The sequence below is a fragment of the Dermacentor silvarum genome, chromosome 3 (assembly GCF_013339745.2).
Source record: "Dermacentor silvarum isolate Dsil-2018 chromosome 3, BIME_Dsil_1.4, whole genome shotgun sequence".
In the NCBI taxonomy this organism is placed as follows: Eukaryota; Metazoa; Arthropoda; class Arachnida; order Ixodida; family Ixodidae; genus Dermacentor; species Dermacentor silvarum.
The window spans coordinates 223,827,563-223,971,741 of NC_051156.1; the positions used below are offsets into that span (position 1 = coordinate 223,827,563).

The 144,179-nt window shown below is 45.6% G+C and overlaps 2 protein-coding genes and 1 non-coding gene across 3 annotated transcripts in view; 1 reads left to right on the forward strand and 2 right to left on the reverse strand.

Annotated features, from left to right (window-relative positions):
• Window positions 1-7,245: 7,245 nt before the first annotated feature.
• LOC119446770 (sodium-dependent dopamine transporter) lies at window positions 7,246-82,285 on the reverse strand. The gene is made up of 13 exons (XM_037711311.2): window positions 81,611-82,285; window positions 56,047-56,181; window positions 53,571-53,889; window positions 40,264-40,402; window positions 34,040-34,174; window positions 32,365-32,468; window positions 30,648-30,772; window positions 26,861-26,973; window positions 25,711-25,839; window positions 25,324-25,423; window positions 17,633-17,733; window positions 12,983-13,150; window positions 7,246-7,801 (listed from the first exon to the last, which is right to left on the reverse strand). Exons 1-13 carry the CDS (start codon window positions 81,930-81,932, stop codon window positions 7,703-7,705), a joined length of 1,989 nt encoding a protein of 662 aa, XP_037567239.1. The 5' UTR covers window positions 81,933-82,285; the 3' UTR covers window positions 7,246-7,702.
• On the forward strand, window positions 61,628-61,699 carry Trnat-cgu (transfer RNA threonine (anticodon CGU)). The gene has a single exon. It is a non-coding gene; the product is annotated as a tRNA-Thr (tRNA).
• A 14,629-nt stretch (window positions 82,286-96,914) lies between the features above and the next one.
• Window positions 96,915-144,179, reverse strand: part of LOC119446771 (cytospin-A-like) — an 81,026-nt gene continuing 33,761 nt past the window's right edge. The window contains 17 exon segments of the mRNA XM_049664373.1: window positions 96,915-103,750; window positions 107,602-107,661; window positions 108,356-108,472; window positions 109,001-109,109; window positions 115,211-115,395; window positions 120,949-121,067; window positions 123,248-123,329; window positions 123,331-123,486; window positions 124,983-125,144; window positions 125,795-126,007; window positions 127,916-128,126; window positions 130,392-130,606; window positions 132,930-133,218; window positions 134,211-134,359; window positions 136,216-136,383; window positions 138,936-139,120; window positions 140,619-140,761. Coding sequence (XP_049520330.1) covers window positions 103,661-103,750; window positions 107,602-107,661; window positions 108,356-108,472; window positions 109,001-109,109; window positions 115,211-115,395; window positions 120,949-121,067; window positions 123,248-123,329; window positions 123,331-123,486; window positions 124,983-125,144; window positions 125,795-126,007; window positions 127,916-128,126; window positions 130,392-130,606; window positions 132,930-133,218; window positions 134,211-134,359; window positions 136,216-136,383; window positions 138,936-139,120; window positions 140,619-140,761 — 2,653 coding nt within the window. The 3' untranslated portion in view covers window positions 96,915-103,660.

Sequence of the window (144,179 nt, forward strand, 5' to 3'; positions counted from 1 at the left end):
CAAAGCTAAGACAGCTGCTGATAAGTGACCCTGCCGGGGAATAAAACTTGGCAGATGTGTGCCAATCTGAGCAACTGATGCATCTCAAGACAGCGAAGATGTGCAAGCGAGTTCTCAGCGAGTTGTGTTGTTTCGGTTTGCTAAAGAGTTCCTGACGCCAGCTGTTCGTGCTTTTGACAGAAATTAAGCAATAGCAGCGGTGCGTTTCAGCCACTGTATCAGTTGCGACTAGAGTTAATACGTATATGTATATACTCTAATGACGATATAACTCTAATGATGATAGCCTTGCATGGTGCGCCGAGCGTTGCGCAAACCACGGCAGCGATCGAATGTGAGAGCGCACTGCACGCGTCCTCGCGCTCAAAGTTATTCACCCCAACCAAAAATGCAAACTGATGGCCTAGCAGGGCCGTGGTGCTTAAATGAGACAGCAAACTCCCCGAATACTTGACAAATTCTTGATGCGCAACGAAGACACGGCACAACAGGAAGGTCAAACACAGGACAGGCGCTACTTTCAACTGTTTATTCCACAACGGCGTCGCATAAGGAAGGCACATGCGCAGAAGTGTTTATGAAACAAAAGGAAAAGATAAGAATATATGTATAAGAAATGCCTGACTAATTGATACGCGCGTCGAGGAATCCAAGCTCTTCTGTGTACAGACTTAAATAAAGGTTCACTAACGCAACCTAACCCCCTCTTTTTTATGCGACATGCCTCCAGTATCAAGCGGGCCTGTTCATTGCGTATTTTACCAAGAATCCTCGCGTCACGAAATGATGTCTCATATCCGCAACAGTTCACGTGATCCGCAAAATGCGTTCGTTCCTTCTTTTTAATATTCAAGACGTGCTCTCTAAATCGGTCACTCGCACATCTTCCTGTTTGACCGATATAGCTTTTGCCACAGGTCAAAGGAATGACATAGACAACTCCGCAAGTGCACTTGAGATAGGGCAATTTTTTTTTTTCCAGAGGGAGGGCATTAGCATTGGCTCCTGTGTAGCGCCAATTTTATGCAATATATTTTTTTGTCTCAGTTGGACCGCACACTGGACCATGCTTTTAAAGAAGGCAGGAAGGTTTTACGTGTGTTTAGATTTGTAGATGACTTTTTTATTATTGCTAATGCCACAAGCGGGGAAGGGCGGGGAAGGGAGGGGGGGGGGGGGGGGGGGGGCTTCACGGGCACCAAGTAGAAGTGTTTTTAGACCTTTGCAACCGGCATGGGAAGGGATTGACCTTAGCACATGAGCTTTCCATGTTCATGTGTTCTCACTCCAATTTTTACTGCAATTTTTAGATATTAATTTTAGTTTTTCTAGGGAACATGTGTGCTGGTCTTATAGACCTCGGGCTAGGAAGGGGATCCTACCTTTAGACTCTTCTCATTCTAAGATGATGAAAAGAGCCATAGCGTTTCTTTGCCCCGAATCGTGCCACCACACGACGCAAGAGAGCTTTGAAGCGCAATTGCCAAAACTGCTGGTGGCAGATTTCCCTCCAACAGTCATCTCTACAGTTGCTGAGGATCTGTTGCAGAAGTTTAAGCAAGGAAAAACGAAGCACACTAACGATTTTAAAGGGGGAAAAAAAAACCTGCGCCTGAGATAGTTTCGTACATTCACAAAGTTCCGCATAACCTCGTGAAGGTCGCGAATACGCACGACGTTGGAGTGGTTTTTTTCTGCCCCCAACAAGCTCGACCGTCGTCGCCCTCGCATAGCCACAGCAGGCAAAACAGGGCGAGGTTGCAGAAAGAAGCACCTTTCGCCCTATCTCAAGTGCACCCGAGGAGTTGTGTGTGACATTCCTTTGACCTGTGGCAAAAGCTATATCGGTCAAGCAGGAAGATGTGCGAGTGACGATTTAGAGAGCACGTCTTGAATATTAAAAAGAAGGAACGAACGCATTTGGCGGATCACGTGAACTGTTGCGGATGTGAGGCATCATTTCGTGACGCGAAGATTCTTGGTGAAATCTGCAATGAACAGGCCCGCTTGATACTGGAGGCATGTCACATAAAAAAGAGGGGTTAGGTTGCGTTAGTGAACCTTCTTTAAGTCTGTACACAAAAGAGCTTGGATTCCTCGACGCGCATATCAATTAGTCAGGCATTTCTTATACATAAATTCTTATCTCTTTTTTCTTTCGCAAACGCTTCTGCGTATGTGCCTTTCTCATATATATTTCATGACGACGTTGTGGAATAAACAGTTGAAAGTAGCGCCTGTCCTCCATTTGACCTTCCTGTTGTGCCGTGTCTTTGTTGCGCTTCTAAAATTTGTCAAGTATGCAACAACTAGGCCTACTGAAAGTTCTAATCCCCGAATACAGCGTGGGCATCGGGCACCCTGAACTAAAACCGCCAACTCCGCGCTGAACGCACTTTCAAAATACAGTGTGGGCATCGTTGGTTTATTAAGGGTGGGTAATTATTATACAGTCAAACCCGGATACATCGAACCCACGTATAACGAATTATTGTGCATTTCGAACAGCTGTAAAATCGCCTTGAAAATTTTTCCATAAAGTTTTTTTTTTTTATATACCAAATTACTTATATGTCAAACTTTTTTGTCATCCCCTTCAGATTCGATATATCCGGATTCGACTGTACTCCGTTTCAGACATCAGGTGCAACGCTATGAAAGCCATGCAAGATGTTCAGTCACAAACATTTATCCCATGCTTCGCTGCAGAACAACGGCGACTGCTCGCGCGAGCATGCACACGAAGCTGCTGCGACGGGCTGCCAAAAAAAAAAGAAAAAAAAAAGAAAAAAAAACATCTGAACAGAAATACAACGAAAAACTGATTGATCTAAAACAAAGTATTAGCAGCCGTTACTACAGTTTGTTAATACGTACGCATTCTTTGGCGAGTACCCTAGCCCGGTCACGCGAAAAGTGTATTGCCATCGGCATAAAAATGCGGAAGTTCCAAAGTTAAGAGATTTAATCGTTATAATAGTGTAAGTGTAGATGATTGGTAGATTTATAAGCGATAAGGAGCAATTTAAACAAACAAAAAATAAATAAGAGAATGCCCATAGGGGTACATAGGGCTGCATAGAAAATGCATGGGGAAACTGAAACTTGGGGGTGGGTCAACTTGAAATTTGCGGTTGTGTCAATTTGAAATTTTGAGGTAGGCCAACTGAAATTTGGGGGTGGGCCAACTTGAAAATTGGGGGTGTGCCAATTTGAACTTTGGACATGGGCCAACTGGAAATTTGAATGTGGCCCGGGCCGACTTAAACTTGGGGTGGGGCAATTGGAAATTTGAGTATGGGCCAACTTAAATTTGGGGGTGGGCCAAATTAAAGTCTGGTGGTGGGCCAACTTAAATTTGGGGGTGGGCCAAGTTGAAATTTGGACATGGGCCAATTTAAACTTTTGACATCGGTCAACTTGAAATGTGGATGTGGTAAAATTTAAATTTGGGCGTGGGCCAGCTTGAAATTTGGGGTGGCCAACTGAATTTTGTGGGCAGACCAACTGATATTTGGGGTGAGCCAACTGAAATTTGGGGGTATGCTTAAGTATACTTAGCCAACTTTGCATTTTTCTTGTTTGTAAGCATTTTAACTTTTTCATACAATACTGCGCCTATATAAAGAAATGTTTCGCAGAATTGCGGTCAAAACACATCGGCGTATTTCTAAGTGCGAATGCAGCCACTACAAAAAGTATCTCTAGCCTCCCCAACGTTGTACCTGATGTCTGAAACGGAGTATAGACGTACAGGACGATAACACAAGACCATAGGAGAGCAGAAACGCACGACCACGTATGTGCCTGTCTCAAATAAATCATTGCTTGTTTTTTAGACCCTTGGGGGTGTCATACATACTAAATTTCACATTTATTCCATGTGCGCATGATGTTTCATCGACACGCATGCGTCTTACATGCTCTGCTGTAATTTTCTGTGGTGTATAACGCAAAGAGTTCTTGAACGGTGGTAATTACAAATGTACGTACTAGCGCTGTGTGTGTCTGCTCTCCTGCATTTCGTGTCCGACTCCCTACGCCCTACGTTTAATTATGCGTCACCAATAAGTCCAACTTTCCACTCTACAGGTATGGTTACCGCGTAACAGAACACATGATAATCGCGGCATGCATGCTCCTAGTGGAGCTTTATTCTCTTTTTTTTTTTATCCCTTTCGTTTCCTATGTTGATATAAACAACCAAGTAAGTCCCTCACCGAGAAACGCCAAGGCATACGTTTACCCCACCGCAATAATATCGTTGCAACTCATACACAGGTTTCGATGGCCCCGAAGTTTGTAGCAAGCAACAATATTCAACTACGTGCTGTATGTGAAACAAAACGTTGGCTGTTGGTAAGCAACAATTCTAGTCCGTGTTTGGTTTACTAAACTACATCGCAAACATTAAGTATTTTGAATGCTACACATTAGAAAACGAAACCGATATTCATTCACGCATGCAGGCAGTTTCCAGTTTACATTCAAGTTTCATACATACGAAAAGGAAAATGGATGACACCGACACATGACGCCCGTATAATTGACATGTGACATAGTTCTCAAAACATGGGTAAATGACATCGTACTTCAGTTGCATGCCAAGTAATTTGACACACTGACTAGAAAGGAGTAAAAAATAATGTTCAAATACTTATGACGTTCGTTCTCAAGAAGCATGGCACTTTATACGAAAATACAGCTTCACGCATACGTATACTACAAGAAATATCCGCCTACATCTATTGACATACTCTCGCTGCCACATAATATGAACAAACACGCATCTGGTGGCCTTGTCCGACAGATAAAATCAGAAAAAAGAACAATGCCTTGGGTTTTTTGATAACAAGATAGGCCTAGTCTGCCCATGCTTGCCACTGTCACGAGAAAATTCGGGCTCCTTCTGCGACAGAAAAGGAAGAGCAGGTTAAAAAACACCGTGACGGATGCTGTCCACCTTTTCGTAGCGGAACGGCATCGATACAGATTCGATAATTTTATGCTGAAACGCATGCTAGCAGTTACACCAGCTCTTTATTAGTTTTCTCGTTAATTAAAAAGAACGAATAGGATAAAAGAGCCTGATCGAGATTTAGCAACACTGTGTTGGATGCGTAATATGTCATCGGTGGCGCGTGTCGTAGTAGCGAATTGTAGTAACCTATTCATCAGTCGTCGCTCTAAGAAACTTGAATCGAGGTTATGCGTTAAGAGTGCAACTAGCAGCGCGCTATCGCACTGTCGTAGGCTAAGAAAACAAAGCCAAATGTTGTAGACCTCTCACGTTGAAAGACAAATATTACGTCATGCTAGACTGTTGAATTGTTTATCTGAAACTGGTGGTTCCTTCTGTGCATAGATACCTTAATTGCGGAGAAAGTCGCAAAATGAAGGCTCAAATGTACAAACGTAACCGAAGGGCTGCGAGAGACTCTCGAATAGATTTGACTACAAAGCTCGGTACACGAGCATTTTTGTCAAACATAGGAACACATCCGAGATCGAGCCCGTTACTTCCCGGTCAGAAGCAAAACACCATAGCCAATGATTCACCATGGCGGTTCCGCCATAACGTCTTCATCATCGTTATTAAATATGTAAGTGCGTGCCACTGTACAGTACTGCAGTACGTGCACAGTTTACCCGTGACAAAGGATATTTGTACTCAACATATTGCACTTATAAAGCGCGGTTTTTCATACTTGCGTCCGCTCTGTCGCCAAGGGAACCGAGTGCTTCTAACACGATGTCTGAAGACACCACCTTCCGTGTACAAATCAACTGCGATTCCAAGTGTTAACGAGCACAATAGTTCACATTCATTCAGTTACACTTATCGACGTCAAAACAAGGTGCGTCGCCGACGCTCCAGGTATAGCAGGTATGCATTCGAGTTTGCACGCGGTTTATGGTGGTACCCGTAAACGCACAATCAAGACAGCATTCATTATACATACATATCAGGGGTTATACCTTGCGCGACGAGATTATGCTGCGCCATACACTGCCCTACCACCACCACTATACTCGCGCAGATGGTCGGAAATTAGAAACGCTGCCCGACGCTGATGTAGCCAAGCGCGGGGCAAAAACAAAAGCGCGTCTGTTTTCACGTTCAGTGTGCATGCTTGCTTGTTGGCTGCTCACCGTTACTGGGGCAACGAGGGCATCGTGAAACCGAAGGACGCAAAAAAAAAAAAAAAAAGAAAGAAAACGCTGCACTTGCGCACCCGTATACTCAGACTACTGTATAAGAGTGAAATCTGGTGCTACAATCGTTATGCCACCGAGAGAAATCATTACTAGTACCTCGATATTATTTTTTCTTCGCGGTTTAGCACGGCTGTCTTCATAGAGCACACTGCGGCTTCATTAATTTCTTGTGCGTCAATAAACGAGTCTCAATAATCTTAAATATGCGCGTCACTAGATATGGATTACATTTGGCCAGTAACACTGACAATGGTGATTATTTTCGATATGTTAAACCGCTATTTCTATCTCTGATGTTATAAAAGAAGCAGGATGGTAGAAATTAGAGCCGAATTAGGCAGGCCATAAGAATTTACGATCTCTCTCTATCTCTATTTCCTTCACTCCCCCCTCCCCCTTCCCACGCGTAGGATAGCAAACTGGAAAAAGTCTAGTTAGCCTCCCCAATTTTCCTACCTCCCTTCTCTCTCACTACGATTGCAGATAAGGCTAACATAGGAGGCCAGGCGGTTGTTCGAAGTCAAAGTGGGAAGCTTAGAATAATCTGTGTACTGCTCGTCATTTCCATACTAACTGAACGGATGCATTGCCGAAACACGCAGATTAGCAACATATTTCTCTTTATTAACTTTGAGTACTAAACTGTATTACTTACAGCTGCACACCAACATGACATTGTTTCATGGTAGTCCTGTGCAGCACTGTCCAGTCTATATATATATATATATCGCTGGAGGAGGCCAGAGTAGGTTCCCTCGGGAGTGCAGCATACGATGGTAAGACGGATGGTAACTGTAACGCGCACGTTTTGACTACAGCCGGCCCCGACCTGTGGTCCACGAAATGGTCGTGCTTTTCTTTGTCTTTTTCGTTTTGTGTAACGCCTGTCGTGAAACACCGCGAGATGAGTAAAACATAATAACTGACAATACGCAGCTATAGCACTCCATGCAATCAGTCGTAGCGCTATTCTCCCTTTTTTTTTTTTTTTTTTTTTTTTGGGGGGGGGGGGGGGGGGCACTGTTTCACATAGCGAAACACTATAATTCGATCGCGCATATATAGAGAAAGCGGCTTCAAGGAAGTTGACCCAATATTTCTTAGTCAAGTGCTGCCCGCCAACCCGTAGTAAGCAAACGTGGCTGAACATTAACAACAGCCTTGTCCATTATCTCCCAGCTTTGTCCTGCTGTGATAGAACAGTGACACACACGCAATGTTTTTTTTTTTTCCTCGAGTTAAGTGGCAAGTGGTATAATGCAGGCACATAGATAATGCTGTATACCGCATCCGAACCGCAGCGACGTCACCGGAACTTGCTGGACGTTGAGTATACGCCGAGTATGTATGCATAAATACAAGCGCACGGGGCCAAAGGGACATCCGCACTCGGCTTGTCACGTTTCCCCGGAGAGGGAGCAGCGTTGACAAGAAGCCCGAGTCTCCATTTTGCTGCATTCAATCCAGCCGTGGCGCGCGCGCCCTAGACGCTGACCGGAGGTGGACTGGGCGCCAAGGCACTGGCGTCCTTCTTGAAGTTGCATTCCTGGTCACGCCAGGGCGTCGTTAACCGCCGAAGCCGCTGCGATACGAGGAGGAGAAATAAGCGAAAGAGAGAGAGAGAGAGAGAGAGAGTGAACTAGAAAGTGATGCAAATATGCTCTATCTACACAACAGTGCAACTGTGCGTGCAAAAGCAGGACACTTGCTATGGATAATCTTCCGCGTGCGTATACAAACCTTTTATCATTTATCCATAGCTGAAAATTCATAGAACATGCCTCGGGAACTGTTACAGATAACGTATGCTTTAAGGAGCTATTTGGCGGCTGCAGGCATTTCGAAGCAGGTCGAAAACATGCACCTCAGTAAGTAGTGGCTCCATCCTCGCCATTTTAACACACGCCATAACAATACAAGTTTTAACCATACCTTTAGTTAACCACGCTGTGAGCTCGTTCTCACAAGCATTTCTTTTTCCATCGCAAGAACGACCCTCGTCATCCCTAATGCACTGCTAGTAAGCTTAGAGGCTTTGGTGAAACAGGCGACGTAAGGTCATCTACCCAATTCTGTATTTTCTTTTCATTCCCTTCTATACTGCACTCCGTCCGTCGGAGGTCCATATAGAGGCCCCAATGTCGTCATTCCCGAACTTGAAAGACGACAAGCTAGCGATAGAGGCTTGTTGGTGATTCATGAGGAACACTTTTGATGCAGCGCGAAACGTAACATGGACACAAGAAGGCACAAGTGAAAAGACAACACACAGCGCTACTAGCAACGACAATGTTTATTCTCAAAGACGCCATCCCCACATTGTTAGAGAGAGAAAGCAAGAAGAAAGGCAGGAAGGTCAACCAGACGAAGGTCCGGTTTGCTACCCTATGCTGGGGGAAGGGAAAGGAGGAATAGAAAGAGGAAAGCGGGAGAGAGTGAAAACCATGTGTGCACGTATCAAAGCGCCTTGAAATCAGTCAAGTCCAAGCAAGCTACCCGCCGATACATTGGGCTGCCGTCATGCTGCTGTCTGAAGCTAACCTTGGCTCTTCCCCATAGCTGGTGATACGCGTTGAGTCACCTGGGATGACCAAGAGGCCGGTGGTCATTAGCAGTATGTTGCAGTGCGTGTCAGTATATAGTTAAAGTAAACCACGGCATTTTTGACTTCAGTGCGAATAGAATGCTGCGGGCGAGTCATGGTGCTTACTCAAGACTTGCAAGCACTGAACTGAGAGCATCCAGTACATTGTTAGGATACTGCTGTATACATATATAAGGAACCGAGGGACCGCCCCGACCAAGAGGACAAGCTCAGCAGGCTTTCAGAAAGGACTAGCGCGTGCCGTGCTTGCGCCGTTAGCACGCGCCGCCCAACTTTATTCTCGTCGTTCACAGCCGGCACCAAGGCGCTAGAGTTACTGTATATGCTATATACAGTAACTCTACAAGGCGCCGGCTTAGAGCGCCGACCTTAGCGTCCCTGCGTTGCGGCGTCTGTTGGCGCTACAGGGCCCCAGACGGAACGGCGAAATGTACGCGATTCACTGCGGCGGTTTGACTTGGGAGTGCAGCAGTGGACGAAGGTTTTGGTGGCGGTAGCTTCAGGAACGTGACCCCGATGATCGCTGCATCGCGGAGGGCGCAGGGGTAATGTCATTCGTGCTCTAAGCTGCAGATGCTGCATGGTCGGTGTGCATGGTCGCTCGACTTCAGAGTGATGCGGGGAACGCGGCAGCCACGACGACATAGTCCTAATTTTGGCTGGCCAAGCGATTAAGTTGGTGCTAGGGTGCTTCGGCGCTGTCAACAATATCAAATGTGGCACCTGCTGATGTTGTGCCCGTGGTGACAAGCTCGCGACGACGGGACCCGGCCTGCTCGATCGAGGTTAGCGTGTTGCCAACGTCTGAATGTTAGTTGGACTTGTGAACATAGGTTCGGTGTTGGTGGCGGGCGCTTTCGAAGTGCGCGACAGCAGCGTCTGGCCTGACACATGTGGGAAATTGGGTGGATGTAGCGATGACATGTAGGGAAGCAGCTGGTCTGTTTGTTGCACTGGGCACGAATTTTCCGACGCCGAGTACCGGAAGTCGAGGAGGCATCGATCGTTGTGGCCAAACGTCAAGGCAGTGTCGTTGGGGCGTGCAAGCCGAGACATTGAACGTGCACTGTGTGGGGCATGCGACAAGGGTTCAACGGGAAGGTCATCGGCGTAGTTAGGAAGTGCAGTGCACGGGATAGCTGGCGGACCAGTCATACCGCAGCGTTGCCGCAGGATCTCGCTCGGAACAGGCGCATTGATATGCGTCTCGCCAGCCGTCAAGGCACGGCCCGCCGCCGTATCATATCCGCGGCTGGGACTGGGGACGCCATGTAACTCGGGTGGAGTGCATGCCGACTATTTGGTATTCTCTGGCGTGAATTCAAGGTGGTCGTTGCTGAGGAGTAGCTGGCTCACCCAGTAGCGCACCCAGGATATCTGCCGGGGGGGGGGAGCAAGCACTCTGCATAATATGCAATTTCCTTGCTTTAGACAGAGGAATCGAACACCAAATAAAAAGCCTAATAATTATAATAATATAATGACACCAAGGATGATGACGATGTTTTTTTCTTCAGCGTTTTACTCAAACTAATTTAAGAGTGAATGGATAACTACAAGCCAGTGATAGAGTGTTTTTATTAATGAGGAAAATTCGGCCTCAAGCCACCTCCTGAACTGTAATGGCAACGTGAACAGAGCACTGAAGCCTCAAGGGGGGAGGGGGGGGTAACGCTCACGGCGGCCGCATTTCGATGTGGGCAAAATGCGAAAACACCCGTGTACTTAGATTTAGGTGCACGTTAAAGAACCCCAGGTGGTCAAAATTTCCGGAGTCCCCCCTTGCCTCATAATCAGGTTGGGTGCACCACTGGGTTTACCGGTTGCGTAGTTGATGGTGCGGTCAGTGCGGCGCGAGATTGTTCGTCGTCGGGGAATGTACGAGACTCGGGAGGCGCAGTTGTCGTATTTCTCGCCATAGTGGCTCCTGTGGTGTAGGTGCAGCGGAAGATTTGCGAGCAGTGGCGCAGCTCTCACCAGGCGCCGATGGCGAAGAGGACGACGTAGGTTGAGTCTCTCTTGGCCAATCCCCCGCAGTGGGTATGCGCCATCAGATAAGGCATACCATACCATACCACTCCTTCAGAAGCGTCAGCCGTTGAAGGCAGCTGTGGCGTGCTGCGTAGTTAATGGGGAAATGGTACGCCAAAGTGTTGATTTGAGGCCCTCGTACATGTTCTGGTCTGGTGGCGGAAGGTCAAGACGGCAGAAGACGTCGGTGGGAATTTTCTCGCTTGACGAGCAGGTACCTCCAGAGCTGTGAATCTACCTGCGCGAACCACACGATAGAGCTGTGCGGACGGTAGGGGCACGATTGGGAACGCCAATGGTCGTCGAGCTTCGGTGGGCGCCACTGCTCTTTTAGCTGGTCCATGGCCGCAGGCGGTGCTTGATAGCTGGCGATTCTGAATCGGTCCTTGTTAGTGCTCTGATGATGAGTTCCTAAGTCACCACTGTAAGGAACCGAGGGGTCGCCGCGGAGCGCACGACCAAGAGGACCAGCTCAGCAGGCTTTCAGAACGGACTAGCACGTGCCGCGCTTGCGCCGATAGCACGCGCCGCCCAATTTTACTCTCGTCGTTCATAACCGACACTACCAAGGCGCCGGCTTAGAGCGCCGACCTTAGCGTCCCTGCGTTGCGGCGTCGGTTGGCGCTACACTGCCATGACACATCGTTCTCAAAAAGAGTTGAATATTGGGCTAGTTGGTATTTTGACATGAGAACCATCTTGAAATAGCGAGGATGGGACGGCACAACAGAAAGGAAGATGAACACAGGCGCAACTCAATTGTTCTCAATGGGTCTAGCCGTCTTCTGATACTGCTCACCCCTCACACAGGTAAAATGTGAATGAAATGAAATCTGCAGGACGTTAAAACACTAACCACTCTGACAACTGAAACTCGAACACACAACTAGGGCAATACATGAACTACAACTCTAGAACACGGTATACAAATGGTGTTTCGTATCAGGCGTAGACTTTTGCCAAAAAGTGCACTCTATTCTCAGTTTATCTGGTGCTGAAAAAAAAAAACTTACAAGCCATATCAACTATAGCCACTTTCTTTAAACTATGCGATAGCACATGAGCGCATTGTATATCATCCCGCTTTTTTGATGAGCGTCAAATGGCCCATTGAGCGAAAAAGCGTCGCGTCTGTCGTCGGTAGCAGTGAAAAGCCACCTAAGCTCCCATTGTCATTGGCTGTAACGCCACGTCACAAGCGCGCCTCGACGGAGCAGAGTATAGGGAGCCTACATGCAAGCGCTTGCATGTAGGCTCTTTAGAGCAGAGTGGGCGAAAGGGACACCTGCTGCCGAAATAGCGCGCCAGGTGTTGCGTGAGGAAGAGGGCATCACCGCGACGCCACGTCACCCTCGCTCTCGCTCTCGGAAGCCTGTGTTATCCGCGCATCCTTTGTCCGCGCAGGCTTTCGCCTGCGTTTCAACTGCGCCTCGGTGTGGTCAAATCAATACGCGCCAAGCCCCTCAACGCGCAAGCTTGCGCGCAAGAAGTTCATAACACGGAAGGACCGCTCAGAGGCGTTCAATTGCACATTAATGCTTTCGCATTTACAACTCATAAGAAGTGCTTAGGTGTTATCAAGATTTTTTTCTATCTCTCTCTCTTCTTTGCCTGTTCGTGTAATACGTCGCGTTTTCACCCACTTAATTTGTGCTGCACACATCTGCACACCTATAACGCCCTACATGATCGCAAAACTTGTCGCTGCAATCTACGCTAATTTTTAACGCACGATTTAACCAAGGTTTCCCACAAAGAGTAATCAAAAGAACCGATTGTAGCCTTTAAGGCTACAACTGTCATTTGCAAGTGACGCGATGTGCCTCCCTTTTTTCTGTCCCTTGTCTTCTCTGCGCTGCTCAAGCCAATGACGACGAAGCGAAATAGCCCGCACGGTCGAGGCTGAGCACACAAGAGCAAAAATACCTGAACAAGCGCTCACAGCGTTAGGACAATCGTAAAGACGACTAAGAGGCTGCAAAAGCAGCTCCACGACAACGCAACGCAGCAGCCGTCGTTAATTTTAACTACCCTCGTCGACTTTTCTTTTGTTCGGGACGTTCTGCGGAATACACCGATACGATTTTCCGAGCATTCTGCCACGCGGCTACACGGAGGGCGACGCACCTGTGCCAGCGTTCCAGGCGTCCGGATGAGGTTCCACAGGGCGAACGCGGGTATGCAGAGCACCGACGAGGCTGCCACGCAGATTCCCACAGCGTCGGCGCTCCACGGGTACTTGTACTCATTGTACGTCAGCCGCTCGTAGTTCACCAGGCCGCTGGCGATGATCACCTGCGCGTCGAAGACACACCTTCGCCTTGACTCGTATAAAGCGTGAAAAAAAGTGCGCGAACACTACCGCCGGGCAAAGGCGGTTACAACTGTAGTATGTCGGTCTCATATACTGTTTCCTCGAGACCTGACTGCGCTACAGGAAGTCACGGAGAGGTCCAGTAGCGCACCGTCGAGTAGTCCGCATCATAGATCGTGCGGACTGCGTAAACGCCGTAGTAGCACTGAGCAACTACGAATCAGATTTATTACGACTCTGTTAATACGCGGTGGAAGACGACAAAGGATAACGCGTTTAAGCACGCCGCGCCCATTCAGTAAGAAAACGGCACGAGTTTCGTTCCTGTGTTGAACTGTTATGCAGACATCTGTCGACACACCGTCCAATCAGGTGCTCCATTCTGAGCATCAGGATACAAGAGCGATAGTGAGACAATGCTTACTTACCCGGAAAGATGACAAAGAAAAAGCACAAGACCGTGCACTTTTGTCTGCAATACGAAAAGAGAGCTCATATTTTTTTGTAGGATCCAACATCATAGATAACGAGGATAAGGTAGCTAGCTCTTATCAAAGATCACGGGTGAGCAAGATGTCGCGCCGGCCTGCAGGACCACGCTGACGCCCCGGAAGCGTATTATCAGGATAACCTACCATTCGACCTCTATCCCGAGGAGACCTGTCCGCACGTTGCGTACATTCCTTTTACGAAAAGCTTGCCCTCTGGCATATATATTTGTTTAAATAAAAGCGCGGAGGCCTTCCCCTTATAAAAAGGTGCAGTAGTGATTTATCGAAGTTGTCGTCGATAAGCCAACACCTGTCTGATCCGTTCGTAGCTTGCCAACTCAATATCCTTTCTCGAGTAGCCCTCGTCCCTGGGCAGAGCCACAACAGGCGGTGTGAATGTCCGCTGTAGAAGCTGGTGCAGAACACTTTTGAGCGGTTCACTCTTCAGGTGTTGGACCCTAGGCCCAGGTGACGGAATGGTAAGGCCGTCCCAGTCCGTATTCTCAGGATAAACTTCCTCCGCCTGAGAAAGATTACGGGACAGGAAGCAGACACACGGAGGCATGAAGGCGCGTGTGTCCCGACGGAGAATTGATTTTTGGGCGAAAGAGATACAGCGGGAGACTGAGGGCAGCATATATCAAGTGGAATGTCTGGTGCAGAATTACAGCGCGCATTTCTGTCCACTATATCGTTGCACTGGTTATGTCTATGCGCCTGCGCCCACTTACATAGACGATGAATGGGTATAACCAGCTAAGAGTCTGCCTGTCTTCGCAAATTCGCGGCGTCCTCCAAACAGGGAACCTGTTTTACACGCACTGTAAAACAGGGCGTATATGCGTGCGTACGAATTACAGGGCGCTGCACAGCGCTGAGGTAGTCAGTGTATATGTCCACCACGCTAATGATCTTCAGTGTATACTGGCGGTTTCAACTGCGTCATGCACGGTCGGCAGCTCAAGTAGCAAGGCATTTGGAGTTTATGTTGCGTATATATATGGACCAGACGCCATACTGACAATTTTTTTCGTTCGTAAGTGCTGTCTGCTATACTGACGGGAATTAAGTATTCGCTAATGATATGTCCAACCCCACAATTTGCTGGCATTTGTTACCAAACCGTTCTAGTTTGAGAACTTTTTCGTGAATACATGCTAAGATAGCCCATATCTAGATTATTCAAGAACACGAATCAAACAGCAACTAGGCAAATGCAAATGAACCATTAAATATTTGTGCAGAGTATCAATTGCACAACTCTGCACGGATTTACAAGATGGGACGACGACTTAATCTGTCGCCGACCCTCGCTTGGTCGTCTCTTTGCAACGAACAAGGTGCGCAGGAGATCCAGCTCGTGCAGATGAGCAAGCACTGGGGCAAGTGTTATCAAATGGAAAACAGGAATTCATTAAGGAAGGTGGACTCGGCGTCAGCTGAATAGGTTCGATTGTGACCCTCTGTTGACGAGTGAATGGTCGTAACTTGTAAAGTCAGAAGAAGGCGCTGTTTGTTGTATACCGCGCGTTCATGAAGAAAATTGATGGGCGGCTAAGGTGTGAAAGTACTTGTGTAGGAAATACGTTGTTTCAGAGTGGAGAAATAGATCCAAAAACCTAGCCACTAGCTAAAGGCGTCGATAGCGGCAGAGAAAAGGACATTAAAACGTCAAGTCAGAGACGCTTAAACAGCATAGTGTACACACGTGTAGAAATATACTGCAGGAATTACTATTGATTGAGTACACTTTCTTGGCATACACAAAGAATGAAACGAGAGTTTCATTCTTTGTGGCGAAATAAGACACTTTCAGGTTTTAATATTAGTTAGCACGAAAGACGTATCTTGGCGGCCTGATAATAAACGCAGCAGAAATGTAATTTTATTTTTGTTAATGAACAGTTCCTTCGACTTGGCAAAAGGCTGACACAATTTATGACGCCACTAGGTAATAAAAAAGTGGCACAAGAGAAAAAAAGATAGCCACAGCTTCTTCAACTTGCAAATCAAGTACAAAATGTACTGTCGTTCTCAGCGTACAAAAACATTCCATTCACTGCTTAGCAGAGTATTCGCCGACACTACGACTGGCCTCTAAAAGCGCCTTTACAGAAACAAGTACATGCTTTTAAAGTTGAGTAGCTGCTGGCCGCCGGTTCAGCTACTTTCTTGTGCGCTCCAGCCTCTGATTATCTTACACGTTTTTCTTTTACATCGCTTTCTAGCATATAAAGTGCTGCAAATTTCAAAGTTCAGCCTACAGCAACCTAGCTACGTAACTTTTTATTCGCCTAGTTGTTTGATACTTGGTGATGCCATTGTAGCGCAAACAAAGCGGAAGACCATGGTGGCCGGTCTTGTGTTCTCTGTGTTAGCGTTATTTGCGCTACAATGGCTTCACTTAGCTATAGGTTAGTCTAACGAATTAAGCGCCGCGATGGCTGAGTGACCGTGACGTTGTGCTGCTGAGCCGAGGGTTCGATTCCCGGCAGCCACATTCCGATGGGGACGAAATGCAAAAGCATTCGCGTGCCGCGATTTCGGTGCATAATGAGAAACCTCGCGTACTTAAAATCAATGCGCAGTCCTTTCACAGCGGAATTTCCCATAGCCCGCGCGTTGCTTTAAAACGTTAAGCCCAATTCAATCAGTTTAAATAATCATTCTTCTTTGTTGTCTTGCAAAGCACACTTGACGAATGGGCATAGCGATTGGATGCCGTCAGCTTCGATCACCTTAATGTTTCGTTATTGGCAAGACTAAGGGCTCATTCCCACCGGAAACTGACAGAGGTCACGCGATCCAGTTGGTCGCAAAGCGACCGGTCGCAAGTGGTCGCCAATGGTCGCTTTTGTCGAAAAGTGACTGTTCTGGGTCAGTCGCTCGCTCCTCGATTTTTCGGTCACGCGACTGCAGTCGCAAACCTACTGAACCGATCAGAGGCGCAGGATCAGGACGTCTGTATACGCTAACGCTTATTTTACGCGGCGATGACGGTGCAAGCAGTCGTGAAAGACTTGAACAGCAATCCAAGAAAAGCACCAATCGCGAGACATTTCGGTGTGGGGACGGCCAGGACGCGCTTGTCGATGTCAACATTGGTCGCTGTGAGTTCCTCCTTCGGCCAGTCGCGGTCGGTCGCGCGACCTCTGTCAATCGCCGGTATGAATGAGCTCTAATTTTGAGGTCTGTCTCGCACACGTTCTGTCCCATGGTACACATGCGTGGCCAGCCTGCGGCCATCGCGCTTCATGAGTCCAGAACGACTGCACAACAGCCGTGCGCGGCATGAAACGCTGGCATAAACTGTGTAGGGCAGAACAGAAAGAGTACACAACTTTCCTGGCTGTGCCATTGCAAGTTGTTGGCAGAAGAGGACCGCCGCTGTCGGTCGGCCAGCAGCAGCTCGTCTACACAGGCTGTCGCAGGGCTATCCCACTAGCCCTCCTCCACACCCATGTGCATAACCCGAAGCATAGAGTTGTGAAAGAACAGGAAGGTGATTCGTACTGACCTGATTTTATCCGCAGGGGCGCGGTAGCCTTTCCTTGTCACAAACTGCCCGCCTTAATACCGTTAAGCATAAGACGATTTCAAACAACATCGCCGCTGCGTAATGTACTTGTTTTGTCACAATCCCCGACGCTGTGCTTTCGTCTGGTTTACAGTGCAAACAGGGCAAGTTGATATACAACGCTAGACGTAATGTGCAGCAGCGCAATAGGACGACACGTCCATGCCCCACCTTATCCTTGTGCGTCTGGTCACAATGGAGCACAATACACGCGTCGATACACACGTTAATGTACTCGTGAACCAGAGCAGTAAGAGACTGTGAATGATGGATGGGAAGCCGTCAGTACGTTGATCATCACCTAATAATGTGTCATACGGGAACGCGTAGAATGGCGAGATGAAAATTTGGGGCACAGCATAAACAGACATCGGGCGCCTTTCTTCTCGACTCACCAATATGAAGAAAGGTGCCACAAAGGCCCAGCAGAACTTCCACCACAAGCCGACGGGGAAGCCCAGCATCTCCTGAATGTCCTCCGAGAACCTTCGGATCCCTGCGAGCAAGGGTTGCGTCTGAGCGCGAGCCAAATACCCGCGACACGTACGTCTGCGGCCATCTGCGCAGATTATTTCTTCGTACTATACTCCATCCTGAGACAGTGTCAAACCCGGTCCAACCCAATGCCCAAGTCGCCACACTGGCTCAGTCGTTATGCGTGCACGCGGCGCTGCATCAGCACGATTTCCGGCTTCGATAACCACATTCTGTTTGTGTGTCGTGTTAAACTAATCCATATCCAACAACTATGGCGTACTTCTATAGAGGCAATGCGGCGCAAAAACTCATAATTAAATTTCTCGAAGGTCATATTACTCACTGACGAAATTTTTTGTGAAATCATATTAAGAATTCGTTTGAGCAATGTTTCCAGCACATGCCGCCTTGCGGAGAATTTGTGTGTTTTACCATATGAGCGCAATAAATGTAACGGCAACGCTGTTAAGAGTGAAATTCTACTGACACAGCAACTACCTTAGGTCACTGCGAAGGAGGTGAAGTTTACGTAGAGCGCTCGTAGCGAATGGAGTAGTGAAAAAGATGCCGTCTAACACTGCTGGGCACCCCTGAAAAATACCTCGCGCACATGGAAATAAATGTTAAGCACGTACAGTGTGCGTCGCGGTTTCTCGCACAATTCCACATCGGCAAGCGATGCGCAATGTCGGGCAGCAGCGGTCCGCGGTGTCCAACTGACACAGTAATTACGCTAGCCTCATTCCAAGCATAGGAGTTGCTGCCGGACCGTTCAAGCACACTTTCTTTGCATCGCAAGTCACTATGAAAACCTTCGATTTTCAAAGCGCATATTATCAGCTATGGGCACCCGTTCCTGTCCGTTTCTCCGCCATTCTATAATGGAGTCGTTTATATTCGTTATCTGTGCGAACAAGGTGCGTACTCAAGGGCGTAACCTCAGATAAGAGCGGCAAAAATGATACATGACCAGAGAAAAGGATAAACGAGCATTGTGCGATATACTAGGTGAAAGAAAAAGCTTAACTGGGCACTTTGGAGATACCGTGGATCTGAGGCAGTGTCAATGAGCGGCTGTGGCGTTCGGATGCTGAGCACGACGTCGCAGATTGCCGGCCGCGGCGGTCACATTTCGACGGAGGCAAAATGCAAGAACGCTCGTGCACTTACATTTAGGTGCCCGTTAAAGAACCACAGGTGGTTAAGATTATTCAGAAGCCCTCCACTACAGCGTCTCTAATAGACTCATTGTTCATGCTTTGGGACGTCAAACTTCATCAATCAATCAAGCTATAACTATTTATTGAATGGCGGATGTGTCTCAAGAATGGCACGGAGTGCGAACCATGCCTCACCCGTATAGAGTGCCGATCGTATAGACGCCCGCGCACTCTAAAGTGTTTGAATATCACCACAAGAAATCAAATAGTGCGATAACATGTGTTTTCTGGCGTGCGCCGAAGTATCAGTACTTTATCGCTTTAATTACATACGGTTGCGATGCGGCCACTTAGGCCTACAATCAAACCCGCAACCTCGTGATCAGCAACAGAGTGCCATAAGCTACTGAGTTACCGCGCCTGGCGGAAAGAAAAAGCCACGAGGAGATCTGTACCAAAACATTCCACACCAACCCGAGTTCCTTCGAGCACAGCCACTTGCTCTGTTTCGTCACTGTCTACGCGCTTATACTGATGTGTTCGACTTTCAACCAGTACGGCAAGCACGTTTACGCGTCTTGTTTAAAGCATCACAAAAGCTCATTAATATCAAAGGGCAACAACTCTTTCTAAATAATTCTAAAGAGCCACAACATGGGAAACGCATGCAAACAGACGAGGGAGCTATAGAAGCAGGATATGTGGAAGTGCAACAAGTTTAGACTAAACGGATGACAGTAAAACGCCGAGATTCGAACGTTTCCGGCAGGTTTTCACCTATACTAACGCCACCATTTTCCATTAGTGACCATTAGTGACCATTGTGCCTATCGCCAATGGAAATTCTTATCATCTGAGATCAGGGGATATCGTAGCACATTGAAGATCCTTGATTCAATCTGTTCGACACCAGTATGAACTTAGAAAATCATTCGTCGTGTTGCTTAAGCTCGATTTACAAGCCTGGGTGCCGCGGCTGCCGGCCGATTATAAACAACTTGGAGAATACGAGGGGGTTTGCAATGCGAGCGCGTGTCAAAGCGATTTACAAATTTGAAAGAGAGATAATTTATTTGAAAGAAGGCAGAGAGGCCGGCCTGAGCTAGCGCACCTAGACTGCTATTCTGCACAGGAGGAGGGGGAACGGGGACATAAAGGTGTGATGAGGGATGACATAGAAAGAGGGATGCACAACGGTGAAAGCAAGTTCTGTTGATAAACATTCAGACATGTCATTCATGAAACTACCACAGGGTTCCAGACCTTGTCTGTGGTCACTAGTTCAAATGAACCTTCAGATAAAGGCGCTGAGACGAAGCTGGTGTGTTGGGTTCTCCTATACCAAGCAAAAGCCAGGTGCCGAGCAAAAGCTTTACAAAACGTAAGCGTGAGGCTCCAATACGGCGAGCACCTGCGTGGCACTTTTAGCAGCCGGAAAGTATCGGTGTTATGGCTAGCGGAGAAGAGAGTTCGAACCTGCTAGGACAGGTCGACGCAAATGTTCATGTGTAATGATCTCGTGGTTGGCGAGTGCTTCGCGGCACAAGCTGTTATACAGCTAAGTTTTTCGGCGCCTTTGATCTTGCGGCCAGCTGGGCCGTTTATAATGCTTTCTTTTCAGCAAACTTTTTCGGATGCGTGACAGCGCTTGCCTCTTTTTATCTTTTCGTATTCTTGTTCTAAAGACGAATTGCTTTTTATTAACGATCAATCAACACTAATTACCCCATCCGACTGTGTTGTCGAAGTTTATAATGCTACTGAAGGTATCCCAATACATTCGTTGCAATAGGCTCCGTACAGTGAAGTTTGCTGCGATTGCTGCGCCATCTGTCGCAGCGCCGCCAACAATAATGAGACGGCCAAAGCGCGCGGGGGTATTCGTAGGCGCGGCGTCGCTGGTGCTGTTCGGTCATTTCTGGCGTTGAGACAATGTCATCCTTCAGCTCGACTAATTGTGATCCATCGAATGAAAGCGTACGGAAAAGGAAGAGGAACAAGTGCCGGTACTGCTGCGTAAAAAACTGCCACAGCCACGAAGGCCAGCCTGTAGTGAAATTGTACCGATTTCCTGGCCGCCCGTGGGAGCAAGAACGCCGAAAATGATGGATTGTTGCTGTTCCAAGAGTTAAGTAATTGCGAAAACAGCGTTTTCCTAGTGTCAATGTAAATATATGCTTTAAGGTCTAGCCAGGTCTAGCTGCTTGAGGTTCTGCAACTGTATTTGTGTGCTTAGCGCGGTTGGAAGTGTATGGAGCACGTTTTGCTCAGCAAGCCTGCGTAGCGCGAGATTTTACGCGCGAATTTGTGCCTCAAATGCTCTTGTAGGCTGCATGCGAACCTTTGTTGATTTGCTTGCATGCGTGTAGTCCGGTAATTAGTTGTTAAATTGCGTTTTTCTGTGATACTTTCAGCGAATGTAAGTAAACTCGGTTTGCCTTGATTTTGGGGGTAGTGGTGGTGCGTGTAACATCTAAACTTCAAATGCCTTCACCAAGTGGAGCCCGCCGCCAGACTGCTCGCTCTCGTCAGCGCTTTGTGGCGTGTTTGCCTCGTTTACCGTCTCGTGAAGAAGTCATTCGGTTACTGCATGTGCGCTCTTGCTTGCGGCCTCATGCATAGGGCACTGTGTCGTCAGTATGACCTGCCTAATATTCGCAACCATACTCCTCTTGTTTTATTCAGCGAGAACGACGGCTCGCCTTGGATGCCGACGCAGACGAGCAGAATCTGCTCCAAACACTTCGTGAACGGCGGAGTACGCAATAAAGGAAAAATCAACACCTAGAAACGCTTCATTTATAGATTTGCAAAAATGCGTTTCTGCGTACGTCGGCCACGAAATGAACGAAATACTGCAAATAGCAGAGTTGCAGGTTGGATATTTCTGTGACCACGCACCGGAATACCTGGCAACGTAGCAAAAACGACGTGTAATCACCGAATGTCGATTTGGGACTATTCTCATTCAAAAAACGTCGCGGTAGCATAATCTTGATTTGAGCTATAGTTGCAATGCACCGCAAGCTCCCGTCCTGTTTGTGTGTTCTTCGTCTTCGTTTAACTTGCACCGCAGATTTTCCTCCAATAAGTCGTGGTAGCCTGTGCGCTTCCGCTTATGCGTCAAAACCACTCGCTGATATAAAAATGCATGCATGTTGTCCGTACCTGCAAGGAAACATCGTACACTTGTTTCCCTTGCTGAGAGTGACCGACGGCGCCCTCAAGTCGGCGCCGTCGGTCTCCTTCACGTCGTAAACGTGGCCCGCCACATACAGCTTGTCTCCTTTGTCGAGTATAGGCGCACGAAAGTAATGTTCAATACAGCTTATCGGCTTAAAGCCGCAAAACAACACACGCGATATTTTGAACGTCACGCGCGCGTTTAAACACGTTCAGTCGCTGCCGCGGGGCTCGGAGCAGCCGTCTCAGTGTTTCACATTCCTACCACCATTGGCGCTGCACGGCGTTTTGTGGTAGCGCCCTCTGTTCACTGTACGGAGCCTATTGTCGTGGTTTCTGGACGCAGTCTGGAGCGCAGCTGGATAAGGCAGACGGAAGCGAGTAATGTGTCCCTGAGGAACAAAACAACAATTGACTTTATTTTCGGCACCGTTCAACCTCGGCAGCTCGGTTTCGCATCCTCGCACTATCCTCCTTTCCCCGCACGTAACGCGATAACATTCGAGCATTGGTGAATGATGGAAGAGGGTGTCTCGGCTGCTTCGGTGCGGCCATGAGGACGCCACAATAGCCATGAACTGCAGCGCCTTCATCGATCAGGCACATCGTAGTACGCATTATGAGGTAGTTTATGTTTAAATTATTGATCAGTTACTATAGCTGAAACAGGGATAACTCATCGAGAGATGGAAGGCCTGCTTGATTTCCTCCAGTAACTTCTTCTTCGTCTTCTTTCTGGGGTTTTACGTGCCAAAACCAGTTCTGATTATGAGGCACGTCATAGTGGAGGGCTACGGATTAATTTTGACCACCTGGGGTTCTTTAACGTGCACTACAACGCAAGCACACGGGCGTTTTTGCATTTCGCCTCCATCGAAATGCGGCCACCGCGGCCGGGATTCGATCCCGCTCCCTCGTGCTCAGCAGCGCAACGCCTTAGCTGACTGAGCCACCCCGGCGGGTCGATTTCCTCCAGTAACAAAAAAAAAAAAAAAAAAAAAAAAGCCGGCAGATCCCACGCCCTTTGGGATCGATGTTATGCGAAACAGTGTTGGGGAGTCTACAAAGTTAATGAAACGACCATAAGAGCACCAAGACATAGGCGGCTGTTTCATGACCTACATGACATGCATGTCATGACATTATGTCATGAGTCCCCAGGGGTCCCTTTAGCTACGCCTAAAGGACCTTAAGGCGAAAGCCTTAGTCATGCTCATGACTATGACTTCGACCATTAACCTTTAGCCTTTCCATTCACTTACTCCACATCCGAACCCATTCCATTGGTTTTTGAGTGCTAATCTTTTTTTCGCTGAGTTATTGTCAGTTTTGATGGGTCATGCTCATGACTATGACTTCTGCCACCACACCCTTTAGTGTTTTCTTCACTTAGTATCCACATCCGAACCCATTCCATTGGTTTTTCAGTGTTAATCTTTTTTTCTGCTGAGTCATTGTCATTTTTGCTGAGTCATGCTCATGACTATGCCTTTTACCATCGTCCTTTAGTGTCTCCTTCACTTAGTACCCACGTCCGAACCCATTTGAGTGGTTTTTGAGTGTTAATGGTTTTTCGCTGGGTCATTGTGATTTTAGGCGGCTGTTTCATGACCTACGTGACACGCATGTCATGACCTATCATTTGTGTTCGTCATACACTGTTGTCATAGTATGCCAATTTCGATACCTACCAAGTTAACGAAACGACCATGAGAGCATCAGGACGTAGGGAGCTGTTTCATCACCTACATTACACACATGTCATGATATTCATGTCATGACCGATTATTTATGTTCGTCATACACTCTTATCAAAGTATGCCAATTTTGGTAAATACCAAGTTACCATGAGAGCATCAGGACGTAGGGAACTGTTTCATCACCTACATTACACACATGTCATGATATTCATGTTATGACCGATTATTTATGTTCGTCATACACTCTTATCAAAGTATACCAAGTTAACGTACGACCATGAGAGCACCAAGACGTAGGCGGCTAGATAGATAGATAGATAGATAGATAGATAGATAGATAGATAGATAGATAGATAGATAATAGATAGATAGATAGATAGATAGATAGATAGATAGATAGATAGATAGATAGATTAGATAGATAGATAGATAGATAGATAGATAGATAGATACTGTCAAAGTGGCAAATATTCGCCAAGAAATGCTTCGCATTTAGGTCACAGTCCTGCGCGGCGCACGCAGCACAGTCACAGCATAAGCTGGTGGAGCGGCTCAAGAGCAGCTCCAATTTCGGCACCACGCACAACAGAGTCTTCACGGCAGTCTCTTCACCTCGTTTTAACGAGAACGATCTGAACTGTCCGCTCGGCGTCGACGGCGAGTTGTGGCTTCTAATGCTCTCTGCACAGCAGACTGCTGAGCCCGATCAAGCCTGGTTGTAGCCGCGCACGTAGCTCTACGACTCGCTTGTTCAGCAGCGATTCATACCTTGCGAGGAGATGCCATAACGTGTACCGAGGAGGTATCCAGAATACGTGGCGCACATCTCACATCCCTTGATCCGTGGCACCATACGTTGTTGTTGTTCATGATGATGATGATCATGATTGTTTATTGGAATCTTCAGAACGGGCTGGTGACAAATAGTCACCTAGCTTGCTTGAGTGAACCAGGTCCAGTTGCATGCAGCATGCAATCGCTATATGCAACTTACATGTCGGGCACGCTGCATTTGCAGGCACCTTAACTAGATGGCGCCACCATACTGGCGGAGGCTCGGTCTGCTCGGTATCGCGTTGATTGCGCGCCTCGTCTGAATCGCATCTCGTCGCCTGCACCTCCTTAGGGTGCGCTTATAGGGCATTTTTTCGCAGCCGCATAGTAAGCGCTTGCGTGGCTCAGTGGTAAAGTATCCGACACCCGCGCAGCGGGCCTGCATGGGTTCAATCGCGGCGGAGACCGGATACTTTTTTTCGCATTTCCGGCGATAGCGGTTATCCGAAATCGCCGGTTTACCTTAGCTATAGAACACATTGGGTCCACTCGCTACAAAGCGAAATATACTGCTTCATCGCGGAGGCAATTCAATAAAACTTCGGTTGGGGCTAGTTGGTACGTAGTATTTTAACCCTTTGATGCCCAAAACTTTATTTTACAACAGCGTTCGCAGCGTGCGCGGATGCCCGGTTTCCTTGTGGCGCGGAGCATCAAGCTTACGCAACGAGGCTTGAAAACGAGTTACTTAGCTGCGTGTTGTCATCTCTAGAACGACGTACGACATCTCACCATAGATCCAAGAGACAGCCACGGCCTCGAAGAATACGGCGATCAGGATGGAGTAGCTCGCGGCGTAGCGGTCCAGCATGTTCACCACGTACACGCCGCCCTGACCGTGGGAAAAAAATCAATCGATCGATCAATCAATCAATCAAGTGACGCTTTTTCGTATTGAGGCAACTACTGCACCAGCGACTCAGTCATCTCAGAGTATTCTCAACAGAGCAAGACTTATTCTCTTGACTAGGCGTCTGAACGAACAACGGATTGGGTGCTGCTGACGCTTTCATATTATCCATCGGCTGTCGCGTACTCCTCTTTCCGCTATTTCGTGCATATCGCGCACGGCTGTTAGGAACGACGCTTCTCGCGTAACTTCGAGCGCCTGTGTCGTACCTGCGTGCAGCTGGCGAGTCCGATGATGTAGTAGAGCGTGAACAGGCCGGCCACGAAGAGCTCCCTGTGCCTCTTCACGAAGGGATACTCGTCGCTGAAGCCCGTGATGATCGCCTCTGAGCCTCCAAACTGCACAAAGTGAGACGATGTAGTGGGTTGACAGTCACTCCGAAGAGGTTTATTTATTTATTTATTTATTTATTTATTTATTTATTTATTTATTTATTTATTTATTTATTTATTTATTTATTTATTTATTTATTTATTTATTTATTTATTTATTTATTTATTTATTTATTTATTTATTTATTTATTTATTTATTGAGAGGGGGGGGGGGGCGTTGACGATGGCTTGCTGTGTAAACACGGCATCCGATTTGAATGCGCACTTAGGGTTTGTCGATTTCTCAAACTACAGAAATCAACAGACCGAATTTGGATATTTACGTTACTGTCTTGAGCACTCTCGCACCTCCGGGTTTCGATTTCCACAGAGAGCAACGTGGTTTCCGTTTCGTTCAAATTAGCATCAAATTTCCTCGTGCACCAAAGTCGTGTTTGCACCGTTTACTGTGTGTTTTACGGGAAAACCGACGTGTAAAGTGACCGCTTGCGCCGGGCCACCGACGGCTGGCAGCTGATGTTGAGAGACACGACCACACTATGCACGAGGCTCGACATTGATACTCCTGGAGCCTGTTGTTCCCTCTGTGCTCCTGCAGTGCAGGCCGGAGACCGTCATAAGGTCCCACGTCTGCTCCACAGTGGCTGTCGCACTTTCGATTAATAGAAACCGTCGCACTAAGTTGGCCCTTGACATATTTGTTAGTTTAATGTGAGGCCTGCAAGGTGGGAACAACTTTTCTTTCGAATGTTATTATTCCGGGAAAACAAACCGATACCTTTAATTCGCATGTAAAGTGATGAAAATTTTACACTTTCAGAGAGCGGGGGTGCCCGTACGAGTGACGCTTCGATATTGCCGTTAAGTTACGAGGTGCATTGCGCATTTATCGCCGGATATAACGGCAATATACCGTTGCTACAGCTTTGTCTATTCATTCATTTATTTTCTGTTAGCGCGGACACGACACGGACGAAACGCATTGCATTACACTTCGCCCCTATTGGGCCACACGTTTTTGCTCACCGAGCTGTCGAGCCCAAGCGTAAGCAGCATGAGGAAAAAGATGATTGCCCAGAAGGTGGAGCCAGGCATGGCGGCGATTGCCTCAGGATACACGATGAACACCAGGCCGGGGCCTGCGTTTCCGGTGACAAACGAAGGTGGCGTCAAATGTAGTTTTGAAGCGAGAGCTACATTGGCCGTATTCTCGCCGTTTCGCTGTGGCCGGTGGCCGGACCGCGAGCTGAGCCGTTGCCTAGCAACCGCCGCAGCTGGCACCGCCGCTCACCGCGCCATCTGGCATGATGTCAGAGGAGGAGCCGGTGAAACCGCGTTGCAACAACAAAACGGCTGTGGCCGGTGGCCGCACCGCGAGCTGAGCCGTTGCCTAGCAACCGCCGCAGCTGGCAGCACCGCTCGCCACGTCATCTATCATGACGTCAGAGGAGGAGCCAGTGAAACCGCGCTGCATCAACAGAGGAGGAGCCGGCGTTGCATCGTATATATTGACCCTTTTCGCGGCGATCCCGTGGGCGCTGCCATGTTTGATCACGTGGTGACGCGTCCATTGTTTGCCTCAACTGCCGCCGTTGCCTCCTTGTCTGCAATGGAAGTGTATGACGCCGGCGCGGCTTAGAAAACCTCTGTTTTGGGAGATATCGTAAACGGTGACTGGGTGAACGACACGAAGCTTTGATCACAGCTTCAGAGACATGCAAAAGCGCTTTCGGAGCTGATTAACCTATGTTCAAACGGCGCAAGCAGCGTATATTGTGCTTGTTCTAAAAGCGAGGCTAAGTATGCATATCAAGCTATCCAAACATTCCGCTCATGAATTGAATCAGGATTAGTGTGTTTTGCTCTTTGTACTTTATTTGGCAAATATTTTGAAACAGCGCGCGGCTTGTCAGTTTCTGACACAGTGAAGTTCCTCGGTGCGGCCATTATCTGATTATTTTCTGCCTATATAATCACTCGCGGGTGTGCTCAGTTCCGATAGATTTGTTCTTGCTGCGCACAAGGCTTGAAACGTAGCTGTTCTGCACATTACAATACCTCGTAGCAAATGCGTATTATCGCGAGTAACTCGCTTACTCTTGTGGACCTTAACGAAACATTCAGCTTCGACCATTCGTGCGCTATTGATGTAGTATCGTCAGTTATTGTGCATATATAGTGCGCATATATTATTGCGATAGCAATTATATGGACACTTCAACCGGATTTCTGCCGTCGGCGTCGCCGTCGTCGTCGCCGTCGTCGTCGCCGTCGTCGTCGCCGTCGCCGTGAGGTTCCGTATGGATAAAATCTTCGCCGCGCGCCGTATGCCCCAGCGGAAGCGTGCGGGGACGCGCGCTATCACGGAGAGCGAACACACTCAATCTCCCACACGCAAGCAAGGAAGCGGAAAGCCAGCGCCGGAGGGAGCAGGGGGGGGGGGGGGGGGGGGGGGCACTTCTCTGCCAACAACCGCGCTCGTCGCTCGTCCGCGCACAGTCTCTTATCTCTCCCACGCGCAAGCAAGGAAGCGGTAAGCCAGCGCCGGAGGGAGCGGGGGGGGGGGGGGGGGGGCGCACTTCTACGCTGCCAACAACCGCGCTCGTCGCTCGCTCGCACCGTCTCTTATCTCCACACGGCTCTGACCTTTATGCGCCGTGCATTCGCCGCTCAGTTTCCGTTGAAGCGATAGACCGCACGTACCTTCGCCGCTGCGGCGTATCCGCTTGCTGCCAGAGTTTTGACGGTCGTTGTCTGCAGTCATTCAGTGTAATCTATTCATGTTTGTTTGTGCGCGCTCACACCACGCTTGTTCATTCAGTTAGTAATAGTCGGGCCACATTTTCCAACGCACGCTACGCATGCAATGCTGCCCGGATTGGCAGTGCAGCGCTACAGATGTGTCCCTTCGCACGCACTGCCCACGGGAAGCGCTTCTCATCAACACCACCGTTTCACACGCGCCTTCTCGTGGTCATCGAGTCTCTCGTCATGTCGGTCTACTTACGCCGCAGCACACCTCCTTACTTAATCAGCTCATGTTTACTACAATTCATATTGTTACCAAAGCCGCTCACCTTACTTCGTATGACATTGCTGTGTTGCTATCGCATTCATTGATTCGCCCTTAGGGCGAAACTGTGACATTTTTTCAAGTGTGCGCCCATTCACTTATTCTTGACACGTTGGCGAAAGAATGGATGTAAGTTTCCGTGCTGGTTCAGGTAGATGTGCGTAAATACTGTGCGCGAAACCTACTATGACAGGAGGCGGCGCTACTCCCGTTATCACTGTTTAAAGAGCAGTACTCACTCTTCCCGACGTACCGGGGCTGAAGCCCTTTCTTTGAAGGTTAGCAATACAACGCAGGCGGATGAGCAAATTTCTGTATCCTCGATGAGAGCCGTACATCTCGAAGTGCCAGAAACACGTACGGACAATTGCAGCAGCGGTCCGCGAACTTGGCCCCACATATTCATTACATTCCTTAATATGCCAGTCACTATTTTTGCAGCCAACTACTGCATACGTCTTCAACCCACATGATTCAAACCAGAGTGAATAGAGCCCAGTGCATTAGCGAAAACTCAGTAGCATTTCCGAGAGCTGATCGCACAGAAGCAAGGTAGAAGCGGTAATGGTTTCGTATTCGTGCGCGGTCGCTGAGGAGAGGTATGGCGCGCCGCCGTGAGCGCCATCTCGTTTCTCTAAAACAAACTGCTCCGCGAAAAGGGTCAATAGAAGGGGTGGCTCAGTGAGATTCGTCGGAAGATATGGAAAGTGAGTCTGAGAGACTGAAAGAAGCCAGGCTTCGTCGTCGGAACGAAACCAAGAGGAGGCAGCGAACCGAGGAGACAAAGGAAGAACGAGCCGCACGCCTCGAGAAGCGTCGTAAGTACGAAGCGGCCAGGCGAGTGGATTCAGATGAGGATAGCACCAGAAACGTGTTCAAGTCACTGGACGACAACCCCTTACCCTCCCACCTCACCGACCATCGGCCCGGCCGTCTTTGTGGCAATTGAGAAACAACAAGATGAAGACTTTCAAAATAAATGCCGTACACTTTAAAAATGTCTAGTCTTTAATGTAACCATAACTTAACGAGAGGTAACAACCAAACCTAAACACTCAGACGTACGAAGCTAAACGATAAGGATGTAACCGTAGAGAAAACCAAGCTAAACAATAAGATTAACCGTGCCTCTCGCTACGCACGCCCAGGCATAACTGAGTTAAGCCACAACCAATTTTTACTATCTCAGTCCTGATTTATTCGCCTGGTGCGTAATTTTATGAAGCGCTACCAGCATTTCAACAAGTTTAACAATTTGCTTGAAATATTGTTTATAATCAGAATATATCATCAACGTCTTTGCGATGTCGTGGATCTTCCTGCGGTGAAGCACGCACAATGCGGTCGCGCTAGCGTGTCGTCAACATTTGCGACATGAGAAAACAGAGGCGGTATTCTCCGAGGTCGATCACTGTCAGGAAAATACATGTTCGCGTGATTTCACTTGGCTAACACCAGAGGCGTCGGCGTCAATATAAGCGACAGCGTTCCCTGCACTGTGCCAGGAACGCTATCGCCCATAGCGTCCGCTGCTGCAGTGACCCGAAATCTCGCAAAAGTGATTGTATTCCCGACAGTGATCGACTGAGAACGCCACCCTAGCACGTGGTTCGCCTCGTGGTTATAAGTGTATTCACACGTGTTCACGTCTTCATACGACATCTCTGTGGTTGCTGACTTGATCCCCTTATGAAGGCGACGGTGTATACCAGTACAGTTCGGCGAAACAAGAATGCTTGCCTTCGGTGGCCACTTTCTCAATGGGGATGTCCGCGCGTTGAGCCATGTAGCCCAGCACGCTGAAGATGACGAAGCCCGCCAGGAAGCTGGTGGCACTGTTCACCGCACTCGTCAGCAACGCGTCTCTGCATGGGTTGAACAGCGCCACATGAGGCGGGTGGGGCAAGGTGAATGAGTGCTTGCTCGAGCCTGTGCTATAGTGCGTACGTGAGTAACTGAATCAGCGATAATGACAGTACACGAGCCGGTAAGCGAGAGCACTGTGCTCAGTCTGTATCACACGACAAAAGCATAACGAAGCCTAATTGTAAATTGTCTGGATCAACATGTAAGAAGTGTGATGAAAAAAAATGTTGAGTAAAACGCATTGTTATCAGAGGAGTATGTAGCAGGTAGAACGTTTGTGCAACAGCGAATATAAAGGACGACACTAATGTGAAATGCCCGCCGTGGTAGCTCAGTGGCCATGGCGCAAGTGCTGCTGAGCTCGAGGACGCGGGTTCGATCCCGGCCGCGGCGGCCACTATTCGATGGAGGCGAAATGCAAAATCGCTCGTGTACATATAGGTTTAGAGAGAGAAACGAAGAGGTAAAGATAGGGAGGTTAATCGAGGACGTGCCCGGTTGGCTACCCTACACTTGGGGAGGGGGAAAGGGGAAGAATAGATAAGGAGAGAAAAGAAAAATAATAGAGTCAGTCATTCGCAGAGACAGTCAGAAGAATATTCGCTGTCACAAGCGTTCGTACAATCCAGCATTCTTCACGAACTGCAGAAGGGCTTTTGTGGCCTTTTGCATGCAAGAATGCATAGGCCATAGCCCAAGGATCTTTTCTTCCGAGAACGTTCTGTTATCTGACAGGTTTAGGTGCGCGTTAAAGAACCCCAGAAGACGTCAGCCTTTCATATTTTTTCTTCAGTTTTGAAATAAATCACTGTCTCATTTGAGAAAACCAGGTTCTCTAAGGGCTTTCTTAGTTATTATCACCATCAGCTTATTTTATGGCCGCTGTAAAAAAAGAGAGCTGTCCCTGCGATCTTTAATTAACCATGTCTTGGGACAGTCGACTCCATTCTAAGCCTGGAAGTATTCTTATCGCGTTCCACCGCTTAATTCTCAGCTGTACAAGAATGTGTTTCTGTTCCTTTGGCATCGATTCCGTCACAATGATTGACCGCCGATAATCTCCGGTACTCATTATATCACCTGCTCAATTCCGCTTGTTTCTCTTAACCTTAACTACATTAACAGCTAGACCCGCTTTCGTTCTGCGTTATGCTGCAGTCTTCCTGTCAGCGTTTCGCCTATACACTTCTTTTACCATCCCACGTTGCAGGATTCTTAGCTTCTTCTTAAGGTTCTTTGTTATGCCCCAAGTTTCATGCTTATTGTTTAATTCTAGTATAATGCACCGTTCCCCACACTGAGTGGCATGTAAGCGGCTACACATACGCCTGCAGAATTATCTGTCTTTCATTAGAGTGCTTTCTCTCTCTCTCCTTTCAAGGACATATCGGTAAGCTGGCTTGGGAGTGCCAGTCATGCTCATCAGTTTATTTTTATTCGTCCGAAAATCTCCTCCGTTGTTAGTACGGGTGTTCGATACCAGTGCACTGACGCAAGGTGTCGTAATGATTCCCAAAAACTGCTCGCATTCTTGCGCGAATGCCTTGCACTGCATAGCATGTACACTCCGGCCATCACGTGCATCACCGACCTGTAGACGTTGTTGTGGAACTCGTTATAGCTGGAGAATGCCAGCAGGACGCCAAAGCCGGGACCCAGGGAGAAGAACACCTGAGTGGCCGCATCCACCCAAACCTGAAAAGTAAATGATCAAGGGCAGCCAAATGATGTCACGTTGATTAATGGCTGCAATGAAAACTGTTAGCGAATAATCTCGTGGTCCCAATCTTGGACGACCAAAATATCACTCATTTTTTATGTCAAAACAAGGTGCAGGGTCCGTCACGCAATATACGAAAAGGAAGTTCAACTGTGCCTGGTGTTTGGAAAGGGGGAAAATGTATCAGTACGGAAAGGCACTCCGACAGCACATCATTATCGGCGGCAATGCGCATAATTTGAATCAGCCCACTGACTTCTAGAAATTCAGAAATGGTCTTTTTAATTAGAATAATTAGGGTGGTGCATAATAAAAATGGGCAAGTAAACAGCGTAGCTTATCCTCTAGGCGACTTCATATACATCTTAGAACTAGCGCCAGTTTGGAGAGTTCCGTACGTCGTGAAAGTGTGGCACAAAGTATGTTGGCGCTGCATGCAGCATTGTGCCCAAGTGTGACGTAACTTTCGAGCGTCATATAGCACGCGCAACAACAGCGTATGTGGCAGCGCATTTCGACAGCAGATACTTTGTCATAATAATTGCAAGAATACAAACCAACTTTACAAAAAAATTCGGCGGAGACACTTAAGACTGCTTGCTTACGCGTGGAAATGCGAAAGCATTATAGTAGTCCATTTGGTGGAACCTTTAGTCAGCCAGATGGTTGAGACGTGACTTGTGCAATCACGCACGCACTAGGCACACCTTTAGTCAGCCAGAGCCGTGGAGCCGCCTTGGCGTCGGGGAAGAGTGCTCGCCTCGCACCCAGGAGGTCCGGGCTCGATCCCCACCCATACCGATATGTACCAAATTTTCTTTTCAAAGTCATTCATTTACTTTGTTAACAGGAACTTCTCTGAAAAATTTGACGTCAATCCGAACGTTTCTGACGTGTTTCACTCTTTGAGCCGTCAGCCATTTTTGGTACCATCGCTCGGCCATGCCGCCGCCGATGACGCCGGATTTTCGCGTAATGGGGCATATAATGCTGTCGCATTAAAACAATCGTTCTACTACCGCGGTACAACATTATGCCTCCTCCCAATCGTAAGGGAGTCATGTTTGGTTTTGGTTCGCGGTGAACTGGTGCGCAACGAATGTTTCCGAGCGTTCGTCCTACACCGGTTGATAATGAGTCATTAAATCAACACATGAAATGAAACTTCTAGCACCCTGCAGTTAGTTATAAGCGTCAATAATGTTTACTGGATGGCTAGTTGATTATGCGCGCGTCCTTTCTGGCACTGTTACAGCACATACAGAAGCCGAAAAGACAACGACTGCCCTCAATAAAAAGTGTTAGTTGAAGGGCAGCACTCTGTCCTGTCCTAGTAACATTGCTAGGAAGGGTGGTTATAAGTGCATACTTGTCTCAACTTTTCGAGATCCGAAGCATAGCAAGTTCATCCGCACGAGAGGGGCGTATCACTCGGCCTGCATAGAGCTCCGGTGATAGGAGCGTGTGCACCGTGCTCATCGATTTCTATAGCAAGCAGCCGCGAGTGTGCCCGCATGCCAAATACTGACTGCGCAGTGTCGCTCACCCTCGGGTTGGAGAGCACGCTGAAGTCCGGCGTGAGGTAGTAGGCGATGCCCTGGGCCGCACCGGGCAACGTGGTGCCGCGGATAAGCAGGATGAAGAGCACGCAGTACGGGAACAGCGCCGTGAACCACACCACCTGCGCGGCACAGTGAGGGCTCAGTCTCCCGGGGTTGCTCCTATCCGGTCACCCTGTGCGGCTGATGCACGACAGGCGGATACAGTGGGCGTTGCAACACAACAACCATTGCTTTTGTTCAAGGCACAACCGAGCCTGCAGCATAATTAAAGAATTACTGAATTAATTACCGATACGAACAATTAACTAACTACCGGCGAGAAATTTCTGCAAAGTGCGGGGCTATCTATATTAAGTGCCAAAGAAACGGGCATTCAGTGAACGGAGATGGCGTGAAGGGCCAGCAATTTTATATTTTCGCTCATATTTGTCAGGAAAGCAGGAACAATATCTTAACAAAAAAAGCTGGCAGGCTCCAATGACCCTTCCATTTTCTCAACTAAAAAACTGCGAACCGCATTTACGAGACATTATCTCGCGGCTCTTTTTCTTCCACGGTTCATTTCTTTTCGAGTTGCAACACGATATTTTGTCTTTTGTTTTCTAAGAACGCGCATCTCTCCCGGGCTGCCTTTCCTATTGGGCCTCCGTCTTCACTCAAGTCGACGCGAAGGCCTCGGTATGTGGATTTCCACGCCCCGGTCTGATTGCGAGTTCCTTCGTGTTCAGTGGCGACAAACTGCACTGACAGCGAGAGCCGAAGCGAAACTTTGTCCATACTCACATCCACTGTGTCGAAGCTCTTTCCTCCCTACTGCGCATCGTAATGCGCAGTCCGAAGAATCTGCTCGGCCAGTAACCGACACGTTTAGTCCATTCCCTAACTCATGACAGCTGTTCGCAATAAAAGTGGCACTAGCCATGCCCCTGCGACAAACTCTACGTTCCATTTATTCTGTCTCCAGCAAGCACTACATTTTCTCTCAGATACCCTTTCAGCCAAAGGAGTAAGCCAACGCGCTACGGCGCCGATTCTTGCAATTTCGTTTATAGGTAATCATCCATGCAATGCAGGCTAGGCATCGAACGACTGAAAGATGAGCAAGTCAGTAGGTATTCATCGTAAGGAAAAGCAGGCATGCAAAAGCAGTCAAGAGCAGAACGAAGATGAGAATATACGGCCGAAGCACTAATATACCTGATAAAGACCGCAGCGCTAACTTCAAAGCTCATTCAAGCCAAACAAGACAACCTCAGGTCAAAAAGACCTTGAAAAGCCAGATTGATTCACGAACATTTAGTTGTCGAGAATGAATCGTTACCTATTTCTAATAGGCGGAATTGAGAAGCTTATTCAGATGCTTTATTTATTTAAATAATAACGTCGTGATATAATGCACATCTTTGCCAAAGTGGTAAGTGGGCCATATTGCCGCTTAAGCAGTAAGAAATTATCCTCCACAAAGTGGCCATTTCCAGCCCCGTAACGTGGACCACGTTCTTTGAAAACGAAAAGAAACGTAGCAAACCGCTAACGTTGCTGTCGATTTTTACCCGCAAATATAAGAGAGAGAGAGAGAGAGAGAGAAAACTAAACTCAAACAAGAAAATTGCCTTTGCCGCGAAGCACTGTTGCACTGCGGCTAAGCAACAGGTTTCCGGAGCAGGAAGGCCACTCGAGTCATCCAGGCGAAGCAGCGGATAATGTAACTAGGCTACAGTGGAAAGAAGAGGTTGCCAGTAAGTGGCGCCAAAGCGAAGACGCGAAACGCTTCAGGACAAGTACGTGTGCCTAACGGAAAAGAAAAGGGACAGATGTGTTCTGCAGGTTTTGTCGAACACAAAGGCCCCGCCCTTTCGGTCGCTTCAATGCCGCGAAAGGGATCGCTGTGGCCGTAAAGGCTCGCCAAGCGTATCGCCGCCCCTTTCCGTGGAGAGGCCAGAGAACGTTGACGCTAAGCGGCGGCGTAGAGGTAATGGTCATCCCCGTTTTCATATTTTCATCTGCCCTTCACTTCAGCCTCTCCTACTTTATTTCCTTTCCTCTATGCGTTGGTCAGTGACTTCCTACGCGATGGCCCTTCCCTCGCCGATCTGTCTGCTATGCGTGCCTCTTTTTTTTTTTTTCTACAGATGACTTATTTTGCGCTTTTTATGTGCATCTGTTTCTGGCCCGCTGCAAGGTGGCCCCGGCGACACGAAAAGCCACTCGGCTGCAGCGGCCATATTGGATTTGGCCCCCTGACTCTTTCGCTGCCGCGCCGTCAGCCGACTCTCCGGGCCGCACTTCCGGCGGCTGCAACCAATTAGCTTTTAACCGGAAGTGCACTGCCACCTGCACCGGCACACCCCGGCAGCCAGACCGACGTATCGACCACGCCAGAGGTCGCCACCCTTGCCATAGTGGCGCCCGACACTGTGCTCGACTGAGCTCTCTGTCTGACTTTTCCTCCAAATTTTGATTTTGAATACTCTAAAACGTAAAAAAAAGAGAGAGGGAAAAAGACGGCCTATTTTTGATTTATTCGTTCACTGCGACTTCATCTATAGTGGTGTGGATTTAATTCTACACACTTGCTTGAAAGTGTTCCCTTCCACCCATGCTTTCTTTATCTTTTTACGTATAGGCCAAAATAGGGTTACAAAACGGTAAGCTAATGTAACGCGTCGAAAGTTACGCTCATAGAACAAATGCATATGCACAGTATTTGCGATTATGGCCCCTAATCAGCCGACACAAACCCTTGCTTCTACAACGACGCAGCATTCTTCGCGAGACAGAGTGCAGGTCCAGATAACTGGCAAGAGAACACCTCAGTGATAACGAGGCAGGAGAAGGACAGCACACACACAGAGCTCGTCTGCGCCTGCTGTACTTCTCTTCGTCGTCCTAGAGCTATCGACGAAATGCAGCCAACGATCCACTTACCCGTTTCACGCTTAACCACGGGCAGGAAGATTTTAAGTTCAATGCAAAGACGCCACGATGTACAAAGCGCTTAACTCAATAGCGCTCACCACACATCTTTTATTCGTTTGGTTTAGTTCTTACAAATCTAGCACAGCGATCTGTGCGAAGCATCTCCCAAGGAGCGCACCCCTGTGAAGACGGACAAGACAGACGCCTGCGATGCGAACCACGCACCTCCTCCAGCTGAGTCGGGCGCCCAACTCATCATGTGCCACATGGCTGCCTAGATGCTCCCCGTTCGCGGCACAGTGACTGACCTGGCATTAAAATAGACATCGGCGAAATTTATTTCTACAACAGGAGATAAACATCTTCCAGTGATCTCTAACTGCCATTTCCTGATTTAACCAAGACTATCACATGCCTGCAAGTTCATCACACATCCATCTTGTCACCCGCCGCAATCGACTGTTTCCCTTCCACTGGCGCCGGTTCTGTCATGGAACACACCAAGCTTTACATAACCTGTCGAAATTCATTTATTTCTGTTAAATTTACCTACAATAATCTACCCGCGCTTGATTCGCAATCCACACTGCCGTATTTTTATGTCTTACGACTAGACTTACCATTTCTAATTACATCGCTGGAAACGGGTGTCCTTATATGGCCTGATTTCCTTGTCCGCCGAGTTTCAGCTTGACAGAAACATGAACAAAGTAGTCCATGCTTGCGGAAGAAGTCATGTTCGCATACATCGTAATACCTTCTGACGCACTGTAAACGATAGTAGGAGTGTGTCCTCCTTTATGCACTTCGACCTATATGACTTCACGTGACGGGTAAGAGTCGCTTCGAAATCATGACTCATATTACAGGAGTAGTTGGAAGGGCAGGAGGAAAGAGAAAAGCAGAAGGCAGGGAGGTTAACCAGAATAACGTCCGGTTGGCTACCCTACAGCGGGGGAATGGGATAGGGGAACACTAAGATTACAGGGAGAGAGAGGAGGAAAGGAAAGAAGGAAACTAGCGGTGAGTTCGCCGACACGTGTGCTATTGCACTATTAGTCAAATACGTTCACGCAAGCCCGTCGTCCTCAAGAAGCACCAAAGTGCCTTCACCACTTTGTGGTCCGACGAGCGATGGGGGCGGTGTTCCAGCAGCACTTGCACGAAAAGCCTCCGATTGTCCATTTTTTTTTTTTTTTTTTTTTTGGCGCGTTAGCAAGTTCTTGTCTTTCTGGGGCATATCGTGGACAGTGGCACAGCAGGTGGTCGATAGTTTCTTCGGTGCCGCAGACCTCGCATGCTGTACTGTCGGTCACTCCAAATAATGTAGAGTATGCCTTTGTGAAGGCAACTCCTAACCAAAGGCGAGAGAGAAACGTAGCTTCACGTCGAGGAAGTCCGAATGGAGGTCGGAGTAGCAGTGAGGGGTTTAATCGATGCAGTCGTGTATGTCTTAAGTTTGGCGAGTTCCACTCGGTCAGAGAGAGACTGCGAGCCAGGTGTCGTAAGCTGCCTTGCGGCGTCTGTCCTCGAAAGCGGAATTGGAACGCTGTGCTCTTCTTGATGTGATGTGCGAGCAGCGTTATCTGCGGAATCATTGCCACTGATTCCACAATGACCCGGTACCCATTGAAAGACAACTTCGTGGTCTTTATGTTGGACGTGATGGTGAAGTTTCACGATTTCGTATGTCAGCTGTTCATTACATGAATGATATCCACCTGCTCTTCTGAAGCCGCAGAAAGTGCTTGTCCATCGGTTCTAGTTGAGATGCGGGACGACGCTCAGCGAGGAAGTCGAAAAAACAGTGATGCAATCTGAAGAAACCACATGCGTTCGAAGTGGACTACGGAAATATATATATATATATATATATATATATATATATATATATATATATATATATATATATCGTGCATATCGTGTATATATATATATCGTGACTTCGTGCAAAATTTTTTTATCGCCGTGCAAATTTTTGCCATTTGGAAATATACTCTCTCGACCAATAAAAACATATCCCGACGATTACGATACTCCCTAATGCGAAATTTGAGCGCAGCTCTATACGTGTTTTCATTTCGCGATATATTGGCTGGCGCGGACAATCCGTCTCGTGCGGCACGTTGCAAACGGAGCAAAGTGCGGCGCGACTGCCTCGCTAATCGACACACGCTACTCCGCAGACCTCCGCTCATGCAGCGCTTTGTTTTTCATATATGGTATCGGTAGACGCGCTCGCCGCATGCCTTATCGATAGAGTCATCGGTGAACAGACGACACGCGCGCTTTTATGACGTCTTGCGCGGCACTACGCTTTTCTTCTCACGCTTTCGCCGTACCCTCTTCCTCTGCTTTCCTCCTCGCGTTCTCTTCGCTATGGCCGTCTTTCATCCCCTGCTGCGCTCCACGTTCGCTCTTTATTCCTTCGCTGTGCTCGTTCGCTCGGTTACATCGAGGGACACCGACGCACGATGCAGGAACGGGCGCCTAAGAGCTGCGCTCTAATATGAAAGGGAACAATAAAATTATCTTCATGATGCTGTAGTGGCTAGGAACAGACGCCTCGCATAAATGCATTCAATGAGCCTAAATGGACGGCGCCAAAGCTACTTGTTAAGCATTCACATGTCATATACAAATCCATGCACCGTGATTCACCTGCACTTGTAGCAGCGGCCTAATTCCAACTCCAGAACATACGCCTGGGATCACTTCATGCTTAGAAACCGGCTACAGAGCACTTACACGTCGCACTTTCATGTAGTTACGCGCTTCAATTTCTGCTGGTGGTACATCTCTGTGGGCATCACATGCACTTGAAAAAGGGGAGAAGTATAAACCTTACAGTTGTAAAGGAATTAAAGATCACGCAGGTGTTTCATTCATCGCGAGGTGGTGCCACCGAACTGAAGCGACTTGTGACAGACACCAACAAAACGTGAAGAAAAACACTAAAACCTGCGCAAGCTTTCTTGAAGTTCGTTCCCTGAGCACTGCTGAAGTCACGTCCAGGCGTAACGTGGGTAGGCTCGATAATTGGAAGCAGCAGGCCGACGTGAGCGCCCTCAAAACCTTCTCTTTTCTGTCTCCGGAATCGCGATTGGTTGATGTGGTTCGATATCATGGTTACATAGGTCAGTATACCTACTCAGTACAGCAGACAAAAATAGGGGAAAAGGGATAGACTTAGATTTTATGCAGTCAACGTATGTATTTTTTAACAGTCCAACGTACTAGTAAAATGGTCTGGCCCAGAGACTGAGAGAGAGAAAGAGAGAGGAGGTACCTTTCCGGAGGTGGAGATTCCTTTCCAGAGACTGAAGTAGCAGATGATGTAGACGGCGAGGAGGCAGAGCGCCATGTCCCACTTGATCGAACCTAAGTCGTCGATGCCCGAACTGTACTGAAGCTGCAGTAGGTGGCGCCTGCACGCAGGGTAGGATAGGACAAACGGGCAACTGTCAGGGGACATTGTCTTTCGGGTACGTTTAGTTTTTAGCGTTCTGTTCATGAGAAAAGCAAGGACTTACAACAAATATCCACACCTGCAGCTGATGATTAATGCTCTCAGATCCGCGCATTACACGTGCGCGCTGAATTGACCTCAGAAATTGTTACTGACGTACTGCATATTTTACATGGCACTGTATATAATATATATAATTATTTCTTAGCTTAGAAGTAATTACCACGAGACTACCGTATTAAGATAAATAGCAGTCTTATATGTTAGACAATCCAGCTTCATGACCACAGCAATGAGCCACTACGTTGCTCCAGCATAGGGGTTGTTTTCAACCAGATAACTGAACGTTACTGGCTTGGGCGTGTTAGTAATTCATCGTAACACAAGTACAGCGCAAAATACGGAGACAATATGTGTGTGTGTGTCCATCTAGTGTGCGTGTATCCGTCTAGTGTGTGTGTGTGAATTCATCAACCGAGCAGTATAAAAGCGTGCACTGTCGGCGCAGAGCCTTCCGACGTCCGGCGACGAGGATGGCGAGGACGAAGAAGCAACTATCTCCGGAAGAAGAAGCGGCGCGGCAGGAAAGACGACGGGAAGCTGCTCGAGCACGGGCCCAACGACAAATAAAAGAAGCATACACAAAGTAATGTCTCGTTGTAAATATTTTAATCTTGCTGAACGACACTTACACATAAATCTGCCAAAAAAATCACCGCAGCTTCACTGACTTAACGTCGCGAAGACTGATGAAACATGGGCAGCTGGTGGCTTCAACTACCACCACCCCTCACTGTAAAGCTAAAGATAAGTTAAAGTTAAGTAAAATCCAAGTTAAAAGCTAAGAAAACAGTGGAGTTAAAGCTAAGTAAAATGCAAGTCGAAGCCACCAGCTCTGCTGTTTCATCAGTGTTCGCGACCTTAAGTCAGTGAAGCTGCGGTGATATTTTTTCTTAACATACGCGGACAAAAACACATACGACAGGTCGAGTACAAACTTCCGAGTTATATAAAAAGATCGCTTCAACAGTCACGCGATTGCTGTGAACTTACACACCGGCAAAAAGCACACGACAACGCATGAATGCGAATTGTGAAATTGAATTAATTGAAGTGTGTTAGCCAGAATATATAAGCAGGCAGCTGTCCATAAAAGGCAGTTCCTTATCAAAAGTACACATACGACATGCTGATACAGGCTTAATCACCCCTTCGCGTCACGTAATAGAAGTTGACTCAGACCAAATTCAACGAAAGAAGTAAGACTGACAGAGAGGTAGTAGAGTATTAATTACGTCATTCAGAAACGTGAAACTTGCATCGGCATGCCGTCTGCGTCCCTTCTCGGTAAGGAACGGCTTTTTCTGGGCAGCTACACGTGCTTTTGGCTTACACGCTCTGCTCATAATTCATTTGGCATTCACGATTTGTTGTTCGCTTTTGGCAGCGCGTGTGTTTACCGCGATCACGTGACTCTGCCTCTGGCAACGAATGGTCAGAGGCAGGCGACTGGACTAAATTGTGTGACAGACTGACAGTCACTGACTAACTAGTTATTAAAATATAATTGGTAATTAATAACTTAATTATTCTTAATGGCGCATGTTTCAATTCTGCATTTCAGCGTAGGCAGGGCACAACGTCTGTACTATTTGCAGGAGTCCTGAGACTAGCGCCAGTTTTGAGACATCCCTCCCCAAGCTTGCCGAGAGATGCGTCAGCGTTTCTGTCATTAATTTCGCAGAAAGGTTCCCTGGCATAATGCAGGGGAAAACTAAGTGAACGGTAAAGTATTATGTAACAGTATCACAAAGCAGAAGTAAATGAATGCAGATTATCGAAGGTAACACACGGACAGTCAAAGCGGTATCCGAAGAGCGACACCTGCCGTATGTGTTTTTGTATCATCGACATAAAAGCACATGCAATCTGCATCGAGACTCCCTGTCCCAGCATTGGTGGTTATAAGGATACGCTAAAAGATGACGGTCCGTCAATGAAGCGCAAAAAAATGAATAAAAAAAAAACAAGACGGGAGAAGCAAAAACTCCCTCAGCAATTTGGCCATTATGGACGCCTTTCTTACTGTTTTAGTTTTTATTAGTTATTACAGTTAGCCCGAGTTAAGTCGTAGGCTCGGTTTGAGCGGTGAATTAAATTTTATGCGTAAGTGTCAAATGACCCATTGAGCGAAATACAGCTCCACTAACGTGAAACCTGGGGAGGTGCGAAGCCTGCAGTGATGCACCACTAATGCTCTCATAAAGCAATGGCTCATGCCCCCGTAAAAGCGGCTTCCTCATTACGACGACAGAAGAGAAGTGAAAGTCTACGCTGGAACGATGAGCGGCAACGCAGCCAGCTGTGGAAGATGGCGACGAACGCGGGAGCAGTGGCACGAGCGCGTGCCGAGCGCGAGCACGACCGCTTGCTTACCGTGACTACGACAGGAGACGCCGACAGCCAGGGCGCATAAGGTGATTCGCACCTTAAAAAATAACACGACGATCCAATGCTTCTTGGAATCTACAAATGACGCGAAGCTTGTTTGAGTTCGCGAAGTTGCAGCAGCAGCGGGTGACACAAGCACAGCTTGGTCACCTGTAGCTGAATTAGCTGCCCACGTCATGAGCACGAAGGCGACGTGTGATGCTTGTCGAGGGAGGAATGTTGGCGAGAGGCGTAAGAGCACGGATGAGTATACGACACATATTGCAAAGGTTTCTATAGACGCATGTGTCCCGTACCCATTCTGGGGTATTGACCAAAAACTGGTACACACCCAGCGCCCCAAGTTGTCTATTCGACGAGAAACCTTACGCACGTCAACCCTCGTCCGCCCCTCACTTCTCGGAGGGGAGGTCAAGGAACGGACTAAGCTTAAAAAAGTAGGGGGGGGGGGGGGAGAGAGAGAAGAGGAGGCGCATCTAGGAACACATACGGGGAACACTCTGAATGCGAAAGCAGTAAATACCGTGGCACCACAAGAGCAGGAAGCCCGTGGGGAAGACGAAGGAAACGAAAGACATTGCGCGCACCTATACGTGCGAGTGGGGAGGGAAGTGCCGAGGCACTTTGGTGACGCCCGCCAGATCGCATCCATCTATCATTCCCGTGAAGTTAAGCATTGCGAAGCCGCGAAGTAAATACACGCAGGCGGCGGCGCATACTTACCGCACGGGTGATGGAGCGATGGGTGGGAGAGAGATTTCATGACGGCCGTGCCGGGAAGAGCCGCCAAAGAGGAAGCGGCGAGAGGAATAGAAAAGAAAGAGGCGGTTTCGTCACTTAAGATGAAACTCTGCCATATACATCAGCAGCGCAAATGCGTGTCGGGAGACGGGCCACTCTTGCGATGCAGTGCCGGCAGTGCAGCGGGGCTTTGCGAATATTACGACCACGCGGTGTGATGACGCTGCGCGTGAATCGCGCACAGCCGATGCCGCGTTCAGTAAGACAGATGTCTCACTAAACACGTTTAAATCCTTTCGGAAGATCACAAGCTGACAGAACCGCGGTGTTCTACAGAGCACTGTGTGGACCCCGTGAGGGCCTGCTAAAGAAGAAAGAAAGGAAAACTATAAAAGCAAAGAAAACAGCTGCTAAGAAAAGAAGACGTTTGGCTGTCGGTTCATTCGAAGAAAACCGCAAACCCAACGTTTTGCGCATGCTCCAGACCACTGCAATCACATCTAACATAATCAAAGTATCTGTGTTGCTCTAGATACTTGCATGCGCTTTATCGGCATGCATAACAGAGGACGCGATGACACGTTGTACGGATCCGTATTTTGTAATTAGGTATGCTTTGAGAAGCTCGCGTTCCAAAATCGTACTTTCATTTCTCACGCACATCCTTAATTTTGTGGGTAAAGCACCACTCCCGAAAATGAGAAGGTAATCTGTATACCCGTGGGTAGGCAAGAGCAACGCATGCATACCCAAAGGGATCTTGCAAACCCATTTCGCGGCCCACTTCGTTATGTTTAGCGGCATGTTTTGCCGTGAAGCTACTGGTGCACTTAATTTTAGCGATACGGCTACACAAACCACAAAGCTTGCTGAGTGCTGAAGACCGGATCTTTTCACCTCCTTAAAATTGTGCGAAAATGCGAGCAAGCAAAATATGACGGGAACCGTCTACATCGTTGTTATTTGATATTGCCTCGTCTGCATGGTTTGTCACTAGCCGCGTTGTTCTCTTTCGCAGCTGACCCGGCCGCCGTTAAGATCATGATGGTGGTATTGCCGGTGGTTATTAATACCACCAGCATTTGCGCCCGGTGCATATGTCCAACAATCATGAATCCCGTTACTAAATGCTCGCTATGCATATAAAGAAACCGATTGGTTCACAACGTATCTCTATTGTAAAGTTCTCTGATGCAGATTCTAAAGACACGCGAAACCTGCCCTTCCACTGTACAAAAGCTGCCGTTTAATACCGATTTTACTATAGTTCCTTATTTTTGATTTGGCTTATAGTGTCGAACTCAATTTGCTTGTCTTACTCTCCTGTCGATCGGCATGTTCGCTTAGTTGCAGTTTTCGCATATCCGCAATATTCACGCAAATAAAGAAAGATCCACGCGAACACTTAGTTGGCATAAATGTTTGCAAACAGATGATAGATTCAAACGCTTAGCTGACGCTAAGAACAGCGTCGGCTGAAAGCGACCATATAAAGGTCCGGAAGGATTTCCAAATGAATTCAATGTTCCCTACATATTCTTTAATAATTTATATTCATATTTCACGAGACAATGCTTAAGGCTGTCACTATAGTATCTACTCTGGGCCTACTCACTGTCTACAACGTTCCACCTCGATTGCCTATAGTCTCCTGCATGTAAGAATTCTTAATAAAAACATTTGCGAAAGTAACCTCCGGTGACGCCGAGAGTGAGACGTATGTCACACCATCATCCGCGACGACTCTCTATGCAGCACCGTCAGGACACCTGGTCAGGAGATCAGTGCTTCCCTGCATTCATTCCGGGAATCGAATCTGTGCGTCACCCACGCAAAGTGGTGCGAGCCAACCAAATTTACGCCAATCACTTCTGCGTGAAGGGACTCTAAGAGCGACTCTCCCGTGCGCCTATCTTACAGGAAAGGATCCAGACCTGGTTGACCATGGTCGCCACCACCCGCCCAGTTTTTCATACTCGTAAGGGTGGACAGCGAGCCAAGGACATCGGACAGTACATCAAACCACGCCGACCCCTTGATCTTACACACTGCTAATACAGATGAATATGTATACATATTCATCTGTATTAATTTCTCTTTTCCAAAGCCCGAGCATCTGTCTGTCGGCCCAGCCGTTTTGGCAGTGGAGTCCAGTCACGACGCGCTTGCACGCTCATCGAACACCCATGTCGGACACGCTCCTGCGAATTTGCAACATATGCCACACCCATGTTTGCTTACAAGATGTTTGCTTTCAAGATGTTTGCAGCGTGCTCCCAATGCACGCTGCAAAGATCTTAATTGATTGCAGGCTTCACCAGACAAACTTTAACAGACTCATCTACACAAGGTATGCACGGTTTATACGAATTTTCACCTCGATTCTTTCTTCATGTTTTTTTTTTTTTTCGTTTTCCTTCGGCGATCATTTGAATGCCATTCATGGCCTTTTGAATATTGTTCACCCTTCAGGGCGTTATTATATCGTGCTAAAATAGCCGTCATGAGTCACGTTTTCCACGCTGCGCAGCTGGCACTTTCCTGTACGGAAATCCAACGGACGCGGAGAGGTATATTGCGTCTCATAAAGGAAAATTCCGGGCGCACAGCTCTAAAGAAAAGACATGTAAACATGGCTGATGACAATTATTGTTTCGTGGTATAATTACACCCTCAAGTGTAAAATCTAAGCCCAAAGTGATTGCCCGAACGAGACAATACAGGAGGGGCTTGGTTTTCGCTCGAAGTGTTCCTAACAGCTGACGCCCTAAATCTACGAGTCAACCCAACGTATGCCTGGCGTTAGCCACCACCAACGTTACTAAAACCCGCCACGGAGTTAGATTCTGTAGTTAATTGTGACGGAGTGTCAAGCCACGGCCTTTGTAACGGCCGTGGTCAAGCGAACGCGGCCGCGGTGAGCGCTTTCTCAGCAAGTGGAAGGCGTGACGTCGACGCGTGCATATGTTTAGATTATGCAGCATTCCCCCGGCATTGTTTTCACGAGCATCTCACAAGTGACGATTTCTCACCATTCAGCACCCGTTCGGTGCAAGAAGTGCAAAATATGGCGCGTCGGGCACGGCCCTATTGGGCATAAACCGTGAAATAGAAACTCATCGTTGGAAACACACACAGAAAAACCACCGTGACCCTGATTTCCATGCCGGCTATCGATACCAGCAAGATCATTCGAAATGGCACTACAGTGCGTGTTTCTTTCTTGTTGCACCCTAGCACCCACTTATGCAATTTTAAAAAAAAATCCCGCGTAGCTAATGCCGAGGCAGGTTCACAATGTTATTCGTTAAAGCTATGAAAACAAAATGCGGCTGCCGCTTTCCTTGGTACTTCTTTTACCTATTCCTCTAAACCACATTTTTTGTAACACTTTTTTTAAGAGTATCGCCATAGGTCGTCAGTTAAGCGGCCACTCAGTCAGACTAAGTGACAATTATTAATTATTTTATTATACGCACTTACCCTCGCTCCCACTCACGTGTCATGCCCACTGACACTCACGTTCTTATCCACGTGTACCCGTACTCACTCACGTTCATACATTTGTATCGCAAGTCTTTCACATCAAAAAGTTAATGCAATGAACATTGGCTACGAGCAGCGCAGTGGTTATGAGCGCTTATTTTTATTTATTTATTTCATTTATTAATAATGCAATTCCCTTTCTGGGGATTTTAGCAGGGTGGTTTGCAAAATACAATAGCGAGCAAAATTTTCGAGGTCAAGCAATACAGGTTTCACGTAAACCTGATAACGCAACAAAAAAATGCAATGCGGTCACTCTAAACTAGATACAAACGATGTTAGCGCTGGCGACAGCACAGAATGATTAGTTAAGTTATTCCACTCGGTAACAGTTCTCAGAAAAAAGCAATATTTAAAACAATTACTTCTAGTAGCAAATGGTGTAATTGAAAGGTTATGTCGTTGCCTAGTGGCATATCCAGATGAGAATTTCATAAATTCTGTCGTGTCCATGTTATAATATCCTTTAATTATTTGATAAAGAAACTTCAAAAGTGAGCAGCGATCTCTCTCGCTTAAGGTTTGTAGATTAGCTTTCAACAATAGATCAGTTATCGATGTGCGGACAAAACTATTTAAAACAAAACGAACAGCCTTTTTTGTATTCTTTCCAGTTGGTCAATATTTGTTTTTATGTAGGGGTCCCCAATAATCTCAGCATAATCAAGTGGTTGTAATATAACTGTCTTGTATGCCAGTAGACGAACTTGATGTGTAGAGAGCTTAAGAGCTCTTCGAAGGAAGTACAGCTTACGGCATGTATTGCTGGTTACAAGATTTATGTGTTTAGCACAATTAAGGTAATTGGTAACCAAAATACCTTAATACTGCGTAACTTCAGAGAGGTACACATTATTAGCCGTATAGACGTAGGTAACAAGGTTTTGCTTTTTTGTAATTTTGATGATGGCTGTTTTGTTAAAGTTAATGGCCATTTGCCAGGCTTCATACCATGCACAAACTTTCTCAAAGGCCTGCAAAGGTTATGGTTATCTAATTAGCGCGAATGACGACGCAGGAATGGCTGAATAAAACCAGAGAAACCAAAGTGGCAACATCCACCAAAGAACTAACGCCACGACACAAGACTTGCTCAATTCCTTTCAAAAATAAATGAATCTACTCAGAGATAAGGCTCGTAGTTACTTAATGAACAAGCTGTGTTAATCCGAATTTCTTTTTCGCGTTCTTTAAGCATACTGCCAACCAACAATCTTATTATTTTTTTATGAATGCCCGTATTTCGTAACGAACAAATTCAATTTTCAATTCCTCATTTCTTATCACCAGTCGCACCAAGCGGCCAATATCGGCGTCAAGAGAGCCAGGCCGGCATCCCAGCCAATGAATTAGCGCGAAAAGAAAACAAAACGAAATGCACTCTCGTAAAATAAAGCCCCGGAACGCCGTTTTTGAAGCAGTCAGAGCTGTGAAATGCTTTATATGGCGCAACTTTAACAATTACAATTTCCAGAGTAGAAATTATAATTTACTGAGCAAGCTAACGCTCATCATCACAAACAAAAGTAATTCGACTAGTATATAATTTAATTCCCGCAAGGACATGTAACGTCTGACGTTGCAGCTGGTCCTGCCTGCTTGCCGTTACACGCAGCGTGCTCTGTATAGCGGAGCACCTACTATGTGTTAAAAAAAAAAAAAGACATGAACAATGTGGCCACCAAACGCTGTATCCCAAATTATATAGAACTCAGTGTCAAACGACCCAAAAAATAAAAAAGGAAAGTATAACGGCATGCTGCCCCCTTCTCTCATTGATTGCTCCTTCTAATGCGCCGCTGCCTCAATGTATACTTCATATTTTTATTTTTTCTGCGGGATTGAGCTTGCCGCGGGCGCTGTTCTCTCCCCGCTGTCAGTATCCAGCGGTCGTCAAGCGTCCCTACGTGGTGCGTCACCGATTCAAAATTGGGGGGTCCTGCATGTCGCCTTCTCCCCGCTTTCTTGCGCGAAGGCGCGAGGTCGTCGCATGCAGCTGTGTGCGTGGAGGTAACACTTTGTTTGTAATCAAGTGACGTTCTTGTGGTGATGGTTGGGTGTATGCTCGAACAAATGTGTGAGCGTGCAAAATATTTTAGGTGTAGTACTTTACTGAACAATAACAGGCATCCCCTGCTTGATGTTTCGTGAGCACGATGCAGCAGTATCCGCAGCAGTTGAAGGAAGTTCGAGGCTAGGCGGTTGTTGTACCAGAACCGTCTCACTTAGGGTCTCGGTTCTAGGGCTTATAGGCATGGGGATGATGTGTTCAATTTCCTACAAGCTATACGAAACGCTTAGCACGCTACTTTCTGCGCTCGCGAAGCTATTATTTCTTGCTCAAAGTTTATGACCTGAATAAATGACACATCATCCGTGTAAATACTGGACTTGCACATCCAGCACGTCTGTAGTTGTAGCGAGAGGCACTACAACGTTGTTTTTATCAAGTGTCTAATCACAGAGGCCATAAACTGGAATTTAGCTGAGGAGATACGTCCTGCATGCTAGCCGCACATAACGCATGCAGCCGTAAGGTTTCTTGAGCGCGAATATTTTTTCCCCCAAATGCATGCGTTGTTAGTCTGAAATATGGAAGCTTCTGAAAATCGTTCAAATTTGCAGAAAATAAGAAAGACAATCTGCGGAAAAAAATGTCGCACGTACTTTAATCTGTGTGTATGACCCCCAATGTTTTTTTTTTTTTCTTTTTTTAACAGAATGTTGAATCGCATCCAGCGCCAAGAACAGCCAGCGCAAGTACGCATGTCGTGCGATAGATAAGTTCCCTGGTTCTATTCCAACACCGGTTTCTTTTCATTCCCCGCCTCGCTAATTCCTTTCATCGAATATGGTTAAAACAGTGATATGCGTCAATCTCTCTGTCATCAGGGAATTTCGAATTCCGCAGTCTCAGTGGTGGTGAAGATTGCACTGTAGTTTACGCGTCAGCAAAGCAGGCAAACTGAACCAAATGTCCCAAATTTCTAAGGTCACCACTGTTCTACCGAGGCAGCAAGCGAGGTGGACAAATAAAAGAAACAGCCGAGTATGTCGGGACTCAGTGTGACAGTGGTATAGTCCCGGCGGCATCAGGATACGCATCGGGAAAACTGTATTTATTAGCGGCGCGCATGCTGTTACGTCACATTGGTTAAGTCACATTAGTTAAGTCATACGGTTAAGTCACATTGTTTCCAGTTTGTCGATATTTTATTTCTTGAAACATTGCCCATGCCCGCGATGGGGAGTGGCCACGCAAGGACACATTAAAACAATTATTAACAAAACTTGGAATAATAGCAAGAAAATAAAGATATTTGATGATTAATTATAGTTTATTCTGAAAACTAAGTAATAATTGATGGAATGTCCGATAAAAATCGCAGCAGATACGGCTCCCCTACAAAGCCAACCTGCTGAATGCGTCTATGTACTTCAGAAGTGCATTTCAATTGGTCCTGTGGCAGCGGCGAGCAGCTCCGAACGAGCAACTACATCACGAACAGTGATGTACTCGAGAATTTGACGCAAATACGTCTCGTCTGGTAGCATCACTGTTAGGAAAGAAACATCGCAAGTCACTGACCATATAGCCAAAACAAAATGACGTTTGAAGATGACGAAAAGGGGGATTAAGAAAAATATTGCGCAAGGTGGTGCAATGGCGGCAAAGGAGGAAATGGTCAATTTCTTCTTCTTTTTTTCCGTTAGGAAAGAAGCAAAGGTTGAAAATCGAGAGTCCGGACCTATAACGGTAAAATAATTTAGAGGCGGGACCCAGAAGCTGGTCAAAGTCACCTCGCATTTACATGAGAGGCATTGATTCGCGTGTCATCGTAAGCGCCGGGAGTAGACCAACTGAGTAGATCAACTGTATGGAGCGAACTTCGTTGTTACGACACAGCTTTGGTTGACGCGAACTGCATTGTAACAACGGTGGCGCTGATAGCTGTAAAAGAAATACCACGGCGAGTCCTATATAGGGACGCAACAGCGGCCAGGTAGTGGCGCACTGCATCTGGGCCAGCCCGTGCAGAGGTTGGCCAGAGCCGGAGCCGGCCAACGCCTGAGCCAGAAAACGAGCCCTGCGCGCGGGTACAGCGTAGCCCGCCGAGAGGGCTGCATTTGGGGCCAGTCAAGTGTGACACCGGAGAGCCGGCCGCCCGTGGTGCCCGCGCCTGTCACGACGGTTACCGATGGTCCGCGAATGTGGCGTCCTTCCCGCTCGCCGAAGTTCGGTGCACGACGGGCGGGGGAATTGCTCAGCGCCACCGGAGGAGCCTTCGCTCCGCCGTTCGCCACCCCGTGGCATCGCCGGCGACTTGTGGATTTCGATCGCAAAGTTCCACGCCACGCCCTTTCCCTTACCGACTGTCGCTATATGGAAGTTCTTACCCTTAGGAAATACTGAACTGGCATCTGCGAACGAACATACTGTCTACGACTATACGTTGATTGCTTAAATTATCGAGAGGTAGGGCGATAGCCACCGCTCCTTTAGACATTTCGGAATATCGCTCTCATTACGCGCTCCGAGTTGGGGTATTTCTTGCTTTATTCATTTCTGGCCCACTTGGGATTCGTACACTTCAGCTTCCTTGTAAAATGGATATACCGCTCCCGCCTCTTTCGTCATCCTCACGTTCGCTACTGCGTTCTATTTTTCCAACAGAACGCGATGAGGTGCCGCGTGGTGCAAGCGGCCAAAGTCCGGCAGCGCTGTGCGCAACTACGGGGCGCCCCTCCGAGTGGAGCGGTCGCGCGGTGCCCTCATGTGCGCTTTTATGGACGACGTGCTTCGTTACGCGGGGCCTCGATATGTGGCCACAGGTGGGCGGACGCGAGCGATCATCGGGTCAGGCGTCGAGGCGGCTGCTTCTGCGAGCACACGGCCATCAGTCCGCGAGTTTGGAACGCGCGCCAGTCGAACACGTCGGCGGGTATACAGGCGCGCTACGGTATTTCGCGAGTGTTATATATGCAGGCTCCGACGTACGCTATAATGCATACAGCTGCGCACTCTGAGAATTAGATCTAAGGCGAAAGGCGGTACAAAAATCTGTCGATAAACAAAAAAACTTAAGAGACATTGCAACATGTCGGAGGTGCCAGATGTAGGTTCGTGAGAAACATGACACTGAACGATTTCTTTTTCTTTTTCATTAACGAGAGTCGGCACTGAAAGGGAAAGCCAAAGCGAAGCCTATAAACTCTCAAGCAGGCAGATTGCCGACGTGGACGAAGTGTATATGGTGTCAACAATTAAAAAAAAAAAAAAAAACAGTTTCGTTCAAAGTACAGTGGCATCGCAAATATGATGATGATAATGATGACAATTTCCTTTAAAAAACGGCGCGAATAATGTATAACTGCTGGCTACGACACAGTCTTTTTTTTTTTTCACCATTTCACTTTGTGCCTCAGGAGTTACTTGCGAAGTGCCTGAAGCGTCCCTGAAAATAAAGAAGAAGACGACCGAGACTTGGGCCGGGGGCACGGAAGAAGTGATCTTGTGATAAGGTTTCTGCATGTAGTTCACATTTGGCTCGATATATCTGTGAAAAGCAGCCAACACAAGCCGTAATGGCTCAGTTCGTATGACGTCCAGCTGCTGCGCACGATGTCGCAGGTTCTAGTCGCGCCCGCATTCAGATGAGGGCGAAATCGTAAAACGCTCGAGCATGTGCTCGTTGTGCACGTTGAGTAACCCCAGTTGGTTAAAAATAATCCGGAGCCCTCCAATTTACAGCCTTTTGCGTTGCTCTAGGGCGTTACACTCACTCACTCACTCACTCACTCACTCACTCACTCACTCACTCACTCACTCACTCACTCACTCACTCACTCACTCACTCACTCACTCACTCACTCACTCACTCACTCACTCACTCACTCACTCACTCACTCACTCACTCACTCACTCAACCAACCAACCAACCAACCAACCAACCAACCAACCAACCAACCAATCAATCAAGTTAATTTCCAACACCAATGCTTGCGAGCTATGCTCAGACCTAGCTGACTTGGAACATATGCTCTGGCGGTGCCCCGCGTTACACGACGGCGACGATGTCACGTCGACCAAATGGGAGGCTGCCCTAAGCAGCCCCGATCTTGAAGCACGTACAGCTATGGGCTGTCCATCGGGCCCGCGACGCAGTAGAGAGGCTCGGCCTTTCTGTGCCGACGTGGGAGCGGCCCGCTACGTGCTGACGCGCGTTCCGAGGGACAATAATAAAGTTTTACTATACCATACCATACCAACATCTACAAGACAATGACGTTTCGGTCATGGACAAAAAGCCTCGTAAATTGGCCTAAAGAGCGTCCACTGACCATGGCTCAAACAATCACTCGAGCAGCAAACGGACGATTGGACTCACGTGAAGTACTCCTCGGCCGGCGTTGTGTAGTTGGCCCTGACGTCGACGGCGAGCGCCTTGTCCGGGTCGTCGGTGGCGTTTGTGTCGCGGCCGTCGACGCCGTCGTCCAGGGGCGACGAGCTCTCGTTGGCGGGTAGCCTGAGCAGCCGCTGCCCGTAGGCCAGCTCGAGGCAGTGCTCCGTGTTCCACGAGTTGTTGCAGTTGGTCCACGGCAGCTCGGTGGTGAACGACGCCACCAGGTAGTAAAGCGCCCATGCGATGATCACGTTGTAGTAGAAGTCCACGTAGAAGGCAATCATCACCACCGTGTAACCCACGCCTGCACTCCGAAAACATGCGCCCGGAAAAAAGTGCGCAATTTAGAGCCGCGTGCTCATTCCTTGGAGTGAACCGCATTACTTTCTTGGCGTCACTCAGACGTGGCGCCAAGCGTGCGCTTTTCTTGTACGCGGCTGCAATCTGAACTCCGAGAGCATAGCCTCCCGATGTACACTCACTTTCGTGTAACTTCCTGAGAGAGAGGGCAGTCGGTGCGAGACACGCCGTTTTTCGTTACGTTCATATTTTTGTTACTAAAAAGGCTAACATGGTGCAACGCACTTGGAACATGGCGCAACAAACGACAACAGAGTTGCAAACGAACTTGGCCGGGCCCTTTTGGCGCAGTTTCAATGTTCCGACTGATACACCAGGCAACCGCAACCGAGAGGCGCATTCGCGTCCCTCTGCGATTATAAAAGTACATTTTACCGCCGGAAACCCCAATATTTCTCTTTCCAGGTTCAACTGCGAGCAAATGAGAAATCTCCGACCTGCGCACGAACGGATACTTAAAAAAAAAAAAAAAACGCGAAAGAGAAGGCCTTCCCTTCGTCGCACCTTCGGCACGCGCCATGAAGTGCACCACCCGTCCGACGATAGCGGATCGCTACCAGCCGTGTAGATAAAGAACACTGTCGTTCAATTCCTGTAAGGTTAGAACCATAGACAAGCCAAGGAATACAAAAAAAAAGCGAAGCTGGGACACCGAGAGGTTGCGTAAGAACGCTCCTTGGGAAGCCCGTCATAAGGATTACGCCCCTATTGTGAGACCGACGAGTTATCGATAAAAAGTGCAAGCGGACTCGGTGAAGATGAGGGGAGAAAGAAGAAGAGCAAATAATGACGCCAAAAGGCACTCTGGTCTATTGGTCCATTGTCCGTTGGATCGGCAAGAAGAAAGACGGGAGAGAGGGATTTTAAAGAGCAAAGGGCAATTCCTGGGAGTCGTGAGAACGCGAAGAGTCCCCTCTATAGGGAGGCAAAATAATTATCAACCAACAGCGGCAACACGGAGGCCATCGAGAACGGCTCAAAGGTGTGGCCGCCTCTAAGGGCGAAGATCTTCCGACGCTCCACCTTACGTCGGCCGGCGGATTATAGGCGGTAGCGGATCGCCGGAAATTCATTTTCTGCCGCCTTGGAGCCCGCATTAGTGACGCCTCGAGGATCCCTCTGTTTCCCCGCCGTGGGGCGCTCCCGTCGCGGGAGGCACACTCGGCGGTGGCGAACTGGCTCCGCCTGGTGCGCTGCAGCCCGGGGGCCATCTTGGTCCCTTCGAAGTGGCAGTCGAGCAATGGTTTATCGGGGCGGATGCAAGTATTTATAGGACTGCACAGATGAAGCAACGGCGCATCGCGACGGAGTTCCTTTCAGACTGGCTTCCTGCAAACGCCGGGTTCTAGGCATTATCGTCGAATAAAATTTATTTAGACAATGGACAAAAAAAAGTATAGCTGTCAAGGGTACTGGTGTAAAAGAAAATCAATGCCTGACGAAGCGTCAAAAGCCCCCATTGTCATAAATAGGCGCAACGTAGCAGAAAAAAAAGATAAAATAGACTGCATGTAGAAAATATCAACCAGTTATTTAGGGATATATTTCCCACATACGCTTGGAACTAAATGATTTGTCATTAAACATGGCATATGCATGTAAGTAACACTCGGGCGTCAACATTGTAATATGTATACCACAAAAGTATTGCATTTACTGATCAATAAAAATTGTCGCCACAGAAAAAGTGGCTTGTTGGTTTTTGTTGTCTTTACTTCTTTGTTTCCTTGTTTTTTTTTTTCTTTTTTTTTTCTTTTCCCAGGTGTTCTTCACCCCTACCTAAGTAATTTCACTTTAGAGGTACAGCAAATAGGTGGCGACGTGCTTTTTGAATGGACGAAGGAATTGGCCAATGCCATTCGAAAACCTGCGTTTCCGGGAAGAAAGTACCAAGAAATTTCGCACACTGTCACCCTAAATCATAAACTTGGGTGGAGACAACAAAATAAAAGATAGAGATGACTTCGCTGGCATCTACAGGTATATACCATCACCCCATTTCAAGGAGCATACAGGTCCGTCTAGTAGTGCACTGGTGTTCACTTCAAAAGAGACGTCTCCGGGTCGTCGGCAGCGCATGGCGTGACCGCGAGACACGTGCCTTTGAAGAGGGGCACCAGCCTTCCCCAGCAGGTGATGGCGCCCTTGCGGTGGTACTGGCCGAGGGCGAGCTCCATGAAGAAGAGGGGAATGCCGCCCACCGCCAGCATGATCAGGTACGGCACCAGGAACGCGCCTGCGAGGAGCATGTGAGGGTGATGGTGACGCCGCCCAAGGACGCAAGCGGCAACATTGTACACCGCGGTTCTCTTTACACTGCACGGTGAATCAATTATTCACGGCTACAGACGTACACAATTCTGGGACATTCGATGCACATAGTGAGTTTATTAACCACTGGTATGCCGCAGATTGGCAGTGTGAGCGGAATAAGGAGCACGGAGACACCCTTCTTCAGTCACAAAACTTGGAGGACAATGTGCTGGACAATAGTGACATCCGACATTCGATGACACGTCCGATAAACACGTCGAAAGAACAGCAGTTTTTCCAACAGGAATGGAAACCGCAAGTGCCTACACTTCAAAACAAGAGCTACAAAATGATTTGGGAAATAACAGACCTAGGTGTATTTCACCTCTATCTCCCCAACCACCCTTAATGGTTTCTGAAAAAAAAAAAAGAAATCACCACATAATAATTTCAGTATGACGACATAATACAGCAAACAGCTCAAAAAGTTTATTAAGATAAGAGAAAATGAAGACACGGTCGCTGTTTGTCCATTTCTTTCCCACGTTCTGTGTTGCAGTGAAGCCCACTGAAAGAAAAATGTGATGGGAATGGGGCCCGATAACGCTATCGCGTTCCACTCTTAACGGCGAAGCTTAAGCGTCCTCCAATTTCTATGTATAGCCACCTATACTACCACTACAGATGGCTGGTTATAAGAAACAACAAACGCGACCTAAACGTACTCACTGCAACAAATATACGGCTTCAAGCGCATCATTCCTTTAGCAGAACGAATTGCTTTCTATAGAAGCGTTCACCTATACGCTGAGATTCACAATCATCGTCAATGGTTCCTACGCATTTTTTAAATAAAAACATAAATAAATTAGCTACCCTAGTTGGTATGACATAGCTAGTATTCAGTTTACTAGCTCTTTCATTTCCTGTATTTAGTGTATCAATATTATCGCAAATGTCCTCCTCGTATATAATCATTTCGATGCTGCGTCAAGTATGCTGCTTGGCTAGTTAGCTAAACGACCGAGTGCCTCAGTTCCACTGGTTATTCACGCTCCTTTTTAGCGATAGCTTCGACTGCAGCAGTCTCTAAGCCCGAAAATGGCATACGAGAATTGTATAATGGGCGGCTGCCTGTTCCTAAGACCTCGTGCTAAGCAACGCCTGCTGTTCAATGGTTGATCGACACCGGCCACTTTGTCCGTGACAGCGCCTTCTCCGCCGCGTTGTGCGTTGAAGGATAGGCTACAAATATATGTACACGTAAGCGCATAATTAATCAATTAAGTTGCGGGGTTAACATCCTGAAACATCACAGTGGGTTACGAGTGACGCCGTAGTGCAAGAGAGCTCCGGATTAATTTGAACCACCTTTGGTGCGGAATGCGGCCCTCGGGATTGAGCCCGCCAACCACGTGTTCAGCAGCGCAACGCCACATCCACTTGGCTGCACCGTGGTATAAGCATGCAAGCTGACGACGGGACAGGCACCGACGTATTTTCATTGGTGGAGTACCGCACACTCGTCGTATATACGGTGGCTATGTTCTTGTCCTCCAATTAAATAGCGCAACCCACTCTGGGCGATCGGCAATGAATATGACGGTGAAAGAAGTGTTATAACTATAGAAAAGTAAGCTGAAATGAAATAAGTATCATGTAAATGGTACTTAACGTGTAACTGTTACAGATATGAATTAACAAATATGTAATTATTATCGAAAAAAAAGTTATGCGATCGTAATACGAATTAGGAAGAATTTTAGCACGCAATTCTTTTTGTCTCACGCAGAAAGATGCAGAGGGCTTCACAAACGTTCCTGTGGTTGTAGCCCAGTACAGTAGCCCTACGTGTTCCCGCCAACGGTATGAAGTTGTCTTTTCTTCCTCTTCCATTTCATTTTATTCCTTCGGGGATGCAACGATTATCTTCCCCTTTCGAACCCAGTGCAGAGCAGCAGGACAGACAGACCAGGCTCTGATTTCTCTCCATTCGATTCTTCTTTCTCGTAATGATTACCAAATCTTAAGCATTTGTAGTTTATGCAACTGTTCAATTTAAAAAAAAAAGGCATTTTCCCTATGTTTTTCTTGGCTTGAGCGTATGTTGGGTCCATGTACTTGTTACTTTACCAAAAATTAAGCTATAAATGTAGGGCACCGATGCAGGCGCTCGATACGAATTCTCGCCTGTTCACTTAGCTTGTGTTCATACATGTCTCTCGTAAATGCGCGATAATACGAATGGCAACACCAGGAAGCGCGCAGTCGGAGTTTTTGTGAACATGGGAGGCCTGTGCTCGACGACGCCAGCTTCCCGAGACTTAGTCGGTGGCCGAGCATAAAAGCGCAGTCCGACAGCCGCGTCCATCATCTAATCTGCGGAGACCGCTGCCGCCGTGCCGTTGGCGGCGACTCGATGAAATTCGTGCGCCTCCGGATGCGAAAAAAAAACAAAAATATCCTGGCGGACGCTGCCGCCTCTTCGTTCACTGTGACATACTTCTCCAATTGCAATAACTAAGACTTCCTTCTTGTTAACCTCCCTGTCTTTCATTGCATAATTTCTCTTTCTCTGTTTTCTTTTTCTTTCTCCCTCTTCGGCGTTTACGTGATCGGTTCTTCCATTATTTATCAATTAATGAGGAACGACGGCGATAAAATTCAATCTCGATGAGTGTTCTCCTAACATTGTGCTGCTGCACGAAAAACTCTTGAATTCTGGGGTTTTACGTGCCAAAACCAAGATTTGATTATGAGGCACACCGTAGTGGAGGACTCCGCATTAATTTCCACCACCAGGGTGTCTTTAACATACCCCCAATGCACGGGACACGGGTGTTTTTGCATTTCGCCCCCATCGAAATACGGCCGCCGCGGCCGGGATTCGATCCCGCGACCTCGTGCTTAGCAGCGCAACACCATATAGCCGATAAGCCACCGCGGCGGCTGACCAAAAACTCTATCATTCTTATAAGCATTATTCCTCTTCCTATAAGCATAATTAAACTAAGTTATGCAGCCGTCCTAAATTTGTGGGTCATAAATATACCGAACGACTCGTTTCTAGCGCATCGCATTCATGTAAAAAAAAAAAGTGATGCACAATAGGAAGGCGAATCACGTTGATGCAACAGGAAAGGGTAGCTTGAGACGGGGCAAGTCGTCTCGCGGTGTTCATGTAAATGCTGGCGTGTCGCGTTGAGGGAGACAGACGGCTGCCGTCGTGTGCTCTCCTCCACTCACCGGCGGAATGCAAATCGCCGGAATCAGGTTCCGGCTTGTTTCGGAAGAGGGAGGATGCACCACTTGTATAAACGCTATCGCATAATAATTACCGTGATGAGCGAAATAATCCGATATGCTACTATAGCATTCATATAAACCTAGCTTATGGTGCCTTCAAACAGAGTTTTCGGTTTTTTGTTTCCTATCTCGCGCGCTGTTCCTAACATTTGCACGCCAAGTCCTCGTGCTACTCTCGTTTCCACCTATACGCAGAGGTGCGCGTTCATTGAGCGGGTGTCCGTAACAGCCCCAATGACCTGCAAGGTCAAGGGGCTGCAGCGTGGCGTGCAGTGGTCCCATTGGCAACAGTGCATTATCTCATTTGAATGGCGAAGACGGATCTGTAATAAAGAGCGCGGCTGTCAAAAGGCATCCACAACTGCCATCGATAGTTATCAAAAGGACTGCTCGGCACCCTCATCTCAATTCGTAGTATTCATACTTTGAACATTTCTTGCTAGCAAGAATGTCTCAAAAACCAAGAATGTCTCAAAAACATACATCACCACCAACTCTATTGATCCGCCTGTTTTGTATACGCTAAATACAGTATGTTTACTGTATACGCAATGAAAACGCAATGAAAAGGGCCGGCTATCGCAAAGTCACTTCTAATGAACACACATTACAAAGTACGGCATTTATAAAACTATTAAAAGTTTGCTCAGAACAAGTAGATCGCTATATCTGCAAGGTCAGATCGAATCAAACGCCAAGTGCGAGCACCAACGCACGCAAAATATTCGTGACAGTGCGAAGCATTAAGAGCTGGACAGTGCGCACAGTAAAAGCAAGTCATCGTGTGTAGACTGTAACTTTGAAAAAATTAGCGTAGCTTGCACTGGAGGCGCAATGCTAAAGACACAGCGGAGCGGATGGGTACTTAGCTAGTCTTGGCTTTTGGGCTAGGCTAAGCAGTACCAAGTCATCCCCAGCACTTTAAGAAATTTATTAATTATTGATCGATTATCGATTAGCTATTGATTGGCTATCGCAAGGTATTGGCCACGTATTTGGGCTAGGTTAAGCACTACCAAGTCATCCCCAGCATTTTCCAGAATATATTGATTAGCTATCGATTGGCTATCGATTGGCTATCGCAAGGTATTGGCCCCGTATTTGGGCTAGGCTTAAACACATTCGCTAGTTCACAGGGTTATGTGCTATTGCGCTTGGATCCTTTCTGCACTACCGCCAGGATCGGCCCACATTTTCTGTTCGCACGTTACGGACTAACGCTCGGCTTATTAAACAGCTCCGCTGTTAAAAAGACCGCCTCTGAAATACAAAACTGTCATCTACAGCGTAAGCTCCAGCGTGTACTTACTAATTGTAAGTACTTGTACTTACTTGTACTTACCAATTGAATTAAAGAAATGATAAATTAATGGAAATGAAAACGGATGAAAAAAACTACTGTCCGCAGGTGGGGAACGAACCCACGTCTTCGCATTACGCGTGCGATGCTCTCACCATTGAGCTACCGCGGAGCCATTTTCCCATCCACTTTCTGGGGTATTTATGTTTTTTACAACTAGAACTAACCCTGGGAGTGTTAGCCAGCGCCACCACTCACAAACCTAGGAGCGGATGTGGAACATCCTTTCTGCCGGATGTGTCACGAGCACGTGACCTTTTTGGGTGATGGCAACTGGACAACATGGACAACATAGGGGAAATTACTTGTACTTACTAATTGAATTAAAGAAATGATAAATTAATGAAAATGAAAACGGATGAAAAAACAACTGTCCGCAGGTGGGGAACGAATCCACGTACGTCTTCGCATTACGCGTGCGATGCTCTCACCATTGAGCTACCGCGGAGCTACCGCGGAGCCACCTTGGTGTCATTGTTTGTTGGCTTCTTATGATATGATAATAAAAATCGGGCCCCTCGGTTCCCTTTTATTCTCGTTCATTACATAACGAGGGCTCGAATGCGGCAACATTGATGCCTTCAGGTAGCATATGTGGGTTTATTGATCAGCTGTCATCACCCAAAAAGATGACGTGCTCGTGACGCCTGCAGCAGAAAGGATGTTCCGCATCCGCCCCTAGGTTTGTGAGTGGTGGCGCTGGCTAACACTCGCAGGGTTAGTTCTAGTTGTAAATACCCCAGAAAGTGGATGGGAAAACGGCTCCGCGGTAGCTCAATGGTGAGAGCATCGCACGCGTAATGCGAAGACGTGGGTTCGTTCCCCACCTGCGGAGAGTTGTTTTTTCATCCGTTTTCATTTCCATTAATTTATCATTTCTTTAATTCAATTAGTAAGTACAAGCAATTTCCCCTATGTTGTCCTTGGTGTCATTGTTTGTTGGCTTCTTATGATATGATAATAAAAATCGGGCCCCTCGGTTCCATTTTCTTCTCGTTATTTCCAAAAGTGTGGGCCGAAATACATGGACGTTTCAGTTACTTTTGTGCTTCAATATATAAAACAGCATTTTAGTAAAAAAGTAAGTGGAATGACAGTGCATTTTTATGGCGAGCTTGATGGCGCATATCTCCAAACTGGTGTCATTCTGGAAATTCATTCCAAGTGGATACGCCTGACAAGCTCACCGCCTACAATTCGTAAATTGCAATATGTGTCGTAAAGTAATTAACGAAGAAGTTAATTCGTCATTTTCGTGAATTAGTTGAATATGTGTGTCTCGATTTCTAGTGCTACTGATGTCCGCCTCATCGAATAACCCAGCTCAATGATAAGACTTATGCTACCTGCCACAGGCGATTTCCAAAAATTCAGCAAAACTTAAAAATGAATACCCTGTATGTACCATGAGCAGTTAATGGTCTTAAATTGATGCAGCTTTCATTCCACCGAAAAACATATTTATTATAGTACGGATATATGTTCCCAAATTTTAGGGACAATTTTATGCAGTCACTCGCTTTTAATGTTGATGTCTCGTCTCTTTTTTGTTTTCCTTTTGTGTGGGTAATGCAACTAAAGTGTCTTTCTTTAATATTTCATATTTTTAATCATTTTGAATGCAAATTTGCAAGTTTCATATATGTGAAATAAAGTAACCGAGGGCGTACTGCTTCCTGCCTCTCCAGTTCGACCCCGTTTATCCCTGGCTACTTATACGAAAAAAAAAATGAAGGCAACGACAAACCTAAGTGCTGACACACCTGAAAGAGTCCCTTAAAAGAAGGCATTGTGCCCTAATATGATGTCTCAGAACATGTACGTGGACATCAAGATAAGCAACCAATTCTGCAAATGTGGTGCAAGCGTTAAAGACGCTTGCTACAATGACGACCGAAATGTGCAGCTAGGCATAACAAGGGAATGGAGGGTACAATTGTAATGCCCCCCAAAAACGGAACGAGAAATAAACTGCAACAAAGTTGGAGTTAACAATCAGAAACACTACTACTGCGTGTTAAGAAAAACATTAAAGCTCTTACTTCTCGCCATTGCGATTGTGGATCACTCCTCGAAGTCGAAAAAAAGTTATCCAACATGAGTATATACGTAGACCTCAGGTTGTCTAAGAAGACTGATGTGTATACCTGACGTAGTACTCGGGATTGCTCACTTCATGTATCTTGTCCCACACAAACATCCCAGTGAATCCACGAGTACATGTCTGACTCCCTTTTTTTATTTTCGAATATGCGAATGCGTGCAGCTCTACACCAAGACAAAAAAACTGGTCTCTCAATGAGTAGCAGGCAGGAGCGTACTATCTCAGGCCGACTTCTCTGCCTTTCCTCCAATAAGATCTCTTTCTGTATCTCAAACATCTAACACACTCAGAGAACGCACAAAGTCGTGTAGGAGATTGTTGATAAATTGCAAGGAAACTGACTCGGAAGGAAAATTATTCATTGCACGAAATTTAAGAAACTCATTACACACTGAATTTACTTTAGATTGCAATGGTTTCTGTTTAATAGTTAGGTCTGATTTACATACTTCAATCCAAATGTAATCTGCATACAGGGTGTTTCGCCAATAGGGAAGACGCGATAATTAAGCTATGTTCTCTGAAATGCTTCGCCATGGAAACGTACTATCCACCCAAAAAGTTTACGAGCCACGGGATCTCAGTTTTCAGTACTTTTGGAGCAATTGTGGCGGCTCTTCTACTTAGGATATAAAATTGTCGTATATACCATAAGGAAGCTTAATTCTTGTAGATTCCAACTATGTATAATATGAAGACATTGATTAATGAGATTTAGAAATAAATGTTCAAGAACAAGCATGAGATACATGGTTTTTGCGTACTGTGTCTCAGTTGTGATCATGATTAGAATAAACTACCGCACTTACTGCATTGCGGCTTGCTCTGTAGCTTTAGGACATATTTGTATATTTACTAGACGGAGCAAAATGATGTTGCATTCTTACTTTTGGGATAATTTGCTTTTGAAAATTGCCAAATATCGCAATTTTCTGTTGTAAACAGCCCGACAACTAGATGCTCAAGAAAGCTAAATTTTGGGTAAAGTAGAGTTCAATACATTTCCATTTAGGACGCAAAATTTCATTCATGTACCTTTATTAGTTTTCATAATAATGCGACCGAAATTAAACAATATTTAGAATTCTGGTTCTACTTTTGCCCATTTTTGCGGGAAGGTACTAAAGCTACGAAGCTGTGATTTAAAACTAATAGAGGTGCATAAATGAAATTTTGCGTCCTCAATGGAAATTCCTTAAACTCTAATTTATCGAAAATTTAGCTTCCTTGAGCGTGTAGTTGCCGGGCTGTTTACAACAGAAGATTGCGATATTTGGCAATCAAAAGCAAATTATACAAAAAGTAAAATTCAACATTATTTTGCTGCGTCTAGGAAATAGATAAATACGTCCTACAGCTACAGAGCAAGCTGCAATGCAGTAAATGCGGTAGTTTATTCTAAATATGGTCACAACTGAGACAAAGTTCGCAAAAACCATGTATCTCATGCTTGTTCTTGAACATTTATTTCTAAATAACATTAATCAATTTCCTTATATTATATATAGTTGGAATCTACTAGAATTAAGCTTTGTTATGGTATATACGACAACTTTATATCCTAAGTAGAAGAGCTGCCATGGTTGCTCCAAAAGTGCTGAAAAGGGGGGCGCGTGCCACCGGAGCGGGACCGCCACCTTAAAAGTAGCCAGTAAAACCGTACATCACAATGTTGTTCGCATATACCAGTATACAGAGGCTGGAAATGGGAATACCAGGCTCCGTTTTGAGGCTGCGGAGATATTCAGCCTTTGTCAGATCCCTTGGTCCGTAAACTTTTTTGGTCGATAGTACATGTTAAGATTACAGGGAAGAGCGCGAAGCAAAAGAACAACTGGACGACGAGACAAACAAGGACGAGCGTACTCGTCGTCCACTTGTTCTTTTGCTTCGCGCTCTCCATACCAACTAGCCCAAACCGTTTAAGGTAGTTAAATTGACTCGAGTAGTAAATTAGAATACTAATAATGAAAGTAATAAAAACTTTTTAACCAATAAGTCACGCGACTGATCCTAATGGAAGAATTGAAGCGCGTCATACGAGGATTTCATGATGGGTTCCAGACACGCAAAAAGCTTACGTAGCGAACTTCAGCAACGCAATGAGTTATGGCCAATTTCAGTAAGAAAACAGAAACTGAACTGACGAAGAGCACAACAGTCACACTTTTAGCAGACACCCACACGTCTGTTTCCGACTCAACGGGACGCGCATAAAGCGAGCGATATGACGGCCTGATATGAAGCAAGGACGCTCGTCCATGCTTGCTCCACGGTAAGGCTCTCGGGACAAGAGTTTCCGTGTTCTTCAAAGGTAGCAAAACCGCGCTCGCCATGCGCGACTACGCTGCCAAAGGGCCATGATTTGTGTAAGTACGTCCGTTCTAACGTTACAGTGGATCGGGCGAAGCTCCGCTTATCAAGTTCAAGCAAGCCATGCATTGAACACGTACACCTCTGTTGCTGTCAAGAGTTGTGTCCAGATGTTGCTGTCCAGATGTGTCATCTAATTTATGTAGCCTAGTCCAAGCGGCTGGCGTCGGCAGCAGTTGTAGGAAGCTGAAACAGCCGACCGCGCCCCGTGGGCGCCGCCATGCTTCATCACGTGGTGACGCGTCCATTGCTTGCCTCGGCTGGTACGTAGTCGTAGCAAGCCGGTATTTCGGCGTTTGTCACAGACAATGTCTGCGTGAATGGCACGAAACTTTGGACAAAGCGTCCGAAGACAGGTAAATGTCGCATATCCATCCTTCCTAGCTCATTACGCCTTCAACAACAATTAGGGGGTTATACGTGCCAAAACCACGATCTGATTATGAGGCACGCCGTAGTGGGGGACTCCGGAATAATTTGGAACACCTGAGGTTCTTTAACGTGCACCTACACGGGTACACGGGTGTTGTCCAAATGATGCGAGCACTGCCGTATATAAGACACAGTGGTGCTTACTTTAAAACAGTGTATTAAATCACGCATATCTATCATTCTCTCACCTTCCTTCTTTAAGATTTATTTATAGGCAATGGCTTACAATCCAGAGGATGTGGGTTCCACTCTATGTTTTTAGTTCAATACCGCTTGTTAATACGATGTTATTACATTATTCGTTATTGCGCCACCATTAGGAGTGTAAACGTGGGAAAAAGTATACGTGTGTGAAGTGTGGGAAGCCAGTCCCATATATAGTAGAGGCATATATATATATATATATATATATATATATATATATGCCTCTACTATATATGGGACCGGCTTCCCACACTTCATATATATATATATATATATATATATATATATATATATATATATATATATATATATATAGTCGATTAAGAGTGTGCGCTGAACCCGGAGAAATCATCATGAAAGAAATACTCACACATATAACAATAAAATACTAGTATTGTACTAACGTTTCGGCCGGTAGCCCCACCTTAATCGAAGTGAACGGTGTATATATATATATACAGGGTGTTTCAGCGAACACTTTCAAAATTTATTTAAGGTTGCCTGTGGCAGATAGCCCAATACTAGTTGACGAGCTGGTCTACTCGAAGAGGCGGACATTACTTGCACAAAAAATTGAAATGCATATTCGACTAATCAACAAAAATTCACTAATTAAGTTTTTAACTAATTATCTGATGGCCCACGTTGCAATTTACAAATTGTAGCCGTAAAGTTCGCAAGGCAGATCCACTTGGAATTAATTCTCGGGATGTCACCAGTTTCAAGATATTAATTTCCCAACTTTGCGGAGAAATGAATCGGCGTTCCAGTTAATTTTGTGCTTCAATGCATAAAGCGACGTTTTGGTAAGAAACTAACTGGAACGCCAATGCATTTCTCCGCAGAGTTCGGAAATTAATATCTCGCAAATGGTGCCATCCCGATAATTCGTTCCAAGTGGATCCGCCTTGCGAACTCCACGGCTACAATTTGTAAATTGCAATAGGGGCCATCAGGTAATTAGTTAAAAACTTAGTGAATTTTTGTTTATTATTGAATTATGCATTTCAATTTTTTGTGCAAGTAATGTCCGCCTCTTCGAGTAGAACAGCTCATGAACTAGAATTGTGCTATCTGCCACAGGCAACTTTTAAGAATTTTCGAAAGTGTTCGCTGAAACACCCTGTATATTGTAACGCGGCGTAAAAGAGAGGTCGAAGAAGAGGAGGACGTCGACAGTCTTCGCAGCGAGCAGCAGCAGTTGAACCGATATCTTCCCGACCGACCATCCCTCACCTGTGTGTCAAGTCGGCCACCTCGCACACTCAATACTGCAACAGGCTGCGGCCAATCGTCAAGAGGGTCAGTGGAAACAGCTGCTGTGGGTACCAGGGCACGCGGGAGTCCGAGGCAATGAGATTGCTCATGCCTCCGCCCGAGAACTTCTACACCGGGGCTCCGCCGATTCCTCCACAGCACAACTTCTCGCTGACCAGGACGATCCTCAGCCCCTTCTTTCATATTCTGAGATCCTACAACACCTCCGGCTGAGTAGACGCACTTTACCCCCGCCTGGTCCCAAATTAGATAAGGCAACGCAGGTAGCATGGAGACGCTTACAAACATTGTCCTTTCCAAATCCTTATGTATTATCAAAGATAGACTCCATGACATACAATCCGCAATGCAAATTCTGTACCCAGACGGCCACGTTATACCACATGGTCTGGGCGTGCCAACAGAATCCGCAAATATCGGCCAAACATAATCCGACGAAAGTCGAGTGGGAGGCGACCCTGTCCAGCTCGGACCCAGAACAGCAACAAGCCCTGGTCAACCGAGCCCGGACGGCGGCAAAAGCCAATGGTCTTCCGGACTAGGAGGTCCGACCACAAAACGGCTATTAATTTTCAATAATAAATGTGTTATTCTCTCTCTCACCTGTATATATATATATATATATATATATATATATATATATATATATATATATATATATATATGATGGTTTGACATTTTATTCCGGGGTTTGGGCGCAAAGAAACAAGGACGAAGAAAACGTGGGAGGACAGTAGCTAAACAGTAAAGCAGACTTAACAGAACGCCATATTAACGACTGGTTGATCTTTTTTTCAATACATCTCCAACGAACCGGTTGAAAAGAGTCCATATATAAACCAACATTTGCAACGCTTGTAGGTGGCAGCACCATCTTTTACCAGGAACTGCACTATACTCACAGAACGAACGGCCGAGACAGCTTTCAGCCAGCAGTGTTAGCTCGTCAAGGCTTTGGTCGTGAGCTGCACCGTCATTACGCCCTCTGTCTCTGCGCGGGCCGCGCAGATAGTACACGATGGTCTAGCCCACCGGCCCGCGACCGGCCCGGTGGACTAGACCTGCCGGTCCCGACGTGGGACTATAGCCGGGTGCGCGACGAGTTCGCGTGCTCGCCGGACCTCTAATAAAAGTTATTTCACTCTCTCACTCACTCATAGTACACGATGTCTGGAGTATGTATATATATATATATATATATATATATATATATATATATATATATATATATATATATATATATATTCGGTACACTTGCTCTAAAAGTGGGTGCGAGCGGGTGCGAAACATTCTGTCTATGCTGATAACTTTTACCAATCAATGATCGACTTCTCGCTATCAGAATTCACGCAAACCTTTTCTGAATTCCCGCAAAAGTTACACGATGCCGCGTGGTTTGGGAACACATCCGTCAAATGACGATTGAGGTTAGTTGATTTTAGCGATTTCTGATTCAACTTAGGGACTATTCGGTTTGTTTAGTGACAATCTCTTTTTTCTATGTAGCGACCGGCGACCTTTTTTTACGACGTGACAGAACAATCGGCGATATTTAGCGATATCTGTATCGGCCGTTGTTCCGGTCGATCAAACCTACAGCACCCGTGTCAAGACAACAGTGAACAGCTTTTATTGAGCGTCGGTATTTATAGGGCACTCGGTCCGTAAGAGGGGGAGTGCGCTATCGTACATGCGACAGCGGCATGATGACGGCTTGCGCCCACTGCTGGTGCGCATGCGTGCGATGCGATACAATATCGAAGTTAAGTTGATTTGTGGTTGACTTTCTAGAACACGCTTCGTTATTGAAAAACTACAAAAAGGCGGCCTAAAGTGTCTGTATAACGGCGCGTGGGCTCTGTGAACATGCTGAAGCAACGGTTGTCTGCACCCACGGAGGCCATACGTTACGGTTAATTGCGGAGAGGCAAACAAGCTTCCCATTGTGCTCACAAAACACACATTTATCTTCTTTTTTTTTTTCATCCTTTATGAAACTCATTAGAATCGGTCTTAATACTGCTGATGCTGCAGTTTCACTATGTATGATCGATTGATGGACGTTCGCAGCGAAGCAGTTAATTCAATACAAAATGTTATTGTAATAAATTTTACGGTAAGGTTTATAGAACGCAGCAGCTGAGTAATAGGACAGATCAACAGGCGTACGTTCCGGACCGGCTAGGCTTTTTCACGCGAATCTGAACGCAGTGCCTCACTTTCTCACTGCTTTCGAACAAATCAACATTGCCCGCACCTTTCACGAGGATAAAAAGGCGGCAATGTAGTATTTGACCTGTATAAAAGTAACGTAATTGTCACTGTCGTCTTAAAAACTTGACAAGATCGTGTCGCATAATTTGGTTCTCCTTACACGAGCGCTGAATACTAGAAACTTTGCAGGCATAACGTGGACAAAGTGGATCTTTGAGATAAAAAAAATCCCGTGACCCGCGTTTTTTTTCTTTAATCATGCTAGATTTGCAATCTCAAAATCTCAAGGTAAATGCAAGTTCCCAACTGTCATCAAGCATTGCTTAAAAAAATAAAGGTTCCCTGCTCCTTTCTGGTAATTTCCCTGTTTATTCTTCACCTGCATGGACACTAGACGAACGTGAAACCTTTAAATAGGCGCACTACACCACGTTAGTTTATACTATATTGTTTTAAAAAGTCCTACATTATATATAAAAGTCACTCGACAGTTGTAGCAACAATTTTAGTGACCTTGGAGCAAAAATTTTGCGAAAATTTAGTGAGTTTATTGTCTCAGTTAAGAGATACGCTCGAATAAAATGTTGACAACTCTGCAAATAACGGGACATTTGTCAACCCTGTAATCCCGTGCAGTTATTCTGCCGGGTGGGCGATGAAGGCTTGTAGATTCCAACACGAGTCGACCCAGAAACATGTACTATAAAGCAAAGCGGCTTCACCGCTGTTGCTCCCGCGTGCCTTCCGCTGGCTGCATCTTGGAGTTTAGCGAACCGAGGTGCGTTTGATCGGAATTGGGGCCTGGAGGCACCGGTTCGGTGTACGTCGCGAACAACAACGTTACGCCCGCAATCAAACACTTCAGTGAACCCCCGCATATTCTCGTTACCAGCTGAGTGAACCAGCGGGACACGACAGGACGCGCGCACACTGTCTGCAGCGCTCGGCGTTGGAATCGGCATCGCCGTCTCCCATCTACTGCACCCCCCCCCCCCCCCCCCCAATCCCGTTTCTGTCATTAGCAACTCTGTATCTGAATCCCCGTATAATCCAATCCCTCGCCACCATGACTTTTGGCAGCAACGTGCTTGCATTAGGACAAATGCTTTCGTCTGCCCATGGTTGGACATTCCGTTACCTCGTTTACACAACCCGTTCCGCAAGTTCTGCGCGGCTTTCGACCAGGGCAAGGAAATGCGAGCTATGTCAGCTATGTAACTGTGGTCAAAAAAGAAAAAAGACGACAACGCTTCTTTCTTTCCTTTATTTCCATTTTCATTTTTTTTTCTTTTTTAAGTTATCTTTTCTTATCGTTGCTCCGTTTCGAGCCGTTGGCGCCCTAGAGAGGCACCAGAAGTTGCTTTTATTGATAAATTGAATTCACTGATAGACCTTACGCAAGCTGACTCCCGTTAAGACGAACCCGAGTAAGCCAATTTCAGGATATGAGGAACAATGTGAAAGAAATAAACACTCAAAATAAACACTCATATCAACAGTTGGTTAATTTCCCACGCACCCAATGAAAAAAAAAAAGGAATTCGTTTAACATGATTCGCTAATTCGTTTAAGTGGAACTTTTGCAGCCGCCACTGATGCTGCTACTTTGCTCAGCGCGCGGCGCGGATCGGCAAACTTGGAGAAGGCGATTCTACGAGCTACACAACAAGAAAACGGTGCTTCTGTGACGGAAGCAGCTACGCCAGAATCGACGATGACGTGGAATCCTGCAGGTTGACACCTTAGAAGCAATATTTGAGGAGCTCCGAGAGAGAGAGAGTTTAATAAAAGATGAAGATGCCAGCGCTGCAGGAGCAGTATATTTTTAGTTTTGTCGATTAATTCTGCTAAGATGAACTTCTGATTTGACGAACAGTTGTTCACGGTCACTTCGAGTTCGCTTTAGCGGGAGTCGACTGCACAGTCTCGAAAGCAGAGGCAGGGATCACTTATAACCGCGAACAGACTAAATTCGTGTTAATGCGGCAAATTGGTGCTTGAAGACGTAACATTCGGCACATTGTCGCTGGAAGGAGAACAGTCACGGTAATTTTCCTTCGAACGGTATATGCACCTTTATGACTAGCTCTGACTCACACCAGCAGATTACGATGGACATGGACGGTATTGAAGCTTGGTAGGGATTCAAACAATAGGGATTCTCCTCTCCGCTAACGATTTCCGACTGTAATCGTGCTTTAGCGTGACGCTAACATTAGAACGCGACACGTCACCATCACAGCATCGGACATTACGTTCAGCGTTGCGGCGTTCTTGCTGCACACCTTCCGACAACCGAGCGGAGTGGAAATAACACGCGGAATCGATCATAGTGTACATGCGATAAACCCTGAGGCGGGACATAAACATCGCAGCTAGAGTGATGACAATGGTCATAATTTGCTTTTGCAAACGTTTATTTTTTTTTTTTTTTTTTTTTTTTTGACGTCCAGGATTGTCCACGACTGGCCGAGGCACTGCTCTCAGCCAATGAGTGTTGGTGCACACAATGCCGTGGCCAGTCCTCGGCCATCACACACGCAGAGTACACAGAATATATAGCAATGTGTTCAGTGTGAAACTTCTTTTCCCGCAGCTTTAACACATCGACTGTGCGAGCATGTCGAATTCGTTAGAACGGTTATTTCATTTTTCGATCAATTCTCGTTAGCTACCCTGTAAATGTGAGCTCACATTCGACAGCACTTCCCCCTATCTTTTTCTTGTGTTTTAGTGAATGTTATCTTTTAACACTGGCCTATTCATGATGTCTTGATGCTTGCTTTCTACAGCTCTGGTATGCTTTGCATGTGGTGAGGCACTGCATATCCTTTTGCCAAGCTCAGTTTTAGCATTCTTTTTTCGTAGAATCAAAATTGCGACGACAAACTACAGTCGCGCTTGCAAATAGCGACGCAAACGTTATACAACACAGAGCGGCGTAAAAGTACCGACAGTAAATGTGATACAAACGTCAGAATAAGAAACCTTACAACAATTAAAGAAGAGAAAATAGAACACTTAAGAACGAAGCCGCCCAAAGTTTAATAAATAGCAGCTGCACGACACACATGGGCCACTTCAACAGAAGACAGTAGTCAGAAGTCAGAATAAAACGTAGTAAAGAGCTAGAAACCTCCGGAACATAAGGCTGGCTGTAACAAACGTATAGCTGCTGATGAGCGCGTAAGCATACTGTTTACGCTAATCGTGAAGTTATGCATGAGGAATGCTCGAGTTGACTTGCAATAAGTTTGGCTCAGCAGTTATTCCAAACTGCGGCTCACCAGCGATGGTCTGCAATTTGTAGCGAGGGGACATGGACTTATCCGGACCATCGGCTAATTCGTCATTCGTCCCTCCCGTTCCGCTCTCCGTTGCGTAGCCGGCGAGCTCGTACGGCTGTCACCGTGTTGACAGCCGACAACAGACGCAGCTGCAACGAAGAACACCCAGCTCACCCCGGCAGCTTGAAAGCTGCCCCTTCGCCGAAAACACCCAGCGAACTTCGCTGCACCGTCACGAGCGTTTGCGAAGCGCGGAATACTTCGACATCGTGCTATCATTTCAGGCGACATTCTCTGCCACCTAAACTCCAATCGACGCTCAAGCGCACGACAGCCGAGAAAGGCTCAATAGATTTCATGTGGGCACGAACTTAGGCAAGGAGAGGCTCTTAACGAGAGGTCTTAACGAGACGTGCTGCTCGAGATGAAAGCGCACACGCACGAAACGACACGTACATACAAAGCACACCACACTAGCACACAATACACGAGCACAGAGTACCAAAGCTAATCACGGTGTCTCGCTCGAGCAAATGTCTCGCAGGAAAGTTAAAATATGCGGCGGTGCACGTGGGTCCAAGCAATGGGCACACGCGTCGTACTCGCTTGAGAGGCGCGAGTGGCAAAATATCACTGGGCTAAAAAATGCGAACAGCGCATTCGTTCGTGGCTCACACACAGCGATATGGTTAATTCGACGAGCATACGAGCGATCCTTTACCATACAGGTATTTGCGCTGCTAAGGTTGTATGCTATAATCACACACACCAGACGTGCGAGGACGATGTACGCGCGCCAAGCATTATTTTGTGTCCGCGTATCAAACTCGTTCGTTTCTTTTTTCTTTTTTTTTTCCTGCGTTTTAGTAACTTTGCCAGCGCGAGTGAAGTTATGATCGACATGCCAACTATCGTCATTAGAGCATCTCTGATGGATTGCTTGTTGGACTCGGACTCAAAGGTGCTGATATTCCTTGCAGTCAGCACGAGATTTCGGTAACATGGACCACGAGTGAACCTACAATGTGGAAAGAGTTGCCCTGCATTCATGAAATGTGAATGGCAGTACAGGTATGTCTGTAACGAAATAAAACTAGCATATGCTACACTCTGTTCCGTACCATAGCCCCTTCTGGCGTCAATTAATTCTGTCCATTGAAAATATTGTTTTACAATGCGCATCTCTTGCTTCTTTAGAAATATGGAAAGCTTACAAGCGCAGAACAGTTTAATAATTTTGGGATCCTTTGATTGTTTTGTAAAGTTTATAGAATTTAGACTCCATGCGACAACTCTACACTACAGGAACGTCAAGTATGAGAACATCTCATGTCTTCTATATTTGTAAACCACCTATCTATAGCCACTTCATAAACGTGATAGATGTAAAACATGATGAAAAACAACGAAGGAAATGAACCCGCTGCATGACGACATACTGACACCTAGAGCATGCAACCACACAGCCGTATAATTTCGAACTCGTTTTACTAAAACACTTTAGGCATGTTAATCAAACTTGCAGCACAGGTCCAATCAGAAGTGTATAAAGAATACACGCGACAGGTTTTAAATATCATTATTATAATCAGTGCTCGAGCATTTGATGTACCATCTTGGCATGTACTGTTGTACACAGCGCCTGAAGGGGCAGGTGGTAAGCGCGACTTAGGCCTATTACACATGCAGGCCTATTGTGCGCCGTAGCCAAATGAACAACCAACGCGTCCTATTTACACTCGGTGATGCAATGGTACACGATTTCAGAGGAAGCGTCAGTGTCTTTACACATAAGACGTTAATAGGCGTCGACTAAGTTTCGGACAAACAGGTCATATCTCGTCACATGCAGCCCTTTACAAATCATCGAGAGAAGCAAAACAAACTGCACTATTAAGACGAAAATGACTAGAGTTGTCGCCGTTTGCTAGCGACGGCTACTTATTCTCATTTGGTTGTTAAATAATATTAGAAATCGATTGTTTGTTTGTTGTTGTTGTTCATAAAAATATAACTCATGCCACCTATTAGGGTAGGCAACTCCTACCTTCCCATTTTTCTATTAAGAAGGTTACAGGGAGTGGCCAGGTATGGATTGAATTATGGCACGAGATAATCGGAAATAAAATTTTTGAACTGATGAAGAGTAAACGATGTGGAAAGGCTAAATTACATTTTAAAATGCTCTCCATCTATCTGTGTGTTGTGCTGTGTCTTCCTCTTCTATCTTCTTTCTTTCTTACTCTTCCAGCAGGTACACGTGATGTTGTTTTCAGAAGGCCTGCTGCTTTCTGTTTGAGTGGCCTATGTAACACGTTTTGATGAAATGAATGAATCAATACAGTTTATTCAAAAAGGAATGACTCTGGGAAGTAAGTTAATAACAATAATAATAATAAAACCGAGACCGGTATTTAGCCGGAAGAGTAGTTACACGTTGCGCTCCTAATTACGATTGGTACTTATAAACAACATAGTAAGTATACTAAGCATGCATGATTTCTATATTCAAATTTTTGGACAATCACGTTCTCCTGCCCGCCGTGTTACCTTCTCTGCGATACTGCTCTTTGAAATAAATATTACGGCCTTTTATATGCGGTATCGAACTTAGGTTAAAAGATTAACATTTACTTTTTGCGCACTTCCGAAAATACGACACTGACGAAACGTCAGCGGCAAACAAATAATTGCACCGTCGTTCGTAAGCTGACCGGGCACCGCGATAAAGTAGTGTGCTGTAGTTACACGTCACTGCGCCAAGACCATCACTAATTTAATGCAAACGTGCGATCTGCTGCACAATTGTACAGCAGGTACTTTCCATAAGCAAGCAATTTTTTGTCAGTAGTATGTTGTATCTATAGCATGCATGATTTCTATATCACAGTACGACTAATAGAAATTTCTTTGGAATACAAAACTGTATTAGACAATCACGCTTAGCCAAACAGCCAAACTTAATTGAGTATAAGTAGGACTAGCTGCTGCTGTCTTAGCTCTCGATCTTCTGGTTACGAGAACCAGTTGCTACCAGTACAACTGACCAATGTTTAAGTTGGTTCCAGTTGCTACTGATACAACTGGTCAAAGTTCCAGTTGGATCCCAACTGGGTCCAGTCACTCCCAGTATAACTGGAAAATTGTTCCAGTTGGATCCCAACTGGAACCAGTTGCTACCCAGTTGCTTTTCAACTGGGACCAGTTGGCGTGTAACTGGGACCAGTTGGTTTCCAGCTGGAACCAGTTCATCCCAGCTGATCCCAGTTGGATCCCAGTTAGAAATTTTCACCTGGGAGGGAATGGCCAGGTATGGATTGAATTATGGCACGAGATAATCGGAAATAAAATTGTTGAACTGATGAAGAGTAAACGATGTGAAAAAGCTAAATTACATTTTAAAATGCTCTCCATCTATCTGTGTGTTGTGCTGTGTCTTCCTCTTCTATCTTCTTTCTTTCTTACTCTTCCAGCAGGTACACGTGATGTTGTTTTCAGAAGGCTATTGCCTGCTGCTTTCTGTTTGAGTGGCCTATGTAACACGTTTTGATGAAATGAATGAATCAATACAATTTATTCAAAAAGGAATGACTCTGGGAAGTAAGTTAATAACAATAATAATAATAAAACCGAGACCGGTATTTAGCCGGAAGAGTAGTTACACGTTGCGCTCCTAATTACGATTGGTACTTATAAACAACATAGTAAGTATACTAAGCATGCATGATTTCTATATTCAAATTTTTTGGACAATCACGTTCTCCCGCGATCTCGATCCGAGAGATGCGGATTACTATGTCTTGGTCCATAGTTTCATTCATTATCCAATCAACTTATAGTCACGAGCGATAAGCGCCCACCACCAAAGCATTGCATAGTTTGTGTTCTTGCATTGCAGTAATAGTAACAGTAGATGCATGCAGCGAAGGCATCCCAAGCGGCCGGAAAACTACTATAGGGGCGCTGTTTCACAACAATACTTATGTGGACACGGAGTGGAAGCTATACAGCTGGCGTCAGTCAGCCATTCAGGTGCACGATCATGCGGGTGCGTCTGCGCTGCATGCAGCTCTGCGTGTTGAACGCCAACCTCCGAAGCTTCTATTCCACAGTTCCACATAATTGAGAAACAAGGTGTGGTTCCGAAACGTCACACGCGGGGGGCTTTCGAGTTGAGGCTGAAGAAAAAGTTTTGGGCCCACGGAGTTTCCAGAGAAGAGCGAGCTGCATTCCAGGGATGAAACCAATGATGCCGCAGAAACGCTTCTGGTGGAAATGTTCGCGACGACGAGAGAGAATACTGCCACGTAGCCCTCGTGGACGAGGTCAATTGCCATGGGCTGCTGCATGACACCGATGGCTGTTCGCCTTTTGTCTTCCTGTATATGGCCGCCATCGCGCCATATATCACCTCGCGCAATCCCACTGCATGTTCCACCCTGAAATGGTTCGTCAGGTCGCTGTCGCGATGCTTTGTGCGTCGATGGCGTCTTATAAACAATGTTGCGATAGCCGGCAGCACCACGGCTGCCACCCGCCCGGTTTCTACTCCGGTCATGCCTTGTCGTCAGTGGATGTGCGAAAAGCTCCTTTCACGCTACACGGGATCTTAAAGCAGGTTCTCGGTAACGTCAGTAACACGACCTATGCGAGATCGCCCCGATCAACATGCCCACCTCGTCTGATGCCTCGCTTCCGAGTGACAGGACGCACTTGTGCTGGCTAAAATCCTATCGCTCCCACAGCTCCCCGTTATCATGTGACGTGACGATGCCAAGTCCGCCGCGACGGGGGATGATGCTGCACGTAGTGCTCGTGTACGATACGACGGCGTCGCAGTGCCTCGAACGCGATAGACGAGGTATCGTGCAAAGTTGCGCGAAATATAATGCTCAGATATGCTTGTGGTGTTTCGGAGAAAAAGAAAAAAAGACTCGAGGGACAGGAAGAAGAAAAAGAAGGGTCAATAAGTTCACTTGCAAATAAATGAGTGCACTTTAATTCATATTTTATATTTGGCGCAGCAAGCCATGTAGTTCGAAGTAACGTTTGTAAGAAAAGCGGATGGCCTGGCGACCGTGAACACCTACTAGCTAAATAGCGAAGACCCCGTGCTCGTTCAGCAATCAGCGACTTGGTCGGAACGGCTTTGGATCATCGCTCAGAATATACATTTTTCTCTCAAGTTTTCCCTCCCCCCACCCGGTTAACCGCCGGCTTTTTGACCAATCCCCCCCCACCCGTAGTGGGCACGCGCCATAATATAGGAAGGAAGCAAGAAGAGTCGACTGAGCGAAGAGACCGTTGTCGGGAAAGGTGCGGTACGCATCGATGCTTCTGTATCCGAAGTTGAGACTATGTATCCGAGACATCCACATATACATTCCAAGAACGAGACTGAGAGCACGGCTAACATATTATTGCAAACGCTAATGCAGCAGCAAACCGTATACAGTACGAGCTGCCACGACGAGTTCTTGAAGCAGCGTGCGTCTTACCAAAATCCCAGAAACTATATGTCGATGAGATAGAGTTGATTGTTTCGGTGGGGCGGTCCACTACAGCCAATCTGTGGCTCAGATTTTATGAATACGCATGTACAAAGGACCAGTGGATGTCTTCGGATGATAAGGTGTCTTATATGCACCGTTCTTTATCGGGTAACGTCAGGTAATTTGACGGCTTATCGAATATGACATTCGATAAGCCGGTGCAGTCACCCATGGCACAAATGGAGAGATAGCTTTCCCTCTGCTTTTAAGCGAAATCCGATTGACCGATGGGACGATGTACAAGCTTTCAGACAAAGAGAAGGGACGCTCTTGGATTATTTTTTGATGGGAGAGACGATTGGTCTATACGTTGCCGACCCTATATAGATTTACGTGTTCTGCAGTCCTGCCATAGATAATTCACGGCATGACTATATAAAGACTCGCAAAGAGATTGAGCGTGTACACTGTCCAACTTCCATAGATTACTTGCTCGCCTAAGTATGTCTCCTGTGATCGCCTAGTTGAAGATCCCCTTAAAAAAAAAAGAAAAAAAAAAAAAAAAAACGATATCTCATCACTAAGTACTCACGTACTGTCGGCCAAAAAATTTTACGGACCACGGGATCTCAGAAAACGCTAAATATCCGAGCAGCCTTTAAAAGTAGCCAGTAAAACTGTACATCACAATGTTGTTCGCATATACCAGTAGAGACTGGAAATGGGAATACCAGGCTGCGTTTTGAGGCTGCGGAGATATTCAGCTTTGTGTCAGATCCTTTGGTCCGTAAACTTTTTTGGCCGATAGTACATGGCGATCGAAAAGCGAGAATATTTCAATATTGAATTCGACCTTTGTGATGAAACGAAAAATGGGTACCTCTTGAAATCAAACATTTTATATGTTAAAATGATAGTAAATGGAAAGAAGTATGGACTCACTAGTAGACACTGGAGCGTTAGTAAGCTTGGTGATTCAGGACCTTGTTCAAGGAAGCAATGTCCATGAAGGGAGAGCATACAGTGTTCAAAGGTATGATGGAAAAACTAGAATGTTGCAACACAGGATGGAAATAGAACTTGCATTTTGTGGGCATCGACTGAAAGTGGATGTACTTAGCATGCAAAGTATTGACTTGTTGTTTATTTTATCTAGAACTGATATGAAGTGACTGAATATGAACATTTCTTGGAAAGACGAAGTGACCGTTGACGGATGAGTTAAGCCTAATGGGTGCGGAATTTCAAATTGCCATCGGACAGTTAGAACCGCCGATTAAGATGATGACAATCATGAATTGCTGATCAAAAAAAAAAAATAGAGAGGCAAACTTGGCAGACATTTTAGCTCTATCGTTTAGTAATCGTTCGGTAATAGAGAGCTTTAGGTTAGGAGAGGCAAGCCGCAGCCAGGCGTTGGGGGACGCAAGCCACCGGGCGTACGAAAGAACCCAAAGCGAGCACAAAAGAGCGCGAAGGGCCCGTAATGGAGTCCCTTAACGCTAATTGGATGCGGCTTGCGTCAACCTAAAACTCTCGAATATCGCTTGGTTGTTGGTAGTCATTGTAGCACGTTTTTGTTCTATATATTCATGCATCATGTGATCGGCTACATCAAACACGTTTTTCATCGCTTATTTCGTGCAGCTGAACACGAGGTCGCGGGTTCGATTCCCGGCACGGCGGCCGTATTTCGATGGGCGCAAAATGCATGCAACCCAAGTATGCCAAAGTTAATCCGGAGCCGTCCACTACGGTGTCTCTCATATTCCTGACAGTATTGCCTCATTGGGCGGACGTTAAACCCCGTGAGTCAGTGAATTTCTTCACGAACCGCCTCATACCATGAAACGCGAACACTGTTACGGCCGTGATGGCATAATTCGTGTGGGCGTATATTCTACACGTGCGTAGCGTTTTAATCCCCCACACGTGATCGTGCGTAATTCTATGCGTGATTATTTTCAATTAGCTAATATAAATGTGCACATTAATGATTCCAGTTCTGAATTCTTTCCTTATCTCTCTCCCTCTCTCTCTCTCTCTCTCTCTCTGTGTGTGTGTAGAGCAAATATTTTCTTTATGCGCCAGTTGCTTTTTCCTATAGAGCCTTGTCCAAACTGCGTTCATGCAATGAACGGTATAGGACGAATGTGGAGAACTAAGGATCCGGGAAGGACATCACGAATGCACGGATGTTCTTTTGACGCCACTTGGTTGCAGCAGGGAAGGAGAACTGAGTCCGTGAAGCATTTGAGTGTTTTGGCAGCACTATGGCTTCAAAAAAGTCAATACGCAGGCTAAACGAAGTCTATAAAACGTCAGTTTATCTTTCCGCATACACCATAGAGATTGGTATAGGGGCATTTTTTTTTCTCCATATCTGGTAAATGGCACGTACGACTTGTGGACCTAAGTGGTGCGACATATAAGTTCGAAGAACAAGCGCGCAGGATACAAGTCTGGCAGTTCTCCGCGAAGACGTCCGCTCAGGCTCGTTAGCGTCGTGCCTACATATTGCCTCCGTTTCAGCGCCTTTGTCGGGGCAGACAGCAGGCGTCGATGAGGCATTGCAACGAGTTATGCGCGTGTGTGCAATGCTCAGCACCCGCGACTTTTCTTTCACCCTGCAACCTTTCTTTGGCAGTCGCGTCGGCGATTGTCCTCGCGGTTAGCGACAAAACCAACTGATTTCAACGAAATTCTGCGAAATTAAGATGCCATTATCCTATAGGATATTCACACCTGAAATAAAATTCGATTTGGGCGGCGTACCTGCACATGCGCACTGCGGTGCAACGCAACTCGATTTCATGTGAAGAGTAAGATTAGGTGCTTATTGCTTAGATTGCGTTTATATTTTCAATCACGGCTCATAAATCACGGCTCACATGATATTAGCTTGTCAAACCTTTTATGTACATCGCACTCCTGCCTAAGGCCTGTAAAAAGAAGCAGGCAGTACGAAATAAAATAAAATAAATAAATAATCCTTTATTTATTTTTTACCACTCATCACAAAGCGGTAGGGACAGCAAGTGCACGGGACCGCTATCTATTTGCTCTTTCGAATGTTCATACTGTCGCTATTTAAGACAACATTAGCTTCATATCTTTCTAGGAAAGTAATGATGCGAGGTATAGCATTTGGGCAGTTGCAAGTAATATAAGGCTGTGCTGTTATTCAATTTATAGATTACTATATATTCTATTTTCTCAGTAAACGAGTGCGCGCAGCTGACCACCGAAAGTTTTCTCGCAATTTCTATAATAGTTTATCCGGCTAGGCCTTTAGTCCTCATAAGCTGAGGGTGTTTCAGGTTTGAGTTCGATGTATGAGGTACTTCTGAGAGAACACTTACCCCCGCCGTAGGTGTAGCAGAGGTAGGGGAAGCGCCACACATTGGACAGGTCCACGGCAAATCCAATCACGGACAGGAGGAAATCGGCCTTCTTTCCCCATACTTCTCTGTCGCCGGACTTCCGGTCCAAACTGTCCGTCGCACCCTTGCTGTCGGAGCGGGGAGTCAAGCAGACTTCCGTCACGGCCTGAGAACCGGAGTTGTTGGCCGACGACGAATGCTGCTCGTGCCGATCGGAAGAAGCCGCGTTGCAGCCACCTTCGTTGACCAACGAAGCCTTGGGCTCGCCCGCCAGAGGCGAGCTTTCGTCTGTTTCCGCCATGAAAAATGGGGCAGCGTGTCTCTTCTAGCGATGACTCGTGAGCACGTAGTTCGCAATGGGCCAAGAGACGAGCATTCGGCTGGACGCACCTGTTGCTTAAATTAAGCTTGGAACCTCTCCCCGCAAAAACGAAAAATGTCGGTTTGCGCGAGGTCCTAATAGCTTCCCCGAGTTGATTTGTCAGTTGCCGCCTTTTATCCGCTGTATTTCTTGCTCCTTCCTATTTGTTGAAATCGCCTGCTCGACGATCCCAGCAGACGACGCGGCCGCACCGCAGAGCAGACGACGCGAGTGCGCTCCCTGCTTCGCATCGAAGGACCGCTCGCAGGGCACGTGATTCGGGTCGGCCAATAGCATCGTGCGGGTGTCGTCATTTCTGGCCAATGGGCGAGCGAAGTTCCCGAAAGAGAAGAGAAACACCGAGGGAAAGAAAGTTCGGCCGCCTCGAAGCTTTTCGCTCAACTCTGGGAAGCCTTTGCCTGGCTCGAAAAAGTAGCGCCGGAGACCAATAAAGCAGTGCAGTGCGCGCGGTTTGCGCTCTTGCAGAAACCGTGGGGCGCGACGCGTTCCGGCAGTTGATGGATTTTTGCGGAGAAAAGTGGTGTGTGCAGTTTGAAGAGGGAGCGCGGCCAGTCGGGCGCTGAGAGAGCTGCCGCGCCGCCGCCTTTTTTCTGTCTTTGCTTCATCGGACACCTGTTGATGCCGACCATCTTTTCCCTTCTCCGCGACAACGAGAGAAAGAGGCCAAAGCTGGTCCCGGCCGTCGCTGCGCAACAGGTATATATATATAAGCTCTATAAGGTCCGCGCTTGACACGTGACAGTGCTTAATTGTCCCGTCTCAAAACCCATCAAATGCGATAGGGGACTGCCGCTGGACGACGCCGCGTGTCGGCGAGCGCAAGTGCTTCTGCCACCTGTTCCGATGGTTTGTTTCTTTATATTTATATATATTTACCGGGTTCGTCAAGAGATCGTAATCTTGACTCGCACATGCATTCCAATTTACTTCGTCAGTCATGTTTTGGCATAGACATATACTTCTTCGGATGCCTCAAATTTCTTTGAATTTAACGCAGAGTTTAGCGACACAGTGATCCTCACTATAGCGAAAGTGTACACGCATTAATCAGCATTCTAATCCATCACGCTATTCTTTTCAATTTATGAGCAACTTACATTTTGTTAAACCACGTCTGTGCTCTGATCGCTGCTGTTTGTTTCTCTGTGCAATCTTTCTATGCGCATTTATAGGGTGTGCGTGGTTTGCCAGGAAGCGGTTTGCCCGGGAAACTCAGGAAGAGGTTTTCGCCCTGAAGTGGACTTCATTCGACTGGTGCGCGCCGCCGATTATCGTTAACGTTAATTGATAATTATTACCAAAAAACTCGTAGAGGGTTGCTGATTTAGAATGTTAAGGTTTCATTATCTGCCCCCTGCAGAGGTCGCTTGTCGACCGCGATGCCATAATCAATGGAAGGAGAAAAAAAGAAAAAAAAAAGGAAGTGAAACGGAACTTTTCACACTTTTACTTTAATCTTCTTCGGACACACGAATATTGTCACGAATAACGTCTGGATCCCATTAGGACGTAGAATCTATGAGCTTAAACCTCAGTATTTGACAAGTTTGATCACTGAATGATGGAAAAGAAAAAGCAGTAGAAGACCTATACCAGGACCAGATAAACCAGGCCAGTGAAGGTACAGGCAAACCCGAGCAACGGAATGACACATAGTCACGAGGCGATATTTTTTTTTTTCTTTGTCTAAGGTGGTGTTCCCGCAATTATATGAAAAGAATCCAAATAACTTGATAGTCAGTACTGTAAGAAATAACTTTTTACGGTATGGGATAATCAATGTCGTAATTAATACAAGCGGGTACAGAGAACATCGACGACAGAACGTTCTGTTTAGCCAATAGTTGCGTGTGGTCGCGCTGAACAGATTCGCTATATATATAGTAAACAAAGACCAACACGCATTTGCCAAGTGACACCGCGCCACGACACATCACATATCAGCTAAAACGTGTGCGCACAGAGTCATCCGGGAAAATCCATTCCCGTCTGTTTTGAGCCGTTTAATGTTCATCAATATGAATGACCCAATTAGCCTAAAGCAATAATATTTTGTTTTGTGGTATCTGCTTCTGCTCTTTCGCGCTGCTAACATGAATTCCCGTGTCGAGTCCACCAAACTGTAGATCTACCTGTAGATGATTGATTCTAAACGAGCATTGAAATCTCAGTGCACAGTCGCCTTTTCATTCTGCCTCCCTTGTGCGGCCAGGAATCAATCGTGCGACCTTAGTGGTCAGCAAGATGGGTGCTGCAAAGCAGGCGTTTTCCATGGGGCACGCGAGGATAGTCCTGCTGAAGTGACAGAAGCTGGCGAATATTCATCGACGTTTTTCTCAAGCCTTCTCGCTTCTCGACGTTCTCTTCGCTTTTGAATTATTCCTAATCATTGTCTATGTAAGGTAACGTTGATCTAATCTTTAGTTTATCGACACTTGCCCACCAACCTGTTACTATTTCATTAATGTTTGATTTATTTATTTATTTATTTATTTATTTATTTATTTATTTATTTATTTATTTATTTATTTATTTATTTATTTATTTATTTATTTATTTATTTATAAATTACCTCAGTGTCAAATATGCATTACAAAGGAGAGTGGGTTGGTTATAAACACTATATAAATACAAAATGTACGAAATGGCAAATTTCTGTGAGGGGCGCAGACTAGTAGTCACGTCTTTGCACGGGCTTTTTGTTTGCGCCCAACATCCCTGAGATGCTAAGGAAACTTTGAATTTGAAGTGGAGTATATATAGTTCCTGACTGCGTTTACGGAATGTGAGCAACGAACAAACGCGTTGTGGCGTCGACGAATGGCCGTCGCTTCGGTGGCGCATCGCACTGGACGGCATAGGAAGGGGACTCCAGAAGTGCTCAACAGGTGCCTTCAGGTGTCCAGATATGACGTGGTAACTTTTTGGTGTCCGCTTACCGCCGCTACATGCGTCTAAACCATACGTCGTTTGTTCCATAGGCGGTAAGGAGGTATAATTCCATGACAGCGTGTCGCAAACTCAGTTCTTGCGGTGTCCCGATGAACATTTCAACGGTTGCGCTGTTTGATCATTTCTCGCGCCAACATTTTTACCAACATCTGCCACTGAACCTACGTACATGCCTGGCACACATTCGAATAACCGAGGAAGATCTGAGGTAAAATGATGTGCGCCGCTCCAATTGTGTGTCGACTTCTCTGCCGGTTTCCTTCCCGTCGTTCCTCGCGCGCCCCTCCTTTCTCGTCGCCCCATTGTTCAGTATTTTTCCCCCAGAAACGCTTCATTGGTCGCCTTCCCACCAGCGTACACGTCATTAATATTTCAACCGTCGTCCTCTATTAGCTCAACACAGGAGGAGTACATCTTCAACGTTAACATGTTTAAGGACGTATTTAACGCATCCCCACGACAAAAAAAAGAAAGAAAGAAAAACAGTGTCATGTGTCTTTTTCCGTGGTGTGTCTATCGCGCGGCTTAAATGTGTTCTTTAGCTTGACGCAGACTATAGTCACCTGTCCTGGGATTTTATTTGAAGTTACATACATTGTAACCCAATAAAGCAAACAGGGGATGGCAGCCGTTGCCGTTATTGAATCGGTAGACCATACGACACGCACCACATGGATGTCGTATTTTCTCTCACTTTGATTTTCTTTAGTTTTTATAACAATAATTAATTACACAGCTGAATTCAACAAACTGTTGGTTTCCTCTGTGATCTTCTTCGCATCATTGTCTGTTAGTTTCAATTGTTTGCTACTAAAAACTTTGCATCTCCACTATACGCATGTTATTCTCGCACTTTTCATTTTCAGTATTTATTTTGGTTATGAATTAAGCAGGCCACTAACCATAGTAAAAATATACTTTTTTTTTAATTCCTACGGGTCCCTCCTTCGCAATATTCTGTGTATTCTCGCAGCAAGAGTTCATTTCAATGGAAAGGTTAATTGGTTTGAAAATTGCAACAATCGCCCTTCAGGGACCGAAATATGCCGCGATTTCGTCCTCATTTTTTCCCTAAGCGCGATACAGGACACCGCGGCCAATTCAGCCATGGCTGCACGCCAGTATACTGGTGGCGAAAGGGGGACAAGTCGCCGTGAGCGGACATGCCGTGGTTGTGGGTCATTTCTCGAACGAAATCAAGAGGTTTAGTTTCGGGACTTGGCATTTCTGTGCAACGCGTCCCTCCCTGAGAAAGAATCGATGGGTGACATTTCCGGTTAGGGCTCCGAGTCGCACGTACGGCTGCGCGCGCGCTTCTCGCCTCAATATATGTAAGCGGCAGCAGAAGAACGCGGCGGCGGCCGCTCTGCATTGCCAACGTGAGGCCAACATTGACGCGTCATTTTCTCGGGCCCGAGAGCGCCAAGGCGTGATTGATGGCCGCGTCCGCGGCCTCCGACAGACAATCACCTTGTTGCCGTTGTCTCTCGTAGCGCAGCGTGCAGCAGCAGTTAGCCTCCTTGGCCGAGTTTGTCAACCTTTGTTTTCGCCTTGGCGGATCGCTTTATTTTATCCTGCGAAGAAATTGCACTCGCGCCCCAACCGCTCTCGACGACACGGCATGCGCCGGGCCCGCGAACAGTTTGTACACACACAAGAATACACAGCTCTTGAGCAAGAAAAAAAAGAAGAAGAAACAGAAAAAAAAAAGGGGGGAAAAGGCAGCGCACACGTGGACGGGACGCGAGATAGGGAGGGACACGTGCAAACGGCGGCGCTGTTGTCATTGAGGAATTAGAGTTACTGTATAGGCTCCCTTTAGGGAGCTCCTAAAGGAGCCTATACAGTAACTCTAGGAAGAATGTCACCTTTGGTTGCTGGTCAGCTCTGTTGTCTGTCCCTGCTCTTCACGCATACTGTCCATTGGGTTCTTTTTCCTGCTCAAGTCATGAACCATGCAAGCAGACCAAATACGCACAGTTCTCCTCGTCTTGACAGCGCGAGCAACTGGCGCGATTCATATTGCGACGTGAAGGGCCGTGCCCAGTGTATACGTGCTTACCAACATCCGTAGACGTCACCGCGACGGAATCTATAAATACCAACCCTTTGTGGCGTTTCTCTTATGCCGTGCAGCAAGCACTGGGTGAAGCCAACGTTTCGGCAGAGCCCTTTTCCTGTCCAAGATCTCTGGTCTTGCTCCTGGGCGATAGGGAGACACGATCGTGCGATTTACCAATGGCCACTGGCGGGAAATGCGCATTTGCCGCGTAAGCATGTTTGCGTCCGGCAGTCCAACGGCAGCCAACGTCCACATGCGCCGGTCAGACTCAGTCACGGTGGTAACGCTGTAGCAGCTTATCTATTACTTTATTAGTTCGATTAGTTGATTACGTAATTATTCAAGGGCCACGGCTCTGAGTTGATGCGCGTTAAGCGAACAGACGCACCTTGCATCAGTGCATGTGCCGTTGCAGCTTGGTATCGGGCGACTTGACCGGTACATATACTCGAAAGCGGCAGTGCAGCAAAACTGCGTCTATATACTTCTCGTGCGCAGTGCACGCACTCGACAAGGAACTTGTCTTCCTTCTTGACGGGGCATGTTACAAAACCTTCCATTCACGGAATTCTCCAAAATTCCCGCCGCAGCACTGCTATATATATATATATATATATATATAGTTACAGCGAAATGACAGAAGAACAGACAACTTTATCACCCGTGCATTTTTCGCGCTGTATCTTTTATACCATGAATGCGTACCAAGTGTCATTGGTTGGTAATCATATTTACAGGTGAGGCGATGGCTGTTTTTAAGGAGAGTAGCCACCGAAATATGCTAATCTGAATTAGGAAAGGGACAGAAGGGCCCTATAGGAGGAAGGTAGGAAAATGAGGAAGAGAGGGGGAGGGGAGCAAGAAGAAATATGATCGCGATTGGTGCGTACAGGCGAGACAAAGGTGATGGTGTTGACGCATAGATAGGCAAGCGCTTGTCCATTAAGCTAATGTCATGAAGGTGCTTTGAAGGAGGATAGAGTATGCAGTTACAGAATGGATACCAAGAGAAGGGAAGCGCAGTCGAGGACGGCAGAAAATTAGGTAGGGTGATGAAGTTAGGAAATTTGCAAGCGCAAGTTGGAATCGGCTAGCGCAAGACACCATCAAGAACGAGCTTGGTGGCGTCAGCAAGCACCCCGTTTCAGGAGGCAAGCTCGTACAATTAATCCATCCATCGCTTGCGCAATACAGACAAAGCAAAAAGCAAAGCTTCCGACTTGTTATCGGAGCGCTTGGATGGAGCTGTCTGAAAACCGCGCACGCCAGCATGTTGCCGTTGCTGATAGTCCGTCACAAGGCGCAACCGAGTATTATAAGGCTCACCATGCGCCGTCGGCACTCTCCTGCGATGCTATGAAATTCGTTCGGTGGCAAAATGCATTCGTAGCGCGAGGCGATTCGTCCAAGCACGGGAAACTCAGGCGCGAGAAATTGCAGCAGTGTGAAAGGCATGATCCACCAGCTTCAGTCCAACACCAGCGATCACGCGCACACCACGAGGCGACGATAAGAAAGGCATGCTCTTATGTCTTGTTGGAGTATAGACTGAATGCGGTTTTGCGACTGTTTCTCCAAGTGGAAACACTTCTGTCGACACTGATGTGGGACGCTGTTGTTACAGCTGGAAAAGCGAAACAACGCGGCAGTGCTCTCTACGAGTCGCCCGCCGATAACGACGCTTGTAATGAGAAGCGCGCACCACAATAATATCTTGGCTGATGAGGCACACTCGTAGTCGCCAGATAACGCAGACCGCGTCGCCATTTGCAAGGAGCCAGATGTTTATACGTACAAAACACGACGACTGCCCTGGACTTTGTAAGCAACAGCACTTCATTTTGTTTTCTTTCTCCGTTTTGTTTGTTTTAAATTTTCGGAATCCGCTATTTGACTGCGAAAGAATTACCCTTCCCCTTTCGGTGGTATCGCGGTCCGTGAAGTTCTGAACGCGAGTGTGCGTTTTCTTAGGGGTCAAAGAGCCGCAATGCCGCTTCGGGAGAGGACGACAAAAGACAACGGTGCATGGAGCTGCAAGCAACAGGGAATCGGCTGCGTTGCCACCCGTTTCCGCGGCAGCAAAGGGACTGCGAGCGACGTTTCGCCAGCAAATTGAGCGTGCTCCGATCGGGTGGAGCGCTCGATCGAACCGCGCTCTCGCGTGCCGGTGGAGAAAGGCATTGCGCAGGCAGAGCAAAAGAATCTAAAGCGTCCCCGAGCCACGTGTTCTTGGCGGGCTCTTGTTCTGTGTTTGCCAGCACGAACAAAATGCGCTGTTCACCTGCGCAACGATGTGTCGCGGCGCATTTTTTAATTTTATTTTCGAGGGGGCAACGCACAACATTCTGGAAAGCGCAGGTCAATCTGATTACGTAGGCAACCACGATTGCGAGGAAACTGGGACACTCGGGCCCAGGCTGTGACCACACGCGTCGTGCTTCAGACAGGAAGGCCAAAACGAGCAAAATATGCTTTAACGCCGCCATGTATGTGTGTGGTGTATGTTCTGTGTCGCTCTTTTGTTTTGTGTCGGGTGCACTACACTCTTCAGTATGTCGTGCCAACAAGCCCAACGTACAACCTCAGTGAGAACTTTGGACTGCAAAGGCAACATTTGTACAGCATAACATATCGTTCCGTTACAACGAGGCAGCGGTTGCCTCTATCGCCCCTCCATGCTCCCGCAAATGACACCATTCGGGGCCGCGTTAAGCGAGGCTGGAACATTGTCAAAGCGTACAGCTAAGTGGACGAAACTGTCGACGCTGTTTGCGGCGCTTGTCAGAGAAATCATGAAGCTTGTTTTCATCCATGCAGATAATGAAGAAAATCGGGAAACCTGCCAGCTGCACAGACGTTCTACATCCACCGCCTTGACCATGAAGTGCCGACATTACCAGGACCAGATCTACCCAAGAAAGTGGACGCAAAACAGCCGTCGACGAAAAACATGGCACGCGTAGCGGAGGATGTGGATTGGTTTGCCACGGCGCTACGTCACGAAAATGCGGTGGCGCTGTCGTCGGAATTTAGAAGAGGTGCAATGCTTCGAGGGTTTACATTTGGAAATGCGGTTGTTTGCTTGAAGTCAGGGGTACAATCAGGACTTGATGGCAATCAAAGGTCAGTGGGACGCCTCGCGTTGGGCGCCCACGCGGTAAGGCTACTAATGAAGCTGTGCAGGGTGATATGGGCTGGACAAATTTTGAAGTAAGGGAGGCTCAGAGTAAAAATTGATTTTGAAGAACGACTGAGGAAAATGGAAGAAAGTAGATGGGGTGCAAGAGGGTGTTCAGGTATTTGTACAGGCAAAAACATGACTCACAGTAGAGGAAAAGAACTAGGAAGCTTACCAGCAAATATGCGACCGGTACGGACAGCAACGCGGCAACAAAGAACGTCAAACGCAAAGTGAGGGGGGGCTGAGACAAGGTTATGGTTGGCGGCAATGGAAAAGAAACCTGCTATGACTAACTACCTCACATAGGCGGAAAGTTTTCATTTTGGGGGAGGGGGGGAGGGGGCTGGGGCCCGACCAGCTTTCCGAAACCTACCCATATATATATATATATATATATATATATATATATATATATATATATATATACCCTCTGCTAAGAATTTTCTATATCTAGCTTTATGGCGAAAGCAATTATATCGCCACTTCAGGCAGATTGTCGCGGTTGTCGTCGCCGTGATGTTCCGCATTAAATCCCAAAGCCATATACATGAGCAACCCATACCCTGTGGGTGCTGGAAAAAGCCCGTAACATTGAGCCGAAAAGGATGGCGGCTTGATGGGCATTAGTTCCCACGCGCTCAATATTCAGGTTAGTTGTAGGTCATGTAAACAAACGCGAATGGGAAGGAGAGAACGCGTCTTCTCCTCTAGCCCTGCCGTAACTGTGAATGACTGTGCGCGGCTGATGCTTATGGGGCCCGCGTGCCATATCTAATTGTTGGTAATCATTGATGGGTGCAATGATAAAGGGCGACCAGGGATGGCTGCTAACTTCATGCGCGCTGTCTTCCTTGCCGGGCTGTCTTTCTGCGCCCCTGGTGTTGTACAGTTAAGAGAAAGAGGTCATCGTAGATAACTCACAGAGGCCGTCCGTAGTGCACATAAAAATAGGCAGATAATGATGATGAATCTAATTTTCAGAGTTGCGGTGAATCGCGCGGCTGTACGAACCGTTCGCCTCCGCTGCCGGCGTTCTTCACAATGCTTGCATTGTGAAAGCGAGTGCTCGAGGTCATCCAGTGAGGTATTTACAGGTTTACATGGTCCGTGCTTACTATGTCCACTATGCTTACTATTTAAAATTTAGGTGAATGTTTACTACAATTTATATGGCCACTATAACTAACGTATAAACTCGTGTAAGGGCCACACTTTTCTGTCGCAATTTTGACGAGCCTTTCATGGGACCGGGCCATTTGACCTCATTTTTCCAACTGCGAATATTAAATCTGCCGTAAACCTCCGCGATCGCCTCCTCTCGACATCCAGTAGCGACGCGCGAAAGTATGCTATGCGCGACAATTCGCTGTTGAGCCCGATCAGAATCAGCGCGCGGAACGCGATTGCTTCTCGGTTGGATGACTTTTTTTTAAATATTGGCTGTCAAGGTATGGGTGCGGCCCGTATACACGGGTGCGATCCTTACACGGATTTACACGGTAAGAATCTTCCTTCGTCTAATTGTCTTCTACTTCGCTATCACTAATACTGCTTCGCCTTCCTGGCCAAACTGCACTCTTTTTTTCTTTTTTTTAGTACTTTGAGTCCGAGCAAAAGCACTGCTGCGCATGACTTCTAGACTTCTATTTATTCTGTTTTTGAGTGAATCCGGCTTGGCATCATTTCAGTTACTGAGTGAATTCCACATACAAGGTGCTTCAGCAAACAGTTTCCAAAATTTTTAAAGGTGGCCTGTGGCAGATAGTACAATTCTAGTTCATGAGCTCGTCTACTCGAAGAGGCGGGCATTACTTGCACAAAAAATTGAAATGCATAATCGACTAATTAACAAAATTAACCAATTATGTTTTCAGCTAATTACCTTATGGCCCATGTTGCAATTTATAAATTCTAGCCGTGGAGTGCGGATCCACTTTTACCTAAATCTCAAGCTGACACCAGTGTCGAGATATTAATTATCTAACTTTGCGGAGAAATACATTGGCGTGCCAGTCACTTTCTCAACAAAACGTCGTTTTCTGCATCAAAGCACAAAAGTATCAAAAAACAACAAATTATGGGATTTTACATGCCAAAACCACGATCTGATTATGAGGCATGCCGTAGTGGAGGACTCTGGAATAATTTAGACCACCTAGGGTTCTTTAACGTGCACCTAAATCTAAGTATACGGGTGTTCTAGCATTTCGCCCCCATTGAAATGTAGCCGCCGTGGCCGTGATTTGATCCTGCGACCTCATGCTTAGCAGTCCAACACCATAGCCACTTAAAAACCACGACGGGTAAGCACAAAAATAACTGGAACGCCAATGCATTTTTCCGCAGTGTTCGGGAATTAATATCTCACAAGTGGTGCCATCCTGAGAATTAGTTCCTATAGTGCATCCGCCTTGAGAATTCCACGGCTAGAATTTGTAAATTGCAACATGGGCCATAAGTTAATATGTTAAAAACCTAATTGATGAAAAAATTAGTCGATTATGCATTTCAATTTTTTGTGCAAGTAATGTCCACCTCTTCGAGTAGGGCAGCTCATGAACTAGAATTGTGCTATCTGCCACAGGCAACCTTTAAAACTTTTTTGAAAGTGTTTGCTGAAACACCCGTATTTATGGCCTCTGCATGCAAGAGGCGATGTTTCCATCCCTAATCGTAAATTTTGTATATAATTAGAAGGGCTTTTTTTTTCCTTTTTTTATTTTGTCGCCAGTCGTTAGCATTGCCTACTGGAAAGAGAATCAATATTGAGACACATATCACTCACATGCTTTTCACACGCCGTTGATAGAAGACTCTGCCGAAGGGGTCACTGAAGTCTGCAGGTTTTTTTTTTTTTTTTTTTTTTTTTTTTTTCAGGGTCAAAAAAGCACGCAAAGCAATTTGAAGGTGAGGTGAACATAAACCAACATATTCATTCTCTAGCTATAGGCTATCCATTTAGTTGGCTACCTTCTTCTCTTTAAAAAAGAGAATAAACTTTGTCCTTTGTATATATTTAAATATATTGTGTCTGTGCGTGGTGTTCTCAGCGGAAACTTAAAAAAAAAAAAAGCGTTAAAGTGAGGAAACACGGAGGAAGTAGCCGCCGCTGGTGCTTCTAATGTGCTTGTCCTCCTATTGTCAGGATTTGCCGAAATAAAGCGAAAGTATAAATTAAAAGCCGTGCACGTTCGGGCCAATAATAGTGCCGTGAGCATTTAGCCACAACAAAAGTGAAAATGTGAAGGCAACGCAAGAGAATACTCAAATTATGTGGGTAACAGAACTGCGGTAATGACATTTTAGGGGCAGGGTGGGGGGGAGGGGGGTAGGCTACGGACTTCCGGGGGGTGCTGAGCCCCCCAGGGAAAATTCCGGAGGGGGCTCGAGCCCCGGAGCACCCCCCGTAGTCGGCGCCTATGCTACCTCAAAGGAAAAAAGGAAATCAGGAAAGAAACAATTTATGAAAACTCAAAGGGAAGCTCCTTACTTTTCGAAGCGAGATCAGGATGCCTTAGAACGCGCAGTTATAAAGCGAAGTACACCAAGCACGGAGCCGCGTGTGCTTGCTGGGGTAAAGCTAGGGAAACGGTGGAACATGTTTTATTGGAATGTGAAGAAATCTATACCCAGCTGCAAGTCTAGGCTTCTCTGACCTCCTTGAAGCCCTTGGGTTCAGGGATAGCAGGAGCAAAGTAAACATGTCCGCTGTAGAGATTAGTAAGAGGCGGTTGGAGGTTTGGTGGCAGAAAAGTAGGAAGACCACAAACAACGGAGACGTACAGAAACAGAGTTCGCAGTAATGGTTAAAAAAAGTTGATGCCTGGAATTCTTTGTATTTGTGTGTTCCTCAAAAATAAAGGTAGGACATTAGGCAAAATAATAACAAGAGCTTGGTGGCTCAACCCACCACCCCGTGTCAAGGGGGCGCTCATAGATTCCATCCATTCATCCAGTTTCGCATGGTAAGCACTCCTCCGCCGAGCCGCCACCCGTGTCGCGCCTACCACAGCAGCCGCTGGGTTTCGCGGGTGGTTGTGCGGTACCATCTGTGAGGTCTTTATTCTATGATTTTACAACGAAGGAAACGCAGTATGTCGACGAACTGAGTTGCGTCAAAATACGCAAGAGGCTAAAGTTTTCATAGGTTTCCTATTGATGAAAACCGCACATCAAAGAACCTCACGTAGTCAAAATTAATCAGGCGCCCTCACTACCGTGTGCTTCATAATGAAATCGTGGTTTTAGCACCCACCCAACCCATTAAAAAAAAAAAAAAAGCGCCATCCGCGCGTGCAGCGGGGGCGGCAAACGTGGGCAGAGCCTACGCGACGTCTATCGACGGTGCCTACCACTAACATTGACAACCCACCACGGGAGATTGGCCATGAATCGGGCGGCAGTGGGTAGAAAAAGGAAGAATACTTGGATAGGATTTTCTTATAGAAGAATGAGATATTAAATGAGTGGATTCGGCTCACACCGGCGGCATGATTGCTTTTTCGTCCACTTTCATTTACCTTTACCTCATCATGTCTACATATAAAAAAACTGCCTTCCACTACGCTTTCTTTGTAGGTATCATGCGGTTGTGTCTATAGATAAACAATCAAGCCCTTCAATCCCGCTTCTCGTTTATTGAAAGCTTCGTTTTATGAAAAGCTTTAAGAAACCAATCCCCTCAAAAAAGGAAAGGTCAACCAAGATGTCGAAGCTAAAGAAGACAAGGTCGACGTGCATGGTGGTTCAAAGGATTGATATCTATGAATGTGATTATATATATATATATATATATATATATATATATATATATTGTACCGGAGCACATCGGCACCAGCTCTGTGCCAGCCAGTGTGGAAGAAGACGTTGACGATCTTGTGGTTCGCGCTAGGTCGGTTTTAAACGAGCCAGCTTGTTTTAACCGTCAAGCTTCGTCAAATCTACCTGCCGAATACTCGTGTCACAATATATATATATATATATATGTGAATTCATATTATTTATGTTCATATTTGCTCATTTCGCATCTTATTATCGCATTTCGCGCACAATTACGTCAACCTCTTGTCTTCTTTAGCGCCGACAGTTGGTTGATGAAGTGGTTACAAGATAGCCAAATCCGTGTGAAATCAGCAAGTACTTCGTCTTCAATCTAACCAAGGAGAGTATTGGCAGTGGTCAAGGAGGAAACAGACTGGTCGGACAGGGAAATGAAGTTAACTTAGCAGCAAAGAGACAACCGCTTGCGCCCTATTACACAGCATCAATGCCATTCTAATGGTGGCGTTCGCGAAACACGTTCAGAGGACGCATGCGCTGGGAATGGACCGATTCTCCTACGCAGTGATCGCATGCGCAGCTACAACCAAAATAGCGCCGGAGAAAAACTTCACACATCCCATCACGCACGCGTGCATCACGCACGCATCCCTTCACCATCAACACGCACGCGTGCCAGCTGCATGTGCACGAGTGGCGATGAGACGTTCGTATTTTCTTCGCGATTTTGAGTCTTCATATACGCACGTGAACCCTTTGTAGTAATATCAGTCGATGTCCAGCGCCCGTCCTGTGAATAATTTTTTAAGCGATGTTAGCATACGTTCAACAATTCCAATAGGGCATATGTTCAGGTAAGGACAGTCCCAGGGGGGTCCCTACCATCTCTAAATTTCAACAAGAATTTTAATAAGACCTTATATTTTCTGGACCTTTAGAAAGTGGCAAAATACACACAGAAAGAATCCCGAGATGAATTTGTTACAAAGCACATCAATAGTTCACCCCGAAAAGGTAAATTTCTAAAGTTTCTGTTCAAAACCAGTTAAGTCACTTCCAACCCCCCCCCCCCTTTTTTTTTTTTTTGCTTGTACAATAAATTGAATTCCTTTTATTTCCTAATAAGGCATAAGTATGAAGTACTTAATTGAGTGAGTGTTTGTGCGTGTGCGTACTTTATTTTCTTGCTCTCCCAAAGTGCATTTTCTACCTTGTGTCAGTTTTTTCCCGCTGAAACAAACGCGTGCGCTATAGAAACTTGGTCACGATGCATGGAGTGATTTTTCTATCTCGTAATAATCAGAATCAGGACCATGTACTAAGTGTACCGAATTTCCACCTTCCCCCAACACATGCCCCGATTCTGTCCCTCAAGATTGGCCTTGCTCCGGCAACCTTATATCGCCAAAGCCAGCCCCCGCTGCAGAAAACAGGAGGAAGGTCGGGTGCACAGTCTGTGATTAGCGAATACTCAACCGCTGCGAAGGCGAATAGGGGGCGACGGCGCAAAGGGTTCGAGCTCTCGTGACCAGATGGCCCGATCTAGTGCGGTGATGCGCGTCCCCGCGGCGTTACTGCGCAAGCGCAGCTGTTCCGCCGCGCGTGCATCTGGGCACTCGCCTCAGCAGTCGATTTCGCGATCGGCTACTGCGCAAGCAGGGCTTAGCTAAACGGCCTTATTCTAAGACCACGCACGTGACTGCATTGCTTATCGCAAGTTCGGGTTATTTTATTACTATTTTTAAACCGTCTAAACTTCACTTGCGCGTTAAATTCTGGAAAATGGCGCATCACCGTCATCCAAGAATTCCGTCCCCTTGGTTCCTTGCAAGGGGGAAAAAAAGCAACCTGCCGAGCGAGGTCGCGCACACACACAAATACAGCTGAGCATGCAACTTTTTTTAAATAAGGCCAGCAGACCACAATGTTCACGTGGTACGTCTTTATCAAACCATCACGCACAATACTTCAGTTTATCACACATTTAAGTATAAAAAGCTGACAATAAGAAACTGTACAAATGGTTACACAACTTGCAGAGTACAATCCTGCAGTCTGTTCTTATAAAGCACGAACATACACTGCAAACACCACACAATTATCAAATGTACAAAAAAAGGCCCACACACCTTTTTGAGCCAAATAACCCATGCTTTTTCTACAAATAGCGGTATAAAAGCCTGCACACATAAAACATGTCTATAAGTACAAAAATAATGCACGAACAAGAAAGCAAAACAAAGCAGGATGACAATCTTTGGAACATCTTTCTAGTGAAAGTAATTATCCTACTGGCTGCCATCAAGAAATTTCAAATTACATGAGGCATCAGGAATATAGGTATAATACCTTTTTGCACAAGCTAGGTGCACATCTTGGCAGGGCTCCTGAATACAGTGAAAAAGCAGATGCACATCTAGCACGATCAATCTCACTTCACACACCAGCCACTGGAAAGAAGGGAATGCATCCAGGCCACTCAGCCCAGCTGCAAAAAACGTGGTCACCTCTGCTCAACATCATGGCTACCCTGCTGCTGAATATATTAACAGCCTGGCAAGCGCACATCATTTCACACAAGGTATCATCTACTATAAATAATGCTGCCATGTAAAAAAAAAAAGAAAGTTACATTGATCCTCTATAAAGCTTTCATACTTTTAAATTCTTGGTATGTGTGTCTTGAAGAGCCACTGGTCATCCAGACATATCTTAGTCATAGTATTGGTTACATTAAATTATCTCGTTATGAAAGTTGTAGTTAAACTGTTTTAAGCAGTTGGTTTTTCTTTTTTTCAAAGATTAGCTACAGTGAACTCTTTCTACAAAGGCTGATTTTAGCAAATGAACCAAACCGAGAAGCTCGTTTTAGTATGCTGATGTACCCGAAAAGCTGTTGAACTACATCCAAACACACGCAATTATTTTTACATAAGTGAAATCTGAGTGCATGTTTTATTCAAGTCATCTAGTATAACTGTGGATGATGCACTGGGATCATGTCCTATCCAGTTTTAGCTGCTATGCTAAAGTTTGACAAAAGTAAAGTAGCCACCACAAATCAGGCCAACAGCTTGCAGAACAATTAAAGTGTAGGAAGCACAGATAAGAAATACAGAACTGCATTTGCTAATACTAATGGCAAAAATAGGTGTGCAATTTTTTACAAACAACTGTACAGTTGAAGCCATGTCATATCAGCGTCACCGGCAAAACTTCAGAATTGTGAATATTCTAAAGTTTGCTTCAGACAAAATGAAAAAGAATACTGTTAACTTGAGCACTGAGCAACAGAACTAGCACTGTATGGTATGGACAAGTATGTGGTCTGCATTAAGTAAATTGTATTCAAATGGCTCACGAACACTGGAATAGTACTCCCCTGAGCAACACTATCAGACCAGTGATTCCGCAATAAGCCGATTTTCTTCCCCGTCTGTGAATGCAACTTGAAATTGAGGATTGGTCAGAACTGGGCATTGCAAACTTCTCAGTGCACTCATAAATTTCAGTTTCTGCGTCTGAAGTGCAAATACATTAAATTTTTTCAATGAGCCTATGGTCCATATACTTTTGCTCACGGGTCCACAGTTTATCACAGGCTATCTAACATTCCCAAGTCCAAGTAGTCTGTTGAACCAGTGGACTGAAATAGCAGCAGGCCTGGATGTTCATTTGGTTCTAATGAACACAACAAGCAAACACTTCGAACTGTGAAATACCTGTGGTCCACGAAGAATACCATACAGCTCACCTGGTATCATTTGTACAACTATATCCTGTGTTTATGCAGGCAAAACCCACTTGTACACCACAGCTTACCCTGATTACAGGCTCAGCAATCCTCACAGGCATTTGTTGCGACTGCGCATGCAGTAAGGTGCCTTACAAGATAAACATTTTCCAGTGTCTCCAAAAGGACACGGGGACATACAAGTCCATCCCGATCATGTTCAATGCTTATCAGGCGTGATAAGCCATGAGGCATAAGGCATATTAGGTGTGAGGCTGCTGAGCGTTATATAATTCTGTGCAGTAGTTTGAGGCTATACCTAATTTTTCATGTCGACATTGAAGACCCTGCACATTTAGTTCATAAAGCAGGAAAGAATCATTAAGACAAATGCTAGAAGGTTGCTTTGCAACTGATTTAACTATACTCAAAAATAGAACAATAATTGCAACAAGAAATGGTCAATTATTTGTCAATGAGGTCACACCTGTTATGAAGGAGCTTCAATGATTACAAAAGAAATTTAGTTTCATAGTCCCTTACGTGACTAGATCATAAGTTGCACCAAACCTTATACATGATAAGAAAAAAAAAATTAAAGAAAACACCCCACCAGACAGCCACCTAGGCAGCATAAACATGAGTTGAAACACGTGAACTGCAGTAAAAAAAGAAAATTAACGAAAGAAATGAAAACAATGGCACAGCTACCTGTGACATGGACTGTGCACTCTCGGGGTACGAGGTAAAATACTTCTCACAAAGGATAGTTGTGGAAATTAGACAAAACGCACATAAGGCAGGAAAATTGCTCTTGTGTCAACTAAGAGGCTTAATTAAGAGCCCATCAAACTTCACACTAAGTACTATATATTTCTACATCTCTGTTCTTTCTTCCATAAGATGCTTCAATTTCCCTCAGTGTACAAGAAAGAAAGCTACGAGATGAACGGCAACAAGCTAAGCACAGCTTCCACTCATGCACTTTCAAAAATTCCTTAGGATTACATTAATGCCACTACGAGCACTGGCTGAACTGTTTTCAACATCTCCACAAAAAGTTACCTAGAAAAAGTTACTTAGAAAAAAAAACTGCAAATTTTATGATGGCAGCAGTAACGCTGGAGTAACCACAACTTCATGGACATGCAGCTTTCTTCGTCATACAGATACAGGAAAAATAAAACGTTACTGTGTGTGTGGGCTGTGTAGACATGCTAAATATGTGCAGAATGGCTCTTAATGTACTCCAAGATTTAAATGCTGGCTGTAACTGCTCGCTAAGGCAGCCAGAGTGCTCAAACTACTGCTACAGTCGAGGCATTTGCCATTTGATACGCACCCTTGTTTGAACAACACACCCATGGTCCCACAACATGCTCTTCTGCAGCGAAACACAGTAATAAAAATGAACTCGGGCTCTGGCACAAAAGATATAATAATAATACAGAAAGCACATTGGAAGCAGTAGCAGCAACATGGCTACTACTACCAGGCACCTTGCTAGTACCAACTCTTCCTGAAGGGCTGAGAGTAAAATTTTTGGCTCTGGAAGAGCTGGTATCACCACCAAAGCAGCTCAACAACACACTTTGAAATGCTAGCTTTTTCTTTGCGTGTGTGTGTGTGTGTGTAGGGGGGAGGGGGCAGCTATAAAGAATGTGCATCTGTCTTCAGAAAGAAAACCCTGATGAGTTGGAAGCATACAAATAAAGAAAATGATTGTTTTGCTGACTATGCATATGAAGAGAGATGTATACACAAAAATTTTCACACATGACTAGACCACAACATAACAGCCCTGTGACAATGGGGCTCCAAAGAGTGTCAACACAAGCACAAGTACACTTGAATGTCACCACTGCAGGTCAAGACAGCACAGCAGAGAACTCCTCTGATACTTGTTTAACTATAACCTTCTCCAGTCAAAGTGAACCGGGTTGATAATATAACTGAGCTACTAGCTTTTCAGTGTTAATGTAAATGCATGGTGAAATGTCTGTCAGTAAAATGTTTGCCACTTCTGAGAAACCCAAAAGAAACATTGGTTTGGTGGCATTTAGAGCATTATTTTGCTATTTCACCTCGGAGAATGTAATGCAATGCAATTTCAATGCAGCAAAGGAACAGATGATTGTTACATCTTTTTCTAAAAAGGGAAGCATGGAAATGGCAAGATTTCTTTATGGCAAATACACGTGTGGCCTCGCTTTGTTTTATTAATGAATGCTAACAGCAGCCACAGTCTTCTGAACACAACACCTCATTTACATTACACACTGGGAATAGTGTATCAAAGGGAATATGTGCTATTACAAAGCCTAGCTATGCACCAGCTCCAATGGGAAAATTTCAATCCACTGTAAACAAATTACTGGGAGATGATTACGACTTTCTTGGCGAAACTTTCACTAAACTTTCTTCCGCAAAACTAGCAGAAAATGGTAATTCATTACCATTACACTACCATCTGCATTTCTGTATTGGTTAACTGTACCTGTGATCACAGGGCTTACTTTTTTGAGCCAATAAAATTAAAACTATAATGTCCACATTGTTCCTTGCATATGAACTCTTCCCCAAGAGCTGCATAATCACCAAAATCTGATCTGGTCCACTGGAGAGTTTATAATTTCCCAGATATTATTCATTTTTCATAATGGACTCATGTGCATAAACACACAGCTGCTAAATTTCATGCTTTTTTCAGACTAGAATGTCATGTTCAGTTTATCTGTCCTGTTATTGTGGCAACGGGCTAAAGAAGCCATGAGTTTGCGTTCACACAGTGGTCAGCTGAAAATCTTGTGCCACTGATAGGAAACTATACAGAAGCCCACATTAATTTTGGTGTGTCATCAATGAAGCCACTGAACTGGTCTTTGCCAACTGCAGTATGGCACGCACTTTATGATAAACCGTAGATTTAGCATGCTGCGCTCAAAAACAGCGGCGCAGCCAACAGCAGATTTTTTAGCCTCTACACCATTGTAAACAAGGGCATCGTTTCTCGTAACTCTTTACCAATAATTTCCATGCTTCTGTATGTTTGAATGAATTCTGAAACAGCAAAAATTGTTCAAACTAAGGAGCTATAATATCAAACTGCTTCACAAGCTCCTTAACCATAGCAATAGCTGTGTTGGGAATCTACAGTTTACCACAGCTAAGAAATCAACAGTTTGTGGATGCTGCCTCCTTTTTGCCAACAAAATGTTCCTCTTGCCCTGCTGCATGTATACAGTCGAACGCGGATATATCGAATCTGAAGGGGATCACAAAAAAGTTTGATATACAGGTAATTCGATATATAAAATAAAAATGTTACACAAAGATTTTCAAGGGGATTTTACTGCTGTTCATTATATGCAATAATTCGTTATATGTGGGTTCGATATATCCGGATTCGACTGTATAGGCATTTTTGTTTGTTTATGCCTGTGTTGCTTATTTAAGCAAAAACATTCATCTTAAGCTTGTCTTCTATGGACTACTGCCCACATTGTGCTGCTTATAAAGCAATAAAAACACTATCATGCACTGAAATCAGTAGTGCACCACCATGGTGGCGCTTCTCATGGTGGCCCTTGAGCAGTTTTTATTCTTCTCCTTCTTGACATATTCACCAAGTGCCTCACCAAAATTCACAGGTCTTTGAATAACGAATAAACAAGGAAAGCAACGACCAAGTGTAAACAATGTAAACACTGCAAGACTAGAAAACTATTGATAACCATTTTCCCTAAAAATAAAGATACAGTTGTAACATCAGAAAAAAAAAAGAGGAAGAAAAGAAAAAGGGAAATAGGGCTTGAGCAGTTGCATGAAAAATAGAACTGTTTTTTACAGACTTGCATTGAACAAATTCACCGATTTTACAATAACCAAACAAATCAGTCTTACTGACACTCGTATGTTTGACAGATCGCAAGTAATGTCAATGACATCAGCAGCACACCAGCATTGCAGAAGTGACATTCAAGGCACAGTAGTGCATGTGACACCAACATTTATCATTTTTTTCGTGCAAAAGAATTATCAATAATAATAAGGATGGTCTCATAAATAGATGAAGCATGTGACAATGATGCAGGCTGCATATATGCGCAAGCAATGCATAACACAAAAAAAAATAAAGTATGAGGGCAGGAAAGGAGTATTTCTGACAGACATGCCCACACACACGAGTTGTAAACTTCATGCCAGTGAGGCTAACATACACAAAATGAAAGTTAAAAACTATATGGTATGAATTGCATGAAACTACAGCTGCTCTCGTGTCCTACCCACGCGGGCAGTGAACGCTGGATGTAAGCCACACCAGCTATGCATCATGTTGCCACTCCCTCATGGCCAAGAAAAATGAAATGGAACAAAATACTTTGAAAAGAACAACAATGAAAGCTCCCTGTCAATGAAACATCAAAATAGGTAGAGTCCCTCTGCACTTTCACGTTGTAACTGCAATAGGGCATTAAGTGAAAATAGATCACATTATAGAATGCTTACAAACTAAAATTGGGCATGTGTGTTCCTACAGCACTGGCGCTACTCCTGAGAATAAAATAAACAGCCAAAATGCTTTCTTTGGCATTTTCATCAAAATGGACAGTTTGAACTAATTCTGAGTACAATATTAAAGATTGCCACATGCATTCCCAACACTGTTCTCAGAGAGCCCTTACTGGGCCTATTCAGCAGAATCGACATCACGATACAAAACATCTCAAGAAATGCTGTGACACCAAACTCTGAACACGGAATGTGGCAGCAGTTCGCACATCCCTTTGCCAAAACACTGACATACAAATGTAAACTTGTGCTGGAGAAGCAGAAAGCAACAAGGCAGTTAAACGCCACTAAAATTGGACCAAGTGTCCACTATGCGTGTGCAATCCTTTGGCAGAAGTACTACAACGGCTGTGATCCTTTCCAGTCTCTCAGGTCTCAAAGTGTTTGTAGATGGATGTAACATAAGCCATGATTGACTGCCAGTCCGGGCGCTCCAGGCAGATAAGTTCATTGACATTCTGGAAAAACATTGAGCACACTCAAGTTGGCACAGTGCAGTGTGCATGCTAGCAATGAATGCACTTTTAAAAAGTTTCATCATGGAATGGAGTCACCTGTTCTGCTCAAACAGTCGAACCTCATTATAATGAAGTTGCATTTAACACGACAATACCTTCATTATATCCAGTATTTCTTATGGGCACATATTTGTTGCATGCTGATATAAGCAAGAGACATTTCAGATTTACTTTGTTATATCTGATATATCTGTGATATCATGCAATTCGTTATGTCTGTGTTCGTTATACCGAGGTCTTACTATATAATAAGTGGGCCAAAGTTTGCTTTCACCAAGTCACTTCTAAATACTTCGATTGCCTGTCACAACTTTCCGAGTATGTTGGTTTGAACACTACAGTATCTTAATCCAGAAAGCACTACAGTCGATCCCGGATATATCGAACTTGAAGAGGATTGTGAAAAAGTTTGATATATCGATAATTTGAAATATAAAATATGTCATCTGAACCTTATCCAAGATGTCCACAAGTCTCGGACAGTATTTTGAGACTGTGAGAAGCGGGAACTTACTGATTTGCTTCTCCAAGGCCGCATCGCATGCACAAAAGTTTACCTATTTTTTGCTCACGAACGTTGCAAGTCACTCGCGGTGCGGAATGGTCTTTACAACACTGACCCTAAAAACCACAATCGCACAGATGCAATACTGCAGTGCGGCTCGCACGGATCGATGTGCTTGTTGCACAGTTTTTAATGCGATTAGCATTCTTTTCGTACTTCAGGCATTTTCAGCCTATCTGTCTATCTATTTAGCTTCTTACGCCAGTACAGTGGCCCAAGTTGTCTAACAGCTGGGGCCACTAGGTATGTGCTCATGGTTGTGATACTGTCGTGGTCGTTGCATCATTGTCATTCCAGCTGTTATCCAACTCTCGCCATGCTGTTGTCATCATACAGTCGTCATGCATTCGTTGTAATACTGTCGTCGTGATGCCGTCGTGGTAGTTCAATCGTCGTCACTCCAGCTTTGTCATCCAACTCTCGTAATGCCGTCGTCATCATCGTCATACAGTTTTCATGATACAGTAGTAGTCAATTCCATCGTCATCATACAGTCATCATCATCCCATTGTCCGATACCATTGTCATGCCATCTGTCACTGCATCATCGTCATACAATTGTTGTCATGTCGTCATACCGTCTTCGTGATGCAATTGTGGTCCTTCTATCGGCTCGTCCATCGTCTTCATTCCAGCTTTGTCATCTAACTCTTGTCATGCCTCCGTCGTCACGCCATTGTCATCACAAGGTCTTGGTCATACCATTGTCGTTATGCCCCCTCGTTGTCACGCTGTCATTTTACTATCGTCATTCCTTCAGAAACACTGTCCCATGGTCATCATGCCATCATCATATGGCCTTCTTCAATTCATTGACGTCATTCCTTCTTTGTTATGCTATCGCAATCATACTGTCATTGAATAGTGATTATGCTGCCATTGTCATGCCATCATCATCATTGCAGCATCAGACAGTCGCTGTCATGCATTCGTTGTCATACCGTCGTGGTCATGCCATTATAGTCATTCTAACTTCTTCATCTGGTTGTAACTGTTGTTGTCATGCCATCGTCATCATCCCATTGTCGTCGTTTTGCCATCATCATTTTATCGTTGTCATGCCGTAGTCGTCGTTCCTTCTTCGTCATTCCATTGTCTTCACTGCATTATTGTCATACAGTCATCGTCATGCCATCATACTCATGGGCGATCTTGGCAAACGAGTGCCATTGCAAAGTGAGCCGTCACCGCAGATAGTGTATGTCGCATGTAGCTGAAGCAATGGAAGCCCCAGAATGACTACCTACAGATTTTAAATAAACGTAACTTCAGCCATACGGTGTGTCGCTACATTAGTTGAATGCTAATCGCATTACCGTCGACAATCATCGTGAGATGGGTTCTGCCGTCATTTTATATTCAAGAGAGGGCAGAAATGGATGCACCACAGAAGCAAACTAGCCTGTACAGATGCGTGCCGTGCCGCCATCAGTGCATTTGTACTGCGATCGTATCACAAATGAAAGGTGCCCGGCCGCATGTCCGCAACAATAGTAACAATATGTTGTTTAAACAGCTCATCGTCATATCAGACTGTTGTGTCGAGCTTCTGAACCAACTTTCGGCTAGAACCAGCCATCTTCCCTTCGCGATCATCCTAAAAAGTCTGAGTCTCTTCTTCCGTGCCGCTCAGCACTCTAACGCCTCGTATTTGGTAGACCTCTTCATTTCTGGCCCTTCCCATCCAGCCCTTGCGTCGGTGACTGCTGATGCTACACACACGCAGTTAGTTTAGAAAGTGGCTTTCAGCTTGCAGAACATCCAAATCTACTCCCACTCACGTGTAACCGTACGAGCATGAATGAAACACCTTCAGCTCGGACCCGCGAACTGCACAGCAATGAGACTTGCGTGTTGCTGCTACAATGGTCTTTCTGTGAAGTGTGGATGTGGAGTGCGGTGGTTTTGTTAAATTCAAACTGTAATGTAAAGATCTGTCCAAGTAGAGGTTGGGGTCAGATTTGTTTTGGCCGCTTATGGAACCTTAAAATGCCATTCACAGAAAGCCCTTGTCTACCAAAAAATGAACCCGGCAGCACAGCACCTCCAGTTCAGCATCCCATGCCTGGCGCCACTCAGTGAAAAGATAGAGTGTCATCCGTGCTTTCTTGTGGGACCTGTATCGGACCAGGAGGCATTCTGGAGGCTTTTGCATTCTTGAAGCAGAGTGGCTGGCTCTTGCCGATTATGAACAGGTGGAATTTGCACGAGCCACCCATTTGCAGTGGGCAAAAATGTTAACACTCACCCTGCTCATTTTTCCTCCATGGCATGAACTGCCCTTCAGAATCAATCTTTTGTTTGATAGCATCTGCCAAAACAGTGCAGTTTCAAATTTGTCGGCATTAAATATTTCCAACAATGCAAGCAATGATCGGGTCACAGGGGTGCGGCGCAGCGTTCGAAATATCGAATGTGGCGGGGAACGGGAGTTCGAAGTACACATAGTAAATTGCGACACTTTTGCTCGGTATTGTCAAGGGAATTTTACAACTGTTCAATAACACATAGACAATAATTTGATATATCTGAATTTGATATACTATCTGGGATCAACTGTAATTTTATGCATGTTTCAGCATCACGAGCCCTTTCGCATGGTGAAATTGTCAGTTGTCTTGGGCAGGAGCACCAATGTATACTCTTAACTCATTATAAATGTGAAGAGCAACCTAAATTATTATTAATTTACTATCAGTGCTTAGCACAAGGTAGCACTGTAATCAATAATTACGGCTCATTCTGATTGTTTATGTGACTGAGCAAATTTAAGAAATTCAAATACGTCCCAAAATGTGTATGACGATACAGCATTGTAAAAAGCAGAGTTTTATTAGAACAAGTCAGGTTTTATAACTTCTTCAAATGAAATATTGCACTTCTTTTGAGATAATTTTGGACAAGCTGTGCTGTATATTTGATCATGTGTTAAGGGGACTATATGCATGCTTGCCAAGATTATTTTTTAAATTATGGGGTTTTACGTGCCAAAACCACAATCTGATTATGAGGCACGCCGTAGTAGAGAACTCTGGAAATTTTGACCAACTGGGGATCTTTACGTGCACCTAAATCTAAGTACACGGGTGTTTTCGCATTTCGCCCCCATCGAAATGCGGCCGCCGTGGCCGGGATTTGATCCCGCGATCTCGTGCTCAGCAGCCCAACACCATAGCCACTGAGCAACATCTGGTCACCCAGGATGGCACAACAAATCAGCACTCACCAAAGTGCTTGGAATCCCTGCTGATTCTGCTGCTTCAAATGCAATGCTGAAGTTTCTCCTCTGAAAAGAAGAAGAAGGAAAATAAGAGAGGATGAAAAGTGCAACGATGCCTGCAAAAAGGCTTGGAATGACAAAGCAAGGCTAACAACAATGCCCAAGTTTGCCTAAACACTATGTTTAGCAAGCAAGCCTAGAGTCGCTGCAATTCACCATCCCAAATTGCCCAAGGTTGTCCAAGGCGTTGCATACACCAATGCTCACTGGCCAAAAGCAGTGCCTCAGGCAGTCCTGGGCAATTCAGGACAACAAATCGAACAGCCCCTCAGTAACTACAAGGATTGGGTACCCTTGTGCTGGATTGGGCTGATAAAAAAATGTTATGCTAAATCCTTTAATTATTTAATCAATTAGTCAGATTTTCAAATTTATGAATGCGTGAGCTAAATGAAATCAAAACACAATCATGGATGGCGACTACGCAGCCATGAAGGCTTGTAGCCAACGCAGCGGTAAACTCAAGGATAAAGGCTTTAAGTGCACATATAGGCAAGAAGCGTTCTGGTGTTACTGTCATTCACGTAAAAGGAAAGAATACAAGACGTTTCAGCTTCCCTGACAGGAGCAAGGTTTTACTGTAGCATAACACTTGTGAGAAACACAGCAATAGTACCATGTAGGCACTGGCAGCTCTAGCCTGTCCTTGCTCATGTGACAGTGTCTGCTGCTGTGGGAAGCAATGCCCACTGATGCTCACCTTGTCCTTGCTATCAAGCTGGTCGTAGGGGACCTTGTCCCCCAGATAGGTGTGCAGGAGAGCACAGAAGGCCAGTCCATCATTCCAGCTGCTACTGAAGTTGGTGATGTCTATGCCCTAGTGGAGAGGAAAGGAAGCACAAGTTGACGGGGCTTTGGAAAGAAAGCTGCACGATGGATTACTGTGGGGGTCTTGGGTTACTGTAGGGGTCTCAGAATGAGTTCCATGCATGGCATTTCTGCGTTTCGTGAGCACCCAAATCAAATTAATCAATCCTCTCATATGTTCATCAAGGGGGCTGCTCACAGTGAGGACAGGGCTGGGGGGACATTGTGATTGCCCAGCAATACAATGGAACCTTGTTAATACTGCAGCCACTGTTTTAGAAAATCCAAATAATTCATACAGAAGGAATGGCATCTAATCATACATGGAGAGATATGGTGAAAGATATGCATTAATTTGACACCAATTTGATGGGCACTGGGTGATTTGACATAGGGACACACAGTGCGCATGCCACATGCAGTTGTTTTGGCAATGAAGAGTGCACAGGAGGTGCACGGATGCACTAAAATTGCGGTCTACAACACTATGGTAATTAGGCAGTGTATGAAAGAACAAAAGAAGTGGCTGCCAGCTCACCTTGTAGCCCATGGTCTTGTTTTGGCACCACTTCAGCAAGGCATTGCGCTTTGATCCCCCACCCTTGACCAGTGATGCAAGCGGATCCTTCTTCTCAAATGACAAGTCACTGCAAAAGTGCAAGCTACAGTATTACAATACAACGAGTAATCGATGGTTTGAACACAATTCATCTCATCGTGTAAAAACCAGGATGCAGGTTTAATTCAGGTTCTGTACAGTAGCCTTGTTCCCAAAAGCACTTCATTCAAACCTATTTTCGGTCCCCATAGAGTTGGAATCAATGAAATTCCACTGTACTGTACATTGTAATTATCCACTTCTTTTCCATCATGTAAATTTGCACAGAAAAAAATTTTAAACCGCACAGAAATCTTGTGGATGACAATAGTAACAAAGAGAGTTGCACTGAAACAGACAGATCTAGATAGGTACTTTTGTAGCTTCATTAGATTTTTTTTTTCCTACTCTTACAGCGCTAAGCAGTTATGAGACGGGTATTGAGTTATCCCCGTAACATAACGGTTTCTAGTAACAGCTGCTTGTAACATCATTGTAACTTCACAGCTACTCATAACATCATGGTTCCTTGCTACTTTGCAGCTGCTTGTAACATCATGCTCGAAGACTCGTAAACAAAAAATTAAAAAAATAAACGACAGCTTAGGATGTGCCTGCTTCCAGGGGCAAAAAGTGACAACAGCACATAATGCCGCTCAGGTGAAGACCAATCTTATCTAAATATTTGACTGTAGTTGCTAGGTAATGTGGATGGGAAGTCAGCAACTCCAGGCTGCCGAGTCCATGACTTTATTGAGCTACATCTTAGTTCTATTTTGGAAGCAATTTTAACAAATTTTGTATTCTTGTGAGCACCTAACAAAAAAAATATTTTGCCATCAAATAGGCTCTCCTTCCTTGCATGCGAATGCTATTTTTCATTTTTCTAGGCTAAAAAATACAGTCAAAGTTTTTCAGACATGCCTGATAATTCAGATGCCATCACAGCACTGCCATGTACCCCATAGAGCCAATGTATAAGATTGTTTGAAATTTCGAACACAAACTTTTCGCCTTTACGGTTTCTCGCAGTTTTTGTCGCAACCACAGGTCCGAACCAACATTAATTGAAGACACCACTGCCGTCAATTTGATTATCTCGCAGCCACGAGCCAGCGCTCTCGCACGTTGATCCACTGGCAGCTGTAGCAGTTTTGTGCCGTCATTAGGACTAGATGCTTTGACATTTGTTATCAAGCTTCCTACTGTTCGGTGCCGTGTTCTTTCATTTAAAGGATTCACCACTGTCGGCAATGGCACTGACTCTGCCTTTGTTATCCTCGCCAATGCCGGTTCTTTGCTTAATGCCAGTTCCCAGAAGTCAGCTTACGCAAAGTATTGCGGTGAAGCATACAAAGAGTTCAAAGGTGCCACTGCTACGGGACATAAAATCTGTTATTATGATTAAGTCACTCCCACCAGCTGTCTCCTGCCACAGTACACTATGAGCACCGAGACACCTAATAAGTGCACTGGCAGGCCTCTAAAGTTGTGGCGATTTGAGCTCTTGAAGGGAATTAAAGGCTCGTACTAGTTTTTTCGGACTGCCCCACTGTTCAGACATTTTCGTGGTCCCTAGGGAGTCAAAAAAATTGGACCTTGACTGTCCATCATTACAATTGTGCAAATGCTGTAGCCAGTCTTTCTCCAGTGCCAAATACTTTATATGCAGCTTCACAATTGCCATGCAATTCCTTGCACACTGCATACCTCGGCAGCGAAATTCACTTATAACTTGCACTCCGACTATACAGTTAATTTTTTTTTAATTATTGGTGTAGGTCATATGCACGAAAATACAGCATGTACAGTGCACAATCCAAGCACATGCTAGGTCAAGCTTAACCCTTTCCATGCCACGCTACCTTCCCAAATCCTAACCAAAAATGGGCAATTCTTTTAATAGTGAAGCTGTTTAAGCCAGCCGTAATTTGTGGTTTGTATCTGCCGCGCTGTAGCCATGGCAACCAGAAGGGCGGCGCAGCGCATGCGCACGTGGCCTCCTCCCTCGCCAGCTCCCTCCCTTCCCGACCCCCGCCTCTCTTCTCTCCGCAGCGCGCTGAGCTAGCAAAAAAGAAAAACAAGGCGAAAGCTTGTACTAAGCCACGCAAAACTCAAGACGCAGCGAAGCTGGCCTATTCACATCGAGCGGCTAGCCTCCAACGCGTTTGGTGTCAGCAAGCAACAGTGTTCTTGGAACTGTGCCAACCTTTTTTGGCCTGCCTGCATTTGTGGCATGCCAGGAACACTGTCGCTCGTAGGCGCCGACGCGTCCAGTGCTAGTCACGCGAAATGTTGCCAACGCGTTCGGCGTCAGCAAGCCACAGCGTTCTTGGCACTGTGCCAACATTGGTTAGCCTGCCTGCGTTTGCGGCATGCCAGGAACCCTGTGGCTCGTAGGTGCCAGCGCGTCCAGTGCTAGTCACACGAAGTGTCGCGAAAGGGAAGGTAGCTCCGAAAATGTTCGCTCGAGAATACCTTCATACAAGCGTAGTTAAGTTAAACCAAGTTAAGACCTAGCAGCAACCAAGTTAATACCTAGCAGTAGCAGCTAGTAAGACTTAAGGATCGACAGTTTCACTGTGCCTAAGCTTTGCAAGAACGAGTGAAAACTTGCCCGCTTTTTTTACTGCCAAATCTGTAACGAAAAACAACATAAACAATATTTTAAGTGCTTATTTATACAACTCTCCACCCATTACTGCAAAAGTGAAGCTTAACAGCAGTATAAAGAAATTTGTATCATTGACTAAAAATGAAAAATAAAAAAAAAATTTAATGTTGAAAAGCTGAGTTCATTCTTGGCCATTTTTTCCAGAAACGTGCGCACAAACCCAGCTCGTTCGTGTCACAAAAGGGGTTAAAGGGGCCTTGCAACATTGTTTCTTCAAATCTGGGAACACAATGGAACGGTGCTATTCCTTTTAAGAAATACATTTCTACACACATTTTTGGAAAGGACCTAATAAAGAAGATAAAAATAGCACAATGTTTACTTTCCCCATTCCTCCTCAGCCTTGGCTACTGTTCCTTTCTTACTATTACTTCTTTGAGTTTTGCTTTTATGGTAACCCTTCAAGGATGTTGTAAGGGGGTTGTCTGACAAAGCTGCCGAAGAGTGACAAAGAAGTTGACAGTTTGGGTGGTACAGGTTAACCTCCACAGCTCCTCTCCATCTGCTAGAAGACTGGAGGTTTGTGCATGCCTGTCATATGTAAGAGGCATGCGGCGCAGAAAGGAAGAAGAGGACTATGTGCACGTATCAGTCTGAATGGCACAAGCCCTCGAGGCGGGTGACCCGAGCTGTGATCGAGGGAGAAGCGGCGCTGAGCTGGGATTATCGACGTGGGTCTGGGTCAAGAAGGTTGTAGCGTCAGCATCACACTGGCGACAGGAGCCACGGAGGTTCGGTCAAGTCCGTGACGCTGGTAGTCCAGGGTGCGGCCGTCCACCTCGGCGATGTTCGAGCGAGGCTCCTTGGACTTGCTGCAGCCTCTCACGGCAGGATCCCCCTTCAGGATCCCCCTTCAGAGGCAGACCAGCACGTACGATAGTCCCCGGGGCGTCTCATTGGCACTCGAAGAAGAAGCAGAGGCGTTGCCACGTCACCGACGGACGAGTTGACTGGCCAACACCAAGGCAGCAACGTTTAGGGAGTCGACAAGAACACCAACTATGATGAGGATCCGACACGCTTCGGACTTGGAAGATATGTGCGTCGACAAAAGACGGTAAGAATGGTCCTCTTTAGTAGTGTCGCAGCCATAGGCTAGGGTTGCCCGACTTTCGTGTAGCAAACGCCAAGGACTAACGCAAGCGGAACGAAGGACATGTTTATTAATTGTTAAGTAGGTTGTTTAAGTGTTAGTGTTTCTGCATTGTGTTTTATTTTGAGTTAGTTTTATCAGGGTTCGTACAGGTTTCCAAGGCAAAAATTCAAGGATATTCCAGGACTTTACAGGACCAGTCACAGGTTTTTCAAGGACTCAAAGCGGCATTTAAAGTAGGATTTCTTTACTCTAACATTTCCAAAAATGACTAGCTTTATTGCACTTACAATAGATAAATGTATATCACAATTACAATAAAAATGTCTAGCCTTGATAACTTCTCGAGATCACAACACAAAATGAATGCTTACAACAGCAGCTGAGATTTCTCCAGTATAGGCTGGGTAAAGTTCCCCAAAAATATTCAAAACATTCAGCATTGGGTTATTGCACTAAAATAAAAAAGAAATAAATGTACATCCCAATGATGTTAATAATGTCTAGCCTTGAATACTTTACAAGTTCACAACAATACCAAAAAAAAGAAAAAGTTCACGAAACACAATGAATGCTCCCAACAGCTACTCTGACTTCTCCAGTATTAACTGGGCAAGTTTAGCGTACATTTCCAAACCATTCAATGTAGTCTTGCTACACATCCATTATTTTATAACAAACAGATGTATATTGCAATTTTGTAAAACATGTCTTGATCATTTCTCAAGTCTGCAATATTAAAAGTTTACACAACGAACACTCACAACAGCTGCTCAGGCTTCTGCAGTATTAGCTGGGCTGGTTCATCAAACATTTCTAAAACATTCAGCATAGGTAATGTTCCACCCAAAGGCACTGAGCATCAGTGGTAAAGTTGCTTCACTATAGCTCTCTTTAGCTTCACCTCGAGCGCAACAGTGAAAGTGGGACAACGCAGACCGACGGGCGAGGAGTGAAACGTACGATACGGTGAGGAAAGCAGTGTAAACACTGCCAGCCGAGCCAGCACCGAAATGTGGCACAGGTCTCCTGCTCCGTTCGCAGTTTGACGTGGTGAAGCCTTTTATTTTTGTAGCGTTAGCTACACTGGCCTAGCCAAACCCGTTTCGCGCGGCACATCAAGAGCCGTGCTGCGCATGCGTAAGGATCAGTGATGTCACACGGCTTGCGCACCGGCGCCACCGGAGCCGGCACCTCTCGCGCACTCCGCCGCCACCGCGCGGCTCACCCCCGCCGGTCTGCGCATTCCAGAGGAGTGACGTCGTAGCCGTGGTAGACGCACTGGCGCCGGCGCGCGCTCGCTGTGCACGCCGTCTGACACTGTGCTGGAGCCGCTGCGCTTCTGACTGGCGTTTGCCAGTGTGGTATAGCCATGGAGAAGGAGAGCGCAAATGCTGCTCAACAGCGCAGAAGAACGGAGAAGCTTGACTCATCGGATCCCGAAGTAGTTGCCTGGCAATTAGCGGTTGAACGTAGGAGGAATGAACAGAAGAAGGCTATATACATGTGCCACATAATACGTATACCGCGTGTGTGTCATTGGAGCAGCAGTAAGCATGACAATCAAGTTAATCCTTGACAATCTAGACAACCAGGAAAGCTAAGAATAATCAGCTGAACCTTTGCTAACGCTACGTATATCCTGGCATAGCCGAGCTAAGCCACTGCAACTTTTTACATGGAGTTCTGCAAAATGGAACCATGTGTGCTCGCGCTGGCGTATTGTTTCTGAAATGGGGAGTTTGTCAGATCGACGCCGATCTACCACAGAAAGGAGGTCGCAATGTCGATATCGGAGCGCATTGCTCACGAAATTCAAGGATTTTCAAGGAAGGAAAAAAATTCCAGGACTTTCAAGGGCCTTGAAAACGCACTTTTCAATTTCAAGGGTTTTCAAGGATTTCAAGGACGTGTACGCACCCTGTTTTATTTAGAGTTTGGGATTGACTGTAATTAAAACCTGTTTGCTGAGCTGCTCGGCGTCTCCCAACCCCATCTCTCGTAACATCCGCACGCCCCCGAGATCGGTGACACACAACAATGCCTGCACTAGCTTTTGCTTCAAGGTAACTCCTGATCATGAACAATCACCCAATGGCTGGTGTCTATGGGCCATCCCTAGTTCTATGAAGTCATAGGTGGACTAATACATACTAGGAGGAGGCTGCAGGAGAGAGACAGCAATCTTTAATGCGAGATTGTGCGCTCCCTGCTTCATGCAGCAGAATAATATTTGTCTTGCATGTTCACAGCCGCATTGTCTACAGATCGCAAACATTTTCTTATGGTGTTCAACAATTGTTGCAGTGCCCCTTCTAGTCCTCAAGCAAAGCTTGCAGAGAAGTGATCATATGCACTCAATTGTACTGACTGGCAAGCATACCTGCAGCTGTTCCGACGAATAGGCTCCAGCTTGTGGGCTAGGATGGAGACTGGATGTGCTTTGTCAGGCTCTGTGCGTGTTGGCACTTCAGCATTGCTGTCCCCAGCAGTGTCAGAGCGCTGGCTAGCCTGTTGCGGTGAAGGCCGTGGTGCGAGGCGTACTTTCTCAGGAACCTTGAATGGGCTCTGCACACAAACATGCACGCTTAGGGAGACGCAACTATAACAATATTCTACACAATTTACTAGAAACACTGCCCCGATTAAACAACCCTAGCTTATTCTTAACAGCTGTGGTACTAGGCAAAATAATTATTGGCTGGCACAAGATCAGCAAAGCTTTTAAAAGGTAAGCGCCTCTCACAGTCGTTAAGTGAAAATCCACAGGGGCCATAAGAGATACAACTATATAAAAATTAAAATGACGAACTTGTCCAAGAGAACAAATTAAGAAGAACATTTAGATCGGGGCCAGCTCCAATTTGCCTACTCAAATACATGTAAAATGCAGATCCGCTTTTACAAGACAACCGCTGGACCATCTGAATGAAACTTGTTGCATTTCAGAGAAAAAGTTATATTCTAGTGACTGTAGGAAGAACTTTATTTAGGGCCTGGAAGTTTATACGAAAATTGCCAAAAACTAGTAGGTTTAAAAAAAAATTGAAGCACAAAGTTTACAAATCTAACTCTGCACCAAAAACAACTACAGTGGAACCCCGTTAATACGTTTCTTGCTCTTGCGTTTTCCCAAATGCTGCATCACATTTTCGTGCTCCCGACCTAAATCCCATCGACTACCATGTAATATGTTCCCCTTTGATAAGTCGTCAGTCTGTAATGTTCCCGCATCTTACGCTGCGTTTGAATGCGGCAGTCATGTAAATTTAGCGGTGCAGAGAGAAATTTGCTCTCTCACGTTGCTATGAAGACAATAAATGTAAACGTTGCAGTAAGTGACCGATATGTTGCAACAAGCTACCAAAGTTTGCAATAAGCAACCCAGCTTGCACAAGCATATCTGGAGAAAACATGCACAGAGCAGTTGATGAAGTCTTGGCGAAGCCTCTGAAGCAGTGCACACCGGTTGAGGCCTACCGAGAACCGAGCACAGGGCTACATTTATTTTGAAGCCAGCAAGAGTACATAATCCCCTGTTTTCTTTGGTTGACTTCGCCGCAATAGAGCCATGTTATGCAGTGATGCATATGCAAAATATTCCAATGGAACATTATACGTATCCCTTAATTATTGACGCACTGTCCCTGGTCGCAGTATATGCGCCTAGATGTCCGATAACTGCACCGGCAGCCATTCAAAGCTGTTTCTGATGTTGCTGTGGCAATTTGCGGCCTCCCTAACTGTTATGTTTTCCCAGCTGTTATGGTTTTCTTTTGTGGGTCGCTTGAAAGTCGTACCAATGGGGTTCTACTACCTATATTGCGGTTCTGTATACTGCATCTGTTGAGCTTCTAAAGCGGACAAATTTGACCTATGAATTTACAGCTTACGTGAAATTGTTACATGCTTTACGATGATTTTGCTAAGGTGCTAGTCACAAGTTAACGGTATATTTCAGAGTGGTGTAGAAACATGGATTTTGTGTGTTTTAGATAAATTAATATGTGCAGCTAAAAGATTTATGATATCGTTTTTATTGCCAACATAGAGGGTCGTAAAATAAATAGTTTCGTTTTTTTTAATGTTGTAATTTTCAGCAATTTACAATAAAGAAACAAAAAATACATTTCCAACAGTCACTACATTTTAAACTATTTTTAATTACAACAAACCTAATCAAATTTTGTGTTGTGATTGCCAAGAAAAAAAAAAAAGATTTCTCCATTCCCACATATTTAGATAGGAGTGCCCAAGCTAAAGCTTCCTCTTAAAAGGAAAGCTGAAGCATTTTTAAAACAAGGGAGCTTTCATTAAATTAATATAGTTTCTCACCCCTTGAATACGAAAATCATAGTTCTAACAAGCCACAAGTCACCGCAAGTCGCTTTAATTTAGCAAAAAAGACTAGCAGCATCTGCTCGGGTAGGTTAACAGGCTCTGATAACGAAGACGATCGTGACGTCATCGTGGGTATTGGTGAGGTGCGTGATTTGAATAGAAGTGCTCTCTGTCAACGTCATCCTCGTGCCTGGTTTTTCACCACTACGCTTGGCGTACGAGGGGGGCAGAGCTTTGAAGAAAATTTGCCCGACGACTGCAGCTCTGCTACGCACAAAATCGAGAAAATAACTTCAGGAGCTGAATTACACTGTGACAGCCTTCCAAACCACTGTAAATATACCAATTCTAAAACCTCTTCAGCGTCCCTTTAAGAGGCAGCTTTAGCTCAGGGTCAACTCCAATACCACTGATTCGAATACATTTACAACGCAGAAACACCTTTATGAAACAACTCCTAGACTGATTTGAAATCAATTTGTTGTATTAGAGAGAGAATTTCACTCCTAGTGACTGTAGAAAGAATTTTGATTAGGCCCTGGATTGTTTTACAAAGATTGCAAAAAAAAATTGGTAAGCTTAAAAAAATTAGAAGCACGAAGTTTGTAAATCTGTAACTCTGCACCAATAACGGATATCGCAGTTCTGTAAACTGCATCGATTAGAGCATCTAAAGCAGACAAATATGATATATCAATTTATTTCTTCCATGAATTTGTTGCAATGTTTACGAGGGCTTTGCAAAAGTCCTATTCACTTATTAGTAGTGTATTGGAGAGCAATTTATAATGCATCAATTTTGTACGGTTTGTATGCATTATTAGATGTAGTTTACAGAATTGTAACAGCGTTTTTCATTGCTGAGTGACAGGTTTGTAAACTTGATAGTCCCGTTTTCTGAAAATTTGCAATTATCAACAATGTTTACCAAAAATTGCAGGCCTAAATCAAAATTTTGCTCCCAACAGTCCCTAAACTTTCCCTTCTTTCTTTTAAATGCAACAAATGTAATCAAATTTGGTGCAGTGGATATTGAGAAAGACTATTTCTCTGTTCCAACGTCTACTCACAAAACTACGTAGCCTACAGCTAGATGACAAAACCTTTTATGTGGATTAAGGGTTTTCTTAGTAACAGACTTCAGAGTGTTAAAATCGATGAGTACGTATCTAACCACACGCATGTCAAGTCGGGAGTCCCACAAGGATCAGTTTTAGGGACCGTTATTATTTTTAATCTACATAAATGATATAGCGACCAACATGCAGTGTTCCATACGTCTTTTTGCAGACGACTGCGTAATATATAAAGAAATAACAAACCAGAATGACACATTGACCCTGCAATCTGACTTACACTCTTTCAAAATGGTGCAGTAAATGGCAGATGGAAATTAACATTGAGAAAACTAAACACGTTAAATTTGGTCCCAGTCTCAATTTATTGCCTAACGAATACCTAATTAACAATTCTGCAGTAGAATCAATTTCATCGATTAAATACTTAGGAGTCCTGTTCAATTACAATCTAAAATGGAATGATCATGTAGAATTAATCACTAGCAAAGCATTTAGAAAGCTTGGCGTTCTAACACGTCGCCTACGCCTTGCTAATTCAGGCACTAAACTTCAGGCATTTAATTCACTAATTAAACCATCATTAGAGTACGCGTCCAACATATGGCATCCCCATCAAGCTTACCTTAGCGAAATGCTGGAATCCATTCAAAGTAAATCCGCTAGATTCATCTCGTCCTCGTATTCTAGTTATCACAGTGTGTCATCCATAAAAAGAACACTTGGCATTTTACCGCTCGTGATACGGAGAAAGTATTCGAGATTATCCTTTTTTCATAGTATTTATCACAGTGACAGTGCCTTTTCACGCAAATTCATTCATCCAGCAGCCCACATCTCCGCGCGTATTGACCACGACCTCAATGTCTACCCTCCATTTTCTCGGACTAAGAAACATTTACACTCACCTCTAGTTTTATCAATAAATGACTGGAACGCCCTTCCGCAATCCATCGCCAACATTAAGGAATCATCTTCTTTTCAATCAGCTTTACTAACCTACCTTAATGAGAAAACCTGGCATACCAGCTGATCATTTCTACACAACCATATTATCCTGCTTGCACGCCTTACTACCTTTGAACTCTGTCCTACATTTGCTGTATTATTCTAAAAGTGTTGTAGCTCTGTCTTGTATTATTGCATTATATAACAATTACTTCATGCCACTACTAGATGCACTGTATCTCCTTAATGTTGTGATGATTTGTGTTCTTAATTTGCGTTTTGTTGTTCATGCTTATAACCCAGTTTTGAAGTTTCTTGTTGTTATCCCCCCCCTATGTAATGCCCGATTCTGGGCCCTTAGGGTAAATAAATGAAATGAAATGAAATTTAGCTACAAGCCCTCGAGCTAAAGCTTCCTCTTAAGCACCTGGGTTAATGTACACAATAATATATGCTGTTGCATCTGCAAGATTATTCCTATGCACCCAACATGCTCAGGGATCCACTGGTAGTAGAGAACACAGTGGCTTTCTTTCCCAGCAAGAGTGTGAGGTTCAGCAACCTCCAGTGACAGAAAATATGTTTTTAATGCAATTACCGTATTTACTCGCGTAATGAACGCACTCGCATAATGAATGCACCCCTCACTTAATCATCAAATTTTGATTTTTTTTTCTCGCGCGTAATAAACGCACCCTGAACTTGCTGCTGTGAAGTAGGAGAGAGACGGCATGATTCGGCGTCCGATATGGCGTTCAGCGGGTGCGATTGTATCGGATGCCGTATCGGACGTCGAATCGAACAGTGTGTCTCCTACTTTTATTGGATAGCAATCATATGGACACTTCAGGCACATTTTTGTCGTCGGCGCCGACGATCACGGCATAAAAGTTTGCATAAAAGGTCAAATTTCAATACAACAAAATTTCTATATAACAAAGCAAATTGCCAATTTTACCGACTTCGTTATATCGAGGTTTAACTGTATTTGCATTGAAACAGCATTTCAAGTCGCAAAGTATGGCCCAGACTTGGCAATACTTGAAAGAAATGGGCCTGACAGGTTGTAAAAATTGCCACTATCCCAACAGCTGATGAAGCAAACTTGCAACCTAGCCAGTTTCTTCGAATGCTACGATGAAATAAGATAATGACTGCTGCAGTTGATGCAGACTATGATAGAATGCTGTCCGTATAAACTTGCAAGGAGCTCCGGTACTGTTTTGTGATATGCCTGAGGGTGAATTGTTTGAGGTACTATTAATTGGGACAGCTATAATTTTATGCCCATTTCTGATATAAACAGCCACCGCAGAAGTTTATTTTAGGTAGGTAAAGTTGCTTGCAGCTTTCTCAGAACTGCGTCTCCACGAAGCAATGAATGATGTGCAGCGAATTTGCCAATGTAACAAAGTGTGTTGGGCCCACCCAGCAAATTAAATTATTAGGTTTAATGTCCTGAATCAGCACTTGGCAGTTTTTAGTGTGCACTTAAATCTACATAAGTACACAAGCATTTCGTCCCCATTCAAGTTTAGCCACAATGAACAGGTATCGAACCCGTGCTTGGCAGCAGAACGCCATAGCCACTGCTGCAGATTCAGCCAGCTAATACTAATGTGATTACAACCCACAAGGCATGCCACAAACATGGCAGACCTTGTGGTACGGTGAGTGCTTTGTGCACTCTCAAGGTTACAGCAACGAGTGAATTAGTACAAGACATTCCTGGTCACATAATGTAGCAATTCCTCACCTTAGCCAAGATGTCGCCAGCATTTCCCAGAAGCAGTGCATTTGCTGCTGCAACTGCTGACCTCGAATCAGAGGCCAGACTGTTGAGACTGCTGGTGGAGGAACTCCTGCTACTTGGACCTACAATGTGCAGGAGGAATTGAGTGCAAATGGAGGGCATTAGGGATAAAGTTACCACTTTGTGCCTCAGCCTAGGCAAGGTTCTGGGAGCAATGTCAGAAAAGATATCATTCAGTGATAGATGCAGTTTCAGTAAGGTCTCATAACAGCATCATATCATTCCACTTATTTCCAGAGAATAAGACCCAGTAAACTTCAAGCATGAAGGCAAAAGCCATTCTAACAGCAGCCTCGCTGCCAGTTACCAAAATACCAGATTGTGCCATTTTTCTTAGTACTTTCACTAATGCAGATCAAACAGCAAAATATCAGCTTGACTAAAATCAAGCTTTGCTGAATAATTGCAGGAAAAGTGAAGCGCCAGATAAGATATGAAATGTCAAAAGCTTGCTCAAAACCTATGAAAAAAAGCAAGAAGTCAAGTGACATCAAAGGCTGCTATCTTTCTGCTTTCTCTAGCACAAGACTTTTTACAGAGTATAAGCACGTTACGAAATTGCTGAATTACTACAAGCCAACCAAAAGTTTTACTCGAAGCTAAAGGACCCCAATTAAGCCAACGACCGATTTTTCAGACAGCCGATTTTTTGGAAATGTCCGATAATTTGGACGCCTTCACGGCACTACCACGTACCCCCAAGAGTCAAGAACGTCTAAAATTTTGGACGCAAAAAACCTTCGCTGTCCGATTTTCCGGACTTTTTGCCATGACTGCAAGTCCGAAATGGCATTAATCGAAGCCACCACCTGCCGCCATTTTGGTTATCTCGCCGCCTCAACCGGCGCTCTCACATGCAGATCCGCTGGGCAGCCGTAGCCACCACTGCGGCAATGCTAGGCCTAGCTACTTCAACATTCGCTACCAAGTTTCTTGCTGTTCGGTGCCATGTTTTTCATTGAAACCATTCGCCGCTGTCAGCAATGGCGCCTACTCCGCCTTTTATTCCTCGCCAATGGCTTCGAAGCTCGGAAAACACGGCATGTCATATAATGCCGGTTCCCGAAAGTCAGCTTCGCCTCAATACAGCAGTGTTGCACGGTGAAGTATAACATAAGTAAGAAGGAGCAATTGTCAAGGGACACTGTATGTTTTCCTTAATTATACACACGTGCAACCGCTATCTCCTATCACGTACGAGCATCGATACGCCTAACACTGGCAGGCCTTTAGAGCTTTTTCGGACGTGCTCGTGATGATTTGAGGCATTGGAGGCAGTAAAACCATGCATTCATTTTTTCGGACTGCCCGATATTTCTGACATTCCCGCGGCCCCTAGGGAGTCCGAAAAATCTGTCGTTGACTGTAGGCACCATTTAAAGCTCCCATCGCAGCGAATGACCTTTTATTCACAAGCTTGATATATTTCAATAGCTGACACACAAACAATATCAAATTTCAGTTTCACAATTTCTCAGTGGAAGCTTTAAAAGAAAGAGCAATAAATTTGCCAACTTTCATGCCCTTCAGCCAGCAAGAATTTTGATAAGTTGAAATATCTATTGAATACCCTTCATAATGCTACCATCAACTTGCACATGCTGACTGGCTGCTAAAAACAGCTATTGGGTTAACAGTCTAACCAACAAAGATAATTCTGCTTTCTACATTCATTTCAAGCGAATGGAATGTGCTCTTTTATGTTCGCGCTTTGAAGCTATGCATGGCTTGCCTTACTTGTATGCCACCACATCCTCCTTTGTAACTTTGCATTGCTTTATCTTCACTGCTTTCAACTTGAACTTTATTCATATGCACTGCACCACTCCAAAAGTGTTGAGCTGTAAGCCAGTAATCAGACCAATAACGAAAGAAAGAAAACTGCAAAAATTAGACAGGATGAATAATGTCCATAAAAAGGCTCCGAAAGCCAGACTGCCATGTAATGATTCATTTGCTGCCACAGTTTTGATGTAAAAGAAATTCAAAAGCAATTTTTGACCTTGAAGTGATGTTCCATTGCTAATACCATATTTGCATGAATATAAAATGTCTTTTTTTTTAGAATTTCTAGCCTCAGAATGTGCCTCGCATTATATTAGGGCGTGTGACAAGCTTGCATTTGTTAAAGTTAAGCTGCAACAGATGTTTCTTAATGTTCGTGTTAAGTCTGACAGCGGCTGCACACTGTAGCAAGCATATGATTTAGAGTTGAGTGCGCCATTTTCAAGGGTCTGCTTACCTTTTGCCTGCTTTGTGGCATTCTCAATAGACTCAATCAAGCTGCGAACTGAGTGTTGGGCACTGTTGCTGCTGCTACTGCCAGCAGCGCAGGTCACTCCATTTGGACAGTGGCCGGCTGCTTCCGGCACTGCTACTACGAGGTGGTGTGCTCAGTGGTGCCCCCTCCTGGCCTCCTCCACCATCGATGAGACCATCACCTGATAAAGAGTGGGCCTTGGGCGACAGCTCCTGCTTGCTCTGAGGATAGAAATAGCAAACAGTCTGAAGAGTGACCATACCACTTATCCACTATGTCATAGAAGGCACAGGCAGCCACACGGAGCCAACAATGAAGTCAGTGAAAGCATAGGAGAAATCAAATGCTTTTTTTTTTTCTTATACTGAACTGCATAATTATTCACAGATGAAAATCAGCAGTTCAATAAAGAAAATGATTGTCCGTATTAAAATTCTACAGTTCAATAAAAATCTGCTGATTTCTGCAGTGCTTATCCCTGGCTTTACTGTCTGATGACCTATAATCAATTCTACAGTTCAAGCAAAGAGGTTTATATCCCCTATGCTTGGCTTCGTTATTTGTTACTAGAAATTGAGACCCTTGGTTTCTCTGATTCTTCTTGCTCATGAACACCGGCAGCAATGTTTCACACACATGCAACACTGCAAACACGCAACAGATATCAGTTACTGGTAAGATAATTGCATCAAGGATTAATACAGTGCCAATGAATTTTTCTGACTCCAAAAATTCGGACTTGTTGGATATTACAGACTTCATAAATGCACCGTCAGGGTTCCCATAGAGCTAATGCATTCTCGCGGCCGATTTTTCGGACGAATTTAGGCCCCAAAGTTCAATTTTCCGGACTAAATCGCTCGTTCCGAACCACGCTGCCCAATTTTGGAGGCCGTCATGTTGGATCTTTCGCTGTCAGACATACTAATTTAGTGACACTTTGAGCCAGCGCACTTCATCATTAGTGTCATTCACAGGCTGTCACACGGCAAAGTTTAGCGACACTTGCTATCGAGTGCACTCGCCAGCGAGTATGTTCGACGAACTCACTTTGCTGTGCTAAAGTGTGCGGCCTCAATAGAGTGCTTAAAGAATAAATCAATAAATGCTCACAGCAGAGTCAGCACTAATTCTAAGACCACTTTTTCATGATTTCAAATGTTATGAGGGTCTTTGCAACAGCAGTGAAGCCAAAACAAGCTTGAAACATTCATTTACAGCGAATTCCGTCATTTTCATTCCCCCTGTGGATTTCGGATATGTTCTTTGCTTGCATAGACTCAAAACAAATAGACGTGTTAATGGGATTACAGTATTTTTATTTTTGATTGCAAAGGTTCTTTCTTGTCAAAAAGCATTCTTTTCGTAATAAAACAGTAACAGTTGTTAAAACTGAAAATGTCGAGAATCGTATTAGCCCCTATGGCTTCATAGATTGTCACTGTCATCAATCCTGAATGACACCTCGTTTTGCCATCTAGCACCACGCCACTAAAGTGACACTAAGCGAGACAAAGTGCACTCACTCGAAGTGTCACTACATTTGCTCATCTGACAGGTGTTATTAGACGCAGCCACCTCTAAACGAGATTTAAATGAATACTATATTTGAATCGGGAATTTGGAGCTGGGCCCAAGGTGAAGCTTCTACTTGGAAAACAGGCGAGACCACGAAATGTCAGTCAGCAGAAACTTCCTTGTGTCGGGAGGTGCACACCTTGAGTTTGGCCAACTGGGCCTCCAAAGCCTCGAGCTTCTCCTGCAGCTGCTGGTTGTCGCACTGGAGCCGCTCCACCTCCTGCTGGGCCTCAGTCTTGAAGTCATTGGCCACTCGTACAGTGGTCAGCAGGTCAGCCTCAAAGCGCTTCCAGTCCTCTTTCTGCAAACCGTGACAAGAAGGAGGACCTAACTATAATGCAATATGCACCTCTCCTGCCACTGTACGCCAACTATGCCTCACAAGTTTGGCCCCAAAATGACACTGTTTTAAAATCCATCAAATTTTTTAAACATAGCACACTGCTGCAAACATGGTGGCATCCTGCCTTGGTGAGCTCTGTCACACTGTCAGCGATGTGATTCTTTGACAGCGTGACAGACACCATCTCCAGTCAATTCTACATGTCTACAGGTGCCGAGTTAGGCACTATTACACCAGAATGAAATGCAAACAGGAAGAAATAAAGAACACCATCTCTTCCGCCTGATTACTTTAAAATGAGACTATGATCAAGTTGTAGCCAGGTGCTAAGTACCTCTGGCTCCAAAATCAAGCCTTTGTGAATTGATCACGCCAGTGTCATACACAGTGGCGAATTTGGAAAGAGAGGTTTAGTTTTTTAGTTAACTTTTTCGTGTTCTTGTTTCATTCTGGCAGGACTGCACAGTTACCCTGTCATATGTATTCACCTTTCGAAAGCAGGAAACGAACACAGAAATAGTTCCACGTCATCTGCCAAAGATTAAAAACGGCATGCTTGATACGATAGGAACTTGTTCCCGTTATAAAAGGGTAGCATAAAGACCTGCCTCAAGCAGGTGCTGCGAGTGCAGATCATCGAGGTCCCGACGTGCAGCTCCCAGCAGGGCCGAGTTGTCAGCGAGGCTGTTGCTCATCTCAGCGAGGGAGGCGCGTAGTTGCCGCTTCTCCTCGAGCAGTCGCTGACAACGGGCTTCTGCCTCCTCACTCAGTTGTGCTTTTTCTGCTTCCAGCTGCTCCACACGTTGCTCCAGCGCAGAAACCTGTGCTCAGGACAAGAAACAAGGAAACGTTTAAGAGGAGATCTACTGTGGCCACAGAACCTTGTGAACCCACTGGGCGAATAACTTTGGAGTGATTCACACCAAGGCAATGCTAGTGTGCAACCATAATAATGTGGCAGAATGCACATTGCTGAGATCATTACAGTTATAGCATAACTGTAAGCATAAACACTTACAGTGAAGGACTGGATATAATATGGAGTTTTCCGACTCCCATTTGCCCTCCCATAGAACTCAATGTATATGCATTCCACTTATAGAGCAGCTGCGTGGGATGAAATACCAGTCGTAATGTGGCTGCCAGAAAATCCCACAAACAAATGAGGCAGAGAGCACACTTCTCAACAAAGAGCAGCAGTAGCAGCAGCAGCAGCAGAGGGGAAAGCAAGAAAGGCAATGCAGAGAAGGAAATGTGGAAATGAATGAACAAGGAAAATAAAAGCAACAGTGCTCCTGCCACAGTGGCAATCATCATCATTATCAGCAGCAGCCCATATTTATGTCCACTGCAGGACGAAGGCCTCTCCCTGTGATCTCCAATTACCCCTGTCTTGCGCTAGCTGATTCCAACTTGCACCTGCAAATTTCCTAACTTCATCACCCCGCCTAGTTTTCTGCCGTCCTCGACAGCGCTTCCCTTCTCTTGGTATCCATTCTGTAACTCTAATGGTCCACCGGTTATCCTTCCTACGCATTACATGGCCTGCCCAGCTCCATTTCTTCCGCTTAATGTCAACTAGAATATCAGCTATCCCCGTTTGTTCTCTGCTCCACACCGCTCTCTTCCTGTCTCTTAACGTTAGGCCCAACATTTCTCGTTCAATTGCTCTTTGTGCGGTCCTTAACTTGTTCTCGAGCTTCTTTGTCAATCTCCAAGTTTCTGCCCAATATGTTAGCACCAGTACAATGTAATGATGGTACACTTTTCTTTTCAACAACAGTGATAAGCTCCCAGTAAGGATTTGGCAATGCCTGCCGTATGCACTCCAACCCAATTTTATTCTTCTATAAATGTCTTTCTCATGATCAGGGTCCCCTGCGAGTAATTGACCTAGATAAACATACTCCTTTACAGACTCTAGAGGCTGACTGGCGATCCTGAATTCTTGTTCCCTTGCCAGGCTATTTAACATTATTTTTGTCTTCTGCATATTCATGTTCAACCCCACTCTTACACTTTCTCGGTTAAGGTCCTCAATCATTTGCTGTAATTCGTACCCATTGTTGCTGAATAGGACAATGTCATATGCAAACCGAAGGTTGCCGAGATGTTCGCCGTTGATCTTCACTTCTGCTTCTTATACTTCTGCTAAGCATGCAGTGAAAGGCATTGGAGAGATTGTGTCTCCTTGCCTGACCCCTTTCTTGATAGGTATCTTTCTACTTTTCTTGGGGAGAACCAAGGTTGCTGTGCAGTCCTTGTAGATATTTGCCAAGATATTCACATATGCCTCCTGTACTCCTTGATTACGCAATGCTTCTATGACTGCTGGTATCTCTACTGAATCAAATGCTTTTTCATATTCTATGAAAAGGCATTGTGGCACAGTGGCAATGCACTGTCATAAACTATTGGCAGAAACCATAGAAGATTATTGTCAGTCAGCGATAGCTTCCGAGTTATCCTGTTGTGTTTCTCATGTGTTCCTTGGGCCATGAAGTACCTCCTGCTGCTAAGTGTATAAAATCCCCGCCTTGAGTCGACCAATCACATACATCCCTCTCCTCCTCCTCCTCCCCACCTGTGCTTATTTCTCTGGCTCTTCCTCTCTCTCATTACGCTCTCTCATGGCTCTTCCTCTCTCTCATTACGCCAACCACGAAAACTCAGGGAAGTAGCTAATGAGAGGTACCACTTTCAAATAAAAGGTGAGTGAGCAGGCCCACCTGAGCATGGGTGGCCTGTGTCTCCTCCTGCACCTCTGCCAGCAGCTGCGAGAGACGGGCGGCCTCCCGCTGAGCCACAGCCAGCTGCTCCTGCAAAGCTTCCTCCCGCTTCCGCTCCTCTTCCTCTTCCTGCTGCTGCCTGGCACGATGACTCAGCTGGCTGCCATCCACCACACAACCGATAGGGGAGGGCGTGGCCTCTGCTGCCCCACTGCCAGAGAGGAAATTCACAAAGGGGGCACTGTCAACAAAGCTGTGGCATCAAGAGAGGAAAGTGTAACAAGACATCAAGAGAAAAATAAGCTACAATACCAAAAATACCACTCCCACTATGAAGGGAGGCAGGGTGTTTAAACCTAAAGAGACACAAAAACGAAAGACGGCACCTCAAAATTTCCACATTAGTTCACTGTGATCACATGGATTTTAATGGCATCTGCTCGGGCTTAGTTCATTTTTTATTGGCTAAGGATGGACTACATTGCACTATTGGCAACTCCATAATCCATTACTTGTGCTGGCAACACTGTCAAAATAAACAAAGGTGGCTACGTCATCCAGGTTCGTGGCGGCTCTTTTGCTTGGTGCTGTGCTCAAGTTTCTCGTTTGAGGTGTAGAATCGAGGTGAATCGAGGTGTTTCGCCGAAGCTGAAAGGGCCCTTGCTGTCAATTACCTTTGTTTGATCGGTCTCAAAGATTTCCGCAACAAAACCGCAGAAATCATTGCGCTGTGCATGCAAACGTCCAGCCTGCAGTGAGCCGTATCAGTTCTTTTTAAAGACAAGGAGCCTTTCAAGCGAGCCGGAGGTTGAAAAAAAGGAAGTGTTTAATCATAGCGGCCCTCTGAAAGGTGCAAGCACTTGTTCGCGGTGTTGCTCCACCTCTACAGGTACAATACTTGACTGTTTTCAACTTTTATAGGCAACTCCACACTCTGACTCGAGTTGCAGTATATCACATAGCATCCCACAATATACAGGCAGTAATGTCTATCGTGCTTTCAGAAGGTAAATATGGATATGGTGCACTGATAGAACGAGGCTAAAGGCTTTTACGTTACCTGGTCAGTGTGACTTGAGATAAAAACAAATGAGAATTCCTTTTGAGTTGGGGTGCACTTTCTCTTTATAGTTAACTGATCCGTGTGATAAACTAGTCTGCGTCTGATGACTGGCGCTTGTATGTGCTCTCAGTATGCAGTGTTCGAGGTAGGGTCCCGGCTTGGGAACACAGCAGACACTCGCTGCCTGTAGGAATTCTTAAACCCCGGTGAAATGCGAGAAGTAAATACAGTGGAATCTCGTTGATACAATTTTGCATGATACGTTTTTTGGCATAATGCATTTCTTTTTCTTTTCCCGATAATACGATTTGGTTAGATATATGTTGGATGATACGATTTTTGGATGATACGCTTTATTTTCCGGTTCCCATGAACATCGTATCGACGAGATTCCACTGAAACAACCAATCGGATTAAGTTGCGTTTCTACCAATAGGTTTCCAAAATTTAGCGGGGGTCTTATTTTGAGCAATGCATGACTTGGAAGCGTTATAAGCGGTTAATGCTGTATACTCCTGTCTCTCTCGCCATCACGAAAGCTTTGCTTCACATACATTCTAGTACTGGTGTTGCATTTCATGATTCTTTTGCAACTAGATGCAGCCTGAAGAATGCAAGTAATCTTTCAGTGCAGCTTAGCAGCAGCATCAAGTTTTTGTACGAAATAAATTTGTGATGTTTCCTGTAATATTCCTTTAGATATGCAAATAAACATGGACCGGTTCAAACTGGTTTGAACCGTTATTTTTTGCTCTGGAGTTGAACCAGAACTGAACCGTTTTTGGTGAATCGGAATGAAAACCAGAGCGAAAAAAAAGCATTTATTCGACACTGTGGTCATATGCTAATGGCAGATAAGACACTACCCCTAATTAAACCTGTACCAAGCATCTCGACAAGCTGCCGTCACAAGAATTGTGCTAAAAAAAATGTTATGCAAGCTGAAAATTGGGCATTCATTAGTAATGCATGAATATCTACAAATGGAAGACCTGCTTCAATATACATATTACTCTGGTCCTATCATTATATCTTACATTCAAGTTTGATGTAAACAAATAGAAAGCAAATGACAAGCACCATTCAATGGTTTATTGACATGTCATACCTTTTCATACAGTGTTCTTAATTTCTAAATATCATTTGTGTACTATGACAAGGTTTTAGCTTCATAAGCTCAGTAAGGTGTCGAGATAGAACCAGTAATAAACACAGGAAGACAGAAAAAATGCATTCGTCTTGCGAAGGGAAAAGCAGCAAATGACAAATAGCCACATTTAAGAGGCACTAGTCCTGTGTTATTCGTCGTCTGCTGCCCTTTTCCTGTGCCTGTTTTCGTCTCAAAGATGAACGGAGACATACTAGGGTGGCACACGAACACATCCACATGTGGACACACATGCATGCACTCACTCCAGAATGGGTGTGCCATTATCACCCTCTCCCTGTGGGCCCGAGGAGGAAGAGGCGGACTGGGCTGCCTCGAGTGCCGCCTGCAGCAGGGAGACGCGGTGAGCTAGGCCCTGTAGATCTCGCTGGTGGTCCTGAGCTTCACGTGAGGCCACCTCCAGCGATGCCTGCAGCTGTTCCACTTGTCCACGCAGCACTGTCTGCTCTTCATGCGCTTTCTGCAAGTGGCCCAAGGGGGGGAGTGGCATCATTTCTTAGCACTCCTCACTAATAGATAATAGGTACTAGCTAAAACAGTCACATTCAACAATTGGCCTTCATCCTAAATGAGAAAAACAAATGTGCAAAACAAGTCTTCAGAATGTAGTCTTCTGAAATGCACTCTTCTGGAATGTGCTTCTCTGGAGTGTGCTTTGCGCACAGGGTTCATACAGAACATTCGGCTCAAAATTCAAGCACAATTCAAGGATTTCAAGGATGCTGAAGGAGTGAATTCAAGGGGGGGAAACAAACCTTATTCATACACATATACATAAAAATAGTGAAATCACTTTTTTCTTAGCTGCAATTTCTTTTACCTAAGCAGCTACTCAGTTGGACATGCGCATCAAGTTCCTCAAGTCGCTTTTCCAAGTTGAATTTCCATTGTAATAATGTCAACGCATTCTGGCATGATGCTTTGAAGTGCCCGACTTCAGCCAAAGATGTTCATCATGTTAAAGCCAAATGGCTGAAGAAACTTACTTTCCGACAGGCATTTTTAGAGCCTAGGGCTTGAAGAAGAAGCCATCGAAGATGCAGTGTGAATTACATTTTTTTTTTTTTTCAGAGCAAAACAACAAGGTGATGGCACGGCTTGATCACTTAATCTGGCTTTGTCTAGCTCATCGATGGCAATGGCGATTTAAACAAGCCTGTTGTTGGTGACTGTGGACCACACCACATTGCAATAGTTTACCAACACTCTCAAAAGAAAATACAGCCGAATCTCGTTAAGTCGAACAAGCTTAATTCGAACTGCCGGTTTATTCGAACTGACGCTCTGGTCCCGTCAAAGTTATGTGTATTTCAATGGGCGAAAACGCTCGGTAATTCGAACGCGAAAGCATTTGCGATGGTTAATTCGAACATACCGCGGGCCGACAATGCTCTCAGCTGCTCAAAATAACGAGGCGGCGCCTCCGACCGGCATTGCTCTGACACCGCCATAGAGCAAAAGCTTAGGAGAGACCCCTTAATGCAGCGGCGGAGGCCCAGTCCGGCCAAACGAACTGCCCACGCCGGCAAACGCTCGCTTCCCGATAACAGCAGAAAACAAAACTTCAGGGAGCGGCCTAAGCTCTCGTCGGGCCGGCTGGACCGGCGGTGTCGGCACCCCCACACCGGCAAACGCTCGCTTCCCGATAACGGCAGAAAACGAAACTTCAAGGAGCGGGCTAATCTGCGCCGAGCCGGCTGTACCAGCGGCGGCGGCAGGAGACAGCGCACGAGGGGAGCCACCGAAGCCACTGCCACCGAAGCCACTGCCACCGGGAGTTGCTACCTCCCTCACCTTCGACGGTCTCCGCGCACACGACGAAGTTATCGCGATTGGCCGGCGTGGGCGCAACTCTCTATGGACTTGCTGAGTTCAATGGTGCTCAAATACTTGAAAAATACCCTTCCGATAATTCGAACTTGTTCGAACATATTTTCGGGCCCCTTAGAGTTCGAATTATTGAGATTCGACTGTATCTAGGAGTGTTTCCCAATAGACAGTGTCGATCGCATAGCCCAAATGCAGAGTTTGGTACTTTGAATTTCAGAACCCAACCCCAGTTTTCAAGGATTTCAAGGAACATACTTATTTTCAAGAAGTTTTAAGGGCCTTGAATCTCTTTTACCAAATTTAGGGGTTTTCAAGGATTTCAAGGAGGTGTATGAACCCTGTTTGTAATACTTGGATCGCAGATTCATTTTGCATGCTCTCTGCGAGTGTGGCTACGATGTAGAATGGCCCTCACATAAGATCTTTCTGTGAGGCTCAAGAGCACAGTAACGTCTCATCAAACCACGGCTGCTAGAAAAATGGAAGAAGCATGCATTGACCAGCAGTACAGCTTAACCTGTAAACTATGGTGTACTGCAGTGACATTGCTTTTATGAAAAACCAGTCCTGCATTCATTACCAAAAAGAAAAAAAAAATTAAATTACCCAGCTTAACATTATAAAGCGATACAGAGGCTATGAACTAGAGAGACCATAGTGGGGCGATGTGGCCCGAGTTCAATGGCCAGGAGTTCTTTAACATTCACCTAAACCACAGCACTCGGAACGGCTGTACATTCCGCACGGCATGGAGCCACCACAGCTGGTAATTAAACCCTGGTAAAAGCTGATAAAAGCAACCTTGTGCTTAGCAGTAGACCACAGACACTGAGCCACTGTGACACGTCATAGCCAATTTGAAAAATGAGTACCTAGTGGCACAGAAGTTTGGCACATGTGAGAATTTAGCCAAGCAGTGCCTGACTGAAGGGAACACAAGTGTGTAAGCAGACCTTGAGCAGCTCCACATAGTGCTGCTCCCTGGAAATTAGTGGCGCCACTGCCGACGAGGATGAAGACGACGAGGCCTGCGGCGGTGGTGGAGACCCATGGCCAAAGAGCAGTGCACGCAGGTGGTCATTGTGCGACCGGCACTCTTCCAGCTTCTCCGTCTGGGAGCAGAGTGACTCGAGCAGAAGGGCCTTCTCATCGCAGCAGCGCTCATTCTCCAGTTGAAGGTCGGTCAACTGGTCCTGCAGGTCAGTCAGCTCCTGCAGTGTTGCCTGGAGCTCCTCATTGGTGCTGCATTTTAAACAAAGTGTTGGTACCAGTGCTATTACCTCCAATTCCTCTCTCTTCTTTCACAGATAAGAAAAATTAGATTCATTGATCGATCAACCTAAGCAAGGGCTACGAACATTGCGATAATAGAGCGCTCTGAATTGACTGACTACCTAGGATTTCAACACACACCGAAAGCTTGGTACAGAAGGGTTCTAGCATTACACACCATCAAAATGATGCTGCCATAGCCAGGAAACATATACATTTTATAATACTACTGTATAACACTGTACTGTATAATGCTACTACCTTGACAGACATTACAGCATTTACCCAACACAAACCCACACTTTTGGGGGAACCAGAACTGATAAAATCGATGCGTGCATCGGTTTTAGAACAAAAATGAGGCTCTGCTAGCCACACCCTATCATCACTGGCATTATGCCTGATCTTTACTATCCACATGGAGCATTTCACATGCATTTCTTGGCACAAGACTTCGTTCATGCTGTGCAAGAGGCTAGTGCAACCCTCATATCCATCAAATGCAAGCACAGGATTTGATGGAAAAAACCAAGGCACATTAACACCCATGCAAGTACAGTCAAACCTCAATATAATGAATACCAACACAATGAAGTATTGTATATAAGGAAGTAAATATAAAACATTTCTCGCCAACATTCGTGAACAGCAAGTATATGCTTGTAACGAATATTGGATTAACAAACTTATTTTCATATCAGATCCGACTGTTATAATGAGGTTCAACTGTATTACTTATTCACAAGTGCAAAGCAGCCGTGGCACAGCGATAAAATTCTTGGCTCGAATGTGGATATGCTCGATGTCCAGTATGATCGTTGGTTCAATGCCAAGTCGGACTTTTTAAATTTATATCGCGCCATGTCCGAACCAAGGCGTGGCAAAACAAAGACAATCAGCCCATTTCTTATCTCGCAACTTCTGTGCACAGGCATGCGACACAGAGCAAAGCCAGTGTGCACCTGTAGTGGGTCTCCTCCATCTGCATGATGCGGTCCTGGAGGCAGGCGACCGACATTTCGCTCATGCTGCTGGTGCTGGCCTTGTCCCAGTCCAGCCGGCTGCCACTGGGGCAGGCGTCGTCCGACAGGGCACCATCCACTGATTTGGCCTGCACATAAGTGGCCAAAGTGGTCTGCCATAAGTGGTCTGCTTCTATCGTAGTAACACTGCAACTACAGAGCTTCCGATAAATTCTACTGGAGGGCACTCTAGTGCTAGTGTCTACAAGAGCTGCAAGTATGGTAGTTCAGCCAGCATGGGTAGTGAGTGGTGGCATGAAAATATGGTGAGCATGAAGACATGCCTAAACTTGGTCCTGGCTTCAAATGACTTTGTGCCTTTGCAGGTTGATAAGTTGAAAAAAAAAATAAAACTTAAGGCAGTGATTCCACTCCGGCGGCACGAGCCTCCCCGTTTTCAGTACTTTTGGAGCAACCATTTTTTTTTTTTTTAATTATAGGGTTTTACGTGCCAAAACCAGTTCTGATTATGAGGCACGCCGTAGTGGGGGACTCCGGAAATTTGGACCACCTGGGGTTCTTTAACGTGCACCTAAATTTAAATACACGGGTGTTTTCGCATTCTGCCCCCATCGAAATGCAGCCGCCGTGGCCGGGATTCGATCCCGCGACCTCGTGCTCAGCAGCCCAACACCATAGCCACTGAGCAACCACGGCGGGTTTTGGAGCAACCATGGCTCTTCTACTTAGGACATAAAGTTGTCGTATATACCATAAAAAAGGTTAATTCTTGCAGATTCCAACTATATATAATATGAAAAAATTTATTAATGTGATTCAGAAATAAATGTTCAACAACAAGATGAGATACATGGTTTTTGCGAACTGTGTCTCAGTTGTGACCATATTTAGAAGAAACTACCGCATTTACTGCATTGCGGCTTGCTCTGTAGCTTTAGAACATATTTATCTATTTCCTAGACGCAGCAAAATAATCTTGAATTTTTACTTTTTGGATAACTTGCTTTTGAAGATTGCCAAATATTGCAATATTCTGTTGTAAACAGCCCGGCAACTATATGCTCAAGAAAGCTAAATTTTGGATAAATTAGAGTTCAAGGAATTTCCATTCCGTTCCATTCCAAGGAATGACCATCTGCACCGGTGCAGGTGCAGTGGTCCTGACTGGCAAAACACAGCTTCCGCTGGCTCTCTGCGTGGTGCAGTCGCGCAGTGCTTGGTGCAGTTGGATGTGTTCAGGTTAGCATTATTACGTACCAGAGAACATCGGTGTGTGGCAAACTGTGTGATGAATATCTGACAATGCTGACTTTTTTACTTGCGGAAGTGAACCACGTGGTGGTCTGTGATGGGCTGTGCGATGAAGAACAGCGGCTTCAGCTTTTCCATGGAAATGTGCCACATTTGTTATGGCGTGACCAAGTGTGCAGGGAAAAAAACAGCGACAATATCGACCCATCTTTACATAGGGAAATATTTTGTTTGTTTGCTTGTTTGTTTGTATGTGAGTGTGTGCATGTGTGTTTTTCGCGATTAGCAATACATCTCGTTCACAAAAATGTAGATGCGTGTTGCATGTAATAAGGCCAGCTGCAGTGATCAGGCGTAAGCAGAACTTCAGAGCCTGTCATTTCTGTACAGGTGAGACGCGATGATTAGTGAGCGCATGTCCTTACCATATGCGCAGTGTCCAGAAAAAAAAATTTCATTAGAGCATAATCTATCAACTGAAAGGTATGACTGAAATGGGCAAGCAGCACTTTAATGCAGAAAACGAGCCAGTTGAATGTTTGTTTGCCAACCAGCGCCCACACTGAAGGTGCGGCAGATGGAAGGGCCACTTGCAGTGACATCACACTGTTTGCAAACAGGGAGAGGTCTATCGTATTTGGAGTACCGTGAATGACAATACAAGGAACCCTGTACTCATTTCTTAAATACAGAGGCGTTTCTCGTAGTGCATAGAAGCCACCGCACCACTTACCTGTTCTCGAGCACCATCAAGGCTGCCCGCCGAGGCTGACCTCTGCAACGGGTCCTGCTTGCCAGAGGCCTCAGCAGGTTCTACACCCAGCTGGACCAGCCGTTCGCGCAGGCTGCAGTTCTCCAGCTGGAGGGCCTCCAACTGGCGGCTGCCCCCAGAGCTCTCCTGCTGCCCACAAGTGATGTGACTGCTATGCAACACACAGACTTCGACGGGCACAGTTAACATGCCCCAGCAAATACCACCTATGTGAAAATGCATCAGGCAGGACAATGTCGGTACAGTAGACTTCCGTTTATTTGACACAAGTTAATTCGATATTTCAGTTCATTTGACCCCGACTGGAGGTCCCAATCGGCACCTATGCATTTCTATGGGCCCAAACTTTCATTACTTCGATCCTAAAATTGGATGCAACCTGATAACTGGAACTTGACCAGTCAACATGCCCACATGTGACCCCTATGATGACCCCAATAGCAACTTCTTTAGAGGCAGCATGTCTTGGCGGAGCTTAGGGGACAGTAAATATGTTGAACACACGTCACCTCCCATCAAAAACATTCATTTTTGGCCTGCCCTATGAATATTTTTCAGCAGTAACAGTAAATCACAATGTCTGTTTACATTTATTACCCTATTATACAAAATTGGGCCAAAAATTGCCTGCACAGTGCAGGAAATCAAAACTGCCTTCACGGCGTTCATACGCTTAGCGCATAACAAGGATTTGCAGTGAAGCTGACTTAAGAGTTTTTCTTACTAGGCACATATGCATGCCACTAAAAATCAGTTTCAACAGATAAAATAATCAATCAAAACTTTATTTCTGTTAGTTTGGCAACGCAGTAGATTTCTGTTTTGACTCCGGTTAATTCAATTTTTCGGTTAATTCGATCCAGACCAAAGGTCCCGGCCAGCGCCTACACATTTCTATGGGACCAAACTTTCATTAGTTTGATCCTGAAATTAGCCTTCGCCAGATTATTCAAACTTCGCTGGTCATCACACACGCACCCGACCCCAGTGGTGACTGCAGTGGTTACAATAGCGGCAGAGTACGTCTCGGCGGTGTTTGGGCACAGTGAACTCGTCAAACAACATAATTTCCCATAAAAAAAAAAAGCTATTTTCGACCAGCCCCAAGAAGATTTTAAAGTGAAAATGGTAACTCACAATGAATCAATACAGTATTTGCACAATTCTAATGCACACCTTTTATTCAAAAAAAATTTGTCCAAGAATTGCTTGGGTGTTGCAATCTGGTACGAATCCAAACTGCATTCTTTCGTTTTTGCTTCATTTCTGGCTTTATCAACAGGCCTCTTCACATGTTAAGAGTGGTTTTTGGGTATTGGTAGAAAGGTAATTTACTAACACAGCTAAAATAATTTATCTCTTTAGTATCCCTTTAAACCCGGTTCCACATGCAAGCGATTGCATAGCAGCCATCACAGTCGCTGAGCAGAATCGCAACACACAGATGCGGCTTCATTTCACAAGCACCGTCTATGCACAACATCCGCAAATAATGTTGAATGTCGCTTGCTGAATGCGCCTGTGAGCAGTGGGCCCAAAAGCAGCACTGGAGCTTCACTTATCTATGTTTCAGCATGTGTGAGGTGTAGGTTTCGTTAATCTCCAGGAGTGATTTTAGTTCTTCACTTTTCTGTGTAAAAATACGCTGTGGTAATTCATGTTTACTTTGCTTTCAATTCCTGTTTTAAAGCCTCCCCCCAACTGCAGGCATCTAGAACTGTAGCCAGAAAGTACAGCATATAAATTTGGCGTGCAACAAGTTTGTCAGTGGCTCTCATACTTGTGTGCCGCCAGGCATTGAGGGTGCTCTCTGGGGCCACAAAGAGGCAAACAGCCTGGTGACCAGCCTTCGTCGCCTTTTAGCTAATCTCTTGTCCCCTTTTCTTCTCAAGGCATGTGAGCAGAAGGGCAGCAGCCTCATGACTCTGGTAGATCTGGGGTGAGTTTTAACGTAAGAAGCACAAAACCAAACTACGAGCACGCATGCACTCAGTGAAAGAGATGGAAACAGCTGCGTGTGCCGCAAACAAGAAACATGGACTGCCGTTTAGTTCGCTATATCCTGACCCACATGGGCACCAACACTCATAAAAAGGCAAAAATGATGAAAGCACTACCCCGCACAGACTGTTTCGCACCATGCAACTGGAAGCTTTCATCAGTTTGATTGTCAATGGTTGTCATCTGCTAGAAAAGCAACGCCAGCAGGAGCACGTGAGCTTCTCTGCACATCGACACCGCCCCTGTCACACACTCTTCGCATCACTGCTCACGGACAATGCTCCATTGGTCGCCGCTGTCGCTGAAAGCAAATTTTTTCTTACATATTTAAAACAGCGCCAAAAACACGGACAAGAAAGAACACAGGACAGCACTCGTCCTGTGTTCTTTCTTGTCCGTGTTTTTGGCGCTGTTTTAAATATGTATGATCAGTACCAACTAGCTCGCACCCAAACCTTTCCGAGTTAAATTTTTTCCAAATGATTCAATCTTGATCGCAAAGGCACACGCCGCTCTAAAAAGATTTTGGACTCCCACAATTGTTTTTGTGCTGCTTTTGGGCCAATATCACTTGCATGTGAAACAAGCTTAAGGCAATGTGTGCTCCTGCCTGCTCCCCATTACCCCGAACAGTAGAGAGAGTAAGCGCAGCGAAGCGAGGAGCAGATTGAGATGCTCACCTTGAGATGTTTGATCTCCATGCGCAGGGTCGCAATCTCAGCTTTCTTGCTCTCTGCATTGCGCACCAACTCGGAGACCTGCTGCTCCAGCAAGCTCTTTTCCCGCTCCAGCTGCAGGATCGTCGTGGGGGATGCCTTGCCCGCACTCTCCGATGTCTGGGTGCCCACCGTGGGCTGTGCCGGCCCTGAAATAATTGCACTCTTTAAAGAACCAAGCTCCCAAAACAAAACAAGGAGATGCAGCAGAATCCACTCAAGAAAACACAATTTCAAACTTTTCAATGGACCATGGGAACATTTATACCCAAATATTCTTTTGAAAGCCTCGAAATTACACTGAAAGAAAACAACTGCACAGCACCTCTAAACAATAAAATGAGCCATAATTATCTCGTAAGCCAAAGTTGTAATACACTGCAAGATCAGGGCAAAACTGCCCAACAACTATTTCAAAGAAATTGGCCTTGTTTAACTGACTGCCTACTGTGGTTAAGTACTACATTGAATAATGTGGGCTGAAATGCTAGCCAGTCTTTTTAGTCATCAGGAGGCCAGGAATCATAAAGTCGTGAGGTCCAAAACTGCTCAGTTGAATGGTTATATGGGACGCCACAGTGGAGAGCTCCGGATTAACTTTGACCACCTGGGGCTTTTTAACGGGCACCTGAACCTAAGTGCACAAGCATTTCTGCATGTCGCCCTCATCAAAACGAGGCTGCCATGGCCGGAAATTTTAACTTGTGATTTCATGCTCAGCAGCAGAACGCTATAGCCACTGAGACACTGCGGCATAAGAATTGCAGAAAGGGTACCAAGAAAAACACAGCCGAGGACTGCTAACGACTGGATGGCATAATGAGATGGAAAAATTTGCAGGCACAGAATCCATGAATCTGCCTGACCACGGACATAAATTAGGCTGATGGTGACAAACCGTGCATACCTGCAGACCTGTGATTTAGCTTGCATGCAGCATAGAAGCGGCAGCAAACTTGGCACAGCAGAGACTGACAAGCAACACTGTTTTTTTATCACAGTGACTCTTTCAGCAACTTTGCTCTTGCTGATTTTGCCTGCTTTAGGAACTACAGTTGAACCTTGATAAATGAAGTTCGCAATGTACCAAATTTTTTTTCGTTTCCGTTTCTTGCTTCCATTGAAATGTATGTAGTATTCTTTTCCTCGTTCTAACAAAGTAGTTTTATAGTGCAGTTTTGATACAATAAAGTTTTTATGAGCACAAAAAGCAAATTTGGGCAAATTCTACCACCTTTAAAGTAATCTGTAAATGTTTTCCCTCCACGGCACCCGGACGTACGCACGTTCAAATAGCACATGTGACGTATCAGCGTCCAGCATAATGTTGCGATGTCTAAAGCGGTCATTTTGTTCACTGGCACACAAGGACATGCTATTAATTTCTTTATCTTGTAATTGTGGTGCTGGTCGTTTGTGCAACAATGAGTGGCGTGTCCGGGAAAAGAAAAGTGCTTTGCCTGAAACTCAAAGTCAAGATAATTAAAGAAGTAAATAAAGAAGTTCAGGGTCCATCAACACCATAAAAGCCCAATGCAAAAGTACAATGTTGGTTGCTTATGTTTGGTACAACCATGTGCCACCTGTGTCCAGAATGCCACAAAAATTGTGAGCAGACTATCTTTGCAGGGTCAGAATTGTGCTTACCAGAGTGAAGCTTCTTGTTCTCTTTTGTCTGGCCATTGGAGTCCAGGCTGTCCTTGCTTGAGGATGACTTGATGCTGCCACACTTTCGGGTGCCAGAGGTGCCTCGGGAAAGCATGTTCTCCTTGTTCACAGGGTCCGAACGGCTGCAAGGGAGAGGGAAGCAAAAAAATAAATACAGCTTTCTACAACACTGCACGGCAGCCTCACAGCAACATGTACAGATATCACAGCTGGTTTCCTCCTCAATGCAGTATCTCCATTGAGAATGCAGTGCTAAAGGCATCACAAAAGCTAAGGAAGCACATGTGTTTTGCCTTTTTCATCCCACTATCCAGAAGATAACATTTGTTGTGTATTCTAAAACCATCTCATTATTTGATATGGAAGTGCTGTGCAGTCAAATGTTCCATGCTGCATTCTGATCTCCTTTCTGGTATATAGGTGATGCTATGTGCAGTCAGCATACCTTGATCCTTTAGGCCTGCCTAGATTTCTACATCCCTGATTTTCAAAGGTCTGTGTCAGATATCACAACTTTTCAGCGATTTAGTGAATGCTGAGCTTTAACAGAAATGGCATGCACTTCTTTGTTATCACATTTTATCAGCAGGTTACAGCCTCTATCCACGCAGCAGATGGAGTTGAAATTTGGCAAGGTCACTTTGAACACAACAGCTCCACAGAATTCTTCAGTAACCATTAGTGCATACAAGCAGATCTTGTGCAAAGGCAACTGCAGAAATTGAAGTGGAGAACTATTGCACTGCTTCTTTCTCTAGTTGTATTAAAGGGCCCCTAGCAAATTTTGGTTATACGTTGAAAGTTGTTGCGTGCCCTCTTGGGAGTGTTCTACCATAAGCATTTTTCAAGTTGGCTCATTAATACCCGAGATACAAATATTTCAGTACCACGAACCCATGATTTCAGGAGGCGAGCATCACCGCCACCAAGGAGACTCTCTCCACTTGCCCCCGTCTAGCCTCCGCAAGCGAAATTCACATACCAGAGCTAGAGGATCATGTGATGCATACGTTATGGGCCCCAACTTCTTGCATTTTTGCTGCACTGTGCTACTTCCACTGAGAGTCGTGCGCGCGAGCTGTTGCGTTTGTCTCACTTTGCGCAGCGCACGATTTTGAGTGCTGTGCACGAGAAAACCTGACTAGTGGTACAAGTCGGTGCTACACGAACACTGAGGCAGACGCAAGTGGATCAAAGAGCATGATTGTGCACTGGAACACGGTAGAAAATGACATAGTTTCGCTCCCAGCGCACGCGACTGCACAACGTGTTTCCACGTCCTGTCGAAACGGAAGTACACCTCTCTTGTTACGGTACTAAGTAAAACAGACACACATAGACTTTTGGTTTGTAGGTTTTATTATTTCCCTAAACTTTAATTCGTCTATTGAAGCAACAGATCAAACAAGCAACAGATCAAACAAACAACAGCTGTTGCCTTGGATAATTCTCGACGAGGCCACTATGAGCAACGTCACATCATATACATGTACTTAGGCGCACTTGCTGATATACGTACTCTCCCCCCCCCCCCTCTTGTCTCAAGCGCAGCGCCCGCGAGGAGAAGGGCAAAGGTTTGAAATTTCTGCTTTCGGCAGCGTGTAGCAATGTAATAATTAGTAGACACAATCGTTCGCATGCACTGCACTTGTCAGCTCAAAATGGCCAGACCTGGTGAGGGGCCCTTTAAATACCTGCTATAATTTTGAAAGCAATATTGCTGGGAAATGTCTTTTTTTAACACAAAAATGTATTATGCTGGGGTCTGCGATGAACTTCCCTTACAGATGTAAGGATGTGACGTTTGGCGCCAACGAGTAAATATGTTTTGTTGACAGGGATGGCGCCGCCATCTATAGAAGCAGTGAAGCAAAGTACTGCAATGGTGACACTAACAAACACCGACAGAGCGCGCTACGTTATTCACAGTGCAGCGGAGGCTTCAACGTCGCATAGCCTGGTGTTAGCACTTTCCACACATGGTTTGTCTTTCGCGTCGGATTAGCCTGTGGTGCCTCGTTGCCTACGGAGTGCAGCTCCAACATGCATCAGCAGTGCTTACACGCTGCCTACTGCTTCGCTTGCAATGACGCCAACTAAGAAAACTGTTGTGCTAAGTGGCGCAGGAAAGGCAACAGCGTTGACGGGTGAATCTCGCTTCCATCCAGCGAGAGACACGCCAGCGTGAAGCAGAACAGCATCGCGCGTTCGCAGCGCATGCTGCGAACTTTGCCACTCGCATTCCTGAAGCTGAGCGTGTCACAACTCAACTGGCTACCCAAGACACAATGGAGTCGGACCAAAATGCTCGTACCGACGTCAAATTAACTCGCCAACAGGACGCCGCTCGCCAACAGGACGCCACACACCAAGCAAACCTGCAACACGGTCGCCAGCCCGCAAATCGTGCGCCTTTCGCTGCAGCGGACCATGAGTTCACGAAGCAAACATGCAACAGCTTCTGTGAAGACAAGTTTTACTTTCGTATTCTACAGATACCTATGAAAGAGGGATCAACCATAATTTTTTTACATAGTTTTCTTATCACCATTGATGTACAGCACAGCCTTATCAATTTGTTTCAAACCGCAATTCGTCGCGTTGTCTGAGCTCAACCTGCCTAGTGGGTTCTCGAACTTCATACTTGTATCGCCCTATCTGAGTTTGCCTTGATAGTGATGATTCTAGTTTTATTGGAAACATTCACCATGCTACATATGGTTATCAAGAACTTTCTGCATCATATTTAAATACCAGCCAGCGGTGAGCCGCTTCAGTTCTGACTCCACAATCATCAACTGTGCTAACCGCAGTCACTGTCACAATTGCATTTCTTGCTTTCTGGCCACAAGTTTTATCAAATGAAGGTTTAATTATTTGCTGCAATGACAAAGGGACCCACCCCTATTCCCCAGACTTTCAATAGGCAAAAGTGAAACCTGCCTGGAGACATTCAAAGAGGTCACCACGGTTAACAACTGCAACAGCAAAGACAAGCTAAGTCATGTTTATTTCTCTTTCGAAGATGCTGCTTGGGCGTGGTTCAAGAATCAAGTTATCCCTCATTTCTTAATGTCTCGGACTAGGAGTCGTTGAAAAATATAGTTTGTCTCTCCCTTTCAACACCAAACATGCTATTAATGTTTAACTGACTTATAACAATACCGGTTTTAACAGTACATCGGATATAACAATATAGTAACATCGCCTGCCGTGCCACACACCTTCGCCACACCTACTTTTTTGCCTTCACTGCAGTCACACCCTCGCACACCTCTCTTCAGTCTCCCATCCAACCCTCCGACATCAATGCTGTCGGCACAGTTGACTAGTATTTCGGAGAGGTGGAAAGGGACGAGAGAGAGGCATGCGAGGGTCCAACTGCAACGAAGGCATGCTGTGTGAGATGCACGGCACGAAAGTGAATGTGACAACATCCCCTTTTTCTTTCTTCCCCCCCCCCCTTTTTTTGAGGATTTAGCTTTTTTTTTTTTTTTTTGCAGACACCCAGCAGCCAGATTTAAATGTTACAGCCATAAT

What these genes read in the sequence shown, in the direction of transcription:
- LOC119446770 (XM_037711311.2), bottom strand. Translation starts at nt 81,932, where the DNA reads ATGGCGGAAACAGACGAAAGCTCGCCTCTGGCGGGCGAGCCCAAGGCT. An exon ending in GAATCTCCACCTCCGGAAAG is followed by an intron (nt 34,175 to 40,263) that starts GTACCTCCTCTC and finishes TGTGCCGCGCAG; the next exon opens with GTGGTGTGGTTCACGGCGCT. An exon ending in GGCTGTCTCTTGGATCTATG is followed by an intron (nt 17,734 to 25,323) that starts GTGAGATGTCGT and finishes CCTTGCTCGCAG; the next exon opens with GGATCCGAAGGTTCTCGGAG.